At 40.6% G+C, this 144,179-nt stretch overlaps 1 protein-coding gene across 2 annotated transcripts; it reads right to left on the bottom strand.

The window, feature by feature from the left end:
• Positions 1–36,629: 36,629 nt before the first annotated feature.
• Positions 36,630–139,013, bottom strand: Adgra3 (adhesion G protein-coupled receptor A3). Of its 2 annotated transcripts, XM_048363860.1 has the most exons (19): positions 138,536–139,013; positions 102,622–102,693; positions 96,515–96,586; positions 92,388–92,459; positions 91,750–91,821; positions 88,095–88,255; positions 85,650–85,863; positions 80,796–80,960; positions 78,001–78,202; positions 76,992–77,147; positions 69,170–69,331; positions 66,383–66,586; positions 59,613–59,826; positions 59,213–59,421; positions 49,354–49,478; positions 47,901–48,024; positions 42,054–42,199; positions 38,351–38,446; positions 36,630–38,207 (listed from the first exon to the last, which is right to left on the bottom strand). In XM_048363860.1, exons 1-19 carry the CDS (start codon positions 138,784–138,786, stop codon positions 36,962–36,964), a joined length of 3,963 nt encoding a protein of 1,320 aa, XP_048219817.1. In that variant the 5' UTR covers positions 138,787–139,013; the 3' UTR covers positions 36,630–36,961. The 2 variants fall into 2 exon arrangements, with proteins under 2 accessions (XP_048219817.1, XP_048219818.1); XM_048363861.1 differs by lacking the exons at positions 96,515–96,586; positions 102,622–102,693; positions 138,536–139,013 and adding an exon at positions 94,639–95,028.
• Positions 139,014–144,179: the final 5,166 nt, after the last annotated feature.

The following is a 144,179-nucleotide window of genomic DNA, read 5'->3' as shown; positions in this document are numbered from 1 at the left end:
CTCTCTGGTCCCCTGGTTTATATGTCATGACTCTATCTCCACGACAGTAATCATACCACAGACTCAAACTGCTAAAAAAAAAACCCTCCATCTTGTTACCTTCTCAACTCTTTGCCATTGCTTCAGGGCAAGACGGTATTTTTTCATTCAATGGTTTTTTAGGAGCCTCTCTCCTTTCTCTGTCCATTCTTGCTTCTCTTCCATCCAATTGTTAGCATGGTTCCAGTATGCATCCTCAAAAATCTGGAACCAGAGTTACTACTCTAATATCTTTTCATGGATCTCCTTGAATGTAGGATACAAATTGTACAAGATTTTCACATATCTCCCTCCCATCATCTATTCAACATCTCTCCTCTTTTCCACTCTAACTTTCTCCACCTTCCTTGTTTCCTTCCACAACTCTGCACTTCCCTGCCTGTTCCTCTCCTGCCTAGAACACACTACTCTTCCCCCCTCTAGCCTTGACACCCAGGATTTCCCTCACTCCTGACAGAAACCCCACATGCTCAAGCACATGGAGATTGGGTGGCCAGAAATAGCAAGCCTTCAGAGAAACCAGAAAAGGAAATGACTTATACCTGTTAAAATCCTGTGTGTTTTGGGCAATTTAGGCAGATTAAATCCATGTGTTATTCAGGGCCATGCTTCTATGAATGTGGTGGAAATGATTATTACCTCCATGCATTTCCATTTTTAATAGGAAATTCCTGTTTGCTTGAACCTATTTTTTTTATATCAAAAGAGGCCGCTTTGGAAACTCTAGTTGCAAAGCAGAGCAGATGCAGATAGCTCTGGGGAAAGAGCAGTCACAGACAGTTAATCATGAGATCGTGCTTTTCAGTAAGCAAAGCCAGATGTTACCATTGTAGGGCAGTGACAGGTAAACCACAAATAAAATAAATGATCACAAAGGCACAACACGTACCCAAACCTTAATGGAGGTTAAACATCTTTCTTTTTCAGCAGATAAAATACAGCTGTTTTCCATTAGAAGTGAATAGTCACATCAATCCTATGCCTGAATCATCAGAAGTCACTTATCATCCATAATCAACCCATGGATATGTGTTCTGGTGACAGTTTCTGATGGCCATCGGAGTCACCAATTGCACAGATTTACCTGGTCAAGCTTTGGGCACTGGAGTGCATTTCCCTGGGCTCAGCCACTAACTGGCTGTGCAGGGGTAAGTATGGCTCATGACATGACTTCATTGTGCCTTGTTGGGCTCATCTGTATGAGAGGAATGGCGAAGGTCATGGTAAGTTTGACTTCACAGCGATGTGGCGAAAATTAGACAACATGCAAGTTCCTAGAACATGTTAAGTAAGCAGTATGAATACTTCCTTCTGTGTAAACTAACAAAGTCTAAAAGAATCAATGAAGAGGGAAATTTGTTGAGAACATTTTTTCCATGTTTCTCCCTTCTCCTAAATGTTCATTTGATCACACAATTGAGTTCATGTGAGGCCTTGGTTGAAAATGGGTTTTGACTGATGAAGCTTATTTTATGAACTAATTCTTTTTCTTAATCCCAAGGTTGTTTTCTATGATTTTAATTTCAAGACAAAGAACTTCAGTCCCTGTGTACATATTTCAGAAAAAAAAACCTAGTGTGATATTAGGTTAATTTTATCTGTTTTCCCTCTGGATGGTTGTCAGTTAAGAAACCTTTTTCATGTCACCATAGTGGACACTTAAATCAGGAAAGGAGTCCTTTACAGAAATATTGATGTCCAATTTATGAAAAATAAAGAAAAATACCTAGCACCTAGAGGTGAAAAGGCCAACAAAATGTATGTTGATGCTTTAAAAATGAAATATAGCTCATAGGAACTGAAGGAAAAAAATTAAGTTTATCAAATTTGCATAGTGAATTGCAAAATAACAGAAAAATAAATTCTGATGTAGTCACAACAAAATGAGAGGAATGAGTTCAACTTTTTTTTTTTTTTTTTTTTTTGCCAGTGCTGGGGCTTGGGACTCAGGGCCTGGGCACTGTCCCTGGCTGCTTCTTCTTCTTCTTCTTCTTCTTCTTCTTCTTCTTCTTCTTCTTCTTTCCTCAAGGCTAGCATTCTGCCACTTGAGCCACAGTGCCCATTCTGGCTTTTTCTATATATGTGGTGCTGCAATACCTGCTTTTCAGGAAGTTATCTTGGTTGTACTATTAGCCATGGTATTACTAATTGTTTATCCCACTAGTTTGTAATCTATCACACCACACAATTTATGGGCAAATGATAACATAACTTAAATTCTTAAACTTAAAGTGGCTGAGGAAGTAACTTCCAAGCTGAAGTCTGCAAGAGAAGGAGCTCTTCATTGGCACCCAAATTTGTGGTGGGCAAAGTTTCATTCGGAAATTTCGAGATGAGAGCATAACATGCATGCTTAAACACAGAACGAAGGATTGTGTCTGCCTAGTTGTATTAATGTAACATAGCAAATAAGATGTGGTACCCACTGGACATCCCCAGCTATTGTAATGTAGACATGGATTGTAAGGGGAAAGAGATGAAGAAAGGGGGAATAAAGACATGCAACCGATCATGTTGGGCCTTATAGACTTTCACCTTTTGCGCAGTTTAATTTGTAGTATATGAGGAAGCTACTAAACAGCACTAACAGTAGAGTGGCGTGATTTGATTTATATAGAGAGAGAATTCATTGTAAGGTGCAAAAATAGAAACAGCAGGACCCAGAAAACTAGGAAATAGACTTCTTTCATTTAGTTGTAGAAGTAAGCAAGTTGTTTGTGGGACTAGGCAGAAAATCAAGATATCCCTCCCCATTCATTATTCTAGACTGCTAAAATACTGTGTATTATAATGTGTTCTTGACAGATTTTGAGATCTTGAAGAGCAAGGATCTTGTTTATTTTTTTAAATCCTAGATATAACCAAAGTATCTAGCACATAGTGAGCATTTAAAATACACTTATTAAACAAACACAAGAATCAATGTAAAAGATTTCAAATATATTCACACACATATAACTGTTTTGTATAATTGAGTATATTCTTCTACTATGATTTATTATATATGGTATGTATGTTGAAGAAGAGATGTAGTATACAATAAAAGAGCTGTGATTGCAATTTAGATATGTCACAATAAAATAAACTTCGATTCAGCGAAAAGAAACCACAGACAAGTTGCTAATAAAGTGGAAATCTCTGAGGCCCATATGGTTGGTTAGTTTACTTTCATAGAAGGATTGCTGCACATATTTATTTCATAAGAACTGAACTGGATAGAGTATTTTACCTAACAACCTTCATTGGGTTACACTAATTATATATGAGTAGAGTACTTTGGAATGAAGTACTAAAACTCTGGTGGTATTTAAATTTAGTATCTTGGGAGGGAGAGAGAACTGTTGATTTTTAAAGACCATAGCAAATGATCAGTTACTTCTCACATAAACTGACCACAGCACCAGCTGTTTCAGTAGTGTTCATTCCATGTAGCACTGATTTTTGTTGTTGTTTCTGCTTGCTATTGCTCACACTTTGCAGGAAAATAAAAGGTTTAAACCACAAAATCCCAGGTGGCATCACCGACAGGTCTAAAAAGCAATATGATATCAGTATAAAACATTGGTAAGTCTTTCATTAACGGCCCCAGAAGCTTTGATGCAGCACGCAGCTTTGATTCATTTCCCTTCCTTTGCAATGCCAGAGTATTCTATAAAGCCTCCACCCACACAACCCTAGCCAGAACACATGAAGAAAAATAAGTTTCTGGTCTCATTTGAGAATACATAGGAAAGCACGGAAATTCGCTCCCTGTTAGCATTATACTGGCAGATAGATAGAAGCTATAGAAATACAAGAGCCCAGGTGAAGACAAGGGCTGATATCATAGGATTCAGTGGCTCACAGCTGGAAAGTGGAGCCCGGGCAGGCTGTGGAGTCTGCATTTCTTGATTAATCAAGATCTGCCCAATGAGTCTTAGACAGAGTGGGTTATAGAAGAAGATGAAAATACAAGCAATGATCCTAGAAGTCAAATGATTGTCTAGTAAATGTTTTTCCTGTGACACATGCATTGCTGTATTTTTATCAGTTCCTATCATCACATTTTAAGGTAGATTTATATGCTTTAGGCAAAGAAACTGTGATTCAAAAATGGTAGAGAAGAACCTTACACAAAACCTTTTGTTTTCTAGTAAGAAGCAGGCCAGAAGACGAACACAGTAGATCCAAAGACACTACCCACCCTTGCTCCAAGGACACTCTAGATATGTGAATCTGGATTCAAACACAACAACACATCTAGACTTAATACATCTAGACTTAAACAGGCTCACATGTAAGTGCTGCATGCCCAGGTACCATCAGAAATGAGAGTCCGAAATAAAAACAGCTCCACTAGTTTGTCTGTTAATGGTTGCTTCTGTTTAGGGAGAAAGAACTAGGTTTAACGCAAGAAAGAAAAATCTACTCAGCATAAGTACTCTTTAGACTATGCATTCTATTTCCTTTCTTGATGTAGTACATATGCCTTCAAAGTGTAGGCTCAGTTTTTCTCAACTGATATTTACCATGCCAAGTAAGCCACGTCAGGTTGGGTGCTGTTGAGAAATGAACCTGGAGTCAACAACCTATCTGTTCAGGAAGTCAGAGTTTTTGTTCCCCAAAGGGGAAACCAACTGAGCTTAATTGCTGAAGAAGCTGTTTGTTGAAGCTGTTCCATTGCAACCTGAACAAGTTACATGTTATGACAATGTAAAAGCCAGGCACTGGTGCCTCACAGCTGTAATCCTAGCTCCTCAAAGGTCTGAGACACCAGGATCACAGTTCAAAACCAGCCCACGGCAGGATAGTTCATCATTTTCTTATCTCCAATTAACCACCAAGTGGTAGAGGTGCAGCCTTGAGTGACAAATCCCAGGGACAGCACCTAGATCCTGAGTTCAAGCCCCAACACTGGCACACAATTAAAAAAAAATGAAACAGGGTAAAATTGGGCTCCAGTGTTATTCTTATTGATAAAAATGTAAATATCTATAGCATTTAGCATCTGCATTTACCTGTTCCCAGCTACACAGTTTGAAAAGCTATCATAAATAATACTGACACTAATTCATCACAGCAAAACAAGAGCTACTGGCTCTCAGATCTGTGTCTCTGTTCACTGCCGATACTGGCTAAACCAATCTCACATTTTTAGGTTCAGATAAGGCAGGAATCCAGTTCAAAGTCTGAAACTCGGAACAAAACAATCTAATAGTTTGACTGCAGTCTCATAGATCTAAAGCAAGATAGTGCTTCATTTTTGTCTCACATAAAATCCTAATGAGAACAGTGTTTCAACTGTGCAAAAACAGCCCTTAGAAGTAGGATGACATTCCACTTGCTTTTCGATCGGTACTGGCCTGTTGTCCTTTCTATACAAAGTAAAAAAATGCTACAATGCCACCGCCATACTCTTAAGCAATGGAAGTTGTGACATCATTCTCCCTTTTTAAAAATACATTATCTTGAAGCAATTTTGTGTGTCAGAAAAATTATGCTGTAAGTACAGAAAACTCTTTTATTCATATTTTATGAACCAGACTTAATCACTTGCTCACACCTACCTGGAATAAAGACTAAGAAGTAGAGTCGTCATTCCTTGTGGCTTTTTTCCCAGATTAAAAATAAATTAAGGTTTTAGTACAAAGGAGAGACTAATGGACATTGAGAGTCAACTAGAGCTCTATCACAATAACTATATCATAATTTAATCATATACTAATTTACAAGATTATGTAATGCCTCTGTTTCCCACTGTATTTTTGTTGGGATCTGGCCGATCCCTTTCTCCCCAAATTCTCGGGGAGAATGGTCCGAACCTCAAAACACTACGAGAGAGCACTCGACCTTATCTTCTGCCCGCAGAAGGTGAGGGAATGCTCTCGCTGGTCTGCGTTTAGCTGAGGAGAGTGAACTACTGAAGCCCCCCGTCCCTGCCCCTCCTCACGTGTCGACGATCAGCGCAGAGAAAGAGAGACTCCAGGGAGACGGTCTGAGGTTATGAACCGAACTCACCGCCCAAGGGGCGGGGGAAGGTTTTTATTGTGGTGGGGAAGGCGGGAAGGTGGGCTTCGCTAATTGGCTGAACTGGGCTGTCTCGGTCAGAGTGGCATCCTGGGACTCCACCCATGGGCTGGCGTCACGCCCCAATAGGACCGCCCCTTGGCACCGGCGGCGCCATCTTGGAGGCATCCACGTGGGCCTGAAATAGAGATGGGAGGCGGGCCAAGCCAGAACTACTCCTTCCGGTTCCGGACCCGGGAGGCGTAGGAGTGGCTCCCGGCCATTTGCTCCTAAGGCGGGAAGAAGGGTGGTCGATCGGGGACCGCCCCTCTACGTGTCCGGCCAGCATCCCCACATATTTTCAATTCTGTTAGGACACAGACTGCATCATTTTGCTTATTGTAAAGTGCTCATCACAAAGCACAATGCCTGATATTTGATAGACATTTTTAAGAAAATATGTTGGAAAGGTGACTAAATAACAGACTGAGTTTAGAAAATTTGCACATCTAACATAGTTGGAGTCAGGTGCTGGTGGCTCTCCTCTTTAATCCTAGCTAACCAGGAAGCCAAAAGCCAAAACAGAGCATAGTAGGAAGTACAAATAACTACTAAATGTATGGGGAAATATTTGACCCCCTCAGCTTTGAAGAAAGGCAGATCAAAACAATTCTGAAACCATCTCATCCCAGTGAGAATGGCCATCATTAAGAGCACAAAGAGCAACAAATGCTAGTGAGGATGTGAGGAAAAAGAATCCTAATACCTTTAGTGAGAATATAAATTAGTCCAAACATTGTGGAAATCAGCATGGAGACTCCTCAGGAAATAGAAATTAGAACTACCATTATCATCCCAATATACCACTCTTGAGCACAAATTTAAAGGACTGTCAATCAATATACAAGAGAAAAACTGCACACTTATGTTTATAGTGGCACGATTTACAATAGTCAAGATATAGAATCAGATGAGATGCCTATCAACAACTGTATAAAGAAAATATGAATAATATATACAATGGAGTCTTATTCGGCCATAAAAATGAATGAAATTAGGAGTGTACAAAAAATGGATAGGATGGAATATCATCATATACCTGAGATAGTACAGATATTACAGGTTTTAACTCATTCACAGAATCTTGTCATATATTTATATATATCTATAATGTTATATATATATATATATATATATATATATATATATATATATACCTGTGCCTGTAGTATGTGTATATGTGTGTGTGTGTGTGTGTGTGTGTGTGTGTGTGTATGAATGACATGATTGTAAAAGGTGGACTATTTGAGGGGTTCCAGCTGTTGTGGGGAAGGGTAATGAAGAGGGTAATGGAGTACATACTATAGAGATACGATAAATACACACATGAAAACTGCATAATGAAAATGACAAAAAAATTTTTAAGGAGATAGGAAGATGGAAAGTGGTTAAAAAAGAGTCTCCCTCCCCCCCCACACACACAAGGTGAATTTGTCTCAAATGCTTTATAAACATTTTGTAAATATCATGACTAAGCCGCTTTGTCTGATTAATTTATGCGAATAAACTTTAAAATAGTAGGGAGACTGAGACAGGAAAATCTCCAGCTCAAAGCCAGTTTATGTCGTTGAGAGAGATCTCTAAGTATCAGAACTTACCCTTCACTGGTTTACTTATTCCCTAGTTCCAAAATTTTTTGTAAGAACTCCGGTGTCTTATAAGATTAACTACATACTTCAAGAGCAAAAGTTTCACAGAAAGATAACAGAAAACATACTACTTAATGTAGTTTATTTTATATATAATAATTTGAAACACTTATAAATCTTGTAGTAATATGTTCAGTTAACTTAATACTTTTCAAAACAATACCTTAGAGTGTCTCAATGAACACTAGTGTACCAGTGAGTGCTCACTTTGTAACATGCTGCTGTTGGAAAAAGCTTTTGACTGCTTCTGACCAGAGAGAGTTCTTTGTCAAATGGCATTTGTTAGAATCTTAAACCACTGGCAGGAAAGTTGGTGTGGGTGACAGACTAATTGATAGTTTTCTAATACATACATTTTCAAAGATATGCCAGTATCAACTTGGATTTCTTCAGCTCCAGAAGAAAAACAAATCTCATATATTTTTCCTGCTTTACTTGATTTTTGTTTTGCAAATGATCTGTTCTCCTCCTCAGGATTTTTTCCAAATAAAATTTCAGTTTCCAAACCATTAGCAGATCATTTTTTTAAAACTGTCTACTAATATACTATAACATTCTAGCTACACACATACGGTATACTGAAACTTGCAAAACTATAAAACAAATTCAACTCTAAGTATCTAATGAGCTGTGCTGTAAAATGTTCTTTTCGCTTTGTATTATTTTCAGGTTACAATCTGCCACAGCTAACAATATGCATTTTGTTTTAGCATCACATTCATATCATGCCTTTTGAAATGTCATAATTTAAGCTAAATATTTTTTACTTTTCTTCTTTCTAGCATTTTGCTGCCCTTGTTTGAAAAGGAACGGTTCTTATCATTAAAAAAGGTTTTCCTTTATTTATTTGTTTAATTCCAGGAATCTCTTCAAAGACTTCCTCTTGTTTTCCCTCTCCTCTTTCTTTTTGAATGATGTTGACTGTAGGCTGCTCATATACAGCCTTCACGATATTGAAAGAAAATTGGATTTTATAAACACTTTTGATGCATCATTTGAGATTTCCAATATATTGTTAATGATTCTCTGAATGTACTGTGTTGCACTTATTGATTTCAAAATGTCAACTGATCCTATCTCCTTGGAATGAAATCAATATAACTATGAGGTATTTGGGGAGGGTTATCAGTACTTTGTGTTTGCCAGGCAGGTACTCTGGTTCTTGAACTATACCTATAGCCCTGCTCTTTGCTGGTTGTTTTTGGAGATAGAATCTAGCACACTTTTGTCCAGGTTGACCTCTGACCACAATCCTCCAATCTCTGCCTCCTGTGTAGCTAGGATTACAGTCATGAGCCACTAGTGCCCAAACTATATCATCTTTTGGTTTTATTGTTGGATTTGGTTTGAAAGTGTTTTATTGAGCATATTTGCATCTAGTTTCATGAAGGAAATTGGTCTATAACTGGCTTCATAAAATGAGTTTCATAGTGCTTCTTCCCTTTCTGTTTTATAGAATAGTTTGAGGAACATTGTATGCTAAATCGTATTTAATCATCTAGTCAAATTTTGCAGAGAATCCATCCAGTCCCTGGCTCTAAATTGTTGGAGAAATCTTCCTTACTGCTCTACTATTTTTAAGTGATTAATATACTTTTGGTTCAATTTTGGTTGGTCAAATGCACATAGAAATTTACCCATTTCTTCAAGTTTTTCCAGTTTATAAGAAGACAAGTTTCAAAGTACTTCTTGGTGATTCTGGATTTTATTTTTTGTTGTTGCAATATCCTCATTTTTTCAAATGGAATTTTGTTACGTTGGGTCTTTTCCTTCAATCTTTTGATCATTTTGGCTAAGGTGTTACCAATCTTTCTTCTCTTTTCAAAGAACCAACTCTTTGTTTTATTGATTCTTTGATTACTTTTCTTTCATCAGGAACGGCAAGGCAGAGATGGCTGGTAGCACCTACTCTTTGCATAGCACTGGTTAACATCCCAAGTGAGCATGAGAAACAGTAGAAGGTTGGAATTACCATGGCACTGACTAGCAATAGAGCTGTGTAGTTATGTATTTGAACCTCGCCTACAAGGATGCTGATTTCCTCCTTTCAGTCACTTCGGAAGTCATTTTCTTATCCAGAGAGTGAAGTAAGGGGCTGAGAATATGGCCTAGTGGCAAGAGTGCTTGCCTCCTATACATGAAGCTCTGGGTTCGATTCTTCAGCACCACATATATACAAAATGGCCAGAAATGGCGCTATGGCTCAAGTGGCAGAGTGCTAGCCTTGAGCAAAAAGAAGCCAGGGACAGTGATCAGACTCTGAGTCCAAGGCCCAGGACTGGCAAAAAAAAAAAAAAAAAAAAAAAAAACAGAGAGTGAAGTAAGAATGGTGAATCTAACCAGTGCCATCTTGGCCATGTGGTGGATGATAAGGTATTGGGTTTAACTGGTACCATTTTGTCTTCATGGTGGAGGCAGGGAAGGAATACCTAGAGGCAGGGGCAGGAACTTGAACAATAGGTAATTAGACCTGCCAGTCTTGGGTCATGAATTCTCAAGCTCCCTGTGACCCTGTGCCTGACCTGACCTTATTTAAACCTTGACTAGCTCAGGCACCATTACGCCATGCCACATGTCTCAGTGTTCATGTCTTGTCTCCTGCCTCCTGTCTCTTCTCCGGTCACCACAGCACCCCACTTCCACTCTCCATTGGAGTTTATCAGGTTTGTTGGGGTTATTTCTCTGCATTTTCTTTCCTCTCCAGCTTTCATGGCTCAGTATTCTGACATCGGTAAGTGTACTCATGACGCTGCAGATCTTGGGGACAAGAGTCCATCTGCAGACTTTGGCCTTTTAATAAACATTCCCAACTCAACCTTTCAAAACGTGGCTTTGCCGTTTTCTTGCTGTACAACAACAGGTTTTAGATCTATGGGCTCAGGGAAGCAATATATTTCCCTACTTCTTTATCTTTGACTATTCTTCTTCCTCACTACCTCTATGATTTCCCTGTGAGTGGGCGTGTGTTTGTGTGTAGGTGTGTGAGGCATATGAAATACAGCCTGCTACTACTGCAGAGAAAGTGCCAAGGATAAATGTCAGACTTTTCAAAGTTCTGCTTAGGGCGGGCCAGGTGCCCAGGAACACTACAATCATTTATCACTTTTCTTTTATGTGAGCAGACATTCTTATTTCCAAACATCAGAGTCACGAAATAGTGGTTGAAATAAAAAGTAAAATTGGCTCATAATTTGAGAACTGTGTATAAAATTTTAAAGATTTAAATACAGTTGGACCACCTGTTAGAGTAATGACATTTTATGAAGGGTAGAATATACAACTTATGAACTCTTTATTGAAATATGAACAGAAGATCATGGAAACCATATATGCCTACCAGCGTATAATAAGAACTCAAGGAAGGGGGCTGAGGATATGGCCTAGTGGCAAGAGTGCTTGCCTTGTATACATGAGGCCCTGGGTTCAATTCCCCAACACCATATATACAGAAAATGGCCAGAAGTGGCGCTGTGGCTCAAGTGGCAGAGTGCTAGCCTTGAGCAAGAATAAGCCAGGGAAAGTGCTCAGGCCCTGAGTCCAAGCCCCAGGACTGGCCAAAAAAAAAAGAACTCAAGGAATCGTAACTGTGTTTCAGGACAGGCAGGTGGGCAAAGGTAAAGAACGTTTTTAGTGATTGACATGGAAATATAAGAGTTCATAGTAGCCGCAATGAAACCTCCCAGTCTTCAGAACCATGAATGAAATGAACTTCTGTTCTTTACAAATTACTTGGTATCAGATATTTTGTTAGAACAACAGAAACCAGACTAAGATAAAGAGACCTCTGTGGTCATTTCTATATGTATGCACATTTTCTGCTTCTTGGCTTAAAATTGGTTATTTGAAGGCAGTTTATTATATAGACCCAGAAGATATATTGCCTGAGGTCTAAATCCTAGTTACACCACTTACCTGCTGGGCAACCTTGCATAAAGCACTTTATGTGGGGGTACTTCTGCTTCATCTACACAATGGAAATCATTATGGTAACACCTCACAGTGTAGTCATGAGGAGTTAATAACTATAAAGTCCTGAGAAAGTATCTAGCTCATTATGTACACCCTACAAATGAGTTCCATGTAAGTATGAACTATTCTTCTTGCTTTTATTATCACAATGGTGACTACCATCACTATTACTATTTGTAATCCCACAGTCTAATGCAGTGCCTTTTAGTAACAAAGAATGACTCATTCTTAACTATTATGTAAAAAGATTTTAATACAGTATTATTTTGCTGGATTCTGGAGTTTTAACAGGAACCAACTACCAAGTCATCATGAGGTAGCACCTGCTTGCTCAGAATACTATAAAAAGTGCAAAAAGTTTTCCCACCTTGTTTCAGGTTCTTTCTTCCCTTTCTGGTCCATTCCTACCTTTAATACATCCTTGACTTCTTAGTGTTATCTCTTGTGCCCACCAGCAATGGATCGTAGAATACAAGTGTCAGATCTTAATCTCACTATTTTGGGGTATTGATCTTTGGCCTTGCATCTGCCTCTTCATTTTAAAATAGTTTCCTAGGATTACCACATTCTAGCCATCTGCACTAGGGGATCAGCTGACATCAAAACAAGACTATCTGTTCAGTTATAAGGCTTTGGATCACAGTACAAGCAGTATTCAGAATAAAACCTCTAAGACATAGAAAGTAGTTGATACTATATCTTTCAACAAGGTTGAAGATGAAAATGTATGTTTCCTTCAAATAGTATTATGAGGTTAGATAGCTCAATTTTCTATTAGCAGTATCCTCATAAAAAGGGCTCTGGTACAGATGGGGTTATGTTAGTGTTCACAATCAAAGAGGGAGGAGGAAAAAAAAGGCTGGTTACTTGCATATCATGAGTACTATTGAGCTCTACTTAAAAAAAATACAACAGTTGGGGCTGAGGATATGGCCAAGAGTGGCAAGAGTGCTTGCCTTGTATACATGAAGCCCTGGGTTCGATTCCCCAGCACCACATATATAGAAAATGGCCAGAAGGGGCTCTGTGGCTCAAGTGGCAAAGTTCTAGCCTTCAGCAAAAAGAAACCAGGGACAGTGCTCAGGCCCTGAGTCCAAGACCCAGGATTGGCAAAAAATTAAAAAATACAAGTTAGTAATGGCATGGCCATTTGTGAGATCTGATTGCCATCGCGAGCCTGGAGGCAGAATGATTCCTGAAGTAAAGCAGAAGACAAGGTGAGAAGGCACAAACTCCATAAACACGTCTATGATTTAAATATCAGCGGTTTCTCATGTGCTAAATTTGAAATGATTATCTATAAACCTGCTGGAAGAAATAAAATGCTCAGCTAGGTAAGTTAAGAAAGGAAACATATTAATGTTTTGTTCATACTGTTGTGAAAGACATAAGTATCTTAAGCATATGAATGCAAGATGTACTCGCTTTACCGAAGCACACTTCCTATACTAGGAATAAAACTAATAAATATAGAAATCTAAACTCCCAGAAGTTCAGCAATGGAATTTAAAAAGCAATTTCTAATCTTCATATAACAAACCCACAAACTGTGCTTTCAAATGTGAGCAGACTTAACAGAAAACTCTCTTGCATAGTTAATGCCAAACTTATTACAGATAGAATTACAGAATTACAGATAGAAGTTATATAATATATGAGGCTGGCTTTGAACCTCAGTCCTCAGATCTCCACCTCCTGAGAAGCGAGAATTGTAGGTATGAGCCACCTGACTCCAGCTGGCAAGTGACTCTTACTTTTTACATGCAAAACACATCTTTGTTTGGATGCATAAAATACGACTTGATTTTTAAAGTTTCTTATGGCTTGATTTTATTTTAATTTATATTTTATTGTTAATGTGTTTATTCAGTGTGTTGACATGATCAAGTTAATAATCATAAGTTAATCATCACAATGCTATAAGTATTGCTTAGGTAGATGAACAACTCTGAAGAACTACAAGTATGTAATATCAGTGCTGTTTTCAGACTCACTATCATTTGTTTATATTGTTTTTTATATTTGTAGACTTTACAAGGCATTTGTTCCAGTTATTTATAAACTATACCAATTTTTGAGGTCTTCCAATCTACTAAAGCCTTTTATTTAACTGAACGTATGGAAATTCATGTTGTGTTCATGTGACCCCTTTCCCATGCCTGGTGAGGGAATATGAAAGTCCAGATCTCCGGACCCAGACTAAATCATCTCTGACATGTAATGTGCTATTCAGAGTCCCTGTGGGGGAGAATAAACAGTGAAAATATAAAGCTAGCAGTGGCAGACTCATCACTCAGAGCACAAACACAATTAGGAGACGTGGTAATTGGTGGTGGGAGGTTGAAGAGGTTTATGTCATAAGAAAGTAATCAAGATCTTCTAAAACTCTATTTTTGTTAGGCAATAAAGGGAAATGATTCATTTTTTGAGACAGTGATTTAAAATGCTGGAGAATTGTTGGAGAAGAAGCTGGTTTTCTTTAAACACTCCTCAAAACTGATTATAATTAACAAGGTGGTTGTTTAATTCCTATAATTTGAGAATATGGAAATGAAACACTCGCTTGAACTTTTTGTGATACGGCATTTTTCCACAACGTGGGCAGATGCACGTATCTAAAATGCAGCAGCAGTTGCTTGCCACTATCCTATCTTAGGAAAATTCTCAACTTGGGTGGGAATAACTTGGTCTGAAAGGTTTATGTTCTTCCTTTAAGTTCCCAGGCCTGCAACAAGTGTCAAGATGGTCAAGCGCAGCTTCCTGGATTTGAGACCTGAGGAGATCAGCCCTTGTGTCCCGGGGAGGGGGATTAGCAGGTGTCCTCATGGAAAGCTAGTTTATCAGCAGTAGAAGGCCTTTTATTCCCCTCGGGAATCAAGGCATCTATGATGTCATCTTCCAGTTCTTTCCCTCCAGTCACTACTCTGCATTTCCCCTTCCCATTTCCCAGACATATGTAATCAATCTTATGCTTTATGCAAAAAGAAAATGTAAAAACATAGATCCCAAAAATCTACTGTTTTGAATTCTATTCTGTTTTACGTGGTGCCATACTGGGATTTGAACTCAGGACCCTTACTCAGTTGTTGCACTTTTGCCCTTAAGACTGGTACTCTAGCACTTGAGCCATGACTCCACTTCTGGCTTTTAGGTGGTTAATTGGAGATAAAAAAAAAAAAATCTTTTGGACTTTCCTACCCAAGCTGGCTTTGAACTGTAATCCTTAGATCTCAGACTCCTGAATAGCTAGGATTACAGATGTGTGTGACTGGTGCCTGGTAAGTTAGTATTTTCTTTTTGATCAATCATCTAACACAAAATCTTGCAATAGATGAATATCGATGAATACTCATATGCAAAAGATGAATTGTGAAGGAAATAATTTTCTGAGTGTTTACTCTGTGGCAGACGCTGGTTTCAGCCTCAGTACACATAATATGTGGGTAATAATTGCAACAGATCAACAAAAAGACACAATTGTTTTTCCCATTTAATAGATGGAATGCTGGAGCTATTTGTCCAAGGCAAAAAGAACTGGAATTCTGAGCTTAAGTTGTCCTGTTCCAGAACTTGGTAGGTTCTACCACCTCTTATGGACAAGATTATGTTGCAAGTTCCATTGACTTATTACTTGTCTTAACTAAAATCACAACAATTTTAGATCATATTCCAAAATCAAATAGTATTTCTGAGGGCTGGGGATATAGCCTAGTGGCAAGAGTGCCTGCCTCGGATACACGAGGCCCTAGGTTCGATTCCCCAGCACCACATATACAGAAAACGGCCAGAAGCGGCGCTGTGGCTCAAGTGGCAGAGTGCTAGCCTTGAGCGGGAAGAAGCCAGGGACAGTGCTCAGGCCCTGAGTCCAAGGCCCAGGAGTGGCCAAAAAAAAAAAAAAAAAAAAAAAATAGTATTTCTGTGTTAGCATTTTATAGAGAAAGAATATTGAAGTCAGAAAATTTAAAACAAGATTCTTTGGCTCATTGGACTAGCTACAAAAGAATAGTCATAGACATCTAGCGAACAGAATCATATTGAGAATATTTTCTGCTAGACTCTGAGTGGGTTGACAGCAACTAGTTATGTTAATTACCCTGATTTACATTGATGACTTTCAAAACCACATATAACTTGCTGTGAATGCATGTAGGTGGTTGTTAGATCTATGGAGAAATGTGGGAATTCACAAAATAGATTTGTCTCAATTGGATGACATCAATTAAGTTTTTAAATAAGTGCTTTACACAACGCTTGAATAATTTGGATCTCATCTGTAATCACATAGTGTGGTTATGTCATATGAGTTCTCAGATAGATAATTATAGCTACCTTTATGAGCTTACTATAAATATTCCCCAACAGCCAAGTAAAACCTTCCTGAGAGAATCATCTAAGGATATGGAGATCTTTTGTGTGTATATGTATGGGGAAACTACAAACTGGTAATTATACTCTTGTTTTCCATTGAATTTCCATATAGAGTTATTTCTTCTTCAGTGTTGTCAGCATTTAAAACCACAGATCTCAATCCCTCATTTGCTCATTCAAAGCAGCTAGTTATGTCTTTAACCTGTAAATTTCTGGACACCCCCAGAGATTCTGTTTCATTGGGTCTGGGAAGGATGCCAGAATCTTTATTTTAAGCAGGTTCCAGTAGGATTTCTGGTACAGATGGTCAGCCTGTCTCATTTTAACAAACACAGGACAGAGACAAATGCAGTCAAGGCAATGCATGGCTGTTCCTTGCTAATATGCTTTTCTGTGGTAAACACATAGTCTGAAGGCCACTTACCTGTCTTTTTCAACTGTGAAAATCAGCAAAACATGTACATGGTAAATGTGTGGCTGAGCAGTGAAAGCACTTCCCTCAGCCCATGCTGAAAATTTTGTATATTGATATTTCAAAACTAACACAGGAATTCTTCATAAAGGACTGAACCAGGAATACAGAATAAACTACTATAAACAGGCATATCAAAAACTGTTCCTTTCTATTCTCTCTCCACTCAAGTTTAATAAAACTTTTGCCCAGATGAAGTTACCAATGATATTTATGGCCTATTAGTATATGAATCAATCTCTTTTACTCCACTTGGCTTACCAGGATCTGATTCCCATGTCATGTTAATAATGATTCTGTCATTTGACAACCTGGAAGAACTCAATACTTTTAGATTTACTTGTAATGGCTCATAAAGGTCTTCACCGATTAGATATCCACAGCTTTGGTTATTCCTCCTTTTGTGACCGGCTGATCACATATAACTGTGTGGAATTTAAGTATGGCTTTCCCCTCATATGGTGACTATGTGACAGCCTGGAGAAAGCTAGCATCTTTGTTGTGACACAGTGAGGATGGCAGAAATGGCATTTTCTTTCCCCAAGAAGAGAGGCTTCCAAACTCAGTTTGCAACAATGGCCAGAAGGTTTTCCTGTTTTCAGTGTGTGTCCCATAATTTGGTACCCAAATGGACACTAATCTTTCAGTCATTACCTCTTCCTCGTGGGCCTCCTCACTTGCTAAACGTTTCCAGATTGGGCTGATGGAAATCTTCTTGTTGGGTATTTTATGAGCTACAAAAAGCAGACACTTTTAGAGTTTTCAGATTAAATATTTTAGGGGCTGGGAATATGGCCTAGTGGCAAGAGTGCTTGCCTCCCATACATGAAGCCCTAGGTTCTATTCCTCAGCACCACATATATAGAAAATGGCCAGAAGTGGCGCTGTGGCTCAAGTGGTAGAGTGCTAGCCTTGAGCAAAAAGAGGCCAGGGACAGTGCTCAGGCCCTGAGTCCAAGGCCCAGGACTGGCAAAAAAAAAAAAAATTTAAATATTTTAGGTGGCCATATAACATCATAGAGGATAGCTTTTTAATGTGCTAAGTAAGAACTAGAGAGAGATTCTTGATCGTTTTATTCAAATATTTTTTCCTAAGGGTAACTGAAATTCCTAGGAAAAGAAGGAAATTATATGACCAAAGCATTTTTCTTTATATCACTTATATATTTCATTGCATGGACTTTAAATTTTTTTAAATACTTACACATCAACACTTCATTCTTTTCCCCCTGGTACTGGGACTTGGCCTCAGGACCTGAGCATGGTATCTTAGCTATTTTTGTTCAATAGTTGCACTCTACCACTTGAGCCATAGTTCCATTTGCAATACCGCATATATTTTTTTTCTTATTTATTGTCAAAGTGATGTACACAGAGGTTACAGTTTCATGTTAGGCATTGGATACATTTCTTGTACTGTTTGTTACCTCTTCCCTCATTCCCCCCTCCCCCCTCCCCCTTCCCCTCTCCCCCCATGAGTTGTTCAGTTGGTTTACACCAAACATTTTTGCAAGTATTGCTTTTGTAGTCATTTGTCCTTTTATCCTGTGTCTCTCGATTTTGGTATTCCCTTTCACTTTCCTAGTTCTAATACCAGTATATACAGTTTCCAACGTACTCAGATAAGATACAGTGATAGTGCAGGTACAAAACTGGAAGGGGATACAAGAGTATCATCAACAATAGAAGCTACGGTTTCACATGGCATGTTGAAAGTAATTACAACAGTGATATAACACTCGTTTCCATAACATGGAGTTCATTTCACTTAGCATCATCTTATGTGTTCATAAGGGTATAGCTATTGAGCTCTTGTGATCCTCTGCTGTGACTAGCCTAAACTTGTGCTAATTATTCCCTATGAGGGAGACCATAGAGTCCATGTTTCTTTGGGTCTGGCTCACTTCACTTAGTATAATTTTTTCCAAGTCCTTCCATTTCCTTATGAATGGGGCAATGTCATTCTTTCTGATAGAGGCATAAAATTCCATTGTGTATATGTACCACATTTTCCCGATCCATTCGTCTACTGAGGGGCATCTGGGTTGGTTCCACATTTTAGCTATGACAAATTATGCTGTGATGAACATTGTTGTGCTGGTGGCTTTAATGTGTTCTTGTTTGTGGTTTTTTGGGTAGATGCCCAAAAGTGGGGCTGCTGGGTCATAGGGGAGCTCTATGTTTAGCCTTCTGAGGAATCTCCATACTGCTTTCCAGAGTGGCTGAACCAGTTTAATGAGAATAGCCAAGAGACATATGAAAAAGTGCTCTACATCATTGGCCATAAAATAAATTCAACTCAAAACAACATTGAGAGTCCATCTCACCCTAGTAAGAATGTCCTTTATCAAGAAAACTAACAATAACAAATGTTGGAGGGGATGTGGCCAGGGAGAAATTTGCTTTCTTAAACACAAGGAAATCAAAACAAATCTTGGATTTGCCTTTGAGGCTACTGTTTTTTGTTGTTTTTTTTTTTTATTAAACTTTTCCCTTTATTGTCAAAGTGATGGACAGAGGGGTTACAGATTCATATGTAAGGCAATGAGTACATTTCTTGTTCAACTTGTTACCTCCTCCCTCATCTCCCCCTCCACCCTCCCCCTTTCCTTATCCCCCAAGAGTTGTGCAGTTGATTTACACCAAATGGTTTTGTAAATGTTGCTTTTGGAATTGTTTGTCTTTTTGTTCTTTGTCTCTCAATTTTGATATTCCCTTTCTTTCCCCAGTTCTAATACCCGTATAAACAGTATCCAGGGTATTCAGATGACATATAGTGGTAGCGGGGGGTACAACCACAGGAAGGAAATACAAGAGAAACAAAACTAAACAGAACAATGAAACAAACAGACAAGAAAAGACAAAAAAATACAAAAAGTACGGCTTCACATGGCATGTTGATAATAGTTACAACAGTGGTATTAACTCGTTTCCATAACATGGAGTTCATTTCACGTAGCATCATCTTATGTGTTCATAAGGGTGTAGCTATCATGACTAGCCTGATCATGTACTAGCTACTCCCTATGAGAGACACCATAGGGTTTATGTTTCTTTGGGTTTGGGTCACTTCACTTAGTATTATTTTTTTCCAAGTCCTTCCATTTCCTTACAAATCGGGTAGTGTCATTCCTTCTGATGGAGGCATGACTATTTTGCAAACCTATATGCCAACAAATTTGAGAACCTGAAAGAAATGGACACATTCCTAGAAAACATTGATATGCCCAAAGTTAATCAAGAAGATTTAAATCTACTGAACAGACCCGTATCCAGCATTGAAATTGAAACTGCCATAATTGATCTCCCTTCCAAGAAAAAAGCTCAGGTCCAGATGGATTCACAGTGGAATTCTACAAGGCCTTCAAAACAGATCTCACACCAACACTCCTCAAACTCTTCCTTTCAGCCTGGGCCAGCCTGGACTGCAACCCTCCCACTGGTGTCACGTCACTGGGGATGACAGGAACACACCATTGGACTTCTGTTGTCTCTGTGATAAAGGGAGGTGCATGCCGCTGTGCCCAGCTATTGGCTGAGATGAAGTCTCATGAACATCTGTTTTTCTGATCTGACTTCCAACCATAATGCTCCATCTAGGTCTTCTGAGTTGCTAGGATTGTAGGCTAAAGTCCCCAGGCTTAGTGTTCATTTGTAATTTTTATGGTTATTTTCAAATCAAAGAATCATACCAGTATGTCTAAACCAAAAGCAAAATAGCATGGCAATTTTTCTAAAACAAAAATTCAAAGCTCAATGGGACGTTTCTTCATTAGCTGTGTGACAAATGACTCTGTCTCAGACTTTCTGTTCCATAGCTGTAACTAAACAAGTGGGGTTGGGTGATTTATAAAGAAAGGATTTTACTTGGCTCACAGATCTGGAGACTCACTAGATGTCAATTCATGGCAGGAAGCAGAAGGGAAGTGGGTGGGTGCAGAAGAGCAGGGGTGCCTGAGAGACAGAGGGAGGCCGACCTGTTTCATAACAACCCCTTCTTGGAGGTAACTGATCTAATCCTCTAACTCACTCCTGTGAGAAAAGCAGGAACACTTCTTAATAACTTAGTCACTCATTAAATGCACCACTTCCCAACACCACTGCATTGGGGAACAAACCTCAAAATGAGTTTGGGTGAAGACAAACCATACTTATATAATAGTAGCACCACACTACTATAAGATGAACAGAATAAAACTGAAATTCAGGAAATGAGCTCTGAAGAAACTAGGAAATGAAGGAATGTACCCCAACATAATAAAGGCTAGACATGGTGAACCTGTCACCAGCATCATATTAAATGGGGAGAAATGAAATCATCTCTCCTTAGAGTCAAGATTGGGACAAGAATGCTTATTCTCCACACTCTTGCTAAATATATAGTATTAGAATTCCCAGGCACAACAACAAAGCAAAAGAATGAACTGAAGGGGATTCAAACAGAGAAGGAAGAAGGCAAATTAGCCTTGTTTTTCAGATGGCATGAACCAGAAAGATTATACGCAAATCCTTCTACATCTGACAAACTCCTTTAGCACTGTAGCAGGATGCAAAATTAGCATACAAAAATCAGTAGCTTCTTTATACACCAACAACAAACAGGCTGAGAAAGAAATCAGGAGGACAATTCCATTAAAACTAACCTTTAAAAATCTAACATAACTAAGGAGGTGAAAGATCTCTTCCATGTTCACTATTAAACCTTGAAGGAGGAAACTGAAGAAGATACCAGAAGATAGAAAGACAACCCACTCCCATGCTCCTGCATTGTCAGAATGAGTATCATGGAAATACCTATAACAAGTAGAACAAGAAATGTACTTACTGATTACATATGAATCTGTAACCCCTCTGTACCACACTTTGACAATAAAGAAAAAGGTTAAAACTTTTTTTAAAAAAAAGATTGAATACAATTTCCATGAAAATCACAATCATTCTTCACGGAAATAGAAAAATCAATCCTAAAATTCCTATGAAAGCACAAAATACCCCGAATAGCCAAAACGATTGTTGCAAAAGCAGCAATGCTGGGGAGAATACAATATCAGACTTTAAATTACCTTACAGAGCCACAGTAACAACAACTAAGAAAGCAGGATACTAGCAAACAAAAAGAAATGAGGTTCAAGGGAAGAGAAGGTGCGGAAATAAATCCACTCAGCTCTATAGCCATCTAACTTTTGACCAACCCCCTCAAAAAAAAACATATGTTGAATAAAAAAAAAATAGATTCTCCAACAAATAGTGCTGGGGAAATTGGATCTTCATCAGAGAGACTGAAACCAGATCACAAACTATTCTGTGGTACTGAAGCCATTATAGAAAGTATAGTGAAAAGATAAGGTATATTGGCATAAGTAGTAACTTTCTGACTAGATCTCCAATAGCTCACCAAATCCGAGCAAGGATTAATAAATGAGATTGTATTAAACTAAAAGCTTTGGCATAGCAAAGGAAATAGGCTCTGGACTAGACAGACATCCTACAAGGATGGAAGAAAAATCTTTGCATTTTTGAGCCTAACAAAGGATTAATAAAGAATATCTAGCAATCTCAAAAATAAATTCCTTGGAAACCAGCAACCCAATGAAATAACGGTCTAATGAACTGAACAGATAACTTCTCAAAAGAAGAAATATTTAACATCTCGGGCCACTAGCAAAGAAAGGAATATGACATTGGAATTTTACCTCAGTCTAGTCAGAATGGCCATCATGAAGAACACAAACAAAATTGCAGGTGAGGATGTGGGAAAAGGAACCCCAATACACTGTTGGTGAGACTGTAAATGAGTGCAACCCCTAGGAAATAAGTATGGAGGTTCCTCAGAGAACTGACAATGGAGCTCCTGTACCATCCAGCAATAACACTCTTGGGCATAGATCCTAAGGAACGTTAAGTCTGGATACATCAGAATCACTTGCACATCCATGCGCATGACAGCACTATTCACAAGAGCCAAACTATGGAAACATCTCAGATGCTCTACAATTGACAAGTGGATCAAGGAATGTTGTACATATACATAATGAAGTATTTTTCACCCATAAAGAAGAATGGCATTGTACAATTATATCATATGCAGGGAAATGGATATAATTTGAGATTAGCATGTTAAGTGAAGTAAACTAGATGCAGAAGGATGATGAAATATATATGCACACGTGCACATATATGTATATATATACATATATATGTACTTATGTGAATACTTGAGATGAGAAGGAAAAGGAATATTAGAAGGTGAACAATTGATTCTAGGAGTGAAAGCATCAGAAAAAAATTCACACTGAAAACGTTGAGTAATAGAGCTACTATGGATGGGGAAAGTAAGAGGGAAAACAATAAGGGGGTCAATCTGCTTAAAAATACTATCTACGCATGTGTGAAATACCACTGTGAAACACCCTTTGAACAATTGGCCTGCACTTAAAATATTAATAACAGACATGTAAAATAGGCTTGGGTTCACTATTGGGAAGGGTAGACAAAGAGGGCCAAAACACTTTGTATCAGGACAATGCAGCTGGTTGAGACTGGTTTGGGAAAAGTGTCAAGGAGCATGAGGAGGAACTATGGTAGAAGTATGAAGGTATGAATATATGCACATGTATGTAAAAATGAAACCCTTTTATACAACTAATTAAAGCTAATAAAAATGTAAATAAAATCATTTTAAATGTTATTATTATTATGGTGCTGTACAGAGGGGTTACCATTTTATGTCAGGTAATGATATAATTCTTTCCCTCAGTTTTCCCTTCCTGTTCCTTCCTACAAGCTGCATAGTTCATTGTCCACGTAATGTATACTGAATACTATGACTACATTTGCTCAGCCTCCCTCCCTCCATTTCTGTGCTTCCTGTTTTGTACACCAAAAATATTTTTAAGTATGATTTTTAAAAAGTTACATGAATATGATCTCTCTCAAAGCCTCTCACTGTACAGTACTGACTTCAGTTATGGAAAAATAAAGTCACAGGTGAGAAGGGATGACCACCTACAATATAAATGAGAATAGTGGTAGTTAATCAATACAGTCATCATGAGAGTTTGGTATCATTCATGTAATCCACTGAATACACTAGGTAATAAAATAGCTTTACTTAGTAATAATCACTCTGGATTCTTTTCTAGGCTAAGAAACTCTTATTTTTTTCTTCTTTGATGTGTCTTTGCTCCCTCAACCTAAGCTATATACTCTTACAGTTGTTCTGGGGGGCCTATACTCACTGATTATTCAAAGCCTATCACTCCTGTGGGGCTGGAAGCATACATCCTAATAACTTTACCTAATTGCCCATTTACTTTTTTGTGTTACATCACAATAAATTCATAGCAAGCTGCCAAGCAAAACCCCTGAGTCTTCTGAATGGAAGTCTTCTTTCTTTGGAGATTTCTGGTGAGCCAAGTTTCATTCCCATCTATTTTGCAATGCCAATTTCCTATTCTAAAAGTCAGAATTATTCATTCATCCATAGTAAATTTTACCTTGTTAGCATTCACATCTTCAGCTCATTCTCCCTTCTAGGTGCTCACAAATTATCTTATTTCACATAAATAATCTATTTAAAAGTTTTCTCAGGATTTTTCCCAGTTTTCTAATTTGTGTAGGACACAGCAAGACCCTGTTACCTACAGGTATCTGACACAGATTAGTACAAACAAAATGAACCACAGTTTCTTATCACCTCGTGGGTGTCAAGAAGTGTAGGCCTTCTCTCCTCACTCTACTCAAACCCTCAGTGGAGCTGTAGAAAATAACAAGCTGGAGTATACAAGTGCTCTCTCACCTCTCATACTGCTAGTAGTTTTGCTTGTTGATTTCATGCCATCCTTTCTGGTGGGGGAGGAGTGCAAATACCTAGGGGCTGGACACTTATGCCTGTTCTTTTCTTCATTGTCAATGTAAACCACCTGTGGTAGAAGTCTAACTATCACTGTCTGTCTTTTCTGCTATATCACTTAGCCATGGCACTTAGCATGCCTTATTTTCAAAGTATGGACAGTTGGCAGAATTTTCTCATTTTTAGAAAAGAGAAATTATTCTGATACTTTTTGAAGTTTTAAAATATTCCCTTAGCATTCCTTTAAGGCTGTCCACAGATTATTTACTTCACAATGCACTTGGTGCCCCCACATAATGACTGATAGAGCTGCTTGTTGCTTTCTTACAACCTCTTCACCAATTTGGTTTCACCTCACTTGTAGCCTAGGTCATTCTGCACTACAGTCTCTGTTGCCTTCACACAATTCACCTGCCCACATGCCTTATAGGAATGCATCCGTTCTAGAATTGTCTAGCCCCTGCCTGCCAGATGAGGTCCTGGGTTCCATGCTGAGCACCTCACGGGAAAGAAAAGAAGGCAAGCCAAAGCAAAAGGCAAAATAAATCATCCAGTGACTTTATCCATGCCAGTTCTAAAACCCAGGCAGTCCAAGAGCAGGAAATATTCCATGTTTGAGGTCCTGTTCTCCCCAGAGGGCTCTGTCCAACCGTGAAGCTCTCTTCGGCTCTCTCTGTAGTATCTTTCTCAATGAAAAAAAAAATGTGTTATGTTCACACCGACATGTCATATTTTTCTTCCTGGAAATTCAACATTGGGATTCCAGAGGCTGCTTTCCTTTCTTTTTTCTTTTTATGATGTTCAACTGACTTTTCCTTTTCAGTGCAACCTTGCAATACTTGTGTCAGTATGCTTTAAAATTATCTGAGTGTCCTATGAAAATGATTTCATTTCAAACTCCCTAGTGACAATCCTTTCAGACAGGCCTTTGTGGATCAGGCCAGTTGATGAACAATTGGACAGCACTAATCCAACTCTTTATTTCCGGTTCTGAGCCTAACAGTCCCTGAATAACTGTGTCTACATGTGACTGTGACCATGGGTGGCAGCAGTATAGATGGTGGGGCTTTAAAAAAAATTGATTTATGTCAAAGTGATGTACAGCAGGGTTACAGTTTCATACATAAGGCAGTGAGGACATTTCTTATCAAAACTGTTAGCCCATCCCTCATTTTTCTCCCACCTCCCAACCTCCCCATCGAGTTTTACAGTTGGTTTACAGCATATAGTTTTGTAAGTATTGCTATTTCATTGGTTTGCCTTTTACCCTTTCTTTCTCCATTTTGATATTCCCCTTCCCTCCCTTACTTCTGATAAATGTATATACAACACCCAGGGTACCAAAATCAGTTACAGTGACACCAAGGGTAAAACCACAGGGAAGAAAGACAGAAGAAAATGGCATAGTTTCACATGGTACAGTGAACATAACAACAGTGATAAACCACATATTTCCACAACTTGGAGTTCATTTTGCGTAGTTAGCATCATCTTATGTGTTCATATGCACATAGCTATTGCGATCTTCTTCTAGGACTATCCTAGAAGTGTACTTATTATTGCCAATGAGGGAACCCATAGATTCTATGTTTCTTTGGGTCAGGTTCACTTTACTTAGTATGATTTTTTTCTAAGTCTTTCCATTTCCTTATGAATGGAGCAATGCCATTATTTCTGATAGAGGCATAGAATTCCATTGTACCACATTTTCTTGAACCACTTATTGTCTGAGGGGTATTTGGGTTGGTTCCATACTTGATATGGCCAGTTTCAAAAGGAAAACTTCTCAGTTTGAGGTGTCATAAATGAGTCTGAGAGGAAGCAAAATTAATATACTTAATGGCCTTTTGGTTGTATTTGTTTTATATTTCTACTTATTTGGGATCTCATATCTGTGAAAAATATGGTCCCTGTAAAAGTTGAAAACAAACAAAATCTCTACTATATATCTGTGGCTTCTCTAAATGAATGGATAATTCCAAATTAATGCCCCCTGAGGATAGTATATGAAGCTAAAGAGAGGGAGGAGGGAGGACGTTTATGTAATTTCAAATCAGATAAACTGATCCAAGAAAATAGAGTTCCTAAAAGTCATATCAACCACAAATTAATGGCTCCTCAATATATACTTAGTTTTTGTTTAAAAAATGAAAATGGCATTATTATGAGCCATATGGACAGTAAAAATATCCTGCCAAATTTAGAAGGGAATAACAGAATCACACAGATCTTCAACAATAATTCTTCCTTGACCAACCTAATGCTACTTAATTACATGGCTTGGTTTTGCTAACTGAGCAACAATCTGTATAGCCCAGAGGGCCTCTGTTTCTACCTTAAGTTATGGAAATTTCTTAGTTCCACTAATTTAAAAGAATTTATTTGTAAAGCTCCATTTCATAAATATGAGCTACATTTTGAGCAAAGTTTTATATACCTTGGTTACTTCCATAGTGAGTTAATAACTGACGTACATTACAAGTTGTTTAAAAACATACTGGACTGGAAGTTGACATTCAGCTGTCCCTGATGTGTCCATTCTTCGGAAGGAATGAAGGAGTGGACTGAATATAGGAAACGACTGTTTTGAACATTGGAAAATATACATGGAAGAGCTGTGACCCCCAGAGAAGATAAAACAATCACCCTGGACAATCCAATCTGCCTCTTGGCACTCACAGATCATGCTGGGCGAAGGACACAAGGCACAATGTAAGAGCATCACAGGGGCCATGAGGGAAAGACTAGAAGCCAGGAAATGCATGCAGTAGGGATTTGCTGGAGTGAACCAGAGCTGAGGGGCCATGCAAGGAAAAAGCAGAGGAATGTCATAGGGATCTGCTCCAGATGACCTGGTGCTCATCAGAGGAAAGTGAGTGAAATGATTATCTGAGCTTACAGGGGCTGATGTGCTAGAGTTCTAGCCATCTAGTGTGCACAGGCTGCCTAATGAGTGTACTGACCAGCAAGAGTAAAAATCTGACAAGTATCACTGCTAAGCAAGTAGGAGCAATCCAAACCGGTAGTAAAAAGGGCTATACTATGCATGGCCTTAAGAAAGATCAGTGCTTCTTTGTCAGCTCCATTTCAAGCAAAGTCCATTTCTGGTCTATGGGAGATCTTCAGTCTGCACAGCTCTCGCTCCATGCTCTGTACTGTTGGCCTCTCTTGGAATGGCAGCCCTTCTGAGATCTGTCACCAATCCGTGTGCATTGGTGCTTCATTCCTCAAGAAACAAACTCATACTGCAGGAGACTGGACATTTATAATCAGTTTAACAGTGCTAAAATGCAAAGAGATGAGGCCCTTTGCATTTCTTTTAGACACTCATATGTGGCTTTTAACAATCTTTTTGGTAGCTTGACAATCACTGAATTGGCATCGTGGTTGACTTGGAAGCAGGAAGAATTCTACTCTAACATCCTGCATGTAACTATTTCACTAAAGTAGAAAATATGATAAATGGATCTTCATGAATTGCTAAATTCTTAAAGCATGTCCTCTCTGCTATGACAGAATGGATTTGATGAGTCAAAAAGAATTTCAATATTCAAAGGTGAATGTTAAATGAATAACATTCTACAGAACACAAGTATATTTTTAGGGATTTTTTTGCTTCTGAATAGCTTTTCACTCTTAGTTTCTTCTTGAATGAAGGACTATCATTCAGCCAATAGGAAAAGGGATAATTTCCATTGGAGAGCAAACCTCACCTGGCACAAAATTCAATTCAGATATAAAAGACTGGCATACTATATGAAGAAATGTATGAAGTAACATATTTCTTCATTCTAGAACACATCTCTAACAGTCTAATTGTTGACATCATTTAAAAATACATAAAGGGTCTGGGAATATGGCCTAGTGGCCAGAGTGCTTGCCTCCAACACATGAGACTCTGGGTTCGATTCCCCAGCACCACATATATGGAAAACGGCCAGAAAGGGCGCTGTGGCTCAGGTGGCAGAGTGCTAGCCTTGAGCGGGAAGAAGCCAGGGACAGTGCTCAGGCCCTGAGTCTAAGGCCCAGGACTGGCCAAAAAAAAACAAAACCCAAAACATAAGGATGTAATTCAGTAAGTTGTACCCACATTATTTTTAGATATATTCCCTCAAATGAGAAATAGTGGTTACCCACCAGAAGAATTAAGCACTTGTCAGATCTGGAGTACTTTTTTTTTTTTTTTTTTTACCAGCACTGAAATCAGAACACAGGGAATCGTGGGGCATGCCTATAATCCCAGAAGCTGGATGTGTTCTGCTCTCTCTTCTGCTCTCACTGGCATAAAATACAGAGGTAGGTAGACTATAGTCCAAGGTTGGCCAAAACGGCACAAGGCGGTCTGAGGTTGTGGCATCACTGATGGCTACTCCTGGTGCTGCTGTGGACATGACGGGGTTGGCGCAAGAATGCTGGGGTCGAATCTTGTGAACACCTGGAGTTTCTGGAGACTGTGTATTTGCCTCACTACACCTGAAGTGCCACCAAGCAAGGAGACTTGATTGACATTTCTGTTTGGGGACAACTACAGAAAGATGTGGCAGTAAAGAGTTCATCTGTATAAGTTTATACTAGGGAGACCAGGAGACCGGATCATGATGGATAAACTTCACAGTTCTCAACTCCTGATGTGGGGGTATTTCTTCCTGTGGAGGTGGTCCCCCTGGGACCCCTAGCTTTATTTGGTCACCTTGTTTACAAATTCCTGCACTCTGGATATTTCTATTCTGTTTGGGGAGTGGATATTAACAGATAAGGTCTTTAGTTTTTTTTTAAAAAGCAGCAATCACCTACAATAGTGAGCTTGCCAATTTAAACCTTTAGTCAGCAAAATGAAGGAAACTTCAAATAGACATCACTTATCAGGAATAATTTGCATTTAATGTTAGGAAGCTTAAAGTAAGATAAATGTATTTTATCTGACTCATACCATTTCCTCTTTAATATTTTCCCTTCATTGATTACAGCAATTCTAAAGTTTCAGGGACTCTCTACCTGTTCAGAAAGCTAAAGTATTGGGGGGAGGGTTATATCTGAGGAGATCATCTAAATGTGTCTTGAAAATCATTGTCAGTGACACACTTTTGAGTGTTTGTCTAAGCGGAGGTTCATGTACAGGTGACAAGGCATTTTCAAATGGGAGCACATTTAAGAATCTTTCCCAAATTGAATTCACTTGGGAACTTTCTAATGGCTTAGAAGAGGAAAGAGAAAGCTATCTAAATGGAGAGGTGTTCAATTTAGGTAGTTGAGGCAATCAGGTAGAAAGGTAAAAACAGTTTTAAAAAGTAATTTCTCACTGTGCTTTAGGGAAAAATAGAAGTAATGATTTATTGTGTCCATAAGAAAACAGGTAAATATCAGTTTGTTTTCTGCGGCTGCTAACATAATATCACAAGCCGGGTAGCTTATAAAGGGAAGTTTTATCCGTATCTGGAGGTTTGAAGCTGGGGAACAATGGGGGGAGAGGGGAGGAAAAGTGGGGAAAATGAGGGAGGGGGTAAGAATGTTAGACAAGAAATGTATTCATTACCTGATGTATGTAATTGTAACCCCTCTGTACATTACCTTGACAATCAATTAAATTTTAAAAAAGGGTTAAGAAGAGATTATCCAGTTAGCCAATAGGAACAAAGAATGAGAGGTGGACTATTAGCTATAAGGGAAATGCAATTAAACCCAAGGAGATGCCATTCCCAGCCCCACTAGAACAGATAACACCAGTAAGCATGTGGAGAAACTAGAACTTTCATTCATTCCTGGTGAGAGTAGCTCAATCATTCGGAGTAGAACATTTTCTTTGGCCTATATGCAAGAGAAAGAATTACTTCTGTCTACCAAGACATATGTCTGCAATACAGCAGAATGGGAATTCTGGTAATCACATGATGGAATACCACCCAGCATGGGAAAAGAATGGATTCTTCCTGCATGTAACATGTATAAGTATCATAAAGCTGGACAAACAAAACCACCTACAGTAAGTCTTTACACAGCAACAGAGTTACAATGGTGCTTACCTTAGAGGAACATAGTGACTGGAAAGTCACGAAGGGGCTTTGCTGGTGTGATGGTAATGTTTTGTATCTTGATGTCAGTTTAATGAGAGGTATATGTATTTGAGCACATTGTAATATGCATATTACACAAAGAAAATAAAGACAATTAAAAGAAAACAACTGAGTCAATTTGTTTTTACCAGATCAAATTAATTATGGGTCCATTTACTATGAACAAACCGAATCTTCAACCTTCTAACACAGTAATTTTCAATATATTAAAGACATGGGTTATTAGAATGGTTACATGCTGGTCAAGGCATGGGATTCTTTGCAATGATACACTAAAATGTTGACCGTACTAGGTTTCTGCAGAGAAAAAGGAGAAAGATAAGGATACCGACAGCTACAGATTGGATGGAAGTCACTCATAGGATTATGCTGGGAAGTCCCACATTGTGTTCTCTGTACACTGGAAACCCAGAATGCAGATGATGGGAATCCCAGATGAGAACAAAAGATATATTCTAGCTTAAAAAGTCAGAGAGAGAGGTTGAACTGTCCTTTCCTCCACTATCTATCCCACTCCGATCCTCAATGGATGGGCTGATCCTACTTGCATTAGGAGTCTTCTTAGATTCCCTTATCAAAAATGCTGGTATGATCTGGGGACACCCTCATCCTCACCCATCTATCATCTTGCTTTTTCCCATGCCTCTTCTCAAAATACAATTGCCACACATTAATAGCATCACTTTCCCACATGATAATACATCAAACATAAAGCCCCAACTACACTAACCCCTTCCCAAGGACCTAATATCCCGAGCTGAATTCCCTTAATACTCATAATTACATACGATGATATAAACAACTTACATCACTAAAACAGTTAGATCTTATCTGGTAAAGGATGGAATAAGAAGGGAAATAAAAGATATTTGCTACATATGCATATATATGTATTCAGAATAAAAGGAGGTTATGCTCATTATAAGCCTTCATTTTTCAACTGGTCACATGGTATTAAAACTACCACTAGTATTTATAACTACCTTCTTACAATCCCCACTATGCACAATAATAACTTGACTACCCACATAGAAGTCAGGATCCGTTATCCCAGTCATTTAAGTAACTTCTTTCTTTACCCATTGACTGAAAGGGACTACAAGCTCAAAGCACCCAGGTAGCTGATCTCACTTCCGATTCAACGGAACCACTGTTATGTCTCCTATGACAGCATTTCTCCAAGGCTAACAAAACAATATCACAGGAAGAGGGAGCCATGATTTTATTACTGAGTCACTAAGGTTAATGGTGAGTGTTGCCACTCTCATTTGGAGGGCAAAATGTCAAACTAAGGAGGATTATTTTCAGTTCTTAAAGTCTAATAGGATTTGCCTCATTAGGCTTTAGACTTACTGGAGACTTGGCACCCTTCCTCATCCCTGTTTCTCCCTCTTGGAATGGGAATTACTACTGAATGCCTATACCTCCACTGTATTTGGGTTTCAGTGAGAACTGTACCTCAGCATGTATCAATTTGAGGGGGGCTGGGGATTTAGCTCAGTGGAAGAGCACCTGCCTGGCAAGTGCAAGGCCTTGAGTTCGGTCCTCAGCTCTGAGGGGACAAAAAGCTATAAAAGACCAGCTTGAGGGTATCTAATTTGGGGTATTTACAGTGAGACTGTAGATTTCAGAGATGATGAAGTAAAACATGTTTCTTTATGCAAACAAATCTAAGGGCTTTTTATATTTCAATAAAAACAAGTTGATCTAAATGACTAAAAGACCACAAACAAAATCACAGTAATGCCACCAGCACAACAATGTTCATTGCAGCACAATTTGTCATAGCGAGAATCTGGAACCAGCCCAGATGCCCCTCAGTAGACAAAAGGGTCAGGAAAATGTGGTACATATACACAATGGAATTTTTTGCCTCTATCAGAAAGAATGACATTGTCCCATTTGTAAGAAAATGGAAGGACTTGGAAAAAATTATACTAAGTGAAGTGAGCCAGACCCAAAGAAACATGGACGCTATGGTCTCCCTTATTGGGAATATTAGTACAGGTTTAGGCAAGTCATAGCAGAGCATCACAAGGCCCAACAGCTATACCCTTATGAACACATAAGATGATGCTAAGTGAAACAAACTCCATGTTATGGAAACAGTTGTAACTACTTTCAACGTCCTATGTGTATCTGTAGCTTCTATTATTGATGATGTTCTTGTATCACCTTCCTGTGGTTGTACCTACACTATCTCTGTAATCTTATCTGAGTATATTGGAAACAGTGTATACTGGTATTGGAAGTAGGAAATTGAAAGGGAATACCAAATTTGAGAGACACAGGGTAAAAAAAAGAAAAACAACTACAAAAGCAATACTTGCAAAACTGTTTGGTGTAAGTGAACTGAACACCTCCCGTGGGGGGTGGGGGGAGAAGGGGGAGGAGGGAGGGGGGTATGAGGGACAAGGTAACAACCTGTACAAGAAATGTATCCAGTGCCTAACGTATGAAACTGTAACCTTTCTGTACATCAGTTTGATAATAAAAATTTGAAAACAAAAAGTTTTCTGGCAAATAAAAAAAAAATAAAAGCTAAGGATAATACAGCAAAATGACTCAAGTTTAGCAAGTATCAAAATAACAAAAGCTTTGGGATGAATACCCTCATCCATCTGTGTCTGTGGGGACTGGTCTCAGGATCGCTCACAGACAAAAAACTGTACCAAGTGCTTCAGTTGCTTATATAAAATGGTAGAGTCTTTGCATATAGACGACACATATCCACTCATATTTTTAACTCATCTCTAGATTTTACAATACCTGATCAAATATGTACTGCAGAGCCACATTAGTGCTGTGTGAGAAATGACAAGAAAATCCATCCCTACAGGATGGATGTATGCTTTAAAAACATTGCTCTTCATTCATACTTGGATTTAATCCATGGAAGCGGAGCCCGCAGATGCAGAGAACTGACATGAAGCTGCGTGGTGACACATGTTGAGGCAGGAGGACTGTATGTTCTAGGTCAGCCCTGAATACTTTGCAAGCTTCTGCTTTAAAAAAGCAAAACAAAACAAAATCTTGGACATTGTAAAGACAGAGATACCTTTACAAATATTTTTAGATTACTGTTGTAATGCATTTTTCTTAATTATTTAAAAAGTAACATATGCTTTCAGCTAGTTTACTTCCTTACCTTTTATGATTTTAACCAAATAAATTCATGTTGGTCATTCTAAAATCAATGACTGAAAAATACAGGTCTCTTTTAGGGTTGTTTCTTCATACTGTTTGCCCTTTTGGTCAGCTGTACTCGGTGAGAACTTTGCTGCTTTTCTTTTTCCCACTTCTCCACAGGAAGGGAGACATTTTCTTTCATACGTTCTTCATACTCTTCAAGAGTACCAACACATATGTCGCCTTCTATGTTTTATTTATATGAATACAATGATCATGCATAAAAGTTATATGTATATCCAAAATGTCTATCTATTCAAGATTCAGAGATTAGTTACCACCTATTTTGACTTCAAATATTACTACATTGATACAAACAACAGCACAAAACTACTCATACAAACCAAATTTCAAACTAAAATGTAAGTAATGCAAATAACATACTTACACACATACACATGTATGTGTGTATGTATGTGTATGTGTATGTATATATGGCATGCATACCATACATATTACAAATGAGAGTATTTAAAAGTACCTTTCATGAAATAAAGTAAGAAACTGTATGTTCCCCTAAGTCGACTATTATCAATTATACTCCATCATGAAACTAAGCAGGATAAGAATTAAAAAAACATGGCAACACAGCCCTTATCCTGGACATGGTATAACAGTCATCAAACAACTCAAATTTTTTTAGTCCAAGTTGTCAAAAATTTTATATGAGGGGGAAAAAATAGAGAGCTCCCTAAGAATACTGAGATATATTTTAACCATTTACAATTCTATGAAAAATAAAGACTCTCGGCCAGCAACAAGTCATAAATCATGAATGACAAAGGTAGAGAGAGACAATGTATTATTCACATCCTGTGTGTTAACATCAAATTTTAATTCAATCAAATTCTGAGGATTGCACAAAGTGCTTGCTCATCACTTTCTAGAACACAACCCCTCTGGATATTTTTAGTGAAATCTTCATTTTCTTCAAGTGCTTTTTGAGTTCTTTTCAGGTCCTTCCCCACTCCAACTCCTGTTCTTTCTGGTCTACATAGGAAGTTATATTGGAGTTAATAAATACTTATGGAAGGGAGAACATTTCTAGAAAATGTCTCACTTCCTGTGGAGAGGCGAGAAAAAGAAAAGCAGCTAAGTTCTCTCTGTGAGTACAGCTGACCAACAGCAAACAGCGTCAACACGGTGACAGCACATGACACAAAATAAAATGTGCTGCAAAAAAGTAGTGAAGAGATCAAATTCATTTATGCCATTTGGGGGAGGTAGTTGGGATTTAAACTCATGGCCTTGTGCTTGCTAGACAAGTTATCACTTGAGCCACACTTCCAGCCCCTTCCACTTCAGTTTATTTTTCAAATATGGTCTTGCTTTTTACCCGGGGCAGGCCTTGGGCCATGATCTTCCTACCGATAGCCACTAACTATCATAGCTGGGATGACAGGATTTGACTACCACATCCATTCAAGATGAGATCTAACACTTTCCCTAAGCTCACTTCAAACTGCAAATCTTCCGGAGTGGCTGAAATCCTAGGCATTAATCACTGTACCTTGCTGTTCTTTCTTTCCTCTTTCTTTCCTCCATCCCTTCTTCTTGTCTACTCTTCTCCCTTTCATTCCTTTTTTTTCTTCCCTCCCCTACCACACTTTCTTTGCTATTACCAGTTTAACTCAAGGTCTCTGACTCGCTTAGCTTGCTTGCTTGTTCTTGCTTGTTTGGCATTCTACTACTTGAACCATGTCTCCAGCATGTTTTTTTCGATTTTTTTTTTTTAGGTAGAATCTCAACAAATTTTATGCCCCAGCTGGCTCTCAATTGTGACCCTCCAGATCTCAGTCTCCTGAGTAGTTAGGATTACAGGCGTGAGTGACTAGTGCCTAGCTCACTCTACTTCTTACTAGTTAATCTTTGTCATTCTCAAGTGTCTTGCCCACAATAAGTACATCAATGAATCAGAAGACCCTGTACATCCAGAGGTACCAGGTGCGTTTTAATACCATTGTATATTAAAATGTACAAACAGCAAATCTTTTGGTTAGCTGCCTTATTTCCCTCCAGAAAGGAATGTCTCTAACATATTTAAATGAAACAGAGCTTAAATAGATGTTATCAATTATTGCAAAGCAAAGCAAAAAAAAAAAAAAATCACTAATGCAGGGGCCTAATGAAAAGCAAACAGGGCCCTGACAATGGCAGCTCTACAGTGAGGCCGAGAACTGCTCTGTAAGGAAGCAGTTAATCTTGGAATTTGAGGTTTATCACGTTAAGCTGCTTGCCTCTTTTAGCACTTCTTAAATATGTACTTTGCAGTCGGATTTGATTCAAACCTTTAGACTCTGCTGAAAATAGATCTGAGCGGTATGATTTTTTGAAGCGCTGTCTTGCATCTGCGCAGGAACTGGGAAGCCACGGAATCTGAGGACAGGAAGGGAAAGGACTGCGGTGTTGGTGGCAACTCCGAATGGCGCGTGGGCCGGTGCTGCTTTGCCACCTGACTGGAAGGCGAAGGCCAGGACTTCAGCACCCACCTAAGAACTGTGCTCTGTTGAAGCACAAGCATCTATCCAGACTGAATGTTGAAGGAGTGAACAGGAACCTGTGTGGTAGCTGCTCACTTATATCCCAGAGCAACACACACGCAGGACCCCCACACACCAAAAACACTCTGGGAGAAATACACACTCAAATCTAAGCCACACAAGTGTGGGAAACAGTGATAATAGCAGCAAAGGGACGTGGCACAACTATGCAACCCTGGACAAGTCCTTTTTTAGGCACTTCCACTTAAAAATGTTATTCTGAGTTTATTTTTAAAACCTGCAGATTCAAAGGTACATTTATAAAACATGCCGACTCAAGAGGCACATTGATTCTAGTGTTCTAGTCTGTATAGTTAACTCGTGGATCTAATAAGAGACTTAGGACTGACTCTCGTTTAAATAACCCACTGCAGAAACATTAAAATAGTGAAAAGCCTTTACATGGAGAAGATAAAAATAAAGGTGACACAAAGACAAACACCTATTATTTTATTAAATACAAGCTTGAAATGTTAAGTAGATATTATTACAAATTCTAGGAAAATGCAGTTCAGGTTCCCAAAATGTCCTGTTGGTATTTTGGCATGTAAAAATAATGCTTTAAAGAATTCTTTCACTTTCTTTTTAAAAAAAAAAAAAGGCAACAATTTAGGGATATAAAGTAAGTAAAATCCAAAATTCAAAATTGTTTTGAATCCCTAAGGTGACTGTAAACAGTTGGATGCTTGGATGTCCACAGCTTAAAGGAATGTGCCCATTGCATTTCAGTCCATATCAACTTCCGCCAAGGACACCCAGCAACACTCACTACACAGTAGTTTCGTGTTTCCATAACCCAGTCCTAACATTGCCCGTGCTATCCGGACTGAGTGAGGTGGGTCCTTCCTGCCCGCTGCTTTTCATTGGTCCATTCTGAATGGCCAAGTTGAGGCCGTAAGACTTCTGTTGACTTTCAAGTTCGACTACGGTTGACTTCCTTATTGCATCCTTTTTACTGCTCGTTGAAACAGGCTTTTCAAAATTCCGGCTACTTTTAGGAAGTGTGCTACAGGCATCACTGCTGTCTTGCTGGGGTGGGTTGTACTGTCTTTCCCTATAGGCTAAGTAAGCTCTCCGACTTCTCGAATGGCCTTCATTATTGCCTGGCCGGCTTTTAGGAAGGCCATTCTGCACACTTCCTTCCACGCTAGTTGGGACATCGTAGGCATATTCTCTTAGGACGGTGAGTCTGCTTGCCCGGTGGCCTTTACTTCGGTTTTTATGATGGCGACTTGAGTGCACATTTGTTCGAAACTGTACGTCCACAGGTGCCACATGCATTTTAATATCATTGTCCATCGAATGTTCAGTGAGACTATTATCGAGCTGGGGCGTGGAGTTCAAAGGTAAGGACTTGGCGTGGCTCTGCGCTGCAGCGGCCTGCAGGTTTGTTAACTTGCAGCCCTGGGAGGAATTTTTGAAGCTCGATGCACTTTTGTTGGTGCAAGAAGACTCTGCACTGCTGTTGGTGCACTTGGGTGCCTCGCCATTTGTCCCACTGGAGTTGGGGGGCTGCACGTTAACCTGCACCGAGTAGGCACTCCGTCCAGGGCAGCAAGTCATGATCCACGCGAGTCTGACGTCCTCCCTACTGACACAATGGTGAATCATGATGAAAGCACTGAAGCTCAAACACGTAGCTCCAAAAAAGAAGCTGAAAACTAAATCCAAAGGATAATACAAAGAAACACCCAAAGCCCCGAACATCCACAAGGCCACATACAAGAGCAACGTCAGGCTGGCTCCCAGGAGTTGAGAATGAAAAGTGTGCTCGTTTTCCAAGGCTGACGTAGATATCAGAGACAAAGACATTGAATCCTGATGGTTGATTTCACCATTCTCATTGGCTGCCAATCTCTGCTGCTCCTCTGTAGGCTCCTTAAGCTCATATTTGCGTTCAGGGTGTCTTTTCAACTGAATAAATATGCTTAGAAAGTACATACAGTTTACGAAAGTTATGAAACTGGCAGGTCCGTAGAAGGCTCCCAAGGAGGGTTCCCACGCCATCCAACAACTAGGAGAGAACACGGTGAACCGGCTTAGATGCCATGTATTTCAACATTTTTTGGAAGGTGTGTGCTAAACTGTAGTACCTAGAAATAAATGCTTACAAGAGGAACAAGTGGGTCAGGTACTCAGAGAACACAAAATACTCACTAGGGTGCACTTGGCCGACTGCCATAATTCCTGATGTTTGCTGCAGCTGTGATACCACAAACGATGATGGGGATCCCACCACCAATCAGGTAGAACCTGGAATGAGGAACCACAGAACACCTGTTCCTTAGCCTGTTTCGTCTTTTTAAGGCGTGTTTTTCAGTTTCCCCACACTTCTGAAGTCATTCTTTGAAAATTCATTATTATTTACTCCAATAATACATTGGGACTTACCTTTACAGATAGTTTTTAACGAAAAGAAAACAATTTTTTTTTTTTTTAAAGCACAAGGCCTGGGAAGTTTCCAAGCTGAGGAAAGCTGGTGAGCTCCTGCCACCTTGTGGACAAACGGAGGAACTGCCACATAGGGTTTTAGCTTTTTGGGTTTTTTTGAAGTTGAGTATGTTTCCTTTTGATTTGTGTTATGTTCGTAGACAATCCTAACAACAGTATTATATTGGGTAAGAATGGAGAATCATGTTGGAATTATTTAAATTTGTGTGGTATTTATACAATATTGTATTCATATTGAAGCAAAATATACTATCATGAATTTATTAAAATAACTCATAAACTTTGCCCAAACCTCAACCAACATTAGACATGATCGTAACATAAGAATTTGGACTAGTTTTTTTTTTGTTTTGTTTTGTTTTGTTTTTGCCAGTCCTGGGGCTTGGACTCCGGGCCTGAGCACTGTCCCTGGCCTCTTTTTGCTCAAGGCTAGCACTCTGCCACTTGAGCCACATCGCCCCCTCTGGCCATTTTCTGTATATGTGGTGCTGGGGAATTGAACCCAGGGCCTCATGTATAGGAGGCAAGCACTCTTGCCACTAGGCCATATCCCCAGCCCTCTGGACTAGTTATTTTAAAAATTTCTTGTTGTAAGACTTAGAGCTGCATACCTCTTAAATACTAGAAATTATAACAACTGTAAGAAGGTGGAGGAAAAGTCATGTTTCAGTTTTTAAGGTGGTAAATTAGAATAAGTTCCCTTCTTTTTTTTAAATTATTATTTACTTATTGTCAAAGTGATGTACAGAGGGGTTACAGTTTCATATGTAAGGCAGTGGATACATTTCTTGTTCAACTTGTTACCTCCTCCCTTATCCCTCCTCCCACTCCCCCTTCCCCTCTCTCCCCCCATGAGTTGTTCAGTTAGTTTACACCAAATGTTTTGCAAGTATTGCTTTTGTTGTCGTTTGTCTTTTTATCCTTTGTCTTCTGATTTTGATATTCCCTTTCCCTTCCCTAGTTCCAATACAAGGGTATACAGTATCCAGGTTTTCCCTCATAGGGAATAATTAGTACAGGTTTAGGCTAGACATAGCAGAAGATCACAAGAGCCCAATACCTATAGCCTTATGACTAAGTGAAATGAACTCCATGTTATGGAAACGAGTGTTATATCTTTGTTGTAATTATTTTCAACATGCCATGTGAAACCATAGCTTTTTTGTTGTTCCTCTTGTATTCCCTTCCTGTGGTTGTGCCCCTGCTGTCACTGTATCTCCGCTGAGTACCCTGGATACTGTATACACTTGTTTTTGCTTTGTTTTTTTAGGGGGAAGTGGTCTCTTTCTTTTTTCTTTTTTATTTCTATTGTTAAAGTGACGTACAGACATGTACAGAGAGTTTCATACATAGGCAGTGTGAGCATTTCTTATTCAACTTGTTACCTCCTCCCTCATATCCCCCCTCCCCCATGAGTTGTGCAGTTGGTTTATACCACATCGTTTTGTAAGTATTGCTGTTGCATTGGTTTGTCTGAAGTGGTTTCCTTCTAAGCTGGTGAACTTTAAGCTTGCTACAATTACAACCTTGCTGGGCTAGAGTTCCAACAGAATATTGTAACTATGTATTAGTGATTAACTTGGCATATCCTGGGCCTCTAACTTCTGCATACAGCATCCCCTCAAGTCAACAGAGAGTAACAGAATATTTAGGAAGGACAGCCAAGAGAGCTCAGGACGCCCTGCTTTTTCCCATGAGGCAGCTGGCAAAAGCCAAGGACACCGTCTAGTGATAAGAACTCTAGGAGACAGGGTGGCAGCCGGTGGTAACAAGAAAAACTTTGTGCCTAGAAGAATACCTGAGCTTTCTGTTAAAAAAACAAACAAACAAAAAATCAGCCCTGGTTGTGTACTCATCACAGAGCCAGAATCTGACTTCTACATCTACTGCTCCCTCAGAAACAGCTCCACTCTTCAATGCATGGAATGAAGCAAAGACCCCAGCACATTTTTCCATATGTGATTTCTCCCCATACTCAGTTACTAATGTGCTTTAAAATGGTATAGGCTTCCGACAGCATAGCACTTGCCCTCCACAGAACCAGCTAGACTATCAGGTGTTGGGTCTATCAGCACTTCTTCCATGGCCCACCTACTGTAAACAGGGAAGTAGCCCAGGCTTTGCTCTTTGCTTAACCAATCTGAACACAGCACCATGGACCTCTAAAACCAAATGCTTTCCACAAGAAAGTGCTGCTGAGCCCATCCCCTCCATTCTGCCTTTCCCTCCCTCCTGACTCCTCCACCATGTCTGCTTTTCCTCTGCCTTCTCTGGTGGCGCAAACGCCATCTCCAAAGAGCCCAGTAAACTAGAGTAGGCTGTGCAGAGCCACCTTGCACTTCCTTCCTCTCCCACATTCTTCAGCCCAGTTTATCATTAATCCAGAAAAGACTACCTCATGACCCCTGAATTGTCCTCCCTCCTCTCTCTTGACACTCTCCAGCTTCAGTTCTCCTAAGGACCATGGTAATGACCTCAGCAGATTTCCTTATTATCAGGCAAGCATGCTGGCCCAGGCTCCATACTAATATCATAGGGGCACTCTAAAACAATAATTGTGTTCAGCTATTCTCTTAGCTACAAATCTTCAGAGGCCTCTCACATTTTAACATGGTGCCCAGAGGCCTGGAGCCTAAGGCCCAGCCAAAGTGTATGAGTTACTCGGAGGGCACCTAATGGACTGAAAAGCAAAGTTCCTATCAGAGGTCCAGCATTTAGCATATAGTTCACTCCCAAATTAATAGTCCCCCTCTATTGTTTTTTTTTTGGCATGGTCAGAAGTCTTTGTATCTTCCAGACTTCTACATCAGGTCCTCCCAGTACTGCTCCTGCAGAAGCCTCAAGGACAGGGTATGTGGGGAGCTCTCGAGACTTCAGTCCATAGCCAGATACTCGCCAGGTATCCCCCAAACTGAGGGATCACAGGTAAGAGTTCCACTCATCCCAGCGTGAGAACTCACTCACCCATCTTTGTATTGTAATGGAAAGGAAGGACATGACTCCAGACAGGTTCGCTCTTTCACAGGGACTCATTACACTGATTATCTCTTGAGGAGATTAAAAACCTATGGCCCGCGCATGACCTCAAGGCAATCAAAAGTTAACATTTCACAGAGCTTTCTAGTGCACTAGGCCATGGCCGGTGCTCCACCACGAAACCCTTCAAGGAGGAGGCAGCATCTGTGTTGGGCATGAACGTGGCTGTATGGAGTAGGGAGAGAGGCTACAGGGGCTGAGTTTTCCTCATTAGGAAAATCAAGAACCTACATTCAGAAGGATGACAGTCCAATGAATTCATTCATTCTTTTACCACTGTACTTTTTTGTTATCTCTTATGACCATGCTTCAACTAAAGCAAACAAAATATTCAATACACTGTATTCAAGGCAATTCAACGAAGACCAGATACCTGAGCATGGGTCTTGGTGGAGGGGGCGGCTCCTCAGGATCCTGGCATCTTTTCGCTTTCTTGGTGACTTGCTTATAAATATTTCGAGCAGTTACTCCCACCCATAATACCGTGGCAAGGGTAGAATAATGAAGAATTATCCCAACCTACAGAGAAGATTGAAAAATATGTATTAGCTAAAAGAAAACCTAGTTTTCACGTTTGATTAAAAAGCAGTGCAAAGGTCTATTTTAATGATCCAGTCCTTAACCAGCTGGTTACACTATGTAGCTTTAAGAGACCACCTTCCTCTAATACACAGAACCAGGAAATCAAGGAAACCCACCGGTGACCACGTTCTCAAGATGATCCTTAATAGTCCACAAAGCTGGGTGCTGGGTAACATGAAGCCCAACAGGGCTTTGTCAAGGCTACAGTGGATAAGCAGGAACACAGGTAGAACGAGTAAGTTTTAGAGTCAGTCATCGGAGTTCTGATTCGGCGGTCATACACTCGTGAGAGTGAAACAATCCTAAGCCCTGGCTGTGAAGCAAGTCTAGATGAAGATGTGAAAGTGGATGACACGCGTAAAACTTCTTGTCTAAAGAAAAGGAGGTACCATGTATCATGAAGCATCTATGACATGGTCCAGCTCTCTTAAGAAACGACTTCCTACTTTTTTTTAAAATCTGTTTTGTTGTTGTTGTTGTTCTTGCCCAAATGCAGATAAAATTCTACTAAGGAAAATTTCCAAGAAAAAAAAAAATAAGTGTCTCATCCCAAAAGGCTGGCTTTTCCAACTGCAAGAGAAACAAATCACCTGGCTACTAGCCAGGCCTACGTGAGTGACAGCAGTACGCAACGCCACTGGCTGGAGCGTAAGGAGAAGCCGCGTGCAGCTGACGCCTGCGCACACCGGCGCCACACACGCCGCGCACAGCGAAGCCTCCTTCTTACGCTGTGCGGAAAAACGCACGGCAGTCACGGTCCAGGGAAAAGCTCACTGCAACGCTGGCAACGCTGGAAGTACAGGGAGGGTGGATTCCACTGGCCAAACTAGCCACACGTCACAGGTCGTCCTCCTGAGGACAGAAGAAGGGGCTCCGTGGTCCCTGGAAAGTTTTGTTGAGACGCGTTGGAAAGGGAAAAAAAAAAAAATTATAGACAGAAGTAGACTAGCAAAAGGCACAAAAAGAACCCTCGGAGCTCTCTGCAGTCACAGCAAACGCTGAACGTCAAGTCACCGTAAATGAATTCGGTGTGTAGAAACCAACGTATTTACTGCAAATCGATGATTCTGACTAAAAAAAAAATGATGGGCTCTTCTAGTGCAGGAATATTTCTAGACCCAGGTCAAATAAGGAGTAAACGAGTTCTCACACCGAAGCTGTGGTGTTTTCTAAGCCGGGAGAGGCAATCCTAAGGGCTGCGTAGTGCGGTTCTATGGCATTTCTAAATGCCCAGAAAACTAATCACCTAAGGATATTAAAAATTCAGTTAAATGGCTGTGACTACATGGGAAATTTTAGGAGTCTCATGACATCTTCTAACAGTTATGTAAAAAAAAAAATCCCTTAAAATGGAAAAACCCCGAACTCACCTACACGTGGGGGAACTGAGAGCTCAGTAGAGACAGACTTCTCTGAGATGTGGAATTCCCTGCTGGGCTTTGCATCCTACCTTAGGCTGCACGTTAAATATAAGCTTACAGTTAGATTTCCTTCCAAGGCATCAGCAGCCCATATGGAAATTTTGCAAATGGTTTGGAAACAAGTAATTGAATCCATAGGGCATGTAAACCATTCATAAATGCAACACATTAATACTTAAGAAAGCCACTTGACCACAGAACAACAATTTCCACGGCTACACAATAGGCAGAATTATATTCAAGACCTCCACTTTTTTTGCATGTGCTACTTAACTATAAACTCTCATAAACCGAAGAGCTTTTAAAAAAAAAAACTGGAAGTAACCTAATATAGAGTAGCATACACAAGTATAAAACTATTATACCAAAAAAGTAGCTGCTGTGATGAATATACTCAGGTATGAACTGAGAAAAGAATGTAAACAACAGTCTCCACTAATGAATGCCTGTGTTTCCTAAAGGACAAGTTCCTTGTAGGGGTTAGTGTGAAAGTTTAAGATAACGCATTGGCAATAACTGACAAGTAGAAAGCTTTTAATATCTACCAATGGGATTTTCCCCAGCGCTCCTCGTGTATCAGTTCTCTAGATAATCGACAGAAAAGGCAGCTGAGAAGTGCAGATGGCACAATATTTAATATGTTAAATCACCAAGTGGTAGAGTAACAAGGTAACTGAAAGGAGAATGAGATAAATCACTTTCATGTATAATTAAGAAAATCAACAGCCAAGCCGAGTAAGCACTTAGAATCCTAGAAACCCGGGAGGCAGAGGCTTGGGCTACTTAGAAAGACCAGAAAATGAATGACAAGACAATTACTTGACATCACATCAGGAAATGACCAGAGCACTTCCAGCCATGAGCCCATGGTCCCATCCACAATGTCACTCAGGCTTTCAGCTATCCTCTAGAAATAAAGCCTCATTAGATACCAGAAACTGACGTGAGGAGCCACAGTGATGCACCTGGCTGGTGGCACCTTTAATGACCTCAACCAACGACCTGTAACTGTGTGTAATATAGGGGCACACACAAGCAGTTGAGATAAAACCAAAATTGTATTCAAGGGCTCAGGGGTAGGCAAGGAAGAACCTACACAATCAGTGGATTTAGCTGGCCCAGCAGGCTGTTGTATAGAAGAACCATCAAAGCCCCAGCAGAACAAAGTGCTTAGCACCCACCTCTGAGGACCCGGAAGCCTCTGCCAGGCCTCACTGCATTCCACCCCGCAGCCTATGAACTGACTTAAGTGTTACAATGGCAAAGGAAGTCATGCCTGAGCCAGAAGAAGAGCGGGATGCTTTGTGATTTCACAGGAGACAACAGAGTAAAATCAGAAGAGAATGGCACAAACACATCTAAAGATCCGCCTTTGCCTTTTCTTCTGCAAACGTTTAACTCCTGGGCTGGCAGCTGGTTCTAGAGGCACTAAGAAGTCTGTGCACTTCCTCTGCTTTTCAATTGAGAAAGAGTGCAGTATATACCACCTAGCACAAAGAAAGTTTAACTTCAATGTCCAATTCTTTTTCATGAACCAAATTAAGGAGTCTGCTTCAGGAAGTCAGTGAATAGTTTTTAGATAACACTAAGACCATTAATACTCTCTAATACAGCCAAGGCTCACAATAACCTGTACAGTCCTCAGACAGACTTCTTTTTGTTCATAAATATGTATTTGCTGAGTACCTAAGAGTTGGTCATGGATGATATGATACACACTGATGAATCACACAACTCTTACCCAGAGTCCAGTGACTATTACAGTTAATTATATTAAAGTTTTATAGGCACCATGAGAATTTTGAGCAATAAATATAGGAGTAGGAGGTGACAGGCAGGATTTCTGAAACAGTAATAGTAAAGTGAGATCTTCAAGGTAAATGAGAACCAGCCATGTGGAGCAGAGGAGGAACTGAGAAGAAAGAGCCTATGACTTCTGTTCAGATATCAAGTGCATTCAAACCCATTATCTGATTTCCCAAGAATACAGCAATGGCCTGAAGAAGCAATTCCTGAAAAGGAAATAGTAGATCTAGTAAAGCTTGTTGGACAGTTACTATATGCTTCCTATTACTGATATCCTTAACTCATTTAGAACTCTCCAAGGTTCTCATACACACACACATACATACACCATCTTACATGGGATCTTAGATATACAATGCAAGACCAATCACAGTCTGAGGTCCATGAGACATCTAACAATCGGACCAAACATGGCTTGCATATATTTAGTGTATTTTTAAACTTAGTGTAAACCAAATAAACACCGATAATCTACTTTCAAGTCAAAGTTAGGGTGTTAATAATAACATACTTAACCTTATGACCTCTCCTATGTTTTTGTTAAAAGCATGCTGTCTATCTTCGTCATGTTTATCTTTATGAAACCCATCAGAGTTAATGCAATGTCCGAGGCTTTTTTTTACACACAGGATTCCTTGGTGCTGCCTCTGCTGTAGTTCCTTAGCTTTGATGCCCTCAGGCACGTACCACACTGGTGACTGCCATTCCTTCTCTGTGCTGGGCAAGCTTTGCTTTTGGAATAGTGCTGTCACCATTACTCATCTTCACTTGCATATTCTATTCATCTGCACAGGGCCAGCTGCACTGAGCCCGGGTGCTGTGTTGGCCTCCAGGGAGGGTGAATGTTTTCACTGAGAGCTGACTGTCTCCCACAGAATAACCATTAACATTTACACTTACACATACACGAGACCCTATGGGTGCACGTTTCCTAGATGTTTGGTGTTGTTGGGCTTCATTTTTGCAATCAGGAAAGGTATGACATGGTAATGCTGTCTATATGTATCTTCATCAACACCAGCAGTGCTAAAAATTACTGTACACATATGCTGACCCCATGTGTTCTCTCTCGCCAAAATTATCTATCTGGCCAGGTACCGTGGCTCTCACCTGTAATCTCAACTACTCTAGTGAAGGAGATTAAGACCTCAATTGCAACTCATCTTAGGCAAAAAGGTAGGGAGACACAACTCAACGAATAAAACTGGGCACAGTGTCACATGGATGTTACCCTGGCTATGTGGTAAGCATTGAGTAGGAGTCCTGAAGTCCAGGCTAAACTTCACATAAACATAAAACTTTACTTGAAAAATAACTGAAACAAATAGGGCGTATGGCAACCACGAGGCTCCAGTTTCTCGGAAATGCTGCTTCTTCTATGCTGGCCTTTTCCATTCAATGTAAGTAAGAGAGAGAGAGAGAGAGAGAGAGAGAGAGAGAGAGAGAGAGAGAGAGAGAGAGAGAGAGAGTGTTTACTTTTGAAGGGAAGTAAGTCAATCACAGAGAGATAAATGTTATTTCCACTCAGAGGGCAGAGGCCACGGGTAGAATTACAATAAGCTACTGGGGCTAACAGGAGAAGAAAAAGGAAACTGCTGTCCAATGGGTACAAACATAAAATAGAGAGATACACTGTGTGAAGTTGGGCTTATAATTAACATTACTGAATTGTACCTGGAAATTCTGCTAAAGGAGGACTATGGTTTCTTTGCAACAATCTGAACAGAAAAAAAGTTGAACATATGGTCCATAAAAGCATAGCCAGTAAATAGTGCAACTGAGACCCAAACCCAGGTGGTCCAAACTTAAGTTATTACGCTCTGCTTCTTGCTGTCAGGCTAATGAGAAACAACACAGAGATGGGAGATGGGCATTAAATGTTACAAATGCCCTAATCCAATCTTAAATGAAAGAGTTTCCATTCTTTATACTTATACAAGGAATAGGCTATACATGTCATAAATAAGGTTACAAATATAGTAACATTTGAAAGCACAAGTGAAATATTTAATACTTTTTATAATTTAGGTTTAGATGTTTAAATAACTACATTTAAAATGTATATTTTTAACCTAATGTCTATTGTTTTCATCAACCGGTGAAGTAATTTTCAAAGTCCTGTAAATGATATTTTTCTTTCCATCCAAGTGAGGAGGTTTGTTTTTTTTTTTAAGTATTTAAATGAATTCTCAGGCTCTATGATAGACATGATGATTATCAGCTGCCAACAAAAGAGACCGTATGCCTAGTGAGGTGTTCTGTGCTGAAATGGTAAAAATTCAAGGCATGAAGTATGCTGGTTGGTGCTCAGGAGGGGAAGAACTTACAATTAGCTCTAACTAGGAAAAGAGACAAAGGAAGACATTCTCCAGTACCGGCGCTTTTCCTTTCATGTTTTCTCTGGGACTTACTGCTTGGCAGACGCTGGCATTTCTGGTTTGGGTTATTCCTCCCACGAAGACCACACAGGTTAGGAAAACATGGAGACACAGGTTCACAAGCATATGCCAGCTCTTCAGGCTAATCCTGATCACACTACAGTGAGACAGGAAAGACGGAGAAGGGGAATCAGTTGGGCATATTTGAAGTAGGACACTGGAACGTTCATTTACAAGTTAATTCCCACTGCATGAAAGGTCAAATTTAAATGTCTGATACTTAAATATCTGATTAATCATACACTGTAACACACACACAAACACACACACACACACACACACACACACACACACACACACCCCACAATTTGAGAAACCATTTAACTTAATGCAGTTTCTTCACATTCAATTTTAGGCAGTAAAAAGACAAGCCATTTATGGACCCACTGCCTAGAGCCAAAGCTAAACAAAGTCTCCACAGTAAGAAGCACTGGAACTCATGTGATCAACGATGTCTCAGGACTGGATCTCCTACTGGGCTACCTCGGTCTCCATGGGTGTTGTTTCTGACCAGCCAGGATAACATGGTCTGAGTAGCCAGTACATTTCTGCTTGGCCTTTCCCAATGAAATATTCAAGTCTTTCTTTTTTTTTAATGACAAAATTGCTTTTTGTTTCTTAACAAATGTCAAGAAATGCCACATCTGTCTAGCTTAAAGAGAAAAATAGGTTCTAGAAAAACCTTTTGTAAAGTGTATTTGTGCTTAGCAAATCCTTTATCATTTCCAACCATAAAATAAAAAATTTCTATAGCTTTGCATCCAATTTAAATGCCAAAAACTCTCAATAATGCCAGCTATAAAGAATATTATAACAGGGGCTGGGGATATGGCCTAGTGGCAAGAGTGCTTGCCTCGTATAAATGAAGCCCTGGGTTCGATTCCCCAGCACCACATATACAGAAAACGGCCAGAAGTGGCGCTGTGGCTCAAGTGGCAGAGTGCTAGCCTTGAGCAAAAAGAAGCCAGGGACAGTGCTCAGGCCCTGAGTCCAAGGCCCAGGACTGGCCAAAAAAAATAAATAAATAAAAGACTAAAGGAGATTATACATTTAAAAAAAAAAAGAATATTATAACAGGCACACAGCCACAAAACACAAGTACTGAGCCAGTCCTCTAGAACCGTCCTTAGGAACATCAGAACTTCCCTTTTTCATGGCTTCTAGTTCCTGTGCCCACCTGTCTGTGTTCTTTTCCAGATATACGCCCAGAAATCTGCCTGGATCCTATAAAAACAAGTTTCCATCTCCTGTGCTGACTACTCCTGACTCTGCTGGCATGAAAGACAGCTTGTGTATTTTCTACAGTATTCATCCTACCTTAGAAAGATCACTATGGCATCCAACTTAGATCCATCAGAATCAAATGGAAAACGGGTCTTGCAAGGCACAGTCCTCAGAGCTGTATCTGCTGCTTGTCTTATCTTACCTGTGATGGTATATGTAGCTCACAATGACAGCCAGGAGGCACAAGAGGAGAATGACTGCAGTCGTATAAATAACAGGGTGCAGGAGACTAGCTGCTGGAGTGTACAGTTCAGATCCTGTCAGGTCCTGAGAGAAAAGAGACTCATTCTCAGCACCTCCCATAGACAACCACAGGGATTTCAAGTAATTGAATCACTCTTTTTCATCAAGATCTCTGGTCCTGGGGCTGGGGATATGGCCTAGTGGCAAGAGAGCTTGCTTCGTATACATGAGGCCCTGGGTTCAATTCCCCAGCACCACATATACAGAAAACGGCCAAAAGTGGCGCTGTGGCTCAAGTGGCAGAGTGCTAGCCTTGAGCAAAAGGAAGCCAGGGACAGTGCTCAGGCCCTGAGTCCAAGGCCCAGGACTGGCCAAAAAAAAAGATCTCTGGTCCTGCATCTCTGTGCTTTACTCCATGACTAACTTATTGCCATCTTGACACTACATTGAACTCTGATTCCCTACTCCGTTAACTGTGCATGCTTGCTTTCTTTGTACAACACAATGTTATACTCTGTACACTTAATGCTGCTCTGCTCTGAGGGTAAGGGAGATTGGTGCATGGCTTACACTCAAGTTGATTCCAAAAGAAAACCACAGGCTCCACCCTCCTTGATGAAGACCTTCTACTTTTCACACTTGCATGTGTAGTCACTAGCTAAGAAAGCACAGGAGAGAGCAGGGTCTGTGTGCCATCCCACCCCAAGAACCACAGCTATCAGAGGTCAGCTCCAAGTTCCACTAATACAAATGGAACCAACACCGGGAGTGGCCCTCAGAGACATAATGCTAAGATAGGTCCTGTCCTGGCAGATGGCAAAGCCACAGGAGAGACAAAAATAATTGGATGTCAGCAATATTTGCTGAAAAAAATGAGTGGCACAGTCATGGGAGCAAAGAAGAACCCGGGAAGAATCAAGCAAGTCACTCACATAACATTTCAGAATCTGGGCAATGGCTGTGCCTAACACTTCACACAGGTAGGTAGGTACATTATTGTCCCCATTTTATAGCTTGAAAAACTAAGGCAGATAGTGCCACATGTGGCTGCAGAGTCTACATTTCTAAACACAGGACAGACACTGCCTGGCTGAAAGGAAAACAAGAGGCAGAAACCTTAACTCTTCCCTTTCTTACAGAGCCTGGGACACCCCACCAGGGCCACAGATTGCACGTGTCAACACTACAGACTCGGCAGATCCCTTTTCTGGCTTTCCCTTCTGCACTGACCCCCTACTGCATGTGAGCAAGGGCTCTAGTCCCGAAACGCTTCATCAAATACCTGAAAGAAGAAACACCAGAAGAAAAGGCAAGGGAAAGTGGCAAAATCAAGGAGAGGGAAAGCAGCTTAGTATACAGAGGGAATGAACATATTTTCCCAGGGAAGAATCAGACAGTAGTCATAAAAAAGTGTCAACAGAAAAAGACTGCATCAGGGCAACTGCACAAACCACTCACTTTAACAAAAGATGAACAATTACTGACCAATGTCTGAACATAAGATCATCATCATGGGAAGCTGGAGATAGAACACAGGAAATTGAGTTTCAACTTGACAGCACCACCATAAACTCCAATTTGTAATTCATCTGTTTACCTGACAAACATGAGCTTGGGGCCCGGCGGGCAGAAAACTGCGGGACAGAGATATATGGGGGCCAGCAGGACACACCAGCAGCCCTCAGAGGAATCTGGGGTCATCAACTCAGTGCACAACGGGGCAAGACCAGAGGAAAACTATCACCCACAACTGTCTATGGCCTCGGTACGTCAAGACACTCATGTTCTTCTAAAAAGTCCAGAATATTAGTAGGAGTTTTTTAAATGTTGAGGAAATGAAAATGAGTGCAGACACGTTTCTCCTGAATTTCTACAAAAAGCTGCTGTGGCAGTGTTGAGTTAATAAGTGAGGATGAACTTTCAATATCTGGGACTTAGCTTTCAGACTACCTTCATGCACTGCCTGCCTCAGATTCTGGAAAAGACTGAGCAACTGGAGGCCAGTGCCTCTCTGTAAAGTCATCTCATAGGGCTTACAGAAGGGCAGAAAGAACGTGGAAATGTAACTCCCACAGTCCTGCGCAGACTGTAATAAAAACTGCCTAAGCAAGGTATTAACTAATAAAACATCACAATTCCACTTTGATAAAGTTCAAGTTTGAGAAGATAAAACAACAGACTTTGTCAGAAGTCAAGCCAATGTGATATAGAATGAGAAAGAGGCTATTTGGCCACAGTCACGGGGAATGCTACTCCCAAGGGTGCCACTACTAAAGACACACCTAGAAATCTAAAGGCACACCTAGAACTCCAGCTGAAGACACACCTAAACTCATGCTGAAGACACACCTAGAACACCTGCTGAAGACACACCTAGAAACCAAGCTGAAAACACATCTAGAACTCCAGCTGAAGAGACACCTAGAAGTCTTGCTGAAGAGATACCAAGAACACACGCAGAGAGTCACATAGGAAATCCTCTAGCATATGGTGATCAAGAAGCAAATTGAAGGGCTGGGAATATGGCCAAGTGGCAAGAGTGCTTGCCTCGTATACATGAAGCCCTAGGTTTGATTCCCCAGCACCACATATATAGAAAATGGCCAGAGGTGGCGCTGTGGCTCAAGTGGCAGAGTAGCTAGCCTTGAGCAAAAAAAGAAGCCAGGGACAGTGCTCAGGCCGAGTCCAAGCCCCAGGACTGGCAAAAAAAAAAAAAAAAAAGAGGCAAATTGAAGCTTTTACGCAGGTACATACTAACCATTCCAATCATAACATTTCAAAAATTATAAATTTTATAAAAATTATAAATTATATAAAAAATTATATAAAAATTATAAATTTTAACTTTTCACTTAAAAATGCATGGAAAACTCAGTAACTGAGAGAATTGAGCAACACAAGAAAATAGCTGAGTATATCGGGCAATTGTAGAAGATCAGGATATTAGTATAGCAAACATGCCCAAGATCTACAAGGAGAGATAAAGCAGAAATCTAAATCAAATTGTTCTCAATTACAATAGCAAGCAAATATAGGTTCTGCCTTGATATTAAAAACTGCCAAACACATTGCATAAAAGCAGAAGACACACTGTGGGCATAAAGGGTAGCCCTATGTTTATTTATATTAGCAGCCTGGCCATCAGTAAAACAGGCAAAGTCTCTACCCAAGTTGTGCTCTCCACCACAGCCCTCGGCCAATGCTGATCTTGGTCATGTGTCTACATGGCCCAGAATTAAAGAAAATAAATAAAGCAGGAGGTCAAAAGCACTGTTCTCCACAGAAGTTAACTACACCAATGCTGAAAAAATGAAAGCTGCTCAGTGTGGGAAATGTCACAGGTGATCTGTCCTATTAAAGATCCAAATAAAGGAGAGGAGAGATTTTTCAAGCCTAATTTTGACAGAGCAAGGGGAGGGCCTACCAGTCCAATGACTGTAAACATAAAGCCCAGGGAAGTTTGAAATTATTCACTATCACTATACCAGTCACAAGAAAAATTAAGATCAACAATTATCTCAATTTACTGGTACCAGAATAAGGATGCAATCCAAGCTTACCAATAAAAAATTCAATTCAAAATAGACCTGAGATCAGAAATGTTTTAGAAAATAGGTCAAGTTTAAAGAATCATTTAAAGATTTTCCAGTTCCTGTTCCTCATACTACATACAAAGTCAGTGTCTGCTAAATTGTGGTCCTACATGGAGGAGGCAAAAGACACTGGAAAGCCTTAAGTCAGAGAAGGAAGGAGATTCTCTTGAGCTTACAAGATTTCTTCAACATCATTACATTCCAAAACAAAACAAAACCCTAGGTCTAAGAAATTAGTCTTCAGAAACACTAAGCAGCTCTGTTAATAAAAAAGCCTAAGAGAGAAAGAGGCAAGGCAATGGACTGAGCAGACACCCCCCAGTGCATCAATTCAACAAGCAGCTCATGTTTGAAATTCTTTATCAAGAACCTCTATACAACAAACTCAACCAAAAATAGGCAAGATCCCTTGCAGCTTCACAAATTATCAGTAAGAAAATCCACAGGTGTCAACAACTTTCAGTTACCACTGAATGCACACTACAACCATGGTGAAACGCCCAAATTCCATCACACAAATACTCATCACAAAATCACAAAGACAGAGGATTAGCCAGAACCTGGAGTGACTGGCACCATGCTTATGGGTGAGTGGCTGGTCTACGATCTAGCAACTTTACTCCTGAGCACGCATGCCCATCAAAAACGTGTGTGTGTGTGTGTGTGTGTGTGTGTGTGTGTGTGTATGTAGCACAAAACATAAAATATGTATACCATTTTCCTTGACAACCAAATATCCACTAGCAATAGAACAGACAGATTCAGATGTTTTCATCCAATGGACTGCTTCACTACAATAAAAAGCATACTGCTGCTATGTACAAAGATGAAAGATAAATCTCACAGATATAATCAGAAAAGAAATAGGCATGGAGAGTACAAATTGTACATTTCACTTACATAAAGTGAAAAACAGGAAGTTGTTGTGTTGTCCCCACACAACAGAAGGTTGGCACTTCTTGAGACAGTGGATGGGAAATAACTAGAAACACAGTACTATTAAGTGTCGGAATAAACCTCGATTTTGGTGTTGGCCAAATGTGTGTACCACATCAGGAAAATTTACCTTACCACTGAGAACAAACAGAACAGAGAAATATAGAGGTAAACTATGGTATAAACATAAAATAATACTGAAAGGCAAAGAAAAAGGAAAAGGAAGCTCTTTTATATTTATATTGCTATGAGATTTGAGAAAGGAAATTGAGCAGAATAGTTAAGAACACAGAATTTGAAACTAGATTGTCCCACAAAACCAACTAGCTTCTCAGGGATTTCACTTGACCCCTCCACACCTCAGTTCTGTATCGATACCTGAGGATGGGGATGGTGGTAGTATATAGACCTCCTAGGGTTGTTTAAAGGACCAAATCAGTCAATGTACATATAGGTACCAGGAGTACCTATCACACAAGGGTTGAGTACCATGATACAACCTCCACTGTCATCAGCCTCTTTAGTATATGTCATCAGGCCAACGTGGTACTTCAGGCCTACAATCCCAGCTACTTAAGAGATACAGCTAGCAGCATCATGGTGCAAGCCAGCCCAGGACAAAAGGAACAAGATCTTATCTGAAAAATAACTAAAGTGAAAACATAAAGGATGGAGGGTGTGGCTCACGCAGTGGAGCAAATATAATGTAATACGTTCAAATGCCAGGACCAGCCAAAAAAGTTATAATAATAATATATGCACACATACACGCATATATATGTATACATATGATCATCATCACCTAGTTAAAATTTATTTTTACATAAAAATATAAAAATAAAATATTTGACCCATGGGGGGAAAAATGTTGCTGACAACGACTTCAACGTGCAACCTCTGTATATAATGGGAGGACGTGGGATATATATTCATGTTTCAATTCACACAAGGTGTGATGATACAGGGTGAGAGTTCAAGTTATCACTGTACGTGAATGTGCAGAAATAATTTAAAACATCTGGTCTGAGGGAATATGCTATTTAAAAGTTAAACACTGCTGGCATGCAGAGACAGCGTGAATGAAGTTTGCTTTCGTTTAACACACCGACCCTGAGAAAACAGAAAATCATCAGTAGACCAAGGAGGATAAACAAGTGTGCGCTCGTTTCGTATTTCTTGGTGAATGGAATGAGAAAATAGAATGAGGCACATGACTGTTTATCTTCAAGGCAATCAATCTCAAACCACATCAGGAAAAGGTACACATATTATTTCCCAAGAAAGACATTTAGACATCTACATAAAACAACGGATTAAGATGGTACTCAAGAAAAAAATATATACAATTTTATTTTATTATAAAGAGTTCAGAGGAAGATGTGGAGTTTCAATTTTGTAAAGATATTTCTACTCTAGACGTAACTTTACTGAAAAGTGGCCCTAATTTTATTTTTGTAGTACTGAGGGCAGAATTCAGGGCCTCAGACATACCAGGCAAGCAAACAACTTGAGCTACACCTTTAAGCTTAAGTGTGAGTAATTTCATTAACTTTGCCTTAAAAAAAAAAAAAATTAGCAACTCCAAAAATCCCTTATACCAACTTTTATTCTTAGTCAACAATTTCTGATACAGTTCATTCTTCAGCCTCTAGGTGGCACAGTTACACCAGGGAAAACAGGATGTTCTTTGAAAATAAATAGGAAAAAAAATTATACCACTGTATTTTACCTTCAGAAAATTGTATATTACATCTTTTAAAAGATTAAAACATCTGAAAGATAAAAGAATAGCTTATTCCTTGTAGAACAGGATTATACTAATTTGAATAGTTTAGAGGAACAGCTAGGAAGTTCAAAAATGATGTTTAAAATGGTATTAGATTAGTAAGAATAAAAGTTTAGCATAGTACAGTATCAGTGAAGCTTATAAAATGCCATTTTTGTGTTTCATTTCCTTTGCTCAACTTTTTTTCTGGTTAACTTTTACAGGCATTTTAGACAGCATTGTTTCTCTTTCAACATAAACTAGTTTCAGATTATTCTATATTCAAAAACTAAATGAGAAAACAAACTGAGAAAAAAAATGTTTTGTATTTTAATGTTTCATGTTTTAATGTAAAGGTTTAATGTAAATAACAAAATATGAATTTTCAAAAGCCAGACATGAAGAGACTCATAAACTATCAACACTAACATTACAAATAAAAGAGTAAAATACTTAGAAATTATAGAACACTTATTACAATTAAAGGGTCTAACTTCTAAAAGAATTTACCTATCATCAACTGGGCCAAATAGGATACATGCTCAAGAAGTTATTTGCAGTTGTATAGAATGTGATGTCACCAAATAGCTAATCTGTATTCCTTGCTAGGTAATCTAGTCAGTGTACCAGCAGGCAGAGTACCTGAGTCCCTCAAAACCCCACCTCCAATTCACAACCCACTACTTTGTTTCTTCCCTACACCCATAAACCCTTTGGGTGGGGATCATCCCATGTTTGGATGCTTGCTATCCTTAAAAGACAATGGGTGGGAATCTGCCCAGCACATAGCTGTGTAACTCTTTGTGGGTACCAGTGGCTCCCAATACACGAAGAAGGGAGTTTATAAAGTAAAAGCAACACAAGAGTGGAAAATTTATCTCTCATTGGCCATGTCATGGCCACACAGTAACTACAAGAGATTTGTCTCTCTAAGTAGGGCTGCAATTGGGCCTGGTGTCTGAGCCTAGGGACAAATGCTTGGCTACTGAGTTGTAATCCACATTGAGCAGGGAGAAGCTGCACCTCAGCTCTGCTATTTTCCAGTCCTGCCTGAACATGAAGAATGCTGTCATTCAAAGACTCCAGATGAAAACCTTCAAGACCAGTCACCTGGCCTTGGTACAGCAATCCCAATGCAGAAGCACAAGAAAGATAAAAGAAAACAACAAGGAAACATGATGCTTCTAAGACAGTAACCCCACACAAAGAAACTCTGATCATAGTGGATAAAATCTCAAAAAAAAAATTAAAAATGATTGTAAGAATGATCACCAATTCAGACACCAGTGACTCAAACCAGTAATCTTACCATTCAGTTTGAAATCAACTAGGACAGAAAAATCCTCAAGACTATACTTCCAAGTGACAAGCAAAAGAGCTTGACTAGAGGCATGGTTTAAGTGGCAAAGCATCAGTTGTGAGTGAAAAATCTGAGTGAGAGTGTGAGTACACAAATAATCAGCTGAATGAAATAAGAAAAGCAATTCAGCATAGGAAAGGAAAACGAATGAAGAAATAGAATCCTGGAGATCAAACTGAAATTCTGGAAATAAAAAGTTTAAATAAAAATACTCAGCTGAAAGCCTCACCAATAAATTGGATGAAACAGCTGAGACTATGGCCTAGTGGTAAAGTGCTTGCCTTGTATGCATGAAGCCCTGGGTTCGATTCCTTAGCACCACATGTATAGAAAAAGCTGGAAGTGGCACTGTGGCTCAAGTGGTAGAGTGCTAGCCTTGTGGAAAAAAATAAGATAAATAAATAAATTGGATGAAACAGAATACAGGAAGATTAAACACCAGGCAGATAAACTACAACTTTCTATGACAAGGAGAAAAGAGAAGGAAGTACTAAGAACATGCAAAACTTCTGAAACATCACTAAGGGAAAAAAAAAACGCTAAATCTTTTTGAGTCTTGTGGATTTTTATGACAGGCTGGTTTCAAACCAAGTAACAGAATTACCAATAGGAGCCACTGGTGTCCAATTCAGTGATAGTTCTTTAGCATTCTTTTTTTTGTTTTTTTCCCTTAGTCAGATATGAAGCTTGGACCCAGGGCATGGATGCTGTCCCAGAGCTTTTTTACTCCAGGCCAGCAGTCTACCACTTTGAGCCAAGCACCACTTCTGGTTTTCGGTGGTTGATTGGAGGTAAGAATGGTAAGAATCTTAGGGACGTTCCTGTAGGCTGGGTTCAAACTGAGATCCTCAGATCTCAGCCTCCTGAATAGCTAAGATTACAAGTGAGAGCAACTGGTGTCTAGCTCAGTGATCATTGTTATAATTATTTTTACAAAAATTCTTTACGATTTTATCCATTTCACCACAATTAGAACTTATTCATATGGAGTTACTATCTTGGAGGCCTCACATATCCTTGGGGTTTTTTGTTGCTATTGTTGTTGTTGCTTTAAATCTTTGTGTTTATGTCATCTAAGCCTGTAATCCCAGCTATTTGGAAGACAAAGATTGGGAGAATTGTGGTTTGAGAATTACAATCTCAGGCAAAAACAGTTAGGAAGATCTTGTCTCCCTCAGTAAGCCAGGGCTTGTAATTTACACCTCTGATTTTAACTATGCAGGATGGCTCTAGGAGGGAGAATCACCATCTGAGGCTGTTCCTGGAAAAAAGTTCAGAATCTACTTGAAAAATAAAGTAGGCATGGATGTGGGCAAGGCTCAAGTATCAGCAACTGCCAAGCACCTTGATGCCCTGAATCACATACCTAAAACCGTCCCCCCAAAGTCCCAAGTAGTATAGTTAAGGTCATCATTAACTGCTCAGGAACCAAATAATTGCTTTAACTATCACATTATTTAATAGACCTCTTCTTTGATATTCTTAGCAACTTATTTGGCAAAACAATTAATAGGTATCATCAATAAAATAAATAACAGAAAACACTACCAGACCCATGGGCACTGAAACTGAAAGACACGCTTCATGTCAATACTGTCACAGTCATAAAACTCAAAGTTAGTTCTAAATTCAGGAGGAATCAATAAGGATGATGTGTTTTAGCTAGGAAAAGATTCAAGACAGCAAACTGGCAAATCTCCTGCCAAGAATCTCTCACAGGTAAGGAGAAGTTCCAATACACCTTGTGCATGTACAGAAATACACCGAAACCTGTCATACTGCAAAGGTGTGTCTACACAATACATTTCTATCTCTCTGTGTAGACAGAGCTGGACTTACACAAACCTAAGATCATGTCCTGTTTTAAGAAGTCAGAGTCGAGCTGAACTGATTGACCCAGTACTGAAAATGCCTATGCTAACTCTACAACCCCATTTATTGCACTTGGCAGTAAAATTCAGTTTCCCTTTAAATCCAGAAATATAAACATCAACTCTTACATAATTACAGGGAACAATTAATTTGGAGTTAAAATTTAAATTCCTCATCTGAAGCTCAATTATGCACAGGTATGATATATATACATATACATATATATATATATATATATATATATATATCTCAGAATCTTTAGTGTTCATGTACACGGTTAACAACTCCATACCATTAAGACTGCATAATTACTGAGGGAGTAGCACTGAATCGTGGTGATGTTTTCATCAGAATAGAGGATACGGCACCCATCTGACTTCCAGCCTCCCTGTCCATTCAGCAAGTCAAAGTCCCACTGGGCTGCCACGGCATCTGCTCCGTGCGCGATTCGACGCAGAGTCACATTAACAGGGATGTGGTGGGTATCTATGCTCACACCATCTGGAGGAAATGGGAAAGAGCGGCATTTCTGAAACGCAGTTCATAAACAATAAATGTCAATGTAGACACTAGTGGGTACTCAGCAAGATCTTTAGTTACTGGTGGTTCATTAAAACAAGAAGGAAGAAATACAAGTGTTGAAGGACTAGCGGGCCGTCCTGAGTTCTCTGGGGAAGAGGCCTCATACAAACCTATTTTGGTGAGAATCACAGGCGTGACCACTGTGCGCCGCTTCCCATCATCGGCCAAGTTGGTGGAATTTCCCGTGGCCGGGAAAAGCTTGCCGTTGCGAAAGGCGATGAGCTGAAGCTTGAAGAGGGACTCATCGGTTGGTCTGACTTCTCTCTTATGCTTTGGTGAGAAGAGGGAAGGAGGTAGCTGAATAGAGGCCTCCATGACAGTGTTCTGAAAATAAACATACACAAAAAATTTACATCAGCCAAGGTTATCACTTTTTTAATAAAGGCACCATATCGATATGTAGACAAGAGAAGAACGTCACATAGTTGTGAAATCCTTCTAATTATATCATTTATTAGTTATTATTATTTATCAATAATATAGTATGACCTCTTTAATTTTATAGAACACATTTTCTAAAAATGCATGTAAAAAAATGTACATACAAACAACCAATTAAGTTAGAGGAAAGATTAAAGCAATGCCAAACAATATAAATAAAAAAATTAAAAAATACAGAGATGTGCTAGGCACTGGTGGTGCACTTGTAATCTTAGCTAATCAGGAGGCTGAGAATTTGAAGATCTTGGTTCAAAGTCAGTCTAGGCAGGAAAGTCTGTAATACTCTTATTTCTAATAAAATACCAAAAAGCCAGAAGCAGAACTGCGGCACTAGCTGAACACAAAAGCTCAGGGACAGCACCTAAGCCCTGAGTCCAAGCCCTAAGACCCTCACCAGAAACAAATAAACAAACAATAACAACAACAGAAAGAAGGACAAACTATTTTTAAGAGATTGAGAAGTAAGATCGTTATTTCCAAGTACACAGTTAATTTCCCCATGACAGGGTACACTGCTTAAACAGACCAAGGGCCCGTCCATGTTACAATGACAAAATACAGTAAAGAAGGACAAACATAGAAATCAACAATGTGAGTACAGTTAACACAGGCCACATAAGCTTCTCAAGTCTCCCCTCCAAGTAGCACGGGCCAAGGTGTCTGACCGCAGCATACCACTCTTCATTATTCTGCTGCCTGTCTATAAACAGGTCCTGCAGCTGGAAAGGGAAAAGGCGGAACTCAATGACAAAAGAGGGACTCCAGGAGAGATTTTACGAAGTCTTGGCTTTTGTGGACAATAAATTCTGTCTGCAGAGCCAGGGTCTTGCATCGCCCCCCTCTCCTGGACTCACAGAACACTCGGCACCCCTCTCTGTCACTCTGGCCACTGTGGGCATATCCCACTCCCTCGTCTAGGACTCTGGGCTGCACCTCCTTCTTTTACACCCTCTAAGTTACTGCTTTCTAGCATCCTATTTGCTAAAAATAGTTCACCATTTTTAAACTAACCAAGTCAGCGTGGCATATTTGCTTAAAAAAGTGTTCTATTAAAGCTAATGAATGACTTTAGAATTACTTAACTGCTGTGCTTACAACAAATTTACAAGACACCTATAAATATCTGCTGAATGAATGGTTTCTGGAAGTTTAAGTGTAACTTTTATGTTAAGGATGCCGTGCAAGTATTTGGCAGACATTATTTTGCCTAAGAAAAAGCATTAGAAGTTATCTACTACTCTCGCAAATAAACAAACTTTATTACAAATCCATTCCCTAACCTAATAAATTTATACGAAGTATAAAATTTCTCTTAAGTACATAATGAGGCACATGAAGAGGGGGAAAATCTACTAACGTTCAAAATTGTAATACAGTGTTACTTAAATTAATTACTATAAAAATTCATCAAGTAATTTTACACCAAATTTCATGAAAACAAAGTATAGTTCTCTTGGAGAGTATTAGTCATATTAAACTGATTTTTTTAAGAGTCACACTAAACACGTTTTTTTTTTTTTTTTAAGAAAGAAGGTGGTGGTTTAATTACCTCAGTTTTAAATGTTGAACAACATGAAGTGCTCTTTTAAAAATATATTTATTTTATTATTTTTATTTTAATTCCTTTAAGTTTTTAAAAACTATCTATAAGTACTATTCCTGTCAGTTTATGCGTACAATGATTCTTGAACAATGTTACTGCTTTCTACCTGTTGTGAAGAGAGAGCTACATATGTGGCTCAAGTGTAGAGTGCTAGCCTTAAACACAGAGCGCTCAGAAACAGCGCTGGGGCCCAGAGTTTAAGCCCAAGGACTAGGAAAAAGAGACAGATAGCCAGAAAGAGCGCTAAATAAACTAATATTTAAGTCCAAAAAAGTCTTTGTGAGTTTATACTTGTAAAGCCCTAAAAAGCAATAAAGAAATATCCTAGCATGTGAATGAGCGAGAGCTACATACAGAACTACTCTACAATCCAGCAATTTCACTCGTGGGCATTTACCCAAAAGATCATAAACCAGGACACAGTAAAGCCACCAGCACAACCATGTTTACTGTAGCACCATTCACTATAACCAACATATGAAATCAGCCCAGACATGCCTCATTGGACAAATGGATCAAGAAAATGTAGTATATATACACAATGGGATTTTACTTATCCACTAGAAACAATGATATTGTAGCACTGGTAAAGAAATGGAAGAACTTGGGGAAAAAAAAATGAAGAGGGAAGTCAGGCCCAGGGAAACAAAGATCTGGGGGGAAAAAAATAACACGCCATGAAAGGGGTACTCAAAAGGGATGTAGTGCGATCAGGGGGAAAGAGGTGGACAAATGAAGAGGAGAGGAGGGGGAAATGCAGACAAGTATCCAATATATAGCGTATAAAATTAAGAAGAGTAAGGGAAGGGGTGGATAGAGGAGGGATGGGCGAGAATGTTGAAAGGACTCACAATGATCAAGTTGCACTGTATTTATAAACTGCTTTGTTGAATGGTAACTCCTTTGTACAACTACTTTATGGCTTCTAATATATCTTTTAAGTGAATCTTTATTCATTATTACTAAACAATAATGACAGATCCTCAGGATGGAAGGATGATGGACTATGCAGTTACCATCATCTATACCAATAATATTATAATCACATTCAACCATGCATTTATTTTAAAACACATGGATTACAACCATAACATAGACACAAATATAAATTGTAGTGAATAAACTGGAAATTTTTCGTTTAAGATTCTCTGAATGGTAGAGGTATGACTCTAAAATGGCAAGAGTACGTGCCTAGCAAAGCACAAAGCCCTAAGTTCAAACCCCAGTACATTCAAAAAGATTCTTTGGGAATATTTACAATAGGAGGATGGTGCACCTTGAAGAAAAGAACAGGCGATATGAGATAAGCAGGGTTCAAGGACTGGTCTTATCGTTTAGTAGCTGGTGGGCACTGTCTATCCTGTTGAAGCTCTGCATATCTCACCTGTTGAACACAATTGATGACCTGTGGAACAAATGGTGGTGAGGACGAGATACACCTTGGCTGTGAATGCACAAAAGGCTACAGAATTGTGATAGTGATTTTGTGGGAGACCGAGGATGGTTATGTGACGGGAAATCAGAAAATCGCTGAAGGTATTGACTTTCCAACAATGAGCTGAAACTTCATCATGTGCTGACTCCTCTACTTCCATGTTAGTATTAGTCTTAACACTAAAATTGCTCAAGTATGAATACATATAAAAAGAATCTTACCAAGAAGCTCTATAAATTTGCTAAATTCATGTACACTTCGTTGTTTACAATGACATGAAGCTAAAAAAGAAAGTGGCATAATGGGTATTCATTCAAACCTTGAGTTTTACACATTTGCCCTAATGGTAGTGTGTCGGGGTCTCTAGCCCCCCCGACCGGACGAGCCAAGAAAGGAGAAGGGTCGGCAGGCCTCCGGCACCCAGCCCTCCCTCACCAGAGGACAATCAGACGGCCTGGGAGTCAAGTCAGCGCAAGATCTCGTTTATTGGGCAAGTACGTGCCACTAATATAAGGCACAGGAGCCAATCAGGTCTAAGATCGGCAGGAAGGGGAGGGATGAGCTGTCTGTCCATCAGGGCCGAAGAGCCAGGGCGTCACAGCCCACAGAACCGCCTCTGGGTTATAACCAAAGACACTTGTAGCAGCTGGGCGTTGTTGTTAGGCACCACCATCTTAGTTAGCCACATGTGGCCCCAACACTGAGAAACAGGTGGGGCCAGCTAGTTGACTTCCAGGTGTGCCCCACAGTAGTGGACTTCCTTCAATCTGTCACTAACATATTAAAGTATGCACAATTCTCAAATTGTTAACGTCTGTAGAATTCTGGCACTAAAATCAGAATGAGTTTGTAACCCCTCTGTACATTACCTTTACAATAAAATTTAAATTAAAAAATCAGAACGAGCCAAAACCACTGGATTTAAAATAATGAATTTATCCATGCCTTCCCCTCCTCTCTCTCTCTCTCTCCATCCATCTATCTACATAGCTATCCTTGATATATTCTAGTTATCTGTGGGTAGGGAATCAACCAGCCCTGACACCTGGTCAGCTGAGGAGTGTGACTAACTAGTGCTATAGAAGTGCATCCATGCTGCTTGGTTCTTATGCTCAGTAGTTCAGAAATATTCAGAAATTTTAACTTAGGATATTTCCAATTTACAGTGAGTTTTTCAGGATGTCTCCCACTGTTGTCACCGAGCAGCTATACAGTGTGGGAGTTTCAGGAATATCTACAGACTGGAAATTTCAACCAGATGTGTCAAGCACGCAGGCAGACACAAATTCCAAACACATGTAGGAAGCCTGAGCGCTCTGCCTAAGATATTTCAATAGAGTCTGGTACTCTGCCACTAGAGCCACAGCACCACTTCTGGCCTTTCTGATGGTTACTGGAGATAAGTATCTCACAAACTTTTATGCCCAGGTTTGGCTTCAAATCATGTGCATCAGATCTCAGCCTTCTGAATAGCTAGGATTGTAGGAATGAGCTACTGGCACCTAGCTAAAGATATCGTTTTTATGGATCTGACTTCCTATGTCAGCACACACCCCGATTTAAAACTAGTGCAATCAATCCTTGGGTAGTGCCAAAATGGCATATTCAAAAGATTAATAAAGAGTAGCACAGAAGGAATAAAACCTGCCCTAACATAAAGTTTAAAATGTGAAGAAAGTCCTCTGTTAAAAGTGATAAAAATATTAAGTACATTTTACAGTGTTGACATTAAAATCTTCAGCTAATTTTGTGTCATGGAGCGTATGCTCCTTCATCCCCTGCTCCTGTCCTCCACGAGGCTTGAATGATAATGTAACGTAATCTTGCTCTCTGGTAAATCTGGGACTACACATTCAATGCTTTTGATTACAGACAGTAAAACTTCCTTTCATAGAGGGGTGGGTGTGAATAGATGAAATGTACAGTTTCATCTTTTTTTGGGGGGGGGTGTTGGTTGTGGGGTTTGAACTCAGGGCCTAGAGGTGCTGTCCCCTCAGCCTCTTGGCTAACAGTGCTCTACCACTTTGAGTCACAATGCTACTTCTGGTTTTTGAGAAGTTAATTAGAAAAAAGACTCTCACAGGGACTGTTCCGCTTGGGCTGGCTTGGAAAAAGATCCTCAGATCTCAGCCTCCTGAGTATCTAGTATTACAGGCCTGAGCTACCAGTGCCCAGCCAGTTTTCATCATCTTTAGTCCCTATCATCCATGATCACCTAAGCCAGAAGGTTCGTCAATTTTCAGTGCACCTCTAAAACACATGCATTTCTCTCTGGGGCTTCAGCAAGTAGCTGTCTCTATGGCCTTTGCAGTATAGAGTTTCACAGATGAAAGACAGAATGAGGAAGAATGAGCAGACGAGTGAGCGGCTGGGTGAATCAAGTCAGCTCACAGGGCTACTATGAGCAGATAAAGCTGCCAATTGTCCCAAAAGTTATCATCAGACACCGTGATGATCATTCAGATTATCTTAGGGAGCTGCAATATTTCTAAATTTAGCAAACGAGCTCTCCTGATGGGAGAGCACCAAGGTAAAATACAAACAAATGCAAGAATCTATTCATTCACTTGATAATATGGGGCATCAACACCTAATAGACACTTGGATCAATTATTATTATGCAACCATTAAAAAAAGACTATGATACTGTTGGTAATGCCATTCAATGACAAGTTAGAAACAAAAGCTGTGTGGTTGCAAACCACAGAGAGCACAACAGCCAAAATGCCACACAAGCTTAATGAAAAGCTGGGGGTCCATTAGCATATCGGGGTTTGCATTCCCAGTACTTCACATGATTTAATGATACACATTTATACCCCAACTTTAAAAGTCCATAAAATGCCTTCTGTTTATACGTATGTGTATGTGTGAGAATGTGTGTGAGTGTGTGCGTGTGTGACATATACTTGCACTTCTTTGCCAAATGCCCTGATATACTGCCTGCCTGATTCAATGCTCAGCCTCAGGCCTGATTTCTCTGTTAACAACAGCCGAACAGCAGGCATGTTGCCAACGGTCCATAATAGCTCTGGAGGCCCATGAAAATGTTTTAATGTCTTCAATCTAGGATTCTTTATTTTCAACGCAACATTTACGTGAAAGAAAATGTCTCAATATGTATTATTAATATATTTCCTCCTTTTTTTTTATCATTACATGCATAAAATGTAATTTGAAGTATTTTTTCCTGTGGAAAAAGGAGACCCCAGAGCAAAAATAGCAATGGCCATAAGAGTTATTATATGGCTCTTCAAGGTATAAATTTTCTTTAAATCAACAGCAAACATCCCCACCCCTCCTACCTCTCCCACCCCTCAATGAAGTGCTTTTGCCAAGCCAAAGACCTTAGTGTTTGCATAACTCCAGGTAGCATCACACGTCTAGAGAATGTAGCGTACCTTCAGTGCCAGGCTCAGGAATGTGTTGGAAACGTTGCACTTAAAGCTCAGCTGCTTGTCTAGGTTTCCGTCGGGATCCCGCCTGCCGTAGTCGGCCAGCCCTGTGCGGTCGGAGGCGGCCACTTTCTGGAACACGGTGCAGGTCATCCCCGTGAATCCAGCTGCCTTGATGACATAGGCTTCCAGAGCAATGTTGGGTGAATACTTCGAAAGTCAAGCAAAGAGGAGTTAGAAGGGATTTCGAATCCAGTGGGAAAGCATTTCCTGCCTGAGACTTTCTGAATGCCAACCAAATCAGAAACCTGCAGCTCTTACTAAACAAAAAGTATGAGTACAAGTGAAAAAGACTTCAAAAGTAGGGGGAAAAAACGTCCTAAGATGGGAAGAAAGCCAACAAAGAAGAAAAGAACAACAAAGATTAGAAAGTCAGGTCTAAACTTCAAGTCAATTGAAAGTAAAGTGAGGACGGTGGATACATGTAGCTGAGTGGTAAAATGGTTTTGGCTAGCGCATGTCAGGCCCTAGTTTCAGTACCTAATGATGTAGAAAGGATACAATATTTTCCTAAGTGTAAAAAAAACACCATGAAATTATCTTTCAGGAACATACAAATTAAAAGTGTCAGTCTCTTATTTAGAAAAATGAGCTGGGCCAGCCAGTGGACCTCTTCCTCCTAGGGTTCAGGGGACATGGCAGGGAAGTGAGAGGATGCAGGACACACAAGGAAAGCTCCGAGCAACTCGGTGCAGTAGGTCCAAAGAATAAAAACACAGCCTAGACTTGTTGCAAAGCTTCACTTCCCAAAGGGAAGGGAAGAGAGAGGCTGGTCCACATAGCAGGAAATTAACACATTAGAATAGTAATTTAGATCATTAAAGCTGCCTGGAGGAGTTGGCACCTGCCTGCCCCAGAGGCATAGAGGAATTCTCAAGTAAGCTGAACACAGGACACCTCCCAGGATAGATGACCTGTCAATACCAAAGGCCGCCAGGCCCACACTCTGGAGGACCGCCCCGTGTCCCATTTGTCAAAGACACACCAGAGAGGCTGCAGGAAGTGGCAGGTGACAAGCTTCACTTTCAAACACTGCAAGAGGACAGGACTCACTGTAAACTGTAAAAATCACCCTAAGCCTCTAGTTGTTTGTTGTTGTTTTTTTTTTAAAGGATCTTTGTAGCCCCGTGCTAAAGGCAAGTCAGTTATTCTTAGCATTATATGGACAGTATCTTCCCTTTTTCTTTCCATCTGTATGTGAATTTTGGTGCAAAACACTTAAAAACAAATTAGGAAGATAGAATATATTTAGAAAGCATCATATGTATGGTAGAAAATCATTGGTTCCCACACTTGAAGGGTAAACATTTGCATTAGCTTTAGCCTCACAAATTACATGGCAAGTATGAATCTTTTATTAGTCAAAGATACATATTAAAAAAAAAAAAAACAACAGAAAACAGATTGTCAGGCTCCATTGTCACCTGTCAGTAAACCAAGGTAGATAGGAGGCTAAGACTTAGAGGACAGAGATTCAAAGCCAGCTTGGGCAGGAAAGTCTGAGAGAATCCATCTCCAGTTAACCAATTAAAAAGAAAAACAGTCTAGAGGTCTGGCTCAAGTGGTAGAGTGCCAGCCTTGAGTGAACAAGTCATAAATTGTGGCCCTGAGTTCAAGCCGGAAAACAACAACAAAAGAAACAAATAACCCAGAGCTCTAACAACCAGCCACGATCATGATGAACAAGTGAAATCTCAGAAGAAAGAAGCCTGTTATTCTTCGTCTTTTCCTGTGTCACAAGTACACCTACTCTTCTTACAGCTATTCCTTATGTGTGCTCTCTTCCCCAGACTTAGTTACCAGTGGCCAACACAGCTGATACTTGTATCATGGTGTGTTATCATAGTTCTATCTGGGACTGATTCAGAATCTAAACTTCATGGGTACACATCATGCTAAGCACACAGAGGGAAAGGTACTATCTGTGGTGTCAGACCTCTGCGGGGGGGCTTGGAACAAATCACAGGGGTAGGTAGAGGAGGCAGCTATAGGCAGCTACATATAGGCAGTTGTATGTCCTCATGCTGACATAGTTAGTATAGACACCCACCACTGCTTTATTATGTCCTTAGGTCCATAGAAGGACCAAAGGACCTCACGAATCATATGACTATGAAACCACAGGTAGAAATGGATGACTGACGCTCAACACTACACAACCCACTAACAACAGTTAGAAAATGGAACTCACAGGCCAGATCAGAATGTGACTATCAGAACAACACATTATTGCCATATTTATTCATGTCTAGAATTAAAAAGTAAGCCAAACATAAAGAAATTCCCAACAGTTCAATGTAGCATAAATAAAATCTAAGGTTACTTAGTTCAATGAATACTATGCCAGTGGGTTTGTGAATATCAGAGTGTATCTAACTTAGTTCTTTTCCCTAAACACCCTCAGACCCAGAACAGAACATTACCTTGGATACAGCCCTGACGAGGACCAGTACAGCAAGACAACAGTGCTCTCATCTCTGCCCTTGAAACACTTTCAAAGCATCACACAGTGATCACCATTCAGATCACCAAACCAAAAGGTATTTTCCAGTTACTGAGAAAAGAGATCACTCAGAGGCAAAATGAACTTTTAAACTGATTTAGAGAAAGGCATTTTGTACGGGCCAGCAGAAACAGAAAACCTGCCTCACAATGGGTAGAGTGCTGGCCCCTTGGATTGGCGTTGCCCTCAGGAAATCTGTCTCTTAGACATCCATGAATCCCCATACTTACTGTGGAGTACACGTGAGCTCCGCTGGCCAGCCGGTGAGTGGCAATGTGCTGCAGGCACTGAACAATTCTACTGCAGGCCTTCGCTTCCCTCTGTGCCAGCCACAGCACGCGCTCATCAGCCAACATGATGTTACTGGCGATGTCCACCATCACGTCACCTAGCTACCAGGCATGCAGAAGAAAGGAGAAAGATCTTGAAAGCCAAGACCAGCCATTTGGCACAATCAAAGCCCTAAAGGCACAACCGAAACTGATCTTCTGTACACATTTTTTACAGTATTTTTCTGATATGGAACCCCACAGGCACTTCAACTGGTTTCTCATGGAAACAGTCATTTGGTAATACTTTGCTCAGAAAGCATACAGTACTCCCTCATCACATCACCAGCGACAAGTTTACCATGTGGCGCCTTAAACAGCTTAAGTTGAAGGAAGAAGTCACATGACCCCAGAACAAAATTAATCCTCAATCGCATTGTGTGTGTTACCTTTAATCAAACCATTATTTAAAAACATGGAACGTATAACGTTCAAAATTACAGACACTTTCAACTATCTCAAGTTTGCTGCGTGCGCGGTATGTCCTCATACTTCTGCAGTACTCTCCACATCTACTTTCCTCCACACTCTGAGCTCCTCCTTCCTTGTCTCCCCACTATGTGGGTGCTCAATGATGCACAGTGATCAAATGCGTGGGTCCCAAGAGGTGCTCACCTCTCCTATGCTGTGTTACCTGTTTCATGAACTCTGATACCTTGCAGATAGCCAAGTCAGCTGACCACTGATGACTGTGAATGGGATGGCCCACCACAGAGAAACACCCTGAGCACCACAGAGCAACATTACACAGTGGTGGGGCACTTGTGGCAAGAGAACAACAAAACGAGAGCAGAGCTTTGGCATGCTGCGTGTCCTCTCATTGTAGAGCAAAGCCCCAGAGCCAAGCCAGAATGCCATGGCTGTTTTGGAAGTGAATTTTTTTTTTTAATCATTCCAGGAGATCCCAGTTAAGATTTTCCACCTTTCTCTCCACAGCGTGTAAACACTCTTCATGGATGTGTGCTTAAGAAGGTTGCAGTGGTTTGGGAAGAAATTTAGTCACTGTACTACATAGCGGTGGAAATCGAGCGGATGGATCCGACTGTGAACCAAAAGGTGAGAACAAAGGTATAAACCAGCACTTTCAGGAGCAACCATCACGGCCTAGGCTATACTTCAGGACTTCTGTTCCCTTCATTTATAAGTCAGATACCAACAATCCTGTCTTCTAAATTGTGGCAGACCAGATTCCAAAAATAGTAGAAAGTTCCCCAACAGTGCAGGTACACAGCAAGGACTCAGAAAAAGGTTGGCCTCTGATGTTATCCTATTGCTCCTTTGTTAAAAACAAAAACATGTCAGCCCCCAAAATAGACCTCATTTGAGATATGAGGCCAGGCACTGGTGGTTCACACCTGTAATCCTTACTAGTCAGGAGGCTCAGATATGAGGACCATGGTTCAAAGCCAGCCCAGGCAAGAAAACATGAGGGTTGTATCTCCAATTAACTACCAAGAAAGCCTAAAGTGGAGCTGAGGTTCAAGTAGTAGAGTGCCAGCCTGGAGCCGAGAAGCTCCCGGATACCACCTAGGTGTAAGTTCAAGCCTCAGAACCTAGGTGTCTTCCTATCTTCCTTAAAGCCCTAACATCACAGCTGGATTCAATTATTAAAGAATAGCTGTATCTGTACTATTCTTAAACTTTTGTATAGACAAAAGTGACCATCACTTCCCTATTTTATCTCCCTGGCAACAGAGACACCATGCTTTACTCACATTTACACCTCTACTCACAGACACAGACCTCAGGTTGAAGCCAGTAGCTATCAATGGTCATTTACTCAGTGCTTATCGACGTTCACTATTACTGTTTATTAACTATGTCCATTGACCAGGTACTTATTGCGGGCCAATGGGAGATGCAAAGTGCCTAAGCAGTGAGGACACAGCAATGAAGGAAAGGCCTGAGCTCCACTTTCCTTCATAGTAGTAAACACAATCAACATCGGATTTTAAAACCGATTCACAATTCACGGGAACATTTTGTATTATCTTCAGAAGACAATAAACCTAAATATGGAGCCCTGTATTTAAACCCCTGTATCACAAAACAGAAGGAAAAAAAAAAAAAGAATTACCCCTATCTACAAAGACACAGGGCTAACAAGCGTGAAGGTGTTAGCTGAGAACAAGCAATTTTTCTCATTATTTGACACCAGATGCCTAAGAACTAAGGCAAGGGATTTATTGCCAAAATACACCCTAGGGCAGATGATCATAAAGTGCTCTGTGGTTCTGTGACTCTGTTACAGGAATGGCTATGAATCTGTCCCAGTGGCAAAAAAAAAAAAAAAAAATTTAAAGGACACAAAGGGATAAGAATGTGTGAACAGTAACACTGGATTGAAAAGTATTCCTGAGATCTGACACAGGAAGATAGCACAGAAACTGCAGGCGCGTTAACAGGCATCACATTTCTTCTCTTTGGCTTCTTTCCCTGAAGGCCACACGGTAGCCATAGAGGGTTAGAAGGAATCAGACGCCTGCTCATGCACCTGTGATGCTGAAAACGAGGACCATCAGAAAGCATGCAAGAGGCCATGAATAGATGCCACCTGAGAAATGTGGCCCGGTCCTGGGATGGGCCATTACACATCCCATGTTCTTCTTTAGATATATGCTGCTTAGAATCTAGGTGAAAATTAGCCCCAAATCATCTGCAGATTTCTGAATTTCTGATCTGTTCTAGTACCCAACAGATACTATACAAACTTCAGGGCATTTAATGTTGACCAAGTAGACATACAACTTTGGTGAAATAATGAGGCCGGGAGCCCAAAGAGAAGCACTGAGAAACTCATTCCAAGATAATACTAAAGCAAACCAAAAAACAACACTCAGAAGCCAAAAGAACACCTCCCCCAAACACCTCGCAGAAACACAAATACGACAGGGTACACCATTTTTCACGAGAGCCCAGTGATCCAGACCCTTCCATCTATGTACATTTGCAAGCACAGAGCAGCCAGGTGGACTTTGTGAATTCTCCTAAACAGAAAGTCAAGAATTTCTGACAGTGTGTGTAGTTGGGATAGGCAGCAGAAAAAGGGGACATAAGCACCCAAATGGGATTCCACCACCATCACCATCATCATCATCATCACCACCACCACCACCACTACCATCACAAGCTTGTAGTACTGTTACTGTAGTTCGTCTTTAGGACTTTCTTTGAATGAAAATGAAGTAAAATACTGAGATAATTACCTTGAGGTGTGTTACTACTGTGGTTGCCCTGAGTGGAAGAATTGTTCTGCCCTGGAAGTCACATTTTAAAAGCACATGGGTGGCACTATTAGCAAGTGCCAGTGCCCTCTGTGATGCAGGATGCCATGGTGGGCTTCTCAGATGCTGACCCGGGTAAGAATTCAGTATTCATTGCCAGGATTGCAAGGATTACGCTCTGATTTACTGTGGTGCACAGTAAGTAAAGAGAATGACAAGTGCGCATGAGGGACAGAGGCTGCAGGTACTAGTATTACATCTCTTTACTTGTAAAAAAGGATCTGGGGTAGCTTAAGAGAAAATCATCACACACAATTGTGACCACTCTTTTTTAATTGGCAAAGCACCAACAGCAACAAAGGGAGAAAGACACAGCAGGAAAAAGAGACCTATGAATCGGCAGTGCCGCTATGACTGAGGAAAACCTGGCTCTCTGAGTGCTTCCACTCAAGGCCAGGAGGAAAACCAGAACATTTTCTCAAGGCAGAAAAAGCTGCCTTGAACAGTTCTGTAGAAGAGCACTATTAGTGAAGATGCCAGAATTTAACAGACAGCATCCTCAGCCACTTCTTCGAAGCCTCCCAGGGAAACGACTTTGGAGTTTGGATTTTTGTAATTACAAAACTGCATGCTGGCTTCATTTCTAGCTGGACCTCTGAATGACTCTCCTGAGAAAAGTGAAAACAATGGAGCAAAAACATATCCTTGTTAAGTGTGGCCCTGAGTGGAAAGACAGGCAAATCTCTGTAAGGCCAACAAGGTGGTCAGCAGGAATCAGGGCTCAAGCCAGGGGATCAAAGCTTGTGCTTATCATTCTAGTTATCCAAGAGGCTGAATTTGGGGAGGCCAGCTCAGGAAGACAAAGCTGCAAAACTTTTCCTTCTAAATAATTTAGCACAATGCCAGCCAGACTGGAGGTGTGTCTCAGGTGGTAGGGTGCCAGCCATGAGCAAAAAAGCTGGGTGAAAGTTCAAGCTCTGGTGTTGCTCTATACCACCCCCACCAACACACACACACACACACACACACACACACACACACACACACACACACACCTTTGCCTGTGAGCTAGGTTCTGACTCACATAGAGGGAACTTAGTCCAGTCACAGGAGCCTCACACAAGGCATGGCCATCACTTGGCACAAGCAGGAACAGCAAGGATGTGCACCTGTCTTGATCTGAGATGAAGTAGAGGGTGAAAAGTTTTGCCTGTTTTGTTTTTTTTTTTCCTCTGACAATCTGAAAATACAAGCTGACCTTCAGAGAAAGCAAAGGTCAGACTGTACACCATTTTTGGTGGTCTGAAAACCATCACATTTTAGAATTCGCCTTGAAGTGAGCACCCCACCTTGGTATTGCTATGGCTGAAGCAAACAAAATTGACACTGACTGAGCCTCCCGCCATTCCCATGGAGCCTGTCACCACCAACATCCACCTGTGAGTGTGCAGGCCCGAACCAATGGTGAACCGGGGGGGGGGGGGGGGGGGGGGGACATGCAGAACTGATAAACCTATTATCACTTGCTGATGTGAACCACAGATAATCAAGTGCAAATGCGAAATTGTATAAAAGAATTCAGTAAAGTAACCAGACACAAATCCACAGATGTAAGAAGCCACAATCAAGAAAAATAGAACAAGTACTATACAACTGACTACATTAAAGAGTTACAGCTCATTTGGGTGACATAGGTTCTTTTGGGTGACAAAGGTTCTTTTTATTGTATAAAAAAATGAAAATAACTGGTCAGCAATCTCTACATTTAACAAAACCTCCAGGTGATTCTGAGGGTAGCTGAAGCTGAGAAAAATAGAAATGAAATATGGTATATACAATTTACTTTTAATTACTCTAGCACTGTGAGGAGAGAAAAAAAAAGGAAGGAGGGAAAGAGAGTCGATGAAACAAGACTGATGAGTGCTGAAACGGCTGAAACTAGGTGAGAGAAAAACACAGGTATCAATAACATTCTCCACTACTTCTGATATTTTCCAGTGAAAAAACATTTTCGAACAGCTCATCTCAAAGGGAAATTTGCTTTCAATCAAGCAGTATAAAGGTAGAAAATGAAAATATGGTAATTGGTTCTCAAAGACATACCTCACATACCCTTTCCAGCACTACCAGGAGCAACCAGTGTTGACACCAGCTGTCACAAGCCAGCCCTGAGCTGGTGACTCGGAGAAGAAACGGGGGAGAGTAAGCAAGCTCTGAGAACAACCCTGTAGACGGGCAAAGTCTGAGTCAAGCAATCTGTGACAGATGATGTAACCAGGAGAACTGCGTCAAAGAGAGACTCTACATACTTCAAAAACTTAATATAGAAAGTCTAGCAAATAAGGTCGAAGGGGAGCAAATGTAAATAATCAAGGAATCACAACTATCAAAACTTTGAAATGAATACCTGACAGAGCTATAAAGTTTGTACATGTACTAAATGAGCCAGGTGCCAGTGGCTCATGTCTAATCTTAGCTACTCAGGAGTCTAAGATATGAGGATCTCGGTTCAAAGTCAGCTCAGGCAAGAAACACTGTGAGATTCTTATCTCCAATAAACCCAAGAAAGCTGGAAGCAGAGCTGTGGCTCAAGTGGCAGAGTGCCTGTCTCCAGCAAAAACAGCTCAGGGGCAGTGCCCAGGCCCAGTGTTCAAGCCCCAGGTCTGGGGGGGGGGGGAAAGTGCACTAAACGAACTTAGAAGTGAACTAGGCTTAGGTGTGCCTCATGTGAAGCACAGCACAACAAAAGCATTATAAAACATAACAAATCTACTCTACATGCCCCTTCTCATCTTCTGAAACAGATATATACTGGCTTCCTGAAAAACCTCACACCAGCAAATAATGGAACAGACCCTTACGTAGACAGACAGACAACCTCCCAGCGGTTAATAAAAGACCACTAAGATACATCTTTTAGATCTGGCAGTTTGATATGATAATTTTTAGTACAATCCTAAAACAGGAGATTGTTGGCTTATATTGTCTAGACTCAATCACAGTTTAAATAGCAACTACCTCAGAGTAGTTTAATTATGAAATTATCCAAAGGAAAATAACTTGTTGGATGTAATTCAAAAATCAATTTAATTATTTGTCCATCTAAGCAATATTCATTTTAGGCTATCTTAGCATAATTTAACACTGCGGTAATTAACTTAAAATGAAACCTTGTAGTTCGTAATTTGTTTTGGCTACATTAATAAATAGAGAAAGGTACAGCCTATCATTTCCACAGAATTGCATAGGATGTCAGTCACCACATCGCAGGTAATATCCTGAAAATTCCTCCTGAACTTCCAGTTTATACCGAATAAGCTGCTGTCACTTGCTTCTGAAACAATCACCAATTATTTTTATGTTAGCCAGTGATGGCAGAAATCTCCTTCAAACTAAATTTTTAGATCAATATATACAGTCCTCCAGAATCTTTTAAACAATTTCCTTATTAGCTTAGAAAGTTAATTTCATTCCCCTGTAAACTTGCCCTTATTTTGTAAAGTAAGTCCAAGCAACTTTATTTTAGAAATAAAAAAAGGACCACGATTAATGGTCCTTTAACTCATGAAATTACACCCATCTCTAGTTCAAAAAGACTCTCCTACCTAAGGACACATCAAGGCATCAGACTGTTCACCCCATACACTGGTAACAGCTGAGTGTGTACCGTGGGTATGCTTGAGGGGTGAGCAAGAATTCCTCACACCAAATAGCTATTATAATTTGGCGATGTCTTCTTCAATGCTCGCATTCCAAATGTCATTACAATTATTTTGGAAACTCAAAACATCCCACTTACAGGAAGAACTACTAATCATGTGGCAGCTACCCTGTGATTATAATAATACCAGAGTCAGAATTCAACCAGCTCCTCCCAGTGCTAAGAAAACTTTTGGCAGGAAACAGCCATGGCACAGTGCAATACACAAGTAGAGACAGTACATGAGAAAGCCAGGGTCCCTGAGTTCAGATAACAGTGTTCTTTCATTGCCTAGTGAAGTAGCCAGTTTGTGTGAGTCCCATTTACACACATATACACACACATTAATTTTCCTTTTTTATTAATAACTGTATCATATCAAGGAAAGGCCTAACATACTAGGGCCATAGTTGTTTTTGTTTTTGCTTTATCCTTCCTTGGTACCATACTTCATACTTGGGATTTGATCTTAGACAATCCTTCTCTTTTTTGGCTTTTTCACTCAAAGCTGGTACTCGTATCATTTAGCCACATCTCCCCTTCTAACGGCCATAGTTTTAAAACTTATTATCAACATGCAAGATATTGTTAGGTACTATACCCTAGCATAGAGTGGATGCTGCTTTCTTTCTTCCTATGCCTTTCACTGCTATGTTCCAGTCCCTTAATGATTAACAACAGGTGTTCATCTCGTTCTCCTGACAGCATCAGGTCATGGACAGCTTTGTAAATACAGACTGAACTCTAGGATAACATCATTTTTGACACTACATGCTACACATCTGAACTTGAAAAATACCTCTTTCGATTTTTCCTCTTTGGTAAATCTTCCAAATTTTTCTATCATTTCAGCCACGAATATGACATCCATTTTGTCAGAGAAGTTAGCTGCTTCCACAGTGTAAGCCAGCAGCTGCCTAGCTGTGGCCACTGCGTTGGTCAGATTGAGTGGCATCTGTGAAGAACAGCAAGTAGAGCTCTGAGCAAACATCTCCAAACCACATCTCTAGGCATGAGCTTTCCACTGCCCACTATGGCGTTGATACCAACTATTATTCACTCATCACAACTTGAAAATACTGTTTCAGACCAAAAGAAACTGCAATTTTGAGGTACATTAATTTGAAGGAATCCTTTTAAACCTGGAATGAAATATAATATCTAAAACCACTACTAAGTAAATGAATATATTACTCCTGCCTACGTACTCCTCTCAGCTCATCTAAATTCCACTCACGCCTCACTCACTATTGCTCAGGAAAGCCTTTCCCTGGGTCGTTGTGCTAGGAATGATGGATTCTGTGTCTCCTGAAACTCCAACGGCACAACCACTTTCTGAGTACTTATCTTTACTATGATGCAACCCGGCAATGTTTTACATCTGCTTATGTGCAGACTTAAACCCTGACTTAGTACTAACCACTGTGGAAAGGGTAAACTAGTGCTAAGGAGCTGAGAAAATGCAGGATAGTATATGCCTTCTGCTCGCTTCTTGTCTGCTGATGGTAACAAAGATGCCCTCATGCAAAAGACAGTAAAGAGAAAGGTGGCCTAGAAGGACAGCTAGGACTGCAGATGATCATGTTACTCTAGGAGCATGCAAGAGACTGCAAAGGATGTCATAAAGCACCAGATCCTAGAGAAAGATAAATCAGCTGAAGAACTTACAACAAATCCTTACACTTAAAAAACACTGTGTGTGTGTGTGTGTGTGTGTGTGTGTGTGTGTGTGTGTGTGTGTGTGTGTAGCTTGAATACCATGTTTTATTCACCACCTCACTAACTAGCTAGAAACATTTTCTAGTTACCTGGTTGAACATGTAAAGAACTCTAGTAACATCATTTGCATACTGGCAACGAGAATAGTCGTCATCAGCCCAAAAGCCTCCTCTGTCACATCTTCGCCATGCCTTTCTCTCATCCTGTGGGGTCCCGGGATAGATCCCACTGCCATGGGTGTTCCTGGAACACTGAAGATAGGCTGTAATGCCTGCCAATGTTCTGGGCCATCTGGAGAGATGAGGACAAAAGGGTATGAACAAACCTAGAGCAAGAGAGCACATCAAGCAGTGACATGGAGCAGAGTCTGAGGACATGTGCATAGTCAGAGAAAAACCAAGAAGGTGACAAAACTCCTTGAAAGTAAAAGGACCATAAGGACATTTTTTTTTCTAATATCAAATTCGAAAATTTTCTAAGCATTGCTATAAACGGACAGTGAAACTGCATCATCCCTAGGATGAAGAAAACTGGAGCAACAGATGATTTTTGTTCATCTGTGTTAATAGGCATTATCCCTGACCTCTATAACACTAGGCTTTTTGTCCATTAAATAGAATCTGGCCATTTGCATGAGTAGAGTTAGGGTATATGAAGAACAGAGTAGCGAGACTCCTACCCCTCATGAGGAGTGCCTGAAAACCTGGCTCACTTGTAGTTTGGAAGCTGCAGGATTAAGTTAACTAGTTAGTGGTCAGTTAACTAAGTTTACTGGTGAACCCCTGCCTTCTTCCTGGAGGTTGGGAGTATGGTACATGGTAAGTAGAGAGGGTCTACTTGAGTTACCGCTAGGAAAAAAAGCTTTGGGTACTGAGTCTCCACAGGCCCTTTCTGAGTAGAAACCGTGTGCTTCCACTCCTGCTGTGACCCCTCCAGCAATCCAAAAGCCTAAACATGTTTATATGCCAATAACTTTTTATTTGTAGACCCTAGGGGGAAAGAATCTACACAGAGATCCTTCCAGAGGTGCTGCGTCTTTTCCCCTAATGATTCACGTGTGTCTCGTAACACATCATGTATGTTATCTGTGAATACTACTCTATGCCAAGTCCCCTAAGTGCTTCTAGTAACCTTCTGATCATGGTAGGGTCTTAAAGACCTCTAACACAGCATATAAGAGAATCGATGAGGTAAAAGCTATGCACACAAAACTGTAGACATGGCCATTACCCTATGGGGCAAAGAAAGCTTGATTACAAGAGTTCTAATTCTCTAAAGTTGGGAAGGCAATTAAGCATTTATAATACAAGTTACAGCTGACACATAACAAAGAAGCTGCTACATTATATTACCAATCCCATCAAAATACAATTCATTTCTCAAAACTACATAAACAGATCAAGCGACACTAAACCAAATCTTACAAATGAAGTGAGAGTTCAATTGTAAAACATCGTAAGCAATGTCAAACAGTAAATAATTAATTAAGTAGTTAAATATTTTAGGTTTTCCTATTTTGAAAAATGTGAAACACTCAAAAATATGAGTAAAACAGAAAATTCACTGTAAAATATCAGATAATTCACTATCAAAAGACATTGATTATAACAATACTACCAGTGCAGTTTTGCAATATAAAGCAAGAAAAGAAATGTAGCTCAGTGTAGTTTGCAATTTAAAGCAAGAAAAATGTAGCTCAGTGTTTTGGGTGTTGCTTTGAGACAAGTTCTTGCTACATATCCAAGAGTGATTTTGAACTTGCTAGGTCATCCAGGCTTGCCTCAAATTCTGGATCCTTCTGTCTGTCTGCTTCCTGAGAGCAAGGATTACAGGAGTACACTACCAGGTCAGGTTAGGTGGACATTCATTTTTTTTCCATTGGCAATAATAAATGCTGAGTGCTACATGCTAATATGAAGAGTAATATATAATCATCTATCTATCTATCTATCTATCTATCAAAAAAAACAATAGTAAGAGCCATAAAGAAGTAAAGATATAATTATTGATGCTTCTGCCTGGAATGGAAAGATTAACATCAAGCAGTTGTCTTAATCATAACACACTGTGTTACAGGTCAAGAGGAACTCACCAGAGAAAATGCACTCAATCTTAAGCAATCCTTGTGTAGCTTAAAAGAGCCATTGATTTCTTTTCAATTTTACCAACTCAAATCTTGGGAGATACTATTACTAACCTATCTATAGATGTGTAAAGCAATTTTGGAAGTAATGAGAGAATCTAAGGAATAAGCTTTTAACCTGAACATGTTCCAAACTTCCTACTAAAAACAATTTATTTCATTCATTCTGCTTATCTTAACTCAGAATCCAGCAGAGAACCCTTTGATCACAGTGGCTCTGAAAGTTTCAGGCTCCCAAATGCTTTTATTTATCCAAGCCCTTCTCGTGTAACAGGAATGAATAGGGAAGGAAATCAGATACGTATCTCTCCAATTATGATGTCTAATCAACCATCCATAGTGAAGAGAGACTTCGTAATACAAAACCCTCCAAAGTTTATTTGTAAAAGACTCCTGAAACAAAGGCCCTAGCATTATAACCTGTCTGAATTCTCCACTATAGCAACAGAAAATCAAAACTACTGTTCTCAAATAGTTGATTTCTAACTCTTACAGCAAAAGCATTTCTCAGAAATGACTCTTTCAGAGATTCCTGCTAACAGGTGTGAAATAGAGTTCAGGTATTTTTTCATTCTAAAAGAGAGTCCTTGGAGAAACATACACAGATACTAACAGACTAACAGACACATATACATGCACGCACACACATACCTTTTAGTTTATAACTGAGAACAAGAGTCCATTTATATGCCTTTAAGAATGAAAGATTCATGAGAAATCAGACTTCTCCATCTCACTGACCTGAAATCACCTTTGTTGTTTACCACTCTCTCTGGCGGGCAGTACTGTGCAGAGCTTTCCAACACCACAATATCCACAGTTCTTGTATTGTTCCCACGTTTGGTCTGGACATGACAGCCCCAATTTCCAGTAGATCCAGCCTGAATATTAGAAATGGTTAGGGCACTGTATAAAAAAAAATAAATTAAAAGGAAAGAGAGAAAATGTGATTAGGCAAAAAGAAAGAACGTGTAGGTTTTAATTATTCATTTGCCAAACATGGCTGAATGCATACAGCAATCCAAGTACTTGCTAGATATAAAAAGGAACAACCAGCACACCAAAGGAGCCTGCCCTTTAAGTCCTTCAGTAAAAGTCATACAAGGGAGGGAAGAGGTCCATAGGATGCAATGACAAAGAGTAATGAGGAACGAGAATGGAGAGCAAGGTTTCATAGGTGTCAGACTCTGCTGAAGATGGGTAGGGCTCCAGGTGGGGTGGGGGGCAATACTAGTGGCCGGCAGAACGCATTCTCTGCAAAACTTGGAAGTATCTAAGTCACACCCACCTTATCAAAGACTCAGAAAATACTGTTATGAAGTATGCAAATACCATTATGACGTGTGTAACTCTGACTGTATTCAAGGTTAAACATTTTGTAGAAAAGGGGTCACAGGAGAAACATCCAGATAAATCTCTATGAAGACTCAGTAAATGACCAACTAATGTTTTCATAAAGTAAGTTTCTAGGTAGAGCATGCTGACATTTACAAAACAGCTGTACTTCTACTGTCGGTAAATCCCATTTTCAAGATCAAATTATAATTCTCTAATAGTAAAGAGAAAATGTCAAAACCTCTAATTAACCTCTACTCCCACGAAGAACCCTATTATGCCTTGCTGTTAGATCTACACAAATGATAAGAGATAATTAGACATAAAGCATGCAGAATTTAATTACCTTATAAAAGTATCCATTGAGGTTAATATACATTTGTCTGGTCTCCTAAATCACTGAGGGCTACAACAAACATGCAAACCAAAACTGAACCCTCAAAAATTAATTACCTTTACCATGTTAGGAAAATGAGTCATAACTAACAAATATTTCCAAGATGGTGAGACAAAAAAAAAAAGATTTGATGTTGTTAAATAGCCAGAAAGTTTATCTACATTCTACTTCCTGTAGCTGTAAGAAATCACAAAGAAGTATACAGAAATTATGACAAAGAGAAAAATCCTGCCTTAATCCAGAGGTTCTCAAATTTTCTCAGTTCCAGAGGCTTTACTGACACTTTAACTTTCAAGGCACCTCAATCCCAAAAAGGTGTTTCCATGACAGCTGTAATTAAATCTTAAAATTAAAATCTTAAATCTTAAACTGTGTACATAGTTCAAGTGGTAGAGTGTTTGCCTTAAGCAAAATCAGAGCCCAGACTCTAAATTCAATCTCCCACCCCCACCCCCCAAAAAACAAAACAAGGCACAAATCAAACAAACAAAAAACCTGTATCTAACCAAGTATAGTAAGATACAGCTCTGAAATCTGAGAAAGAAGGATCACAAGTTCAAGTCCAGCCTGACATACACCGTAACATGGTGTCTCAAACACCAGATAAACACAACCCAGTGCCAGTACCTCATACCTGGAATCCTAGCTATTCTGCAGGCTGAGATCTGCTTGCACAGAAAGTAGGATATCCACTCCAATTAACATGCAAAAGCTGAGCTGTAAATATGGCTCAAGTGATAACGAACCTGGCAAGCAAGTTAAGCAAGCACTAGGCCCCTGAGTTCAAGCCCCAGTACTGGGGGAAATAAAACAAAGTGTTACCTATGGCATAATGTAGTAGCCACTTGAAAAATATAGTAGCATATATATACAATTAATCTATATATCATATATAATTAATAAACATAACGAAATTACGAAACTAATGGTTTTTCTTCATTCAGACATAAGCCCGATGACTTCCAACTGAGATCTGACAGTCAGTTGGGAACTCCGGAAATAATAAAACTCACATTCAGATCAGACAAGTGTGCCCAACTTCCTGCTCGACTATGGTTCCAGACAATACTCACTGTGGACTGTGACTCCATGGGAAGGACACAGTGTCGTCCAAGCAGTCCCTGCCAATTACTAAGAAATGAGAGTTCAACCTGAATCAAGATCAGCACACTCTCCTCAAACTCTGAAAAGATCCTACAGCATTCCTGAAAATCCACTGTGGTGTCCCAGGGCCTGGCAGGACCCTCTTTCAAGACTACGATAGTTACATATTTTGCAAACATATTTTTGTGGGTGTTAGCAAAACTTTGCCTAGAAGCAATCAGTGCAACAAAATTTCCAGAAATATTGTAGACAGCAGATCTGGAGATTTAAGGAAACTGAGCAAGAAAAGGCCACTGTTTGATTCTCTATCAAAACCACAATCACTTTGCTGAAGAATGAACTATACAATTTGTGGGTGGGAATGGGAGAGAAAAACTGGAAGAGAGTGAGAAGAAAGGGTGATACGGTCCAAAAAGAACTGTACTTGTTACCTGACTTATGTAACTGTAACCACTCTGTACATCACCTTAATAAGAACAATAAATTTTTTAAAACACACAATCACTGATGTACATTGATGGAAGATCAACTACTGATGACAGCATTCAGGAGCTAGCAGGAATCTCTTATTACTCACCTTAGTGAAAGCATATATTATTCTAATTTAACATTACTCTGAGGCTCACTGGGGAGAGGACTTTGAAGTCTTCATCTGAAAGGTTTTCACTTTGGTCAAATGTTTCTACCAACAACATTAGGCTAATTTGTTCTTTTTTATTTTGGGGAGGAGGCCTGAACTCAGGGCCAAGGTACTTTTCCTAAGCTTTTTATTTTTGCTCAAAGTTAGTGCTCTCCCACTTGAGCCCCAGCTCCACTTTCAGTTTTTTGAAAATTAATTCAAGATAAAAGTCTTAAACAGTTTCCTGCCTGGCTGGCTTCAAACTGTGATCCTCAGAACTCAGCCTCTGGGCAGTTCCAATTACAGGCATGAGTTACTGGCATCCTGCTAAGTTGTTATTCTTAAAAACTTGATACTACGATGAAGAATTCATATTAACTAAGCATAACCTACAGAAAGAGATTTTTTTTAAGTAAAACATTTACTTGGTTGTTCTACAATTTAGACATTTAAATTAATCACAGCTCTTTTGCTGTTGTATTGTCAATTAAATTGTCTACACATGTACTGCTTGGAATTGTATAATTTGATGCATTTGGACATATGTATATGCCTGTGTAATTAGCAGCACAGTAAAAGAAATAATGAAGCAATGAATAAATCATTTCTAACAATCTTATTCCCCAATAAGGAAATTCTGCTTTAGGTAATGGTCAGTTAGCTCACATGATGAAGCCACTTTTCCTGAAGTTAGAAATTATAAGCTCTGAGCAAGGTGATAAATTAATTTGGACACATGAAGAGTAATCAAAAGCAGACAGAAACAAAAGAATCAACACCAGGAAGAAGGGCCTGGCACATTCCCTTTGTAATAACTTCCATCAAATGGCAGGTTCCACTTAAACAGAAATTCCTTATCTTACTAGCTTGAAAAGTCAGAATAGAGGGAATCTTGCCAGAAGCCCAAACCCTATGCATAAAATCCACTTGGATCTCTTACTAATGGCTGAACTTACACACACAAGCAAGGGAGAAATCAAGATTTTAGCTGCCACCTCTGCAAACCAAACAGCGCGGGGAACCTGAGGTCAGATAGCTAACTGCCTGACCAAACAAAACTCAGCTCTCTTCAGAACACAACAGAATCCAGAGACAAGAGTCAGGGAGATAATTCATGGGCCAGACAGTAAATCATTTTGAATTTCTGGTTAAGGATTAACATAAAAGATATTATGTAAGTACTTTTATAACTATTTAGAGTGCAACCATTTAAGGATGCATTTTTTTTTTCCAGTGCTGGGGATGGAACCCAGGGCTTCTAGCATGCTAGGCAAGTGCTCTACCACTGAGCTACATCACACACACACACTAGAGTGCAACCATTTAAAACGGTACAGAACAAGCTAAGCCCATGGAAGATATTTAGCTCCTACATTGTACTTTGCCAACTTCTTCACTATAGTAAGTATATCATAATGTCCAAGATATAACCCAACATTGCTACTAGGCAAGTAAACAATGAAAAGTCTATAATAAAGTATCAACTATATTCAAAAGTAGTCAGTCATATGGATTCCAAAACTGACTCAAAGGATAGAATCAGAGGAGAAGGATTTAAAAGCAGCAACTCTAAATATTAGAAGGCATAAATGAAAATATATTTATAAGAAGCAGGTAAGAGTCAAAAGAAAGAAATTGTAAGTAGAAAATTCAACCTTAGAAGTTTCAAGAAGGAAATCTCAATTCAGAGAATCTTTACTTTCTCCCCAGTAGTTTATAGCCTCTGCCTTGGCAGTTTGAAAATTGCATCCCTACTCTAATTATATGCCCCCCTTTTTTTTACAGTTTACAAAGATCATCCAAGTTAACTAATTTGGTGCCCACACCAATCATGAGGTTGGCAGCTCAGATGTTATATTCCTTTATACAGTAGGCGTGGAAAGGAAGCACTCTTAAATTTAGCATTAAAAACAGGACAAAATATAAGAATGAAGTCACCTCCTCCTAAAACTGAACCCAAGACTTTAGCAGTGGGAAACAGAGGCCCGGTTTGGCATTGTAAGTTTTCACTGTTTCCTCTCAACATGTTAAACAGAAAGACATTAACATTTTAAGTATTTCTGTTTTATATTCCAACTATACTTTACAACTCCAAAAAGATAAATACAAGCCACATAGATGCTTCATCTAAAATGTTTACCTTGCAATCAGTGAGCAGTTGTGAATCATGTTTTTTTCAACAAAGATGCCTTGTGACTCATCAGTTTCAACTATTCGTCCATCCTGATACCACAAGACTTGCATGTCCTGGTCAATATAGGAAGCCATACACTGGAAGGGAAGGCTATCTCCTTCGAACACGACTTGACGATGGGATGGAGTCATGTAGAAGGATGGCAACTCAAGGGGAGGATCTAGAGAAGGGAAACAAAGGTTTAGTACACAAATACAATCTACTTCTACACACTGTAGTTGAGAGTTGTATAGATTTCACTAACACTAAAGTAAATAGAACAGCAAGTATTCTCTGCTGATAGGCATTCTAACTCCAAAGCTGATGCTGGCTTTAAGTGATGCTATGTTCTGTGTATGTTCTCCAAGGATACCTGAGCTGGAAGCTTGTTCCTAGGGTAGCCATGGGCAAAGTAATGGATGGAGCCTAGTGGGAGCAACTTAGGTCATCTTTGAGGGTCTACCCTCGGAAGAAAATGCTGGTCTCCTGAGACTGAGTTGTTAAAACAGTCACAGACTGACCGCCTACATTGCTCTCTGGGTTCCTTGTCTGGCAATGTGATCTCTTGCTCACACATGCTTCTGCTGTGATGTCATCCCCTATGCGGCCTGCGATAGGGCAAGCCTATAGTGATGCGGATGATCGGCACCCAGTGCTGTGAGCTGAGTGAATCTCCTGTGGTTAGTTAGACAGCTTCCAGTCTTTCACTACAGTAGTAAAGCAAAGACCAACATAAGGGGGCAACAGATTGAAAACAAAAGTAAGTGACATTGAAGTGGAGCCACGTGGTCCTTACTTCTGATGTGTTAAGACTTGTTGGTGGCACTGTAGCACCATCAGACAAGCACAGAAGCAAACTAAACGAACAAGCTGCAAAACAACACATCTAGAGATTGGAACCAAGCATGACTACGTGCTAATAGTTAAATCTATTTTCAGACATTACATTATCTTTAACTACAATACTAGCCTCTGTGTGTACAAACATACAAATTAATTGTGGAAAATTAAGAACATTTAAACAAAAAAAGAACAATTGAATATTATTTACCTTACAATAATTTTAAAAAACAATGTCTCCTTGCAGTCAGAAAAATGAAAGGAAACAATATATATGCGAAAATTGTCCGCAAACATCGTTAACTCATTCCAAGTTTTTAAAATAATTAGTTCATTTGTTGAACACAATTCTATTTTTAGCAAGATAGTTTCCAAGAGAAAAATAGCAAATATGCAAAAACATATATATAAAGAAATTAATCATTGTTATTTATGGAGTGAGAAATTATTAACACACTAGCTGTACAGTAATAAGGAAGCTGGTAAATTATGGTTGAGTATTTACAATGTGTTAGTATGCATCTCTTCTATATAATGAAGAAAAAAAAGCACACCTTATTTCAACTTCTAAAGTTACAAAGTATGATTAAGAGTATGATAACATTTCATGAAAATATAGGAAAGAAGTGCATATGTTAACACACCAAGGTCTCAGCCCTAGCTATATCTTAAGAAATAGGAGCTGACATGTGTTGTGTTTGTTTCTTCTCATTTTCACTGATTTTAGTTTCCTTTCATAAATCTTTTATTTGTTTGTTTGTTTGCCTGTCCTGGGCCTTGAACTCAGGGCCTAAGTTGCAGTCCCTAAGCCTCTTTCTGCTCAAGGCTAGCACTCTACCACTTGAGTCACAGCACCACGTCCAGCTTTTTGAGTAGTTTATGAGAGATAAAGTCTCATCAAATTTCCTGCCAGGAAGGGCTTCAAATGGCGATCCTCAGATCTCAGCCTCCTTAGCAGCTAGGATTAGAGGCACGAGCCACCAGCGCCCGGCTTCCTTTCATAAATCTTAATGTTCACTCGAGAGTATAGGTGACATGTTAAATCAATAGTAATGACAACAAAAAAGGATGAAATAAATACTGTGTATCTCTAAACACTGGGACCTCCCTCCATTATCTTAGAAATTGCCGTTGGTTTACAGTATGTTTTCTGTTTTACTTTTTCATGTAACATATGGTCAATATATTATTTCTCTTTAGCTATGCTTCAAAATCATAAAACAGTAACCACATTAAAATAATATGTGGGCATCCTGAGATTTTATTACTATTTACAAATTTCTGATTTGCCAACTGATGTGTGCTATGCTTTGAAACATGTTCTCATAAAGACAGTCATTCAGAACTAAAGCACGGTTAGCCTACAAACCAATCAAAAAGCTGCTTTCTAATCCAGCTGGTTTAAAGGCTGGCATAAGCTAATACTACAAAATCCATGAAGATCAGCAATCGTACTTGAGTTCCATCAAAAGAACTTTAGTTTGTCAAGAAACAAAACAAAACAACACAACAAGAACAAAGCAGCAAGTACAAATACAGTTAATGCTTCCTCTACTTTGCCTTTTCCCTTACCGCATGTCAACAGCTCCTGCTTCACACCTGTGACTGGCTGGGCCTGCAGTGACTTAGGGTAAACACACCTGGTGTCCCGCACCGTGATGTTCCTTTCCTTCACCCAGCGATGCATCCACAGTATGTTACAGTCGCACAAAAGATACTCAGTCTGAAATTCTCTGTGACACACAGATTAGGATTGCAATCAATCATACTAAATAGCACTTTTGCTTCGCCTTTTTGTTGTAAAACACCATGCTCTACCATGCCTTTTGGCTGGCTATGCTCTCCGTTCTAATGGCTTGTCTTTCAGAGTGCTGGGCTCCAATCCACTGACCCTGTTTTTAATCAAAGCTGGTATCTGAAAGGAAACCTACTTCTCGGGTAGCCATTTCCTAGACACCAAGTTCCAGAACCCCTGAGTTCTGGAATACCAATTTCTCATCCCTTTTGTTTGTCAAGTCCTTACCTAGTTTCACAAACAGCATGGCAATAATTCTGGATCTTGAAGCCTCTTATAATTTTCTATTCTCACTGTTACCTTCTTGACCTAAACACCCACAATCATGTCTACTGACCATGACAGTGAAAATAACAGCATGAAGGAAATAGAACTATTTGGCGTGGTTACACGATGATCATCTGACTAGACTATAAACTCCATGAAGTTGGAGAAAACTTGTGACATTTTTCACCTGTGCACCAGGTGACACCACAGCTTAAATATTTAAAGGATATAAACTGATATAAAAATAAAGCTTTTCATACTTAATGAGAAGGAAAACAGTGAACCATATATACAGCAGACACTTCATAATTTTGTTTTGGCAATAAGAAAAAGAGAAAGATTACAGCCAGATATGCACAGGCTTATTAAAGCACACTTTTCACTAATACTTTTGGACAAGACATGTATGATGACATGTCCAGCTAATAAAAATAACTAGTAAGAAAGCGCTCACTGCCAACACAAAGATTCTGTAACAGCAGAAAGAAATAGAAATATAACTAAAATAGAGTGTAATGTATTCTATAAACCAGAAAAGTAAAGAGAGCAAACAACAAGTGTGCATGCTCCCCAACACAGAGAGTGTGCTGGCACAGAGTCCATTTCACTAGATTTGGGAGAAAAAGAAACTCCTGGGGCTGCAATACAGTGAGGAGATAGTGAATTTAAAAACAATACCAAGAGGATGGCCCAATGGACTTCTAATTCCTAAGTACCAACTTCTTGTCAGTTCCTAACAATGCTAAGTAAAAATCCTGAAAATATCTCCTGGTTTTTCATTCTGTTTTGTTTTTTTTTAAGATGAAAATGCTACTTTTCATGTCAAAAGACAGATTATCCATTGCAATCTAACTCAACTTCAGAAAAGAGCCAGGAAAGTAGATTGGTAAAAGAGTACTAATTATATACAGCAGGTTCGAGGCCCTGGGTTCCGTCCCCAGCACAGAAACACAAAAACAGAACACAAAGGGAAGGGAAAAATATGCTGAACACAGGCATCTAGTAAAGAAGACATTTTTCTCAGGAAAAAGATTCAATCCAGTATATATATATATATATATATACACACACATATATATATATATACACATACATACATATATATATTTTTTTTTATGGGTCATCCTTTTTTTTTTCAAATTTTTATTATCAGACTGATATACAGAGAGGTTACAGTTTCATACGTTAGGCACTGGATACATTTCTTGTACTGTTTGTTACCTTGTCCCTCATACCCCCCTCTCCCTTTCCCTTTCCCCCCCTGTAGTGTTCAGTTCACTTTCACCAAACAGTTTTGCAAGTATTGCTTTTGTAATCGTTTGTCTTTTGTACCCTGTGTCTCTAGATTTTGGTATTCCCTTTCACTTTCCTAGTTCTAATACCAGTATATATGGTTTCCAATATACTCAGATAAGATTACAGAGATAGTGTAGATACAACCACAGGATGGTGATACAAGAACATCATCAATAGTAGAAGCTACAGATACACATGGGACTTTGAATGTAGTTACAACTGTGATATAACAATTGTCTCCATAACATGGAGTTCATTTCACTTAGCATCATCTTATGTGTTCATAAGGGTATAGCTATTGGGCCTTGTGATGCTCTGCTATGACTTGCCTAAACCTGTACTAATTATTCCCAATAAGGGAGACCATAGAGTCCATGTTTCTTTGGGTCTGGCTCACTTCACTTAGTATAATTTTTTCCAAGTCCGTCCATTTCCTTACAAATGGGGCAATGTCATTCTTTCTGATAGAGGCAAAAAATTCCATTGTGTATATGTACCACATTTTCCTGATCCATTCGTCTACTGAGGGGCATCTGGGTTGGTTCCAGATTCTAGCTATGACAAATTGTGCTGCGATGAACAGTTGTGCTGGTGGCATTACTGTGATTTTGTTTGTGGTCTTTTGGATAAATACCCAAAAGTGGGGCTGCTGGGTCATAGGGGAGTTCTATATTTAGCCTTCTGAGGAATCTCCACACTGCTTGCCAGAGTGGCTGAACCAGTTTACATTCCCACCAACAATGAAGTAGGGTTCCCTTTTGGCCACATCCCCTCCAACAATTGTTATTGTTAGTTTTCTTGATATATGACATTCTAACTGGGTGACCCAGAAAGGCTACAAATCAAAGAAAGGTTGGACAAATGGGACTGCATCAAACTGCAGAGCTTCTGCACGGCAAAGGACATAGCTCGTAAGATAAACAGAAAGCCCAGACTGGGAGAAGGTCTTTACCGGGCTTTCAATGGACAAAGGCCTCATCTCTAAAATATATGCAGAACTAAAAAAATTACCTTCTTCCAAAACAAAACCGCAAAGAACCAATAGCCCCCTCATCAAGTGGACTAAAGACTTGCAAAGAGACTTCTCTGATGAGGAAATGAGAATGGCCAAGAGACATATGAAAAAGTGCTCTACATCACTGGCCATAAAAGAAATGCAAATCAATCCAGTATATTAAATATACACATTTACAAACCCAACCAATTCTAAAGCTAAAGAGAACCGTGGGTAAAACAAAGATCTTACTCCGACTTCACAGAACAGGCATTCTCAATAAACAACTCTAGAAACACTGGTAATAGATTGCAAATTCAGTGTGGACCAGGGATTATGGGATAAAATTAAGTCCTTAGAGTATACAATATTTCCTCACTACAAATTCTACATATGGAGCAGGAGTTTATCCTATGGGGATTTAATTACCAACAACAAAAACATTTCATTTAAAAACAGAGTTGGCTGGGAAAATAGCCTAGTGGCAAGAGTATTTGCCTCGTATACATGAAGCCCTGGGTTCAATTCCTCAGCACCACATATACAGAAAAGGCCAGAAGTGGCGCTGTGGCTCAAGTGCTAGCCTTGAGCAAAAAGAAGCCAGGGACGGTGCTCAGGCCCTGAGTTCAAGGCCCAGGACTGGCCAAATAAATAAATAAAAAATTTTAAAAAAGGAGTTGAAGAGAAACCATTATAAATGCATTTGCTCTAGATATAGGATGAGTGATCCAGCTCAACGCATGCTTCCAAGAAGTATGTCATGTTTTTGACAAGTTCACAGCTAATACTCACAAAATTTCTTAAACCATGGTAATAAATGTTTATCATTTTTAAAAGTGGCTATATGTTAAGCAAGACAAAGATCTCTTACTTACAAAGACCGTAATGAGCCAAGATAATCAAAAGTTCCTTGAGATAACGAGGAAAACAAGTTCCCTGAAAGGTTTCTGGAAAAGAAGAAATAATTTTGTTTTGGGAAATACATATCCATCATTTGTCTACCACCTAATCTTTTCTAGAACGGTCTACCATCATTATGTAATGTTATCAAGGACTTGTGAATGTTGTCTGAATTCTCATATAAAGCAGGAATAAAGGACAAAATTATTCTTAACCTTATGAAAAATAAGCAAACTATGAGATGTTTTAGTGCTCAGTGAGGATTTTTCTATCCACCATCAGGTGAATTAACCTTACTGATTTCCCACTAAAATTAGATTTCCTGTGTTTGCCTGGGATCATTTAGTTAAGCAGCAAGTAAAAATTTCAAAATGAAAAATTTCAATTTTTCTTTATTCATTTTTTTTGCCAAACAGAATTCCTCCAGTTACGTACAGATGACACATCCACTGTGAATATATAAAGCTTCTCATCCTTTACTCCTCCTGTAACTACCACTTCCTACTATCTGCTTCCTACTGCTAATTAAATAAGTATCTCACAAGTGTGCACAAACATCTGGGTACTGGCCTAAATACTGCCTTATATTTTATAGGAAGGAAAAGGTACTTACAGCCGAACCAAATTGGTGAGTCCTCGAAATATGTCTGCATTCAGACATCCTATTCGATTATTTGTCAGGTCCCTAAAGTAGAAGAGGGGAAATGAGTTTTCAATTAGTTCTCTTAATTAATCCAGGTCAAATACACTCAATACTCAAGAACAACAGCCAGGTTTTGTAGCATGCAAGACCTTTCTTTTCTGCATCCTGGAAAGATTTACCCACCTCAAGTAAGATAAGAAAAGGCACTCGGAGAAAGTGATTCTTGCTTTCACTTATGTCACACAGACATGCCACTACTTAATTTTATTTCAAGCATTAACTTCTACAAAATCACTCAAGATAAAGCTGAAGTAGTGAGAGCAAGAACAAACTATCTTACTGCCTGTACTATAATTCCTTAGATGACCTACACAGTTAATTGTGCTAGGGTAGCTACAGAACTAAGCCAACCTCATCCGGCAAATAAGAGATAATGGATAAGACGGTCAATTACCAAAATGAAGGAACTTTTATTTCCTCAAGTGCACTTGAAACTTAAACCTAATGCTTTCTAACTTAATTCCATAAATACTCAGAAATTTTGACTCTAATGAAAAAAAATTGAGCTAGCTTTTACTTTATAAACAGTTCTATCAATTAGTCTCAGGCCAAATGACTGGAACAATATCTAGGTAACACCAATTATTTTCTCAATCAGTCCCATCTTCTAGTTTCTATCAAATGTCACGTCGTAAATACCTTTCTCTTCAATCTATAAAATGCTTTCTTTTTTATGCAGAATTTGTAGTTAGTACTTTGTTGCTTCTGGACACAATTCTTTCACTTGAATATCAAGGACAATGCTAAGTTTACATCTGATCAGAAATCTGCACTGCTTCTGAGTGTAACTTCTTTTTGGCAAACAGCAATTGACAATTTCTGTAACCTTGAGCGGAACAGCATGCTCTTCCCCCTTGGCCCTCGGTGGGCCTGGCAAAGGATGCCAAAACACCTTCCACAATGAATTTCCTTTGTTCTCTGCTGGTACCAGGGCTTGCTCACAGCTGGCACTCTACTACGCGATCCATGCCTCCAGTCTGGCATCTGCTGGATAAGTAAAGATGGAAGTTTCCTGGCCTTTCCTACTCTGACTGGCTTTGAACTTTGACCTTTAGATCTCATTCTCTTGAGTAGAATTACAGGTATGAAGCACTGGCACCCGGCTGGATCTTCACTTTTATTAGTTGTTAGATTTTGAATACACTTTGAAATTCAGTACAAGAACTGAACAAGTTTTTTTTTTTTAAAGACAAACTTACAAAAGCATTTTTTAATTTGTTTTTTGTTTTTGTTGCCAGTCCTGGGGCGTTGACTCAGGGCCTGAGCACTGTTCCTGGCTTCTTTTTGCTCAAGGCTAGCACTCTACCTCTTGAGCCACAGCACCACTTCTGGCTTTTTTTTTTTTTTCTATATATGTGGTGCTGAGGAATCGAACCCAGGGTTTCATGTATATGAGGCGAACACTTTACCACTAAGGCCATATTCCCAGCCCACAAAAGCATTTTTTTTTTTAATCAGGTGTTCTCCTTTATATCACTGTCTCCACGGAGAAGTGCTTTGAGAGGTCCATTTCCAAACTAAGTTGGCAGGATCCCAAACTGTATTTCTGGTAATGGCAAAAGACAGTATAGTTTAACTACAAATTTTAAGAGTACAACCGCTGAACCCATTTTGTTGTTTGCTAAGTAAGCCTGGTACTCCATAATTTCACAGAGCTACCTCCCTTCTCCTACAGAGGCTTTTGCTGAAAGAATCTTAAGTATCACAAATCTTCACTGGTGCTTGTTATACAATTCAAGTTCTTCAGAACAGTGAGGCTAAGTATTTAACCGAATGGAAATTCTTTTTATTTCAGTAGACTTCCCTTTTATTTCTGAGTTTCACTGTGTAAGAAAATTAACCGTCATCTTGTGAACTGTTGCTTAAACAATCATCTCAGGGTTCTATTCATTATCTTGTCTCAAGTCTATGCTTTAAATGGTATAACTACCATTGATTCTTTGGGAAACAATCTCATTATAGTCATACCTACTTAAAAAGAATTTAGGTATTAATAATGAGTTTTCACTTGCATTGAGAATCAGACTGAATGTGTTGATAAAGCAAAAGAGAAACTAAATGGATCCAGATTTCAACAACTTCTGGTAGTTTAATTTTTCAGAAAGCCACTTAATCTTCCTGATTCAAATTATCTACACAGGCACAAGCACGATATACTTACAAAACACTTTATATGTTGCTGTCAAGTAGGAATCACCACTGAAACAAATGATTTACAAAAAGCTCCTGCATGGCTAAGCAAGTAGCCAACACTACTGATGGGTAGGTATCTTTACATCCCACAGAGTTTTAGGGTTCCTTTAGTTTATAAGTTGTATACTGTAAGTTCAATTACAATTCAGCTGCTTGGAATTAAGAATGTATTTCCTACTGGGAAGAACATTACAAATGGCAATTACCTTCCCAGGCAAGACCTCAAGAAACTCCTTAACCTGTAGTAAAATGAGAAGATGCTAAGGCCATGCCTAGTATAGTACCAGCAATTCAATTGGATGCTCCTGAACAGGAATTCTCTCACTTATATTAGCTGGTGGTCATTCCTCATTCAGGTGAGAAGTCATTTAAGATAAATAACAAGGGGCTGGGGATATAGCCTAGTGGCAAGAGTGCCTGCCTCGGATACACGAGGCCCTAGGTTCGATTCCCCAGCACCACATATACAGAAAACGGCCAGAAGCGGCGCTGTGGCTCAAGTGGCAGAGTGCTAGCCTTGAGCGGGAAGAAGCCAGGGACAGTGCTCAGGCCCTGAGTCCAAGGCCCAGGACTGGCCAAAAAAAAAAAAAAAAAAAAAAAAAAGATAAATAACAAGATATAAAATCTAAGGTATTCAGTAATTTTTTATACATATCTTAATGAAACTGGGTTCCCTTCAAGCTTTCTCCTGGCACTGAAGTATTCTTAGCATTACTTTTCTATTACCCAAAAAAAAAAAAAAAAAAGTGGTTAATATGGTCGTGTGGATGACAGGAGAAAATGACACATGGTCCTCCATTGAAAACTTTTCAGGGGAAATATAATCTACTTGAGAAAGTACTCTGGGAAAAATAATTAAGACAAATATTGGCCCCAGCCTCAGACAGATTGTGTCTACTACCCATTTCACATGTACTGTATATTCCTGTTGTGGACAATTATTAAGTCAGAGTTCTAAGCTACCCTTTTCTTGAGTATTGCTCAAATAGCCACACAAAATTTATGTGTTAACACGTAGGTTTTCATCTTTTTCATCCTTCTCTGTTATAAGGTTCCTGGCTAAGAATTGAGCAGGACAAGGGGGAAAATTATGTTTCCTCCACTACAATGTCAATTTCCCACTACAATCTGTGGTATCTTCCAGAGAAGTGGAAAGAAGCATGGTAAGCAGCTAACTCCCAGTAAGTGTCATGGATGTGGAAAGTGACCAGCCTGTGGCCACCTAAGGCCCCCAGAATCCTTTAGTACATGTCAGAACACACATATAATGCTCTGATCAACTATCTGTATTGATAATTTCATGTTGCCAGTAATGATCTTATTAATAATCAAATGGGCCTACGGGTAAAGAAAGGATTCCCCACCCCAGAGCCAGCTTCTCTGTGGGCTGAGGAGAAAAAGTCACTGTGAAAAGAACACAGTAGGGGCTGCCTCCCATCAGAAGTAATAAAAATGATTCCTTAGACTTGTAAATAACAATTACACACAAATAAAAGGCACATGAACATAGCATTTATATCATTCATAAAAATGGCCTCAATTTATATGTTATTTATAACAAGATACAGTTTGAAAGGAGCCACAAATAAAAAATTATCTAAGATTATGCTAGCCTGTAAAACTAACAAAGTAATGACTTCATCAGCTTAAGAGTAACACAATTGTGTAGCGCCAAACAAATCCTAACAATCATCCAAGCTACTCATATTACACTTTCTGTTCTTTCAGAACAGATGAATCTCTAAAATTATTAAATACCCTTTTATTGTTCTCCTGAAATAAGTTAAGGGCTACTTATATGACAGAATCGTACAAGTTCATAAGAAAGCAACTTAAGCACTCACAGTCTTTTGAGTGATGAAAGTCCCCAAAAGGCACCTGGATCTATACTACTAATAAGATTGTTCCGGAGGTCCCTGTTAAAAATGAAATAAAAGTTACTCACTTATCAACACTTTAAGAAATATTCAGGCATGCTAGACTTACCTGTTGTACCAAAAACAAAAGTAATAGTAATAATCATGGGAAAACAAAAATAACTAAAGCCAACAGTTAAGCCAAGATCACCCTGCAGTGACAAAAAAACAACTCAGATATGAGAAATCTCCCTCCAAAGCCTCTCATTTTATTTTGGTCAACATAAGAATAAAAGTAAAGCTCATAGAAGGTACATAATAACAAATTGACAGTTGTCACTGAACTATAATCATATACATATATGTCTACAATTCAAAGCCAGATGAGGCAGGACCACCTCTAAGACTTTTATCTCCAAAAAGCCAGAAGTGGAGCTGTAGCTCAAGTGTAGAGTGCCAGCCTTCATTAAATAAAAGTTAAGGGACTGTGCCTAGACCCTGAGTTCAAGCCCCAGTACTGACATAATATGTACATGTCGTTTTGGTTTTTCCTATTTTTTTCCTCCCTAGTTAGGTTTTCTTACTTTGTAGGTTTCTCATGAAGTGAGGACATACATAATATAATTTTTTCACGGTACTCAGTTCAGAGCAAAGATGCAAAAAATCTACATCTCTGGATCTAGTAACAGTCAAATTTATTCTCCTCCACCTCAAGCATAGTCAGTGTCACGAACATAGTGCTCTTCCAATAGGGGGCAGCAGTGAGCACAGCAGGTAAGCTTTTGGGCAGCAGATTAAAGTTGCTTCTGTCCTCAAAGCACGTAGGACCACATAGGAACTCTAAAGTGATTCTTTACAACTGCTTTTTAGCCACACTTCTGCAGTCAAATAGTGCTACGTCCTTGGGATCAATTCTGGACTAAGACTTACATCAAACTCTCATCTCTGGGGATTTGTCTACTGAGTCTAGTGGTCTCTAGTCCTCTGTCTGGGAGCCTATGTCATCAGACCAGCTGTTCTTTTTCGGGGGAGTCTGTGTTTCTTCCTAACAATGGCAACCCTGTTTCTTCCTAACATAGTAATATTTGGGTTTCCTATGTTTTATTTCATAATCACACATGGCTTAGGGCTGCCACACTGTTGGCAAAACACCACAAGTATGCAGAGGAATGCTCAACACACGCCAGGATAGTACGTACATTGACTTCCTGAGTCCCTTACTTATTTTAACAGAGGTTTAAGATCATCCTGGAAGTAGCTGGTACCACAACGGGGAAGTGACTTGGCACTGCATTCTAAGCTGGCAGATTTTCCAAGAAAACTGGACACACACTCCCTTGTATTTCATAACATGGTTTGTTTAGAGGAAGTAACTATTAAACACAGATACAAACCTTCTTCTGATTACCATACTGAATATATTACAGATCAGAACTAAGGTAATTAAATATTCTACAAGAAAATGGCTTTCTCAATATTGATAGCTATCCTATTTTTTTTTAATTGGAGAACTGGCACTTCAGCTTCTAAAGCTATTTCCTGAAGTAGGTGAAAAGATCACCTGGATATTTTTGAGCAGAAGAAAAGAAATCATGTAGAACGTAAGTTTCCTATCCTGAGTGCTACGCAGCTAGTGTGCCCAATCTCCAGGCACCTGCTGTGGCCCAACTGTCTCTAGGTAGAAGCGCTCTCTGGGCTACCCCAAGAGTACACAGGAAGCTCAGAGAATGGCAAGTGGCCTTGGGAGATCCTGAGGCATGGGGAGGTTAACAGCAGAGAAACCTGGTTTCGAGCTGGGAGGTCCCTGCTGTGCGCATCCTCGGGCCACAAGCTGCAGCAGGAATCAACTCTGTAGGAACAGCTCACACTTTCTGCCACATTCCCAAACACACAACTGTGTAAACACCTCCTGAACAAAGCAAAGCAGCTAGGTTCCCCACTCACTTCAGCACCTGCTAGGGAGGTGCAGTTTCTTATGCTGACCCTGCCAGGACCCAGGCTGAGAACTGACACTCAGCTCCCGGTTTTGTCCACTTCATTCAAAGGGCAAGAAGCAGAAGGAACAGGTTCAAACCCATTCAAACACTTAGCTGGGCAAACCTGTAATCTGAGCTCCTCAAGAGTCAGATCTGAAGAGAGCAGTGTGAAGCCAGCCCAGAAAAGCCCCCGAGACTCTTATTATTTCCAAATAACCACCAAAATAGCCAGAAGTGGAAAGGTAGCTCAAGTATCAAAGAGTGCTAGCCTTGAACACAGAAGCTCAGGAACAGCACCTAAGTTCAGGGCACACACACACACACACACACACACACACACACACACACACACACCAACACTCAGGAGGTCAGAAAAGGACATTCCAGAAGGCAACAATGGGAACACCAAGAGCCGTTATCACTTATTGGATATGAGTGAATCACTACACTAAGGGTAAGTTTGCAGGGGTTACTTTTGCTTTTCTGCAGCCTCTTTCTTACTTCTCCAATTACTTCAACATTCTCCTTAACACCCCTCCATTTAGGGCACTTGATCACACTCGTCCAGGTCTCTCAAACACCCTAGGATGCACAGGAAGGAGATACTCCATTTTTTTTGGGGGGGGGGGGGGCAGACAAATTATGGGTGAAAAAAGACCAAGACTGAGAAACAAAACTTTGTTAACTTTTGGTACAAGAGTATTTGTAGTTAATGATGGCTGACCGAAAAGTCATCACAATATTCAAGGTAGAGAATGCTTCTTCTCATTCACTATTATTTATATTTTTCCATAACACTAGTCCCATTGTCTGCAGGTGACCTGCAAATGATGCAACAGATATATGAATGTACAGGCATGTCCCAATATGGGAAGCGGGGGGATTGGGGGCAGATATGTCAAATTGAAGCAAGTAAACTAGAAATTTCTGAGATTAGGGCTTGTTTTCAATGTTCCATATGCTTAAGTTTTTTCATAGTAAAAATTTAATACTTTTTCATGGTAAAATTTTACCTCTGTCCCCCAACTTTAAAAAGTTCCAACTTTTTAAGTTTATGAGGTTGTAAGCCATAGGAAGTACAACAAATAAATCATCAGCCCCAACTTACAGGTTCCTGTCTCCTCTGCCTCAATCCCCAAGCGACCCCAACCCTATACCTCAAAGAGATGATTTTTATGAGAAAACCCAATCCATGTGTTTTCTACTTGTTTCGCATAAGCTAAAAAGAAAACGCTACAAATAGAAACACATAATGTCAGTGCCATTTTTTTTCAACATGCAAGTTTTCCACTTCAGATTCTAAGCAGTGTGTAGAAGAGAAACTGATTTAGCTAAAGCAGCACATAAGTCTGTGGTCAATGATGAACTGTGTGTGCTTCTAGAAAATACCTCTCATGAATAACTGAGCATTGTATCATGATTTAAAGATACACTCTTCTTCCTTAATAATAAACATTTCTTGACACATTATATAATATATAGTAATGCCACATTAATCAGGCATTGCCAAAATATATTTATAGTCAGACTCTCTCATTTAATACCCCCTCCACCCCCATCCAACCCACACCATCGCTAGGAAGCCTATGTTTAACTTTAGGATAGAGAAGTACACAGAGCACATTGGGCCATTATAACTAAGTGAAAAGAAGCGTAAGAACTGTTTTAACAAAACCAAAGGAGTATTTTCACAGATCTTGGTAAAAGCGTTAACCACATGGCGTGATTACATGTCTTTTAAAACACCAGACCCTCGCTTAAAATGCTTTCAGCCACCAAGGAGACAATTCTATGGCATCCCAAAAAGCAAGAAGAGTGGCTTTTAGGGTTGGTTTATCCACCTCATAGATCCACCATCCTCTGTATTTTTAGGGTGACCCTCAAACACAACCCAGTATCCCAGGTACCAGGCAGAGTTAGGAAACACAACCACTTCCTACACGCCCCTTTTTGGAGGTTATGAAATTTATCCTCTTCTCTCTCTTTCTTTCAAAAGTAATGCTAAGACTGAGGTCTGGATTTCAGTGCAGTGCTTAGGGTCTGTACACGTGAAGATGCTCTTCAACAGAGAAGGTAAAAGGAGACCTCCGCTCCAGGGCCAGCATTGAGGTCTTAGGCTGGAGTCTCACAGCCATATGTATACACATATGTATGTGTATACACACACACACACACACACACACACACACACACACACACACATCTATTCTTCCAAAGACAGGTGGCATTCTGAATTTCATTTACAAACAGGCCCCTGGCTGAAACCAGTCATTTACTCTCAATACCACCCACAACAGCAACCTAATTTGTTTCCACCATGTTCGGAGCTTTATTAACAACAAAAGGCTGACAATCAGGTCAAAGATAAAGGAAACTAACAAGTAACTATAAGAAGGGTGGTAATACACCACAGCACACACCATCAGCCACATGGCTACAATGTCTATAATAACTATAATCCACCATATCAAGCCTAAGAGCCAACAACAAAGTGGGTTTCTGCATACAGTAGAGGCCACTTATGACCCCAGGAGTGCCCATCCAGGGAAGGCCACACAGATCTCTTTTGACTGTCAACTTGGCACCTAACAGATATCATACAATGTGCTGCATGTGAGGTTATCACTCAGTAACCATTCTTTACAAGAACTGAAAACCCAATGGGAACTCAATGCCTGCCATATGCTAACATTGCCAGGGACAGACAGCTCTGGCAGGGTTCTCCCAGAACCCCTGTCTGTGTCATATGTGTAATCCTCTCACTCCAGTCTCTAATCTGCCAGCCCTACTCAGTTAGCAAGGACAATTTCTATACCAGAGGTACTTCACTGTACAGGGAAGAAATTCCTTTCTCGATGCCTCTGGTACAATTCAACTCAACCCAACTGTTCCAAATATCCATTCCTCAGCAGCAGCCAGGCAATGGTACAAAGGACATGGTGCTCTGAGTGCTGTCAGGCCTGCAGGCAAGGATGCAGCCTCTGAGGCTCATGTACTGTGCAGACTATGACAATGCACACCAAAAAAAAGAAATCTGAGAACCAATTACTGCCATGCAAAGAGAGGATGCCATGTGTTTCTGCACATACACCTGTGCATAAGTACATACTAAGTGCATGCATAGACATGTAAGTGTGGGTGCAGGTGCTGTATATGCATATGCGTACAAGCACATACATATAACCTAACTTACAGGCAGCTGATGTAAATGAAACCACAGGGATATAAAGGATAAAGAGCTCACAGTGTTTGGTGATTCCGTAACACATCAGCAGCCTAAGCAAGAAAATAGTGTGAGGTCTGAAAGCAGAAGCCCCTTGGTGAAATGGCCAAGGCAGAGCCAAGCAAGCAGAGGAAAAAGAGTGAGGCAGGGGGAAGAGAAGAAAAGTGAGACCTGTCTGTAACTTCACAGAAATGAAGGTGTGGCTGAAATTTTATCCTAAGGTGTAAGTAGTAAGACAGTGCAAAAGAGAATCCTGGAGGAACATGCAGAAAACAAGCAAATTACATATCTGTCTCCCAAAATTCACCAGAATCACTGTTTGTATTGGATATCATGAAAACTAGATTTAATTAGGCAAAAATCTACTAGTATGTTTGTAGACAGCTGAATAAAATGTAAAGCATAAAAAAAGCTTTGTCCCTTGACATGTATTTCTTCTGTTTACCTGTAAGATACACACCGTTTTACCATTCAGAATTTTAAAACATGCTCTACCGTTTAAGCCAGTAATCAGTCGATTATGTCCTATAGCTGGTTTTGAAAAATAAAGCTTTATTAGAAAACATCCATGCTGATGTGCTTGTTCTCACTATACTGGCATATTCCAACTTTGGGTAATATTTATTGTCCGTGACTGCTTTCACACTTCAGTGGCAGGGCTGCCTCACTGTGACTGACCACACTGCCACAAAGCCTAAATTTACTACCTGACCCTTTATAGGACATTTGTTGACCTCTGCCACAATGACTTATTTTTCAAAACTCGACGCCTAACATTTTGTCTAACAAATTTTGGCAAAAAACTCTCTTTTGAGTAGTTGAGGGTTTAACAATATGTGTACAGTGAAAAATGTATTAAGTAAAAGAAGAAGAAATGATCATGAAAGAATACTTACAATCTTTCAAGGAGACTTAACCCAGAAAATGAACCGTTCTTCAGCTCTGATATTTTATTGTTACTCAGAATCCTAAAAATGACAAGAAAAAATATAAGTTGTCTGGTATACACCATCAATATCAAAGTAATTTAGCTCGTTATGTGGAAGCCGATGAGGGATTCTCAGAAACAATTTATTACCCAGAATTTTTTAGATGGCTTAGAGAACAGGAGCTCCCCCTTCCCCCAAATAACTCATATGTCTTGTCACATCTTTGATCATTCCTGTCACACTTAGCCAAAAACTTATAAAAAGGGCAAAGTAGTCAGCAGACAGAGCTTCAAGTCCAACACAGAGAAATAGAATGGCTGTACATTTATAGAATCCATCAACTTCCATAAGCTGAATACTTATTTAGTAGAATTGGAGAGTTAATAGAAAAATGCATTATATGTATGCGAGCCATAAAATACTAACCTTATAAAGAAATAAAGTATCTTCTAGATGTCATTTCAATAATGCTGGCTGTTATTTATAATTTAACACACAAACCTGTTCATGTGTCAGGAGACACAGAAGGCTATATCACATTCTAGCTCAACTACTAAAAGAATGTCCACTAAAAAATAAACTAGAGGCAAAAACGGATTCTAAAAAGTGACCGTGGGGCTTAAACCCCAGGCAGGCCTTTGTGAGAGGAAACGACAGGGATCAGCTTGCTTCCTCAGCAGGCTGGACCGTCAAGTCCCTGCTGCACCCTGAGTGTCAATGAGGAGTTTCCACCAGCAAGGTGACAATGGGGGAAGGAAAATGACAAACGTAAGGCAAGAGTAAGTAACCAGCCCTGAGCACAGTAGCACATGGCGGGGGCAGAATGTGAACCGAGGCCTGTTCCATTCTACATGCTGCGATCTTTTTCGCCCTGGACTCCTCACAGTGCACCCTTCCTTGTCTGCCAGGAGCATTTCTCCTTCCTACATGCACTCACGCCACGAATGGTGTTAGTGAACTTTCAGGAATAGCCTTCACAAGATTAGCACTTTTGTTTTCTCTAAAAAAAAAATAAATAAAACTCTTGAGCTGGAGAAGAAGCTCAGTAGGACAAATCACTTAAGTCAGTTGGGTAATATGCCCTTGGTTGCTTGGGGTGGCGGGGGGGGGCGGTGTTGAGGAGGAGGCTGATTTTTTCTTTTACTTAAAGCAAATAAAAATGGACTGTTAACATTAGGGTATTTTTTTAATGTAAGAATTTCTAAAACTAAATCTCATTCTATGAGATTAATACACTAAATATAATATACCAAAGCATTTGCGGGGGGGCGCGGATTGAGAACTCCTAAAATAAAATCAAACCTGCCTGAATTTGGGTCAGCTCCATTAATCACTTTCAAGTTATGTTGGCCATAAGCAAATCCCACCAGCTCTGAGTAACAGAGCTCCTCCATTCATAGCATGGGAAGAATCTCATCTACCTCACAAACATTAAGAGACACACCCAGTTAGAAGCCATTATGGTTTAAATTGTTTCTTTGGTTCCAAGGAACATATCCTTCTTCAATATTCATGAACTGAAAGCATAGCTTGCAATTAAAGTCTCTCACTGTTTGTTCTGCCCCTTTGCCAAAGCTGTTAGTGAATCAAGGATACAGTTTAGATTATTAAGACCAAGTAAGTAAGTGATTTTTAAAAAAATGCCATGTAAGATACAACAGCATTTTTCCTAATCACAGGTTCAGGGAAAGCAAACTGAGACCCGCACGTGGCCACCAGGGTGAGAGGAGCCTGATCTCTGCGTGAAGCTGTGTATACATCCACAGCCTCTCTCCCCACTCTGGCCCACTCAGTCACCACATTACAAAAAGGAAATGTGTGCATCCAACTCCTGCATCTCAACACGATCTACAAAACAGACAAGAACTCACACCACCAAAGAAGGCAGTACTCAGAGAATTAAATTACCCTGCCTCTCAACCATACAACTTTGTGCATCTATTAAAAAAAAAGGAATCTTTTAAAGAAAACCTGGAGAAAAGAGAAATGCTGCCCATCAATGAAAAAAAAAAAAAACCAAACAGCAAAACTTATTCCACCTACTGAAGAGAATCTATGCACAGACAAAACAAAGACTGTGAAGACAGGCCAAGATGGTCACTATCTCACTATTTTAGTGAGGTTCCACTGACTTGTTTCTTGGTCATCTTCACAGTAACTTTTGGAAACATCTAGAATAAAACTCTTGTTTTCATTTTCCTCCTGATAAGAGATGTAATAACTATGCTAATAGAAATATGCCTTAAAATTGAATTAGATTTCAGTGTACTTATAATCTAAGGAACAAAAACTGGAGGAAAGAATACTTGAAGGGCTACATTTATTTTCTTGAATCTAAAGTATTGTTCACATAGTGATCAGAAGTCTCAGAGAACAGTGGAGCTCAAATTCAAAGCACAAAGATTCAACCCAGACTTTAAGATGAGGGAGAAGGGAGGGTGGAAAGAGGAGGAGATTAGAAGAATTACCAAGTTCCCTTCCAATATCTTTCTTAAGTTTTTTTTTTTTTTACAATGACTCATAGTTTAATATGTAAAGTTGCTGAGATCTTCACAGTGATGGGAAACTCACCACCAATAAGTCAAAAACATGGAGACTAAAGTAAAATACACATACCCCCGAGCTCAGAGATTTTAGGACTCCATTGCTGAGTGTGGAATGAAAGCCCAATACAGAAGGAGTGTGTAGAGAGGCCTGCCTAGGTGCTGGTACATCATTCACTCAGTACTGCTCCAACAAGGCAACTGCCACTTGCTCAGTCATAAAGCCTTTGGTACAATAAATGATAGATTTTATTGAGGAGAGTGAAAAGGAAGACATTTCATCACACTTAAAAAGTTGTAACTGTAACCTTAAAAATATAGTTTATAACCTCAAGTTAATATATTCTGTCTCTACATTACTGGATGTGTTTAAGGATTTCATGCAGGAAAACAGGATCAGTGTAAATAAATCTACTCTGCAGACAGCTTTTATACTCAATTTTTGAAATGGGGGCACTGTGGAACTTGAAAATGCATAATATCATAGATCATTATAAACCTAAAACCCATTCATAATCAATATTTTTGCTGACATATTTGAAATTTCAAACTGCCTCAGAGGTAACTCAATGAAAAACATAAAACTTGGCCCAAGTTGTAAAGCTTATAAATACTCACTTCCGATCTATACTAATAATGTTAACAACACATGATCTATACTCAACTCAGGAGGATGCTGGAGCTCAGAAGTCAGAGGTCCACCAACACTTAACACAGTACTGAGGTAGTTCAATGTGTCACATACACTGAACTATGAAAGGAGGACTTACGGTAGACTTCTTAGGGAAAATGGAAGTATAGCTTTTCTCACAAATTCTAAGTCCAAGAATGGAACAGAACCCCTAAAATCTGTTGAGAGAAACTACACCCTGTATGCTCAAAGTCACAAAGTAATATAACTTTTAAAGGCAAATTTGAAAAATATATCTCAGGACTACAAACTATTCGGGTCAGTATGAGTAATGTAATTCTTTAACATACATGTATGTTATATACTTTAACATGTATGTGTATATATGTATGTATTTTTAAGTACCGAGAACGGAACCCAGGGCTACATCTCTACCCAAGAATGTAATTCTTGGTATCATCTGCTGGAAGGAACAGTCAGGACTACTGCAGTAAGAAGCATGGTTATAGTGGGAAGAATGGTTTTAGTGGCAGGACAGGTATATCCCAAACACACACCCAGCCCACCACCCCCCAACACACACAGAGCACTGTGAAGTGCAGCTCACTTAGCAAAATGGTGAGTGATCATTGATGTCTGCAGACATAATTAAGGATCTGGAGATAAAAATCATGCTGGATTACAGTGGATCCTACATTCAGAGATGTGTCCTTAGAGGGAGGGGAATGATACACAGAGTTCATCTGAAGAGGTAGTCAGACTTGAGACTCACAGAAACAACTGTACAGCAGTCAGATTTAGATGCCACACTTAGATGAGAAAAGGAGTAAAAATGACATTTTAAAAGTGTTTTGTCCCCACTGATATTCACTAACAGGTTTTTTTCTTTTTCTGAATATATGTTTTTTTTTTATCGTAAAGGTGATGTACATAGGGGTTACAGTTACATAGGCAAGGTAATGAGTACATTTCCTGTTGAAAAGTGTTACCCCCTGTCACATTTTCTCCCACTTTCCCTCCACTCCCCCCTCTCCATCCCTCCCCCCAAGTTGTAAAGTTCACTTCTAACATAGTGTCTTGTGAGTATCACTGTTGCATTGTTTCATCCTTTGTCTCACCATTTTGTTATTCCCCTTCCCTTCCCCAAATCAGAAAAATGTATATACAAGGCACAGGGTACTGGGCTGGAAATGTGGCCTAGTGGTAGAGTGCTTGCTAGCATGCATGAAGCCCTGGGTTCGATTCCTCAGCACCACATATACAGAAAAAGCCAGAAGTGGCGCTGTGGCTCAAGTAGTAGAGTGCTAAAAGAAGCCAGGGACAGTGCTCAAGCCCTGAGTTCAACCCCCAGGACTGGGGGTGGAGGGTGGGGAGACACAGGGTACTAAAATCAATAACAGTGACAACAGGAAATAAACTAAAGTGGGGGGGTGGGGAAAAACAAAGGAAACAGGACTTTTTCTCTGGTTAGCTCAGAAAAGAGCTCTACACTTTCTGATCTTACTTGGTCATGGTAGACATTGTACATAAAATACATACTTGCCTGAACAGAGTACTTTCAAATCAGGAGAAGGGTTATGAAAATAATTTTTTTAAATTGAGTTGAGCCAGGCCTGGTGGTCCACACTTGTAATTCCAGTTACTCTAGGGGTTGAGATGAAGAGGGTTATGGCTCAAGGCTAACTCAAAGAGTGAGACCTTCCCATCTCAGCTAAAAGGCCATGTGTTGATGCAGGTTAATAATCCCAGCTATGCAGGAAAGTGTAGGTAGGAGGATCAGGGTCCTAAGCCTGGCCTGTTCATAAAGTTTTATATCTTACATGAAACAACTCAAAAGTAGCAGGGGCTGAGGCCATGGATGAAATACTAGAGAACCTAACAAACACAGAAGCCCCTTCCCCCTCTTTCTCTCTCTCTCTCTCTCTCCAAATTAAAGCGAGTCAAGAAAAACAGAACATTTTCTTAATTCACACGAATTAAAGTATATCATCTAGAATGTCTTCATCTGTCCAGTCAAGAGAAAAGTCAGTAACATTTCCTATGGAAAAAAAATCAAGTGACAATCCTTGCAGAAGTCAATGTGACTCACTAGATTCTTCCGTGTGTGTGTGTGTGTGTGTGTGTGTGTGTGTGTGTGTGTATGTGTTGCCAGTCCTGGGGCTTGAACTAAGGGCCTGTGTACTGTCCCTGGGCTTCTTTTGCTCAAGGATAGCACTCTACCACTTGAGCTATAGCATCACTGCTGGCTTTTCCTGTTTGTGTGGTGCTGAGGAATGGAACCCAGGGCTTCATGCATGCTAGGCAAGCAAGCACTCTACCACTAAGCCACATTCCCAGCCCCTCACTAGATTCTTATTTTTTTGTGTGTGCTGGTCCCAGGCTTGTGTAATGTTAAAAAGTTTTCATCACACAAATGAACTTACACCCAGGAGCACTCATGCATTCTCAGCCCCCAGCCCTGCTTCCACCAAGCCCCTTCCCTCATCCCCTTGGCCATCACCTTCTTTCTCTCTTTGTGGATTTGTTCATTCTGCATATCTTGCATGAAGAGAATCCTATAACAGATGATCCTGTGTGGCTGACTGGTTTCTATCATTCTGCGTAATTTTTTTAAAGTTCACTGAGGGGGTAACAAGTTGAACAAGAAATGTACTCAGTGCCTTACATATGAAACTGTAACCCCTCTGTATTTCATTTTGACAATAAAGGGAAAGAAAAAAATGTTTGATAGCCAGATGCTGGTGGCTCATGTTTGTAATTCTAGGTACTCAGCAGGTCTGAGATCTGAGGATCTCAGTTCGAAGCTAGCCAGAGCAGTAAGTCCACGAGACTCTTAAATCCAGTTCATATCAAAAATCTGGAAGTGGGAGTAGCTCAAGTGGTAAGAATGCTAGCACAGAATGAAAAAGCCCAGGCCCTGATGTTAAGCCCCAGGATGGCTGCCCCCAATATAGATAGATATTTGTTCATTTATATATTCAAATTATGCTATCTATCACATATATATTTATAATAAATAAAAATTAACAGAATATATTAATATAATTATGTTACTAATTAATATACAATACATTATATATGATTTAGCATAAATTAATTGTACTAAGGGACTTAACCGTGATATTTACATGTATACAATGTACTTTGCCAAATATACCTCATTTGTATTACTCATTGTTATTCTCTTATTCTTACTTGCTGGGAAGAATTAACTTAGAAATTAGCCCTTAGTTGTATTTACCTGAAAAAAACAATAAGCTGGCCTGAGTAAAATGGGAGTAGGAGACTTTTCTTGTTATGGACCAGATGTGTGGAGAATCCTCAGCTGTGGGCGACACAAGTTCTCACTGGGCTGGCCTAGCCTTACCTTGCTGGTTGTCAGAAGAGAATCTGAGAACATTCTGTGCCCAGGTCCTTCAACACTTGCTCCTCCCACAAAGGTTAGATATCTTTAGACAGAAGTCTAAAGGCTTCCATTGCCTCCAGCTCCCTCTGCCTTTGTTTTCCAGTCATTTTCCCCAGTCAGTGAGTATCTTGTAATTCTATCTAGCTCCTGTGTTTCTCAGAGACCAACCGATGAGGTGCTCACAACATTTGTTCAGTATATGAATGACATCACAGCGAAACACCTGTGTACTACTAATGTATGTTAATAAAACTGGAAAGCAAATAAATGAAAAAGAATATGGCTGTGCTTAAATTACTATGCTCAAAGATTCTTCCCTGAAGAGTACAGAGATAGCACCTGTAATTTACCGGCCCCTAGTGGCATAGGGAAGTATGTGTCTCAGGTACCAGTTCATCCTCTCTAAAATCGATCAAAATGTCTAATTTTCCTTCTTGTCTTGTTGCAATGCAGTGCGCTAACATACTTTCCCCCACATTTTAGCCCTTCTTAAGGAAGAAACACCTAATTTTACCACAGGAAATATCTAATTGTTGGGGAAAAGTAGAAATGAACTTACAAGTAGTTAATACTGTTGAACATTTTACATCTGGATCCTAAAATTTGGAGTAATGATTATACATTTAGGTTTCACTGTGACACAATGTTGTATTCTGGGGAGCGAGAAAATCCACCAAGCACCATTTGGGTGACAAGTGAGTTTTATTAGACAGTTTGCAACTGCCTTGCCTCAGGCTACCGCAGAGCTAGGAGCAGTTGCAGCCTCCAGGGGGCGAGTTTCTTTCCTTTCTTCCTTTCCAGGCTTCTCCTGTCCACAGGCCTCTTGTTCTCCACAGCCCTCTTTTCTCCATAGGCCTGAATTCTCCTAGCGCCTCCAATTTCCACGTGGCTCTCCGCAGGCCTCGACGCTCCACAGGCCTCCGCTGGCACCGTCTCTTGCTCCTTCGACAAACACCAGGCTCCTCACAGGCCTCAGGCTTTGGACTTCCCTACAGTCTTAAGGCTGCAGGCTCCTTCGCAGGCCTCAAGCTCAGCTCCGCTCCACTGCTCCGAGCAGCTCGGCTCTGCTCCACCCCTCTGCAGGCCTGGCTAGGCTCAGTTCAGCTCTCCTCTGCTCCACTCTGTCTGCTCTCCTCAGGCCTCTAGCTCTCAGCAGGCCTCAGCTCTGCAGGCGAGACTCTCCTCTCTTCCAGCCCAGAGCTAGGTCGCTCCAGCCTCCATTCTCTGCATGCCCCGACTTGGGCCTCCCACGGCCACTCATCCAGACTTGGGCCTCTCTCTGCTACTGGTCCCTACTCGGGCCTCCTCCGTCTGCAGGACCGGGTCAGGCCTTTGTGCACTACAGGCCCAGGGCTCGTGCCTCCTCCATCCAGAGGCCCGGGCTCCCCTCAGGTCTGAAGGGAACCCAGGCGCCGCTCAGATCCACGAGGCATCTCCTGGCTCCTTGCTTTCTCTGGGCCTCTTCTCTTTCTCCCAGAAATCCTGCACTCTTATATCCCCCAGCTGCCTGCAGTCTGGAGGTGGTGGTTCCGGTCCCCTCAACGTGGGGCGGGATCCCCTTTTATGTTCAGCAGTGGGGCGTGGCAATAATGACAATATGGGGTGGGGTTTCTTGCCACCCCCCCCCCAGATTATTACAACAATATCAAAATACAAAGCTATGTGAAAGGAGACTAGATACTGTATATGCATCAGAGTAATGAAAAGTACAGAAATTTTAGCAAATGTCCCAAATTTAACATTTCAGTGAGGCCAGAAAGTCCTTTTTGTGAAGCGTTGAGAACTTCCATTGGAGTTGCAAACATCTCTAAGTAGAGGGCTAACTACCTCTGTAAGAGAAATACTTAAACTTTTAGTGAGCATGATTAATTTAAATGTGGGAGAACACTAAAGAGAGATGAGGGAGAAAACTTGCTAAATGAACTCAGTAAAAGATGTCAAAAATGTCTTAATAATTCTGAGCCATCCAAATTATATTATCATGGCCAAAGATCTTAAAGAAAAGGTCAAGATCATTTGTATAAAAAGGTGGAAAAAAAGACAATGTAACATTTTGGAGTGATTTAAAATGTCTTTTATTTTGCCTAGGTAAGACAGAAGAAACAACTGAATAAGGAGTAAAATGTTAGCAATAGAAAATATAGGGGAATATGGGTAAAAATACAAACAGGTTCCTAATCCATGACTTGAATTAACCTGCATAAAGAAAAACAAATTGGAAAAGGTTTTGTTGTTAAAAATCCTACCATTTGGATCCTAGCTGATTAATAAGAGATTCCAAAAAACTCTAAATGAGAGGGTTGCAGTAGACAAGAGAGGCCTAAAGAAGTGGCTATTCAAAGTGCAAGACAAAGAAATCCACACATTTAGAGAAACTAGCTCTTAGGAGTAATTATGTATCCTCTCAGGCTCCCTGATGGTATCTGAGTCAAAAAAAATTCCCAGCCTGCTTTTTTACTGCTTCATCTGTTCCTATTTGATACGTGATCTATTTTCACATTTCTTAATTCTCATCTTAATCCTTCTGCTCTGAATTTTTAAATAAATCCTCTGCTCAATTTTCCAGACCACTAATTTTCTAGGTCCTGAGTTGTTTCCATTTTGCCCTTCACATCCCATCTACTGATAGGAGCCAACTCTTTGTAACATTACACACCCACAGGGAACCCGCTCAGAACTCCTTTCCTCATCCTTTCCCATGAACTCTTCTTAGCCTTATGGATCGTTATTCCATTGAAGATGATGAGCTAGAACTTTGCTGGGTCAGTTAGCTTTATGCCAATCATTCTGCTAGGTTGACTTGATGCTGGCTGATTCTGTCGGATAACAAAACAAACTGTACCTCTACAGATGCAAAAGTTTAGAAATCTCTAAAGTCTCCTAACAGGAGACAGAGACACAGGATGAGTACATGCCAGAGAACTTCTTCCTGCTACCTATCCATTGTTTGGTCTTGGCAAACTTCCCCATCTGTTTAGTACTAAGCCAGAGGCAAACCAGACCACCAACCCCAGTAGGCAAACAGATCAGACAGCAGCATCTGTTTCAAGATCATTAATTCCTGGCTGAGCACTCACCTCAACCCACTTTTCTGGCCACTCCCTATAGTTTTGATTCTTGGCAATCTTCCAGGCTGTTAAGAATGTATTTTTCTAGTGGATCCATTCCTTTTTTTTTTTTTCGGGGGGGGGGGGGGAAGAGTTCCATTGCTGCAGGTTTCACCAGCATTCTGATCCCACCTGCCTTGGTGCACACAGCACACCCTGTGCTCCGCTCACACCTCCAGAGCACCTTCTCCTCTGTCAGCCCTGTCCTGGGTCAGATTGTATTTCTACATTTCTGCTACTGATGCCTTAACAAAAAAGTACACAAAAGTAGCTCAAAGCATATTTATTTAGGGGGTCATAACAGAGTCATTCCCTAAAATGACAGGTCCACCTCCCCTAAGAGATTCTCTGGATGATAGCCTTGGTTTCTAGTGCATCTAATCCAGTATAGGGAAGGGAGGGAGGGAGGGAGGGAGGGAGGGAGGGAGGGAGGGAGGGAGGGAGGGAGGGAGGGAGGGAGGGAGGGAGGGAGGGAGGTGAGAGAGGAGAGAGAAGGGAGGAGAGGAGGGAAGGAAGAGAAGGCAAAGAAAGGAGGGAGGGTGGGGAGGAATAGAAAGCAAGAATAAAATTCCCTTAAGAGAATTAATAATACTCTTAATAAACACACTAGTGCCTATTAAACAGAAATAGCTGCTAGTTAAAGTGGACCAAACTTCAACAGTCTTGAGCCTCAATGACTTCACGCGCCATCTCCATCCTGGTCCACACCCAGCCACCAAGCCTGGGGGAGCTGCTGAGGAAGAGAACACCTGGCTGAGTTCCCAGACTGTAGAGCCTAATCAACGCTTTGTTTGGAGTCACTTTCCTAGTCCCTGCCTTCTCCCTGGACAATGTCTATGCGTGCAACACCATTAACTATGTCCTGTACACCTGAAATGTTTCCTTCCCGGCTGGGCCTTTGCTCCTGCCAGGTTCTTGGCCACACCACCCAATCATTTAAAAACAGAATATCAATGTATCTGCAGTGTTCTTCTGTCTTTGCCAACCACCCCGTTTATTTAAAATAAGCTACAAAGATAAATGTGAACTTTGACCGCCCCCCCCACCTCTAAATGTTCTCTGTGTCAATTATCTTGGCGTCTTAATGGTGTCTAACATCATATAATTTGGCAGGTGAGTGGTGCTAGTAACTCCAGCTGCAGCTGCCAAGGGCTGGACCACCACTGCACCAGCCCCCCAACACACACAAGTTCTCCTCTGTTCCAAGAAGGGGGTGTGGGGTGAGGCGTGTCACCAAAGAAACCTCTGGACTTGAGTCACCAGACCAGAGAATAAAGAAGGCAAGTCTGCTCTCATGACACAGAACTATCACAGGGGACACAGCACTAGATAGAAACACAAATAGGTGGCTCCACCTTGAACACTAACAGCACACAGAAGCAAAAATGCTAGTAAAACCATGACTTGATTTTTTGTAAGTACAATGAAGGGTGTTACCACTTAGACTAAACAAATCATGAGAAAGCCTAGCATATATGTTGTATTCTGGGGAGCGAGAAAATCCACTGAGCACTGTTAAAGGGGACAGATGAGTTTTATTAGTCAGTTTGCAACTGCCCGGGCTACCCTAGAGCCAGGAGCAGCTGCAGCCTCCAGGGGGCGAGGTTCTTTCCTTTCTTCCTTTTCACAGGCTTCTCCTGTCCACAAGGCCTCTCTCTACAGGCTTCTTGTTCTCCACAGGCCTCTCTCTCTCACAGAGCCTCCACTTGGCTCCACGTGGCTCTCCACGGGCCTCTCCTCTCTTCCGGCCCAGAGCCAGGCGGGCCCTGCCTCCATTCTCTGCAGGCCCGAATTCAGGCCTCCCTGTGCTGCTTGTCGGGGCTGCTTGCCTCTGCTGTCCTCAGGCCCAGGGCTCAGGCCTCCTTGGTCAACAGACCCAACCTCAGCTCCACAAGGCACCTCCTTGATGCCTTGCTTTCTCTGGGCCTCTTCCCTCTGCTCCCAGAAATCCTGCCTTCTTATATCCCCCAGCCACCTGCATTAGGGGAAGGGAGGTTCTGGTCCCCTCAACGTGGGGTGGGATCCCCTTTTACGCTCTGCAGTGGGGCGTGGCAATATGACATGGTTATTACATATACACAAATAAGAGGAGTTACAAGGGGAGAAAATACTTTAGAACAGAAGCAATAAAGAAATAAATGTCTACAAAAAAATCAAGGTTACTTACAACTGGAGATAAGGAATGAGAATTGATTATTTAGTGAGTAAAGGGTTTTATGTGGGGGACAATGGAATGATTTGGGGTTACAAAATACTGAGACTGTCTTTCATGTTACAGAAATGTACACTTACAAATATTCAAGATGAACAGGCACAAGTGGATCCTAGTTACTCAGGAGGCTGAGATCTTAAGATCAAAGTTTTGAGCCAGTCCTGGTAGACAAATCCATGAGATTCTTATTTCCAATTAACCAGCAAGAACTAGAAGTGAGGCTCAAGTAATAAAAGGTCAACTATGAGCAGGAAAAAGCCAATCAAGACTACAAGGTCCTGAGTTCAAGCCCCAGTCCTGGTACCACAAAAAAGGGGGATAAATATGTATATTTCACAATAATGAAGTAACATATAATAAATGTAAGCATACAATGACAAAACCAAAGAGGAAATGTGTCTGGTTTGTGAAAACTTATAAAGAGTAATCATGTATCTCAAGTAAACAATGTGTACCTGTTTAGATGAAAGTAAAATTTCCCAATCCCATAACAAAGAAAATATCTACACAGAAAAGAGTGGTAAATATTTTCTTAAAGCTTTCCTTCTACAGGCTTGGCAAGGTGCAGGAGAACAAACAATATGAACTTAATCTGTTTTCTCAAAGTTCTACACAACAGTATGTCTGACTTCAATCTTGGCTAAGGGAACAATTATTTAAAAGGAGACATCACATCAAAGATATCAACAGGTAACATACTATTATGACTATCCTATCATGAGATTAAAAGAAAGGAGGTGCCATGAGTAATTACAATAATACAACAGTTATGACCCAGGTACAGTCTCCCTCAGCTCCACAAATAAGGAATAAGTTCATTAAGGAACTTAGAAAGTTCCCAAGCATTTTTAACAAATGCCTAATATTTACCAAACAATGGTCTGTGTGTTCCTTATTATTTTGAATCCTCTATTTAGCACTTCCATACATTAAGAGGAAATAGCTTATTTATTCTGCTTCAACATTCACCACAGCAAGTTTGCATAAAACTCAATAGCATTTGGTTGACTAAGAAAAACCAAAAAGATCTAATGCCATTTCAGTTATCTTTCCAACATGTCTAAAAATGAAAAATTGTTTATTACCACTCTTTCTTATCTTCTGAACTACACACCACCTCCATGAGAAGAGGCAGCCCATTCTTCAAGGTATCTATATATACTAAAGTACACCTGGCACTTAATATTTATGAATATAAAAGCGAGTTTATCTGGCATTTTAATCAAACTGAAAGTTTCCTACTGGGACCAAACTGAGGATCTTAAGGATTGAGTTTTGATTTTTCAGCTGAAATTCTTGATGATGTACCAATTATTCATTAACGCAGAATACATTTGAGTAACTATAGTGCACTAGGAGTGACACCTAGGGTATAAAATCAGACCTCAGGACTAATATTGCACATGAATCTCAGTACTAAGTGCTGCAAGAAGTACACATAACAGATCCACAGGGAATAGAGTGTTTAAGTGCTGTTTGGATGTAAGATATTAGGGGCAACCTGTGTGAACTACGTCATGAGGAGTTAACAAACAGTAGAAATTTAAAGGGCAAACAAGGAAGAGGGAAATCCTTTTCATTGGCGATAACCTTGCAAAGGTCTGCCATCACTTTCTACTGCTGGGAAACAAGTTACCAGAGACTTGATTCACAGTTCTGTGGGTCTGAAATGGAAGCACACGGAAAGTGGGTCCTCTCATCGAGTGAACATTCCCACAAGACTGGATGTCAGTATAGCAAGGACACTGCTGTGTTCAAGAACAAGGTGGAAGCAAAGAAGGGGAAGGGGAACAGCCAGTCAGGGATCCACAGACACATGCAGCAGCCCAAGTTCAATGTGGAGAAAAGAAAAAAAATTGGAAAATGAGGAAGGCTAAAAGCAGATAAGCCATTTCTGACTGTAGACAGTACTCTGGGGGTAAAGCTTCCTGTTTAAATCAAAGGCTGTGATTACTCACTTGGGAAGGTCAATAACCTTCTAGAAAAGTCAAGAGGTAAGATCTAGACGAATATATTACATAGGTTTTTACTTAATAAAGGGGAAACTTCCATAGTCTTTATTGTCAAAACTACCACCACTACTACTACTACTACTACTACTACTACTACTACTAGTATACTACTGCTGCTGCCGCTTCTGCTGCTGACTATTACTACTACTAATAACAATAAAGTATGACTTTTTTAAAGTCAAATACCACTCAGGTTCCTCTGAGCCTTGCACATGAGAAGGCCTCAGCCTTAAGCTCAAATTTCTTAATCCATAGATTGCAATTTAGAGAAACTCAACAACTGGATCACTCCCCAAATGGGATCAGAATCTTCATCCTCCCCACCCCCATCTAGCACCTTGACCTGCCTTCAGTAAGAACCCTCTTCTTAGTCATTTTCCATCCAGCAGCCCCTGTCCTCACCACCCTCTTTGGGCTTTAACCGCCCCCCCCCCACCAGGTAGTTCCAATGGAGTGGAGCCAGACCCCCTCCCCATTGCCCTAGTCCTAACACCCAGGACAACAGCCTTGACTCAACTCTTCCCTACCATTTTAACAAGTGCTACAATTTTATTTTTTTAATTGAGTAAAGTGATCAGCTAAAGAGAATATAATTTCTTTTAGTGAAGAGATGGAGGTCTTTTATTGTTCCATATGAATTTCTGTATTGCTTCCTCTATTTCATTAAAAAATGGTGTTGGGATATTAATGGGCATTGCATTGAATTTGTAAATAGCCTTTGGCAATATTGCCATTTTGATTATATTAATCCTCCCAATCCAGAAGCATGGGAGGTTTTTCCATTTCCTTAGTTCTGACTTAATTTCGTTTTTCAAGGTTTTAAAGTTCTCATCAAAGAGGTATTTCACTTCTGTGGTTACGGTTATTCCTAGGTATTTTATGTTTTGGGGGGCTATTGCAAAAGGAGTTGCTTTCCTGATTTCAGCCTCGGTCTTTGGGTCGTTAGCATAGAGAAAGGCCGTTGATTTTTGAAGGTTTATTTCATATCCTGCAACTTTGCCAAAGTTTTGGATCAGCTCTAGTAGCTTGGGGATAGAGTCTATGGGATTCTTTAGGAATAGGATCATGTCATCTGCGAAGAGAGAAAGTTTAACTTCATCTTTTCCTATTTGGATACCCTTTATATTTTCTTCTTGCCTAATTGCTCTGGCTAGGAATTTTAGTACTATGTTGAAGAGCAGGGGAGACAGTGGACATCCCTGCCTTGTTCCTGATTTTAAAGGGAATGGCTTTAGTTTTTCCACATTTAGAGTTATGCTTGCTGTTGGTTTGTCATAAACTGCCTTGATTATATTCAGGAATGTTCCCTGGAATCCCAGTTTTTCCAGGGCTTTAAGACCTAGAATAGCAAAAACAATCCTAAGCAGAAAGAACAGTGCTGGAGGAATTACAATACCCAACTTCAAGCTGTATTAGGAAGCTATAGTAATAAAAACAGCTTGGTATTGGCACCGGAACAGGCCTGAAGACCAATGGAACAGAATTGAAGACCCAGAAATGAACCCACAGAACTACACCTACTTAATCTTTGATAAAGGAACTAAAACAATAGTATGGAAGAAAGATAGCCTCTTTAACAAATGGTGCTGGCAAAACTGGCTCAACACATGCAACAAACTAAAACTAGATCCTTATATATCACCCTGCACCAAAATCAATTCCAAATGGATTAAAGACCTCGAAATCAAAACAGACACCCTGAAAACACTAAAGGAAGGAGTAGGAGAAACACTTGGGCTCCTTGACACAGGACGGAACTTCCTTAACAAAGACCAGAAAGGCTACAAATCAAAGAAAGGTTGGACAAATGGGACTGCATCAAACTGCAGAGCTTCTGCACGGCAAAGGACATAGCTCGCAAGATAAACAGAAAGCCCACAGACTGGGAGAAGATCTTTACCGGCCATTCAACGGACAAAGGCCTCATATCTAAAATATATGCAGAACTAAAAAAATTACCCTCTTCCAAAACAAAACCGCAAAGAACCAAAAGCCCCCTCATCAAGTGGGCTAAAGACTTACAAAGAGACTTCTCTGATGAGAAAATGAGAACAGCCAGGAGACATATGAAAAAATGCTGTACATCACTGGCCATAAAAGAAATGCAAATCAAAACAACATTGAGATTTCATCTTATCCCAGTAAGAATGTCATATATCAAGAAAACTAACAATAACAATTGTTGGAGGGGATGTGGCCAAAAGAGAACCCTACTTCATTGTTGGTGGGAATATAAACTGGTTCAGCCACTCTGGCAAGCAGTATGGAGATTCCTCAGAAGGCTAAATACAGAACGCCCCTATGACCCAGCAGCCCCACTTTTGGGTATCTATCCAAAAGAACACAAACAAAATCACAGTAATGCCACCAGCACAACAGTGTTCATCGCAGTACAATTTGTCATAGCTAGAATCTGGAACCAACCCAGATGCCCCTCAGTAGACGAATGGATCAGGAAAATGTGGTACATATACACAATGGAATTTTATGCCTCTATCAGAAAGAATGACATTGTCCCATTTGTAAGGAAATGGAAGGACTTGGAAAAAATTATACTAAGTGAAGTGAGCCAGACCCAAAGAAACATGGACTCTATGGTCTCCCTTATTGGGAATAATTAGTACAGGTTTAGGCAAGTCATAGCAGAGCATCACAAGGCCCAATAGCTATAGCCTTATGAACACATAAGATGATGCTAAGTGAAATGAACTCCATGTTATGGAGACAATTGTTATATCACAGTTGTAACTACTTTCAAAATCCCATGTGTATCTGTAGCTTCTATTTTTTTTTATTTCTTTTTTTTGGGGGGGGGCCAGCCCTGGGGCTTGGACTCAGGGCCTGAGCACTGTCCCTGGCTTCTTTTTGCTCAAGGCTAGCACTCTGCCTCTTGAGCCACAGCACCACTTCTGGCCATTTTCTGTATATGTGGTGCTGGGGAATCGAACCCAGGGCCTCATGTATATGAGGCAGGCACTCTTGCCACTAGGCCATATCCCCAGCCCCGTAGCTTCTATTATTGATGATGTTCTTGTATCACTTTCCTGTGGTTGTACCTACACTATCTTTGTAATCTTATCTGAGTATATTGGAAACCGTGTATACTGGTATTGGAACTAGGAAATTGAAAGGGAATACCAAAATTGAGAGACACAGGGTAAAAAAAGACAAACAACTACAAAAGCAATACTTGCAAAACTGTTTGGTGTAAGTGAACTGAACACCTGGGGGGGAGGGTAAGGGGGAGGGGGGAGGGGGGTATGAGGGACAAGGTAACAAACAGTACAAGAAATATATCCAATGCCTAACGTATGAAACTGTAACCTCTCTGTACATCAGTTTGATAAAAAAAATTTGAAAAAAAAAAGAGATGGAGAAGGTAAAATTTCACATAATTAAGTTCCTGATCATCCCGTCAAATTCAAATGTAAGAACTCACTCTTAGCTCCCAAGCTGTACAAAAACAGGCAGAGCACTGCTTTGTTGACCCTTGTTCTCAAGAATGTACAGCTTGGAGGAAATAAGACTCTAAGAAACTCTCCAAGGTACTTCCCACATTATAGCTTTGCAGTAACATAGGGAAATGATTTGGTGTGAGGGACATATCGCAGGAATGCAAAATTAGCCTCAAAGGAAAAAGCATATTAGGAAGAAAAACTGTTCCACCTAGCCCTTTGTCCCTGTTATTTTCTTGAGCCTAGTTCCATTAAAAAAAAAAAAAAAAGGAATCCTGGAAATTGGCAGATCTGAAGTAACAGAAATGCACCAGGTGTAGGACTGTAATCTCAGCTAGAGATTAGGCTCTTGAATTAAGTCTAAACTTGTCTCACTCCCTGGGTGATAAAGTCTGGCCCAAAGCAGCGTCTATATAATGAGGGTAAACATAGCTTGATCTGAAAATAAGCTGTAACCTCACATAAATTATACCACCTAGCCAAACAACCTGAGTGTTGGTCAATCATACCAGCTAAATACAACCAAATTAGGAAAATGCCAGCTACAGCTAAGGAGGTTGTCTGTACATGTCACTTCCTTTTCTCTGAGTATAAATAAATACAACCTACATACATGGTAGAGTGGGGCATTCTGAACCAACTTCAGTTGCCATTACTTGCCATCCAGTTCTAGAACCTTTCCTTATTAAAGCTAACTGATCATTAAGTCTATAGCTTGTCAGGGAGCTAGTGGCTTATATCTGTATCCCTAGCTACTCAGGTGGCCAAGATCTGATATCTGAGGATCATGGTTTGAAGCCAGCCAGGGAAAGAGTCTGTGAGACCATTACCTCCAATTAGGCATTTTAAAAAGGCAGAAGTGAGGCTCAAGTGGTAGTACACTAACCTTGATCAGAAAAACTAAGGGTCAGTGTCCAGGTACTGAGTTCAAGCCCCGAACCAGAAAACACACAGACACACACACAGACACACAGACACACACACACACTAGCTATCGTTCACTACAATGGTTGTTAAACTCAAGTGCAAACTGAAATTTTCCTCAAAGAGCTCAGTAGTCATTAGATATTGCCCAGTCCTCAAAAAGTTTATGTACTAGTAAGTAAAGGTAGACCAATGAAGTAAACAAAATGTGGGCATGCTAGCTGGTGAAAAACGTTTACTGAAGAAAAAAATATACAAACATACAAAGGTCTAGCTAAGGCAGAGATCATTTTTTTTATTTTTTGGCTTGTTTGTTTGTTTGACTCAGGGCCTCCAGTACTCTAATAAAGGCATGCCCTTTAATTTGTTTATGTCCAACTTCCAATTCTCCTACCTCTACCTTGGAGTAGCTGGGACTCAAGTGCTCTAGTAACTGTGGGATTACAGACATGTAACCACCATATCCAGCCTGTTTCTTAGGACTGGGTCTAACTTGCTGCCCTGGCTGCTCTCAGACAGTGATCTTACTAACTCCAACTCTCAAAAAGCCATGATTACAGGTGGCCTGAGACCATCTGAGAGAGTACTGTGACAATTCTCATTAAAAAGATGGCTTGCCAAGGCTGGGGAATGTGGCTCAGTAGTAGAGTGTTTGCCTAGCATGCATGAAGCACTGGGTTAGGTTCCTCAGTACCACATAAACAGAAAAGGCTGGAAGTAGCTCTGTGGCTCAAAGTGGTAGAGCACTAGCCTTGAGCAAAAGAGCTCAGGGACAGCACTGAGGCCCTAAATTCAATCCCCAGAACACACACACACACACACACACACACACACACACACACACACACACAATGATCCATGTTGTTCTATGATATTTTTATTGGTTATAGTAGTGGGTCATGTAAACAATGAGAAGAAAATAATAGCAAAAATGAGGAAATAAAAGCATATTCTCTCATCTGCAGGTGACTATTTTAACACCTTCATTAAACTGGTTCCTCACACAGTCACCGCAGAACAAATGTGGATTTGATAACCACAATATAGGACTGTAACATTGACACTCTTCTTGCCAGCTTTCTCCAGCTAATAATCTCTACTTCTTGCATATTTTTCTATATATTCCAAATCATGGATCTTATCTCAGCTAATATCTAGGCCATAATCAAGTTTCTAATTACCTCGGAGACCTTCCACAGACAGTGGGAGATGCTCTTGTATGCGCATCTAGCACCACCTCCCCCTCCCCCTTTCTGGGCTTTACAATGTGTGAGGTCACAGCGAAGCTCCCTTTTCTCGGGGAGGAGAAAGTAATGGCTGCTGCTCTACGTGTTTTTTTGTTTGTTTGTTTTGTGGACCATGGTATCCATTCCTGCACCTGGACTGCTTTGGCAGTGGAGGAAAGCCGGGGGGGGTGGGGGGGGCCTCTCCCGTCAAGAGGAGCCTAGTGGCCTGAGTAGCAGCCCCCAGACAGATCTGCAGTGCACTCAAGCTTCGGACTTTCTGAGGAACAGTACCTCCTGTGATACAGAAAACGATGACAAAGATCACACTCAATAAAAGCCTGTCCAACTGCTAAGCAGAAATTACCGTCCTATCAGTTTGTTTTATGAGAACACTAATTTTAATGTTAGACAGTCAAAATGCTAATTCTGAATAAACCCTGCTTCACTTTTCCACTAAAAAAAATTGCTTTTAGATATGCTTAACTCATCAAATATGAATCAAAGATAAAAACTAGTGAAGTGCCGGTGGCTCATGTCTGTAATCCTGGCTATCCAGGAGATTGAGAAAGATACACAAGACCTAGGTTTGAGGCCAGCTGAGGGGGAAAAAAAATAAATAAATAAGTCCCTGAGATTCCATCTCCAAAATAACAGTAAAAACCAGATTGGGTATATGGCCCAAGTGGTACAAGACATAGACAAGCAAGCAATCCAAACAAGTGAAAAGCCCTACAATACTAGGAAAATTGCAGCTAATAAGTTAAAAAGGAATGATAAAATTATAATACCATTAATTTACAAACACTAGTAATATATTGATTTTGGGCAATACTAGGATTTAAACGCAGTACCTCATCTTTACTGGGTAGGTGCTCTACCACTTGATTCACACCTCAAACCCTTTTTTGCTTTGTATTTTTTTGGATAGTACACCTTGTTTTTGCCAGACCTTAATCATCCTTACCCACACCTTCTCCATATGTAGAATTACTGGTGTGCACCATCACACTCATCCTATTTTTTGACATACAGTCTTACTAACTTTTGGCACCTAGCCTCCTGAGTAGCTGGAATTATAAAGCCTGTTCAAGCACTAACGGTACTGTTATTGATTTACATCCTAATATCAAAGACTGTTCAACATCATGTTTTAAATAAAAGATATCATGTAAATAAAATAAGCGATGTTTTATTATTCTTTCCTTGCCAGAGTCCCTCCGCAATCTGAGGAGGGAACACAGCACCTCAGAACTTCACTGCACGCTTCTCACTGCGCACTTGTCCTTTGACCGTGACAACATACAGGTTTTGAGGACAGGTTCCAAAGTCCAACTCCACGGGCTCAAAGCCTACTGCCAGGAAGCAATGACTATGGTTCACTTCCCGTAACACAACACTTACACACCTGCTACAAGATCTAACCCACACAGCTGAATGATCTGTCATTATTGGGCCTTATTCCTAGGGGACCATCTATCTGTCTTTTCTCATTCAAGTACAGGAGAGCTTAATGTTTAAGAAAGCTGTATCCCTCCTACCCTGATGATCGGAAAATACTGGGAAGCCTTCTACAAAAATATGCTGGAAGTGTACATTTTAGAAAAGATAACCGAGAAATGAGATTAATACCTTGTGACAAGCATAGAGCTTGGTCCTCAGGATAGATCTAAATATAATTCCGCCAGTAATAATGTACTTTGAGACCTCTGAAACTTTAGGTGGATGAACCACTCTTGAAAAACACAGACATGTATAAAAGGTCAGTGGGATGCTGAGACGGCAAAGCCAGAGAAATCATCCATAAAGCCACAGATAAAGAGTTTTGGGCTTCCTGAGCCACTAGCAAATAATGGCAGGAACGCCACCGCCTGGATGGCGTCCGTGGGGGGGCCTGTGCAGGCAGTCCTGCACCTTCCTCCTGGCCTGCCCACTAGGAATCTGAGCTTGTTAGGGGAGCTCAGGAAATTGCTAGCAACTGAAGAAGCCAAAACTGGCAAGGAAGGGGTGGTAACACAGGGGAAGCAGGGAAAGGTAGGGGAAATGAATTGTGAGGCAAAATCTATGGGAGGTAAGGAAAGTCTGACTAGAAGAGGGAAAAAAAAAAGGTTGTGTGTTGTGTGTGACAATGTATGCATCATCAAGGATATGTTCACTCTATTTTTAAAGAAATGCTTATGTTTCCTAAATTTATGGATAGCTTTCATGGGGTACTCAGAAATCCAGATAAGTAGACTAAGCTGTTCACGGAGCTGGGGCTTAAAAAAAAACCTATATTCCTCTGGCAGAAGAAGGCACAGGCAAAGGCCAGGGGACAGCCGGAGTTCACTTGCTAAGTGTGTGCTTCAGGTGTTCAAGTCTCTCAGACAGGAACTTAGGGACAAGACAGAAATCCAGTTAACACAATGAGAGCTCAAGGTTCCCAAATTGGGCTTCGCCCTAGGGAAGAAGGGCAGGTCTCAGCTAGCAAGAGAGAGGCAATTAGCGCAGCCAGGAGTGGGAAGGAAAGGCAGGCAAAACAGGCAAGTGGGCCAGACACTAATCACCAGCAGCCCCAACTCTCTCCCAGCCGGGCCCAGGAAGGCAGCCCTCACCACCAGGCACTTACCATCAGAGTGCAAAGTAATGATGCATTGAATCTACTCTAATAAAACTACTGGGGCTTCATTAATGTCTGTGGCTTTAAAAAATAAAACGAAACCAAAAAAAAACAACCACAGACAAAACCTGCTTCTGAAATCCTGTCAGGTTTGGTTTGGTGGGGGTAAGTAAATATATAGAACTCTTGGCACTTCAGGAATAATTGAGTTCAAAATTACATTTAACTAGTCAGAAAAGGCCCAAGTTGCTGCGATCGCTAAGGGGATTTTTCCAATTCCACTTGGTAGCAAAGCCATCATAATTTGTTCACGTTCATTCTGTCTTTCTTAGCTGTTGGGCAGGAAATGAATGATGTCCCCTGGGAATCAGTACAGTAGGACACATAGTCGGAACCTTCCCCAACACACTGCAAGGTCACCAAGAATTGTTTCATTTTACAGAAGTTAACAAAATGTAGCTATTATGTTTCTACAACTTGCATCTGTACATGAAGGCTAGGTTTGGGTCCTCACTATTCTAGGATACAAAATTCAATCTCAACAATGCAGATAAGCAAAGATGGTTACTCTTGAGGATTAACCGATAATAAAATAGTATATTACAAATCTCAGGAAAGCTGCCTCTGGTCATTTCCACACCTGCTGGATGATAATACATTGGGGATGCTGAGATTCCTTCCTTCTGCAATCAGTCATTCAGACCTAATATGCACTAGGTGAAAATTCTCAGTTACTGTCTTTCCATCAGTCAGTCACCTGTAAAGAAATATTTCCACAGAAATCAGTCTATGGTATCAATTGTTCTACAAAGATTAATGCCCACCTCCAACTGCCAAGGAGAGCAGCTAAATTGTCTGTGACATTTAAGCATAGGACAGCTGTTAGAACTGTAGGCCCAGAGTCACTGTCCTGGGCGGGAAGCCAGACCTTGCAAACCACTAACCATGTAACTTGAGAAGATCAATTTACCTATCCATGCTTCAGCTGGTATACCTGTAAAACATGGACAGTACGATCCACGAAGAGCTGTTTTTAACCACCTAGATGATGTGTATGAAGCACTTAGCAAAGTGCAAATAGTCAAACATTAGTGGAACTCTTTAATCAGTTATAAGTGCTGAAGTTCTGAAGATCAGCGTTCTAGAGACACCTCAAGTTTCTCAAGTGGTGACAGTTCAAGAAAACCCATCGAATCAGTTTTAAGTCAAAGTGCCACTAGAAAAGTGTTTTCATTTTTTCCTGGTGATTAATTTTGTATGCAAACTGGACTGCTAAGGGATGCCTAGATAGTTGTTTGTACATTACTCCTGCTGTGTTTGGGAGGGTGCTTGCAGAATTGGTGAAGGGTACTATCTAATCCTGCGAGGCCTGAATATGACAACAAGAGGTGGCTAAGACATCTTTTTCTGTCCTAGACCATCTATGGTCATAGCTCCCAGCCTTTAAGATCCAGACTGGGACTTGTACCATCTCCTTCCTATTCTCCATCTGATTCTCGAGCTCTGGAGTAGATCACAAAACCAAATTTCCTATGTTCTTCCCATTTTGCACCTGAAGGGACTTTTCAGTCTCCACAACCACATGAACCAATTCCTTTCAAAGGTTTCTTCTACCCTTCAATCTATCTACCTAGGTCCTACTGGCTCATTTCCTCTAGAACACCAATTCATCAACATGTAAAGCAACAAAACTGGGGTTACACACAAACTAACTTCATCCAAAGGCTAAAGAGTTTTCTGATCATAAGCTGTTTTGTTAAATGTCAACTCCTTTGTACAACTACTTGAAGATAATTTTTTTAAAGAAAAAATAGCTTTTGAAATCCCTCTCTTGGAGAACAGCAATGAGGATAGGGTCAGGATCTTTTGTTTTACTTTATCCTCCCTACAACATCCTAATGGAAAAATAAAAAAAACAACTAAAGAAAAATAACTGTGTGCCAAAATAAAATACAACTATATAAGGCTGACATCATGGTGACTGAAGAGTAAAAAAGACTCTAAGCAAGCTACAGTAGCTCACCTCACGGCTGCAAATGCAAGCAGATAAGTCACTAACAGCTCCTTTCACTCATGAGGTATGAAGACTTGGGACAGACGACCCTCCTCCTATTATTTCCTCTCTTATTCTTGCAAAGACAACACACCTCCAATTTAGAATACTTTATAATCAAAAAAATGGTAAGATGGAAAAACATAAAGAACAGAGACTATTACAAAGTTGAAGACATTTTTTAAAAGGTGGAGGGGAGTAAGACTTTCAAAGTTCTTCTAGTCATGGTCCCAGTCTGCAACGAATGAGGTCTAAACAAGTTGTTCTACTTTATCCTTGAAAAATCCCTCCCTTTTTTGCCCCCAACAAAGGGGCTGTCTAACCACTAATTCTAGTAGAAGATCTCACTAGGGGTCTTTAAGCAAACATAACTTAAAGCAATCTCAGTTTCTCAGAGGATGAAAGGTGGATAACACCCACTGCCAGGGCATGGAAAAGTACCTTCAATACAGCCCTTCCTAGGTCTGTCCACCCTGACCGGGAATCTGCGCAGTCCAACCAGCCTAGAACTCAGAAGAGCCCAATCCACCACCATGAGGGTGAAAAGAATAGTTCACGAAACACAGCTGACAAAATCCAATCAATCGCCAGTGACTGTGATAACCCAGTCAAGCCACCAGAATAAGAAGAAACATACATGGTAAGTAGAAAAAGGATCTCACTTAACTAAAGTGAGGAGCAGGGGCTGGGGATATAGCCTAGTGGCAAGAGTGCCTGCCTCGGATACACGAGGCCCTAGGTTCGATTCCCCAGCACCACATATACAAAAAACGGCCAGAAGCGGCGCTGTGGCTCAAGTGGCAGAGTGCTAGCCTTGAGCGGGAAGAAGCCAGGGACAGTGCTCAGGCCCTGAGACCAAGCCCCAGGACTGGCCAAAAAAAAATAAAAAAAATAAAAAAAGAAAATAAAAAAAAATAAAGTGAGGAGCAGAAACTAACACCACAGTAGGCGGGAACTGAAATAAAAGGTGAGAAAATGTGGGACTGTGGATTCAAGGAGCTTAGTTGAACAATGGAGGAAGGGGGGGAGGGGGAGGCGGGTGCAGAGGACATCACTGATGCCCCAATCTAGGCATAGAGTACTTTAACACAGCAGAAAAGGGCATGACCATATACGCTGAGACAATGTATTACAAAATTAGGAGAAAAGTCTAAGAGAGGAAAGGTAAGACATGCTATGCATCAAGAAACAAAAAGACATAACATGGGTAAGAGAGCAAAAGCTTTGAACTATCAAGCAAAGGATAGGGCTTTAAGCTATGATGTTAGCTGCTGGTTGCTCTACTTTGAAGATCCTGAAGCTTATCCAGAACAGATTCATCTCCTCTTGCTTAAGGATAATGCAAGTAGATCCACTCCAGCCCTTCTTAAGGAGGAGAATAATTGGGGAATAGCAGAGCCTTTTAAAAAAAAACAACAAAACAGTATTTACTAAGTGTTCATGGGATAGATGCTGGAGATACAGACACAAATGTGATGATCAAGAATGGATACATTCTCACAGGACAGCAAAAGGGTGCAAACAAATCATTTCAAAAAGGTACAAAAAATTGCTGATGCAACAGTGCATTGTGGGTAGGGGGTGGTGGCCAGGAATGATAAGCCAGATGAGTAATATCCACTATGGTAGACTGCAGATTCCATGCTTCCATTGGGAAGACTCTGGAATCTTTTACACACGGGATTGTTTAAAACAAACAAAGAGCAGGCATCTTAAAATTCAAACATTAAAAACAAAAAACTACATGGCTCCAACAGAAAGGATATCTGTGTCAAACATGGCTCGGCAGGTGAAGGCAGTGGCAGTCAGTTTCTCTTCACCTTTTCATGAGAAGACAGGAATAATTGCGTAACCAAACAAAGAAGGCTTCTTTAAGTCTTATCTTGATTGGAAAGAAATCAACTTAATTAGCCTTAGATTCAAGAAGGCTTAAGGAAAGAAAACGTTAACAACTGTGTTGAGAACCTCCATTATTAGTTACATCTCTAGGCCTGCTCAAAGTTTCCTTCCATTGAATATCAAAAGGATTTAGTCTGGGTTCTCAGTCAACACCGCCTACAAGCCATCTTCTCTTCCATTTGCCAAGTGAAGCCAGCACAGGTCTCAAACATGGTCCTTACCCCACCCTTGATATTAGATCCATCATGAGCACGCCATTGCATCAAGGGAGAAGTCTGTGACACCAAGTAGATCAGAGGAGGCCCAGATGAAGGCAGTCACAATACAATCACATAGTCCAACAGAGAAAAATGCCTTCACATCAACAAGGTATAATTTCATTCCCACCTGCCAATCACACAATGTATATTCTGCCCCTGGGTTTGGGGAGGGGTGGGAGGGGGGAAGTCTGAGTAACCCCAAGGATCTTCCAATTCTCCCCAGCCTGGCAGTTGGGGGGCATGCTTATTTGCTCTAGTGGAAAGACATCTTAGTCTGCAGGTGGGAGACAGCACTTTCACACACAAAGCTGCTGGTTCTGCCAATAGATTTTTCTCTCACCATGGTGGCACTGCCATCAGGCAGAATCATAATGGGTTTAATAAAAACTCCAAACAGATTGTGACAGCACTGGACAATTCGGCCTACATTTTTTGTATATTGGAACACATAAGTCTATAGACCTGTCTTTTCCCCCTCTCCGCATGGTGGTCACCTTGAAATAAATGAAAAGATGGCAGATATGCACAACAATTCAAATATTATGAAATTTAAAGGGAGGTAGGCAAAATATGACTGGGGGAAAAAGGTCAAAAGATGTTGGAATTTTCATTTCATTTAAACTAAGGGCCAAGAGGGTCAGCCATTTGAATTGCTAAGGAGCCACTGAAAATGGCCCATGGCTAAGTCAGTTCTCAGGTTCTCAGCATGGCACACAAGTTTTGTGCTCTGAAATCTCTCCAACATACCTGTCAATCACAGAGTCTCCAATACAAAGAGGCAGGCCACACTCCAGTCTGCTTCAGACCCAACCACAAGGAAGCAAGAAAATAATGGAATAAATGTAACCTGATGATCTGTTTTCCTAGAAACCTCATCTGTCAACTGAAGAACAAAAAAACATCTAAACTAAAAAGGTTCATAAGTGAACAGAAGTAAAGGGCTTCTATAGATATGTCCAATTATATTCAACCTTACTTATAACCAGACTACAAACTAAAACAAGCTCCTCCTTTTGTTGATCAGACTCATTCCCAGAAGGGGTACATTCATGGGGGGGGGGGGATAGGGTCTCTCTCAGTAATGCCAAGGAACAAATCTCTAATTTTAAACCTCAGAGAAAGGATTAAGGAGACATAACAGGGCCTGTATCTGCTGATGTTACCTGCCCCTCCCACCTTCAAATACTGTGGAACAAATGCTTGAGATTGTTAGACCAATCCACATCTCTAGCATCCACTATTCTTACCTCACACTTGACATGAAATCCAAAGTCAACACATCACCACCCAACTTGAGAAATCTCTTCCTACAAACAAAGCTGCATCTTCAGCTCTGTGTTTTCTGCCCTAGAAACATCTTTTAATGTCCTCAGTTTCAGGCCCTCCCTCCCTTCCAAAGAAGCAGCTGTCCTCAATTTGTTCCTCTCCTATTTCCATCTTGTTTTGTTGCAGCCGATGACAGCTGGTGACTACAGTGAACTCTTCAGGTCACTGCACTACAATGCAGTGCATTCTTAAGCTAGGTGATAGCAGAATCCACCAGGAGGCTTTGAAAAATGTCAGCGTCTGGGGCCCTATCCCTAACCAGTTACATCAGAACACAGGCATGTCTTTGAATTTTTAATACTCCCTGGTGATAGCAAATGACATTCACCAACAGCTAACTCACCAACCAGGTTACAGAAGAACTAGGATTGGAGTGGATACGGGCCTAGGCCAGGCGTGGCTTCGAGCATCCTTTGTCACTTCGTTGCACCATGTCACAGGACCCCACCGATACCCATATGTGCCGTGTTATCCATGTGACAAGAAAGCAGAACATAATGAACCATATCATTCAATATTTACAGCAAGATCATTCCTAAGCCCACTTCAGGAAAGCAAAAAGATTCCTTTTTTAGAAACACTCATTGTTTATTGAAGTTTCTACAACTCCACAACTTATCTTCCAGCTACATACACTCTGCTACCTGAGCAGTGTGACAATAGAAAGGAGATAAACAGGCTAAAATCAGATCAAGAGGTGGGGCTCCAGAACAGCACACGAGACTATCAGGCCAAAAGAGGAATCAAATGTAGTGCCTTAGGAGTCCCCTAAATACACACAAACCTCAAGCAGAGCAAGGGCCGAGAACCCACTTGCTACAAGAGTGCAAGGAGTTTAAAAACGAAGGTACTTGTGATCCAGAACACCACTAAGGAAGAAAATTAGCAGAAGTAAATCCCAGCCTTTGGAAGGTACAGAAACAAATAAGAGGATCAGGAGGTCTGGAGATGGAAGAAAGATCAGGAGGGTTCTGGATTCTTTTTATTTCAACTCCTTAAACTTTACATGTTCCTTCTAGGCCCTGAATACACTTTGCTGAGTGAAAAACTCAAATGTAAAACCTATTATCTGCTCTGTACTCTGCTTGTTACTAAAAGGGCCAAATGGGATTTTCTCCATCCCAGCTCACCCTCTGCAGGAAGGGTTCCCGCACAGGATATGCAGAATTGACAAAAACTTTAGTCATAAAAACAAAAAAACTAACGTTAGGAGGGACTGTTCATTTTTTGAAGCTCTCTTCTGACTGAAGTTATTTCTAGTTGAACATACAGGCAAGCTAAACCCCATTCATAAAACACTAAAATGGTATGGAGTTATAAAAATTACAAACTTGGGCAACAATTAGAAATTTAAGAAGCCAGTTTGTATCTGTAGCTCCTTAATCTGTAGTAGTGAAAACTACTACGACTTAAAAAAGACTTACTCATAATTGCTTTCCATGCTATGTCATTTTCCGAACTACTTTCAGGAGTTTTTGCTTCTGTCTTTTCTTTAAAAAAAAAAAAAATCTTTCTAGGTTCCAGGGATCCGAAGCTGGATTGGCATTGGGATAGATCTCTCTAACCATTCTTGTATTTATTTGTGTGTGGACTTGGCATGAGGCCAAACCCACCACCTTCTCTGCTAAACTCCTCATCTAGAGGACTCCAAGCAGGCAAGAAGTAACAGGATCCAGACATGGTTGGGTCATGCAACACTTTGTCGTCATATCAGAAAAACTTCAGACATACATTCAAGAACCAAATGCCTGAGTTTGCAACAAACTCCTCAATATTTCTCAGCAATATTCCTGGTAGGAATTTGAGCTATTTCAAACTAAATAAGCCAGGATATTTCCTTGTTAGAATACCTGAATACATATCCCTCTTTCATCCTCCACTTTCTCTGACTTTTCAGTCCCCTGTTCCTATCATTATTAGCAATACTCTTGCCAATTAAAAAAAAAAAGTACGATGTAGCCACCCATACTGCAGGTGCTGTGCTGAATTAAGTCTGAGTCCTTCCTCTCAAGAGTATGCGCATTATGAGAGGAGCACTGGTATCACAGAAAGAGACACAAGAGGTATAGGGATGTAGCACACCTTTGACATGGGAGAGGGGGAGAAGATGTGACACAAAAAGCTCAGAGATTAAATCGCTGCCACTAATAGCTACTGAGTTCACAAAGGGACCACAAGAACAGTGAATGAAGAAGCTGCAGTCAATGAGCTGGGTGGTGATGGATCTAGAATTTAGCACACCACAGATTCCAAAGAACAGATGACAGGAACTCACAAATTCTCTCAGTGAGAGTTAAGGCAGAGCAGACAACCAAATACCTGAGTTCAACCCTTGCAGGAAAGAATCAGATCATCTTATTTGACCCCTGACCTCCTACCTCTCAGCACAGGCCTACCAGATAGCCCTGTCTCAACAGATGATCATAAAAAGAAAAAGAAAAAAAAAAAAACCCCTGGGCAAGAATTGCGAAATCAGGCTGGAAGTCAGTGATAACAACCATTTCTTTTGGACCCAGTGGTTCCCCACGTAGTATATTCAGACCACACACAGTTGCTGGTCTATCCACTCAATGAAATCCCTTGCTCCTTTCTCCCTAGGTGTACTCATCTGGCAAGGAAATGACAGGCTACACAAACAGCTGCATTTCCAGGCTGAACGCTGCTGGAATAAGACAGTATAATAAGACAGTCTGCCTTTGAATTTGAATCTCATCATGAGGCAAAACTGGACAGTTCCACCACCAATTCCAGTGGGCAGTTCCCTGCCCCCACAGGACCTTCCCACCTGGCTCCTCCTACCTGTGTGTCTTAGAACTGAGAGGCAGTGGGGCAGGAGCTGCTTCTCCCTGATGTTCCAGCTTCTCTCCCATAACGAGGGAGAGGAAACACCCCTGTTCCCATCAGAAGCCAAACCTGTCTCTGGCTCTAACCTAACTCTCTTGTCATGACCATGTTTCACTCCCTTATGAGATAGTCCCAATCCTATTCCCAAGCTCCCAAAATTCCCAGAAAACCCAAATTTGCCCTCAACCCCACATCTCAAACTGCCTGGTATAGGTGCCTTCTTACTATCTTCAACTCCAGTGCAAGCAGAGTTTATAAGGAAGAGGTTGGTGGGTGGGGGGTGGGGGGGGCTTAGATTGTCATGCTTTCCACCTTTCACACATAGCTGGACTCATGGGCATGTACTACCATACCCAGATAATCCTAGGTTTTTTGGTACATGATGGCTCCACCAGTGCAGTCACTCACACCTGGAAACATCAATTTCTTTAGGCTTGGATAACCAAGAGCTCCTGCTGCTTCTCCAACCTCACCAATGCCCCTGCTGAATCTCCTTTCTGGAGTTCTCAGTACTCCAGTGTGGTTCGGCCTGCTCCTCTTCCTCCTTCCCAGCTGACCAGCCTCCCCCAAAGCTTCCCACCCAGCAAGCCTCTGAAATACTGGATGGAGATTGATGTCCCAAAGGGTAGCTCTCCTAACAGTGGACCGATCCAGTCCCACCACTTCAGTAGGGCAATTCTTCACCTTCCCCAGCAGGCCTTTTGCCCCCAGTCCAAACTCTCCCTTCCTACAGGCCACACTCTATTCTCCATTCCTCAGGGAAAAGAAAAGCCCTCCCATGCACTCTCAGTCCACAGATCTCTGCCCCATTCATGGCATTTACTACTTAGTGACAGGTATCCTTTACCTGAACCCTCAAAGTCAGCTTCCTATGGTACAATTCTCTCTCTTCACAAACGTTCATATTTCTGAACAATACACACATTTCTTTTCTTACACCTAGTACTGGGCCACACTAGTGAAGTTAAAATAATTAATAGTCCTTTCACAGCAAACAAATTTAACTGTTTATAAATAAAAACAGGAATTCATGCACTGTTCTGTCAAATAACCGAAGAAAAACAGAGACTTAATCCCTATGTTCCTTGACGAACTAGAAATAATTTTTTAAAATAATTACTTTGCTTAGAATCGCCAAGAATCAACTGCAGGAAGACACACATAGGAAAGTACGCTAAGCTTTTGGAAGTTTCTATTAATGAAGTTGCAAGCAGCCTTTCATATAAAACATACACAGTAAATAATTTATATTTCTGCAGAAATAATTAATTGTGGGTAGATCTTCATTTAATACACATGCTAAAAAAAGAAATGCTATCTAATCCTCAATCAAAGTGTACATGAGAACCTGGGAAAACACAGTCAAGGATTTCTACCAGTCTGCTTTTGGTAGACATAGCTACAGAAATGAGGGTTATTCAGTAACACAGCTGAAAGGTCTGAGCGTTCAGGCTAAAGTGAAGTCCAGCCCATCAGCCAAATAGAAATGTATCCTTTCTTTGCCATCTTTCCAGTCTCACCAATTGATTGCCCTCCCTGCATTGCATGACACCCCACAGAAAACCCTTAGCCCTACTTGAAGACATTAATAACTCAAACAAAAGCTAGACACAGATAGTTCATGCCTATATTCCTAGTTACTCAGGAAGCTGAGACCTGAGATGGTCAGGTCAGTTCAGACAGGTAAGTCCATGAAATTCTTATCTCCAATTAGCCAGCAAAAAAATCGGGAAGTGCAAGAGTAGCTCCAGTGGAAGGCAGCCAACCTTGAATGAAAAAGCCAGTGATGAGTTAAAGCCCCAGTACCAGCACACACAAACACACACACACACACACATACACACACACACAAGTCAAACCAAAAAGCCTGACATCTCATCTCTTTCCACGTGGACACTTGCCCTGCCCGTTCTAAAAACACCACTGTGAAGCATCCCATCCTAACATTGGTCTCTGCAAGCCTGGGCACGCTGGGTTCCTCACTCCAACTCCCTCATTCCTTTCCTTGTCCCCTTGCCATTTTCTTTGTTATCATTCATTCCTCAGAATTGGCTTAGAGTATTCAGATTATCACCTGCACCAACTATGCTCTAAGTCCTTGGTTGTCCTCCTATGAGTTCTTTTTGCTATATGTACATCCCATATTTGCAATTTATCCTCCCAAATACCTGCACATTCCTGAAGTCATGAGGACTGTTTGCTTTTGCAGGGTCAAACTCAAGGAGTTGTGTCTGTTATGGAAGGGTCTTACCATTGTACTACATCCCCAGCCCTGGATCATAATTTTATTTCTATCCTGCAGGGAGTTATAGTATCTCCCACAACCCAAAAGTATAGCTATACATACATACAATATGTATATATACATATATATGTGTATTACACACAACCAAGTCCTACTCTATAGCCTCTTTTTTACTTTTTGAAAATAGGACCTTGAGGTAAGAATATCCTAAATTTAGAGTGAACCCTAAATTCAATAACTGGTGTGGTTATGAGAGAAAAGACATAAGACACAAAGACATCCAAGGAACACAGCCAGATGCTGGTGGCTCATGCTAGCTACTGTGGAGGTTAAGATCTGAGGATGAAAATTCAAACAGAGCCTGACCAAACAAATCCAGGAGATTCTGTCTGCGTCTGTGTCTGTGCACATATGCGTGCATGGGCACAGGAGTGCACTTGTACTAGGAACCTGAACTCAGGGCCCCGGTGCTGTTCTTTAGCTTTTGCAGCTCAAGGCTATCACTCTACCACTTAAGCTACAGCTCCACTTCTAGTTTTTTGCATTTAATTGGAGATTAGAGTATCTAAAACTTTCCTGCCTGTGCTGACTTCAAACCAGAATCTCAGCCTCCAGAGTAGTTAGGTTACAGGACACTAGCTAACATTATAGGAAAGTAACTAGGATTACAGGCATGAGTTACTAGTAGCCAGCTTCCTTATCTCCAACTAGCAAAAAGCTGGAAGCAGAAGTGTGTCTCCAGTGGTAGAGCACCAGCTTTGAGCAAAAAAGCCAAGCAAGAGCACAAGTCTCTTGAGTTCTACCTCCAGTACATCTATATACACATACACACACAAAGACAGAGACAGAGGCAGAGTGGAGTCATACTATCACACACCAAGGAATGGAAAATCAGAAGCTGAAGGAAGAAGCTTCTTAATTCTAAACTCTGGACTGCAGAGTATAGAAGAATAAATGTTATTGCAGGACACCAAGTTTGTGGTTATCAACAGCAGTACTACACACAAGGCAAGAGTCCAATCTTCAACATGAGACCTATTCCAAGGAGCCACTCAGTAAAAACGAGGTGAATTAAGAATTATGATAGCAGGGCAAAAGAGGAGAAAGTATGAGAGCTGCCGGCAAGAATCCAGCAGAAGATCCCCGACACCAAATAATTTCAGGAAATTGAACCTACCATTGATCCATAATGAGCTCCATTCCTTCTACAGTAAGAGTGAGTGAACTAGCCCATCAGGCCCTTGGATCAGTATGATTGGAATGATCCAGAATGATGTGGAATGAACTTCCATCTAACTTCACAGATTTCATTGCTCTTTTCATAAGCTACTTCCTTTGGCTAAATAAATTTTATTAATCTTATTTCCATCCAAAAAGCTCTTGGATTTTAAAAAAGAAGTGTTAAAATGACATTTCAATAGGACTTATATCTTAGCTCACAAAAAATTTAAGACAATAGTTCAATTAATAATAGGCCAAGATGTGATCCTCTACAATAGCGCGCACGCACACACACACGCACACACACACATATTCCTGCAAATCAAAGTCCACAACTTACAAGTAGTTAATCAAAGGCAGCTGGAATTGTTGACATTTCCAAAAAACTGGACCTGAACAGGAATCAATATAAGTGCACTGTCTGACCCAGAACCTAAAATGTTTACGTCACAGCAAGATGACTAATTTTTGCAGACTTACAAGAAACCTCAACACTGGGTTTTTTTTTCTTCTTCTCTAAACTCAGACTGTAATTAAAAGTCCCATACCCAAAGTTTCCACTTCAAAGCAACTGCCCAAGAAAGAAATATAACATGCTGGTAACTGAGTCAAACAAAATAAAGAACAAGTCATCCTCAAGCCTCTATCATAAGAAGAAAGATCCATCACTCATACAGAATTTTCCAGGATAAAAGCTTTCCTAATTTAAAAAAAAATGGAAGAGTAAACAAAGAAGTTGGATTTGTAACTTCGGTCTATATATCCTCTTGCTGAATTTGCATTCTAAGCCTCATTTTTGAGTTGTTCCATAAATCATGCAGCCGCCCTGACTTCAGGGTTTCCCAGTGGCAGCCTTGATTCTTTTTTAGGAAACCAACCAAAACAACGTGGAGGAACACGGAGCCTGGGGACTCATATTTCAGTCTGACAAAATATCCATTAGAAACACTTTAAGACTTTTCCAAAAGGCTTTTCCAAACCAATTCATCGTTCAGGGGGAAAGAAAAAAAGAAAAGAAATATTCTACAGTCACCACCAGGGCCAAAATGGTCAGCTAGAATTGGCAGAATAACGCAAAAGAAAAGAAAAAGAAAGAGCTGGACCACGTCTCCTAAAGCACAGTGAATGACCAAAAAGAAAAAAAGAAAAAATCTCCTTCCAGGTGGAAAGTCAATCCGAAAATCAAGACTCCCCTGGAGTTGGAAAAGTTCCGTTGTGAACTTCTTGGTTCTCTTTTCCATGTGAGCAGATGTGAGATGTGAACCAGGGGCTGGGGGGGGGGGGGGGCGGGGGCCCCGCTGGCCTCCCCTGCTCCCGACCCTCACCTGGTGGTGTTCACAGCTCAATCGTGAAAAAGTGTGGCCCGTGCAAGCGTCGGAAAAGGGAGACCACAAGCGAAGGGGGAAGAGCCCCGGGGGTGTGGGGATCACACCGGGCCGGACGGCCCCGCACAGCTGAAGGGATCTTGACACAATTGGGTTGACAAAGAAGCCGGAGGCCGTCCGGGGGAGCCGGGCCCCGAGACAGGGGGTGGGGGGGAGCCCGGCGTCGGCGCGCGGCGCCAGCCCGGATGAATGGGCTTTAACTCTGCCCCGAGCGTGTGGATCCGCATCTTCACGTGGGCCCGGCGCAGCCACACCAGCGCCGCGCCCCGGGGAACCCGAAAACTTAAACTTTGCAAACTTCGCGAAGCGGGGAGCAGGCTCCGAGGCAGGGGCCCCACGCCGCCCCCCACCCCCGAACAGACCCGCGCACCCGATCCCAGCCCACCCCCGGCCGGGAAGCAGCCGGCCCGCAGCTCCACGCACACAAAGGCGCGGGGGGGGGGGTCCCGGCCCGACCCCCCTCTCCCAAGTTGCGCGAAGAGAAGAAGCAAATGGAGAAGGGGGAGGGGAGGAGCGCGCGCCCCGCGGCTACTCACAGGGTGACCGTGCGGTTGGGCAGCGTGTCCGGGGGCAGGACCTGCGCGAGCTCCAGGCTGCTGCACACCACCTTCCCCTCGACGGCGCCCGCCGCCCGGCCGCCGCCGCCGCCGCCGCCACCACCGCGGGGCCGCCCGTCTTGCTTGCAGCCTGGGGGCAGCGCCGCGAAGCCCCCGCCTCCCACACCCAGCACGGCCAGCAGCGCGAGCGGCAGCAGCAGGCGCTGCGCTCGGCTCCCGGGCGGCTCCATGCTGCGGGCCGGGCCTGCGGGGCCGGGCGCTGGGAGGGCGGGAGGGCGGGCGGCGCACTGGCCTAGCGGGCGGCTCCGGAGCGCGGGCGGTTGAGGGCGCAGGGAGAACCCCGCGGTGCCCGGAGCCTCATGGCAGCCGGAGGACGGGCATTCCTCGGCGCCGACATGCTCTTTTGTCCGCTCGGCCTCTCGCTGGAGCCGCGGGGTCACGGCCGCCGGGTCCCCAGAGTCGCTGCACCGCCCGGCGGGAGCGCCGCCTCCTCCACCTCCTCCTCCCCGGGCCCCGCCCTGCCCGCCTCGGCTCGACCCCGCCCTGCCCACCGTGTTCTGCCCCGCCCCACCCAGAGACCCCGCCCCCTCCGAGCCAGGCACCGCCCCTCCCTGCCAGCGGCCCACCAGCCCCGCCCAAACCGGCCAGGCCCCGCCCCCCACGCCGAGACCCCGCTCCGCCCCCGACCCGGAGTTGGGGCCGCCTTGGCGCCACCCTGGTCCTGAGCGCGCCAGCCTGGCCCGGAGGTGCGTGGTAAGGGCTCAGCTCCAGGAAGGCACGGACGGTGCCGTGAAGGTGGAAGAAAGTTCTACTAACGATCCAAACCCCAGCCTCCCGTCTTCCCAGCAGACAGCCGCCCTGGGCATCCCTAGGAGCTGCCCCCTTTGGTTGGAGACGCCCTGGGCTGGAGGACTGAGTTTTCTTCACCTGATCCCAGGAAGAAAGTGCAGGAAAACCAAGCTACCATGAAAGAAATCACCCTCCCTCCATGCTGTGGTAAGGTCACATCTGTGTAGTCTACACCTGGGACAGGAGACAGCTTTCTCCCTCCCACCCTAAAATTAAAAAAAAAAAAAAAACCCAGCTGTTTCTGGCCTTCAGCAAAGGATGCTTGAAGCCTGGCTGGCTTGGCAGCCTTTGGGAAGAAAGTTGTCTCTTGGGTCAGAAAATAGCTTCGATGGTGACCAGTGTGAGCGTGGAGCAAGTCCCAGCCGAATGTATTATTATATCCAAGGCTGCAGGCCTCACCCTAACACTTGCAAGACCTGGGCTCATCCACCCTATGCTTAACATTTACAGGCATATATCCAACCAATAAAACGGGTTTTATTCCACCTTGAGAAATACACCTTCATAACCTACAGGGACAGGTTGTACACAGAATTCTCAGCTACCTGGGAGTTCCACTCTGAAACATGACAAGTGAGAGATCAGAGCTGTTGGTGTGTGTATTCCTTAAACACCTTTGTTTCTCGTGACAGTTCCCCCCCTCAAGAATGAGGGGCTTTCTGCAAGTGTGAGCGTACACTCCTCTCACTAGCCCTTTTGGCTCATACTGTGTGAGAAGGATTCTGGGAAGAGGCCTAATTCCTGAATGCTAGGTCCCATGGACATAACCTAAAGTGGGAAGTAAGTCTCTAGGTACTAGCACTGGAGATTTTCCACCCTTGGAAGAAGAGATTTCTGACCTTTAATTACAGGACCTGGGGAAAGATGTTCTTTAATGAGAACATGAAAAAAAATACTGTGCAAGGCCCCAAATAAAGTTTATTTCAGAAGCTGGTGTGATGGTGCATGCCTGCAATTTCAGCCTTGGGGTTAGTCACAGTATTAGAAGAGAAAGGCAGAAGGCTCTGACTTAGAGACTATCCCAAGCAACATACTATCATAGCTCCAACCAGGGATGCCTAGCAATACCATATCCCAAAAGAAAAAGATTATCTCAAAGATTATTTTCCAGGGGCTGGGAATATGGCCTAGTGGCAAGAGTGCTTGCCTTGTATACATGATTCCCCAGCACCACATATACAGAAAACGGCCAGAAGTGGCGCTGTGGCTCAAATGGCAGAGTGCTAGCCTTGAGCAAAAAGAAGCCAGGGACAGTGCTTAGGCCCTGAGTCCAAGCCCCAGGACTGGCCAAAAAATAAAAAAAAGATTATTTTCCAAGGATCCTGTCAGTTTTATCAGTAGTAATAAACTGACCTTCACTTAATCAATAAACTTATATAAATCTGAATAACAGGTCATTTATCAAATTTTTTTTAGATTTAGCGATATAAACCCAATAGCATGCAGCGCTGTCTAAGATGAGACACTAAGATGAGATTCGCTCTCGATCTGAGCTTGTACATGTGTAACCGCGGTGGTCTAACAGGGGACCTCATAGCCTGTGTTCAGTCCTCAAAAAGTAAATAACCCAAAAGTAGTTCTAGATTTTTGTTGTCCAGTAGGGTGTCTGTGTGTGTGCAATCAATATAGCACCCAAAAAGTGGGCAGTGCATTGTTGATAAGTGAATCCTTTCAGTTTAATTAAAGATGAATGTAAATGCCTAGTGCCTACCATATCAGTGTTAACCAACACAGGTCTTCATGTTTCAGTGGGTAGCAATAGTGTAACCTTTTAAAAAAAAAAACAAGGGGCTGGGGATATAGCCTAGTGGCAAGAGTGCCTGCCTCGGTATACCCGAGGCCCTAGGTTCGATTCCCCAGCACCACATATACAGAAAACGGCCAGAAGCGGCGCTGTGGCTCAAGTGGCAGAGTGCTAGCCTTGAGCGGGAAGAAGCCAGGGACAGTGCTCAGGCCCTGAGTCCAAGGCCCAGGACTGGCCAAAAAAAAAAAAAACATAAAAAAACAACAAACAAAACTTAACTGACTTTATTAAATAGAGCTAGGTCATAAGAAAGGTTTCCCAGACATCCATGTTTGCTTATACTCTTAAATCTATTTTAAAAAATAAAAGCTTCAGAAGGCAAACTTGCTCTTAAATTTATTTGGAGATTGTACCCGAAAGATATCATTATCACTGACTTTATCTCCATCAACTGTTTTCTTTATGAAGATTAAAAACTTCTTACTATAGCTATATGGCAGTTTTTAACAACCATGTTACTGTTGATGCAGTCATAGGTTGGTATGTGAGTATATGAGCATTTTGAAGCCTATTGTTGACGTAAACATGCTTACCTGCCCTGAAATGTGTTGATCATGAGCTCTGACATTAACTTGGTGTGCATTTTGCCCCACTACAGTTGAGAAAGTTACCTCCTCAAGTATAGCATTCTCCAGAAACAATATTGGAAGTTGGCACCATGGGTCCAAGGAGAAATATAGAAGAAATGCTTTTACCAAATAAATCATTTCAACCACTCTTGCATAGGTAAAACTCAGACTATCATTAAAATAAAGGCTACTAAAGATCAGGAATGGTAGTTTAAACCTGGAAAGGGCTTTGGAAAGGAAAAACACCGAAGCCTTTGGAATGCATAGAGCCCTGTTATTATTGTGTCCCAAGGTGACAGGTAGTCCTTTCTACCTACACAAATCTCAGAGGGTGACACTCTCTGAAACTTATCCTCTTATCCTTAATCACACCATAATCTATGCTTGCAATAAACTACTCCAGCCCTGGAATACTTCTTGCTGGACTGGTGTATCCACTGCTCATTCACCCTTAGGCCTCAGAACACCACACTACTTGAAGTTGCGAGTCTTCCTGGGACCTTTCAGATTTCTACTTGTGTGTGTGGTTGTCCCACAAAGGAAGTCCTGTAGAAACTGAGGCACTACTTGTGGACTATGTGTATGTAAGAGAGTCCAATAAAACTGCATTATGTCAACTGTTGCTTCAAGACTGGTAGATGGACAACATTCTATCACACATCTGTGCTGCGAACCCTGTCTTGCCATATCACATAAGGCTTCTAGAAAATACCAGAGAAAGATGCTTCATTTTTCTTTTCAATAGAGAAACTTTTTTAACTATGTACATATATGCACGTAGATATTTATGGTAAACATGTATATGCATGTTTCAAAGTGTATGTTAAAGATAATAAACATGGATAGGCATATTTATTATTAGCAGTTTTTTCCTATATATCTATCTCCTGTCTTTAATAGATTGCGACCTTCTAGAAACTTAAGTCCTTTTTAAACTCCCATTTTCCATCACCCTCCATAAAACCAAAACATAATTTCTTTTCCAGTTGTACATTTTTGTGCTGTGAATCTCCTTAGTACAATATTATCTTTACAAATATTCTGTCTTATTTACCATTCGTGGAATACTCTATTGATTGCTGCTAAATTCCATTCCCAAACTTCCTTCCCTTAGGTTAAGTAATCCCTTTGTCATAGCAGATGATGAAGTTGTAGCCATAAAGAATGTAAGGCTCTACTACCTGATAGGGTAGCTACTAAACATGTACGGTTTAAACTTTCATGAATTTCAACTAATAATGTAAAGACCTTTAATGTAAAAATTCCACTTCCTTTAGTCACTTTACCCACAATTCAGGTGCTTACTGATTCCTTATGACAAGTGGATATTCTTTTGTTAAGTAACTTCTGTGATGGATGGAAAAAAAACACTAATAATTGACATCGCGCCATCCACTTCAATTCTTCCTGCTTTGGATGTGGTCTGAGGACCAGGAGGTGAAGCAAGGGTTTTGGGAAAACAAAGTAAAAATTCTCAAGGAAAATTCCAAAATAGTAGAAGGAAATGCAAGGGCAGAAACCAATTAAATCTCTTGAATTCCTTATCTATGGTGAATATTCTTCCATTTAAGATAGTGCCTGCCACATGGATTGAACTAAAAACATTTGCTCATCCAAATCAGTTAAATCATACTCATTTTTATGCCTCAAACATCTAGCAAAACTCATCATTTATCATCCCCTCAAGAAAGTTTTACAGAAAGAAAACTTCTCTTGACGTAAGCATTTAGAGAACTGGGTATAAATTGTCAACTAAAGTCAACTAATTTGAAATTCAGTCTTCAAAGATAAGATGAAAATGTGTAATAGCATGATCAAATTAACAGCAAGAAAGAGCAGCAAGTCCTAGTACTTAAAATATCTTAGTGACACCTCTAATAAGCGCTGCTAATAAACTGACATTGTTTGTTGGTGTATCATTTCATGTTAATCTGTTAATGGTGACAGCTGTAGAGTATATTTTCGGTCATTACGTAGTATGTGCTAGCAAGGGTGTTTGGTCATTACCCAGGACCCAGATGGATAGCAGTATGATCTCAAATGTCCTGGGGCCTCTTTACACAGTGCTGGCTCCTGTTCTGATGTAGAGTGGCCTCCAGTAAATTGCTATATCTCACATCTCAGTTCAATGAAAAATTTGAACTGGGACTAGTTTTAAGGTGCATTAATTTGTCTTTCTGAATTATGAATTCTTTCATTTGTCTGCTGTAGTCAGACTGTCAGTGAAGTATATATCTGTGACAGTTAAATGCCCTCCTTAGATGATCAAACTCTCTCTCTTTCTCTCTCTCTCTCTCTCTTACTCTGTGTGTGTGTGTGTGTGTGTGTGTGTGTGTGTGTGTGTGTGTGTGTGTCCTGGGGATGAAACCTTGATTCTTACATACTAGAAAAGAGCTTTACC

Source organism: Perognathus longimembris, chromosome 16 (assembly GCF_023159225.1).
Source record: "Perognathus longimembris pacificus isolate PPM17 chromosome 16, ASM2315922v1, whole genome shotgun sequence".
NCBI classification, from domain to species: Eukaryota; Metazoa; Chordata; class Mammalia; order Rodentia; family Heteromyidae; genus Perognathus; species Perognathus longimembris.
This window is presented reverse-complemented; position numbering and strand designations above follow the sequence as displayed.

Coding starts and splice junctions, on each gene's coding strand:
- Adgra3 (XM_048363860.1), bottom strand. CDS start 138,786: ATGGAGCCGCCCGGGAGCCGAGCGCAGCGCCTGCTGCTGCCGCTCGCG. Junction 78,203..80,795: donor AACAACAAAGGTGATTTCAG/GTCAGTGAGATG, acceptor TCATCTCTCCAG/ATGGCCCAGAACATTGGCAG. Junction 69,332..76,991: donor AAGAGGAAAAATCGAAAGAG/GTATTTTTCAAG, acceptor CATGCCTGGTAG/CTAGGTGACGTGATGGTGGA.